At 43.4% G+C, this 113,211-nt stretch overlaps 1 protein-coding gene and 1 pseudogene across 3 annotated transcripts; both read right to left on the bottom strand.

Annotated features, from left to right (window-relative positions):
• Nucleotides 1-26,579: 26,579 nt before the first annotated feature.
• On the bottom strand, nt 26,580-100,506 carry FRMD6 (FERM domain containing 6). Of its 2 annotated transcripts, XM_080942573.1 has the most exons (14): nt 100,414-100,506; nt 62,570-62,835; nt 53,252-53,342; nt 49,945-50,024; nt 48,836-48,912; nt 46,610-46,796; nt 44,611-44,766; nt 41,500-41,565; nt 40,695-40,763; nt 38,724-38,898; nt 35,025-35,360; nt 34,005-34,133; nt 31,450-31,541; nt 26,580-29,351 (listed from the first exon to the last, which is right to left on the bottom strand). In XM_080942573.1, the coding sequence occupies exons 2-14, from the start codon at nt 62,666-62,668 to the stop codon at nt 29,067-29,069; spliced, it is 1,842 nt and encodes a 613-aa protein (XP_080798699.1). In that variant the 5' UTR covers nt 62,669-62,835; nt 100,414-100,506; the 3' UTR covers nt 26,580-29,066. The 2 variants fall into 2 exon arrangements, with proteins under 2 accessions (XP_080798699.1, XP_080798698.1); XM_080942572.1 differs by lacking the exon at nt 100,414-100,506 and having other exon boundaries at nt 49,921-50,024; nt 62,570-62,743.
• On the bottom strand, nt 71,788-72,240 carry LOC308424805 (myosin light polypeptide 6-like; annotated as a pseudogene). The gene has a single exon. The product of its transcript is annotated as a myosin light polypeptide 6-like (transcript).
• Nucleotides 100,507-113,211: the final 12,705 nt, after the last annotated feature.

Genomic DNA, 113,211 nt, shown 5'->3' with positions numbered 1-113,211 from the left:
TCATCCTCAAGGCTCCGTGTCTTAGGTTGGTCAGGGGCTAGAGGAAGTTGCCCGTCATTAAGAATGGCTTCTTTGGGTCATTTTTTTTCATTCCTCCCAAGGTCCCAGGGATGCAGAGTAGGGCCTTCTTTACTTTAGGAGATTGTGGAAGCTGACCATTTTGGGAATTAAGATTCCCTAAGTAGGGATAGCCAGATATCTTGAGAAGCACCACCTTCAATGGCCATAAGAGCCTGAGTAATGATGACCTTATCTCGTCTTTGTTGAGCTCTAAGTCTGCACAACAACCAAAGAAGCAACACACCGTCACAGCATATTAATGCACCAAAAATAACAACTCCCACCCACTCTTTAAAGTAAGAAAATGCAGAAGAAAACCAAGAAGTAAAATCTCCAAGGGTAGTTGGTTCCACTCGAGTGCCATTTAAGGTCAGGATCTGCATCTGCAGTCGTTGTTGTAGATCTTCTAATTCTGCAGACCATTCTCCTTTCAAATAATATGAAATATTATTACTAGAAAATCGAGAATCATTAATATACTTTATAGGGGTTATACATAAGTTTGGTTGGTGGGAAACACAACTTAATTGAACCATATCAGTTAAAGCATCTATCTGAGGTTGCAATAGGTCCACTCTTTGATTAACAAGGAGGAGACCAGATGCCAATTGCGCATCGGTCCTTTGTAGGGTTACCAACACTTCTGAGGTCTGTTCTAATATTTGATTTATAGTTGTAGCAGTATTAACTTGATTAGGCATGGCAATCCCAGCAGTAACTGCTGCACCAGCAGATATTACTATAGCAGTTATAATAGTGGCTGTAATTCCAAAATCTCTTTTATATCTGAAAAGCTGAGCAATGGGAAATTCTTCAGGATTAGCTTCTACTGGAACAGGTACCAAAGTGGGAATCTTAACAACTACAGCGTACTTATAAGTTTTATTCCAGCATTCAGCAAGCAAACAAGAAATTTGTGTATTATTGCATAGGATCATACTATTAGTTACCTTATTGGTCAACAAAAAGAAAAATGGGGGTTTTAAACACACAAATGAGGCAGAAATATTTACCTCATTAATTTTTTTGATTAAAGGAGGTCACTGTGACACGTTCATCTGAAAATTATAATATCCTGATATATTATATAATTTATAAGACGCTCCAAGAAATCTGTCAAAAGGAGTCAAAACTGTAGCAGCTCCTTTCTTATTAGACAGAATCTACTGGAACCAAGGGCAGGTATTATCTATGCCAGTTAGATTCTTCTTTTTATCCCAATTGACATTACCAAGAGGTGGTAAAAATTCAAATCCTGGAATAATATCTTGAGGGCGATTTCTAGGAGATTGGCATGGGGTATATACTGGTGGAAAGCCCTTATAGGGATAACAGAAAGGTAAAATCTTCCTATTAGTTGAAGATTTGTTAGCAACTATAGTAGAATCTTTTGGCTTAAATGGCCTTGTACCTTCATGAATCATAAGAAGTGTAGTTAAATTATATGTCTTAATATTATTATCATTATTTAAATTGTATGTCTTAATATTATTATCATTATTTCTCGACCCCAATTGGAATCCCTTAACAACCTCTTGAAGGGCGCTTAAAGCAGATTGTATGGTACTAACTGATGCACCCTCAAAAGGATTTTTCCAATGTGCAATAACACCTTTATGGATCCAAATACAAGGATTCGAGTCAGAAGAAAGAGTAAAACATAAGGTACCAAATATGGTAAAATTGGTAGCATTATAAGGCTGAGGGTTTTCCCCAAGAGGTGTTATACATGGAACATCTTGTGCACAGTTTGTTGAGAAAAACACTGGCAACACCGTGGAATTGGCATGCACAGGTATAGGGACAGGCCAGGTTCTAACAATGGCCCATAATGGGATACTTTCAGTCTGTACAAACCACATTCCCATCAGTATTCCCAGAATCCATGGGGGGATCCTTTTCCAGGGTTGTCGCTCGTCCTTCATCCTAGTCTTTGATGATCCTCACCAATCTCGTTGGCACCCAAATGGGATTTTCTTCATCCTGTGGGAAAACACAAACAGTTCCCCTGGTTCTGATTAACATGGGATCCGGGCCTTGCCATTTATTAGTCAATACATTTTTCCATCGTGCCTTATCAATGGGTGGTTTAGGCCATTGACCAAGTCTTTCTGCCGCTGATTGGCCATTATCATCCAAACTTTAAAAATTAAGTGTAAATAGAGCAAGGGATAACATCGTCTTAGGGGTAGAGGCAACTCCTTCTATTCCCCCTTTTTGTTTTAGTAAATATTGTTTAAGGGTGCAATGCGCCCGTTCAACTATGCCTTGTCCTTGAGGATTATAGGGTAATCCTGTAAGATGTTTAACCTGCATATGTAGACAGAATTGTTGAAATTTGCCTGAGGTATAAGCTGGACCATTGTCTGTTTTCAGCAACAGTGGTTTTCCCCACGTGTTCCAAGCCTCCAAACAATGTTGAATGACATGGGAAGCCTTTTCACCCGAAAGAGGTGTAGCATGCATGACACCAGAACTAGTGTCTACAGACACATGGACATATTGTTGTTTTCCAAAAGATTGGATATGAGTCACATCCATTTGCCATATGTCTAAAGGTCTTATACCGCGAGGGTTGACCCCCACATTAGGTTTAGAAATAAAGTCTGCACATTTACTGCATCTTAGGACTATATCACGTGCTTCTGCACGAGAGATAGAAAATCTAAGCCTCAATGTAGTGGCAGGTACATGATAGAGAGCATGGAAGTCTGCAGCGGCTTCCAAAGGTGATTTAGTTAAGATGGGGAACATTTTAGTGGCATGATCAGCCAATGCATTTCCTTGTACCATAGGGCCTGGTAACAGACTATGAGCTCGAATGTGTTGAATAAAAAATGGGTGTGATCGGGAAAGGATACAATTTTGTATATTACCAAATACGTCAGCCACTTTGCTAGATTGTTTAATCATTCCCGCAGTTTCTAACTGAGAAACCGCATTTACCACGTAATGAGAATCTGAAATTATGTTAATTGACTTTAGGGGGAAATGCTGGAAAACTCTCAATACCACCATACACTCAACCAATTGAGGTGCATCAGGTGAAAATTGAAAAGAATGCACTTGATCTTTCACAACATAGCATCTTCTTCCTGTTTTAGAACCATCAGTATAAATATCTAATGCATTAACAAGGGGTTTTGTGGAGGTTAATTTTAGAAATATAATAGGATGCCTAATGGCAAACTGTAACAAAGGATGTTTTGGATAATGGTTGTCAAATTTTCCAGGAAAAGTGCAAAGCAATATAGCCCATTCATTGAGGGTGGCACTCAATACCTGAATTTGGTCTGTTGTATATGGGATAATAATTTTGTCAGGTAACATACCAAAATGTGTTAAAGCTCGTTTAAGTCCTGCTTGGACTAACTCAGCAATCATTGTAGGATAATGCTCTATCGTTTTGGAACCAGATGAGTGTGAATGGACCCATAAAAGTGGCCCATCTTGCCACAGAACGGCTGTTGGGATTAGGGCAGTTTGCAACAGACATAAGGAGAATGGTTTTTCAGGATCTATCCTGCTCAACTGAGCTTTAGTGATGGCAGTCTCTACTTGTTGAAGAGCCTTCAAGGCACTAGGGGTCAAGCGACGTGGAGAAGAAATATGAGATTCTCTTTCAAGGATGGCAAATAATGGTTTTAAATCAGATGTGGGAATCTTTAAAAAAAAGGTCTGAGCCAATTTATATCACCTAATAATTTTTGAAAGTCATTTAGAGTTTTTAAATGATCTCTTTGAATTTGTAACTTTTGAGGTCTAATGCTTGAAGGCTTAATGATGGCTCCCAGAAAATGTCCCATGGTCAAATATTGTACTTTATCTGATGCAATATGTAAGTCATGCTCTTCTAAGGTACTAACAATTTTTGCATAAGCATTAATAACATCTTTTTCTTGGGAGCCAGCCAAAAGTATATCATCCATATAATGAAGTATTTTTATATCAGGGCATTCTTTTCTTATGAGACTTATAGTGTGACCCACATAAAGTTGACACATAGTGGGACTATTGGCCATACCTTGAGGAAGAACTTTCCACTGATATCTCATATCTGGTTGCTCATGATTAATAGATGGTAGGGTAAAAGCAAACATGCACCTATCTTTTTGATTTAAAGGAATAGAGAAAAAGCAGTCTTTAATGTCTATAATAATAACAGGCCAATTTTTTGGTAATGCAGAAAGCAAAGGGAATCCTCTTTGTACGGGTCCCATAATATCCATCTGTGCATTGATAGCCCTAAGATCATGTAACAGTCTCCATTTGCAAGATTTTTTCTTAATCACAAAAATAGGGGTATTCCAAGGCAATTGGGATGGTTCTAAATGACCTAATGTTAGTTGTTCTGTGGCCAAAAGCTGTGCCGCTTCAAGTTTTTCTTTGGGTAGTGGCCACTGAGGTACCCAGACGGACTTGTCCATATGCCATGGAATGGGTAGCGGCTCCTCAGTGGCCCCTATGAAAAACCCAGTCCTGCACGATCTGGTTTTCCCAAGGCTGGGAGAGGGTCCAGTCTTCCTTGCAAAGTCTTTCCTAAACCCTTCCCAAGTATATAACCCATATTTCTCATAAGTTGTTGGCTATTTTTTGAATAGTCATTGGTCAAGACAAATTCTAGGGCCATTAGTACATCTCTGCCCCAGAGATTAACCGGAAGAGGGAGAACATATGGTTGGAATTGACCAGTCCTTCCTTCTGCATCTTTCCAGGTTAAAGACTTAGCACTAATCAAGGGGGTGGACTCATAACCCAATCCTTGCGATGAATGAGCTGATTGATTTACAGGCCAACAGGTAGGCCACCACTTACTTGCAAGTATACTCTTATCTGCTCCAGTATCTAATATACCTGAAAATTGTTTGCCTTCAATTTATAATGTGAGCGTAGGGCGTTGATCTAATTGTAATGATATGAAAGCTCCATCTGTACACCTGAGGAACCGAAGCCCTGATTTTCTCTAATTTTATGGGAGCTAGGATACATTCTATGACAACTTGGCAACACTAATAACTGAGCTATTCGATCTCCTGGTGAAATGGCAAAGATTCCTCATGGGGAGGAACACATAGCTTTTATCTGTCCAGTAAAATCTTGATCAATAACTCCAGGATTCACTACTAAGCCTTTTAAGGTAGAAGACGATCTCCCTAGTAATAGCCCTATAGTATCTTTTGGTAAGGGTCCTTTAAAATCTACAGTGACAGGTTGACATCCCATCTGGGGTGTTAATACTGTTCTGGTGGTGGCACGGAGGTCCAGTCCTGCTGAACCTGTAGTGGCTCTGCTCGGGGATTCGGCGGATGGAGAGATACAGGAGACTGAACTGCCCCATGCATTTGTGGGCCCTGGGGACGTGGGCCCCTCTGTCCATTTTTTGACTCTCGATAAGTTTGGGTAAGCAGTCATCCTTGCACATCTCTTAAAGATCTGCATTCATTAGCCCAATGTCTTCCCTTTCTGCACTTTGGACACCTCCCTGGAGTCTTTTCCTGTCTAAACTGAGTTATTTCCTGTCTACATTGTTTTTGTACATGTCCCCGTTTACCACATTTGTAACAGGTGATCTCTTTCTTCTTATGGGCTGCCAAAACAGCTGCTGCCAGACCTACACTGGAGAGCGGCCCACCTATCTCTCTGCATGCCTTCATCCAGGCCTGCAATCCTTTAGCCTTCCATGGGGTTATGGCATTTCTACATTCTCTAGTACATTGTTCATATATCAACTGTTCTATAAGAGGCATGGCAGTTTCATGATCCCCAAATATTCTACCTGCTGCTTCCATCATGCGAGCAACAAAATCCGAAAAAGGTTCAGTAGCTCCTTGTATTATTTTTGTAAGATTTCCTCTGACCTCCCCTCTATTTGGCAGATTTTTCCATGCTTTTACTGCTGTCATATTAATCTGCTCATATACTGGCAAAGGAAAAACTAGTTGATTGTTGGACCACTGACCCTGCCCTGTTAACATGTCAAAGGTCCAAGCAGCTTGTCCCGCTGCCTCGTTAGCGCGAGCTTGGGTTAGACAATAGTCATGCCAAATAGATTTCCATTCTAAATACTGACCCATTGATAAACAGGCCTTTGTTACTTGCATCCAATCAGCAGGAGTCATTGCCGTACTTGCTAACCTCTCAATTTGAGACTTTGTATAATTAGCATTAACGCCATACGTTCTCACAGACTCTGCTAATTCTTTCACTTGTTTAAGTTCTAAAGGTTGATGAAATCTAACATTGTTTGCATCCTCAAACACTGGAAACATTTGTTGTAATTGTCTACGTGTCTTGTTTGAGCAGAAGGAGAACTTACACTCACTTCTGCCTTTATTACACCCACTTCCGCCTTTATTATGATAAGGTGGCGGTGGCGGCGGGCTAGGCGCCATCTTAACAAGGCTTTCTGGACTAGAGCGCTCCGCTTCATATTCAGCGGCAGCTTCTTCTAAGTCCTCTTTTTCGCTGTCAGAAAGCCCAGACTCCTCAGAACTCGTCAGCTTGAGGAGCTCTAACTCTGCCAGAGGGTAAAGCGACTTTGCTCCATGCTTTTCTTCCTCTGGTCTCTTTTTGTTCTGTGTACACTTTCCTTTTCTCTTTTCCCCCTTAATGGGTTTTTCTCGTGAGCTCCCAATTTCTTTTCACACTCTGTTTCTGACATGCTCTCCTAGTAATCCGCTAATACCTTTTGTCCCTGTCTAACTTGTACCTCACAGTTTTTGTCTTGTATACAAGCTTCTACCAACTTCCATATTGGCCTTATCCCCGAAGTTAAAGTCCCTTCTTCTGCAGCCCTATCTATATCGCGCCCCTACTTAGACCAACTTGGTAAATTGAGAGAACCTGTGGTAACAAACCAAGGCGCCATCTTATCTACTTCTTTTATAAAACGTCCCAAGTTTGATTCTGAAATCTTCAATCCCCTTTCTTTTAGTAAGGCTGCGAGAGCAGATATCATAGCTCTAGATGGTGAATTTCCCATGTCGCTTGTTTAGCTACACAAGAACTTACACACGGGGCTAGCAAATCTAACTACGCTCGTATTACCAGCTTTTTTATTCCCAACAAATACACTCTTTTCCAGGGCGATGACAATTGAGACAATAGCAGATAAGCAACACAATTATGACCAAGACAGGGAAAGCTAACCCAACCCACAGCGGATCTACACCAAATGGAGGCATACCTCTCAGAGCAATCCGGTACCCCCTCGATGATACTTACCGGACTATACCCACGCCGTGTAGTTCTGAATCCTCCAGCGTACTGGGGTCTTTGAGTGTGCCTCAGATGTTTCTTATTCCCGGGTTTCGGCGATCACCGATCTCACCAGCAAGAAAGATGCGCCACAACAGGATCCTTCTACAGGCGTTTATTGCAGGTTTGATTGCAGTGGCGAAAGACCCCGAGCCCAGAAACTAGCCCTCCTTATATATGCTTAGGAGGACTGTGTCGCCACCTGATTGGTGCATTCTGTGCACCCTAATTAGCATACTTGGAGTCACCTTGATTCAGCAAAAACAGGTAGGCGTGCATGCGCACTTAGGTTGTTTATCTCAAAACTGGCCTTCTTCCCTACGGGCTGAGTGCCGTCTTGTAATGGCGAATGCAGTGGCTTCCTACACCAAACCCCAAATCCAAATCCAACACCAAACCCAACTTCAACTGCAACCCAAATGTAACACCAAAACCTAACACCAATCCCACGAACAACCCTGATACCAACCTCAACCCCAATCCCGAATCCAACACTATCAGTGACTCTAATGCCTATGTCAAACCTACCCCAACCCCCAACTCCAAATCCAACCTCATATGCAAGTCCTACCCTAACCATAAAAAGAAATCAACCCTTACCCAACAGTAACCCCAACATCTCTACCACTAACCTTAAAACAAACTACAACTTTTAACAATAATCTCAAACTTAAACCAAAATAAAACCCCAACCATTAACAAACCAACACCAACTACAGCCTAAATGCTAACCCCAACTCTACCTCAAACTCAACTTCATGCCCAACTCCACATCTAATCTGACACTGACCCAACACTGATTCCAACCTCAAATGCAATTGCAACCCAACCACAACCATAAACACAATCCTACCCCTACCCACAACCCAAGCTTAACTATGGTGGTTTGAATAAAATAGTCTCCATAGGTTTGAGGGAAATGTGTCCTTGTTGGAGTAGGAAGTATGTCACTGAGGTTGGACTCTGAGGTTTCAAATGCCCAGTATCTTTCTGCTGTCTGAGTATCTGGATGCAGAACTCTCAGCTCCTTCTCTAGCACCATGTCTGCCTGTATACCACAATGCTTCCAGCTACAATAATAGTGGACTAAACCTCTGAACAGTAAACCAGCCCCAGTGAAATGTTTTCCTTATAAGAGTTGCTGTGGTCATAGTATCTCTTCACAGCAATAGAAATCCTAAGACATTAATCTTTTCCCACACTAAATTCCAACTATAACCCCACCCTATCCACAAACCCAGTTCCAACTCCAACACTGACCCAAATACAAGCACAACCTTGACACCATCCCAGAACCTAACCCTGGGCCCAACATCAACCACAACCCTGAATCCAACCCCATATCAAACTGTAACCTGAACCTCATCCCTAACTACAACACAACCCTAACCCCAAGCCAACCTCTTTGTACTCTGACCAGCAGTATATCCTCTAGTTTCACACCCTTGCCAGCATGAGCTGTCAGTTGTTACATTGATCTTGGCTGTTCTGACTGTTGGAAGATGAAATCTCACTGTAGTTCTCGTATGCATTCTTCTGATGATTAAGGATGTTACACATTCAAGTGTTTCTCAGCCATTTGTGTTTCATCTTTTGGCAACTCTGTTTAGTTATGTAGCCTGCTTTTAAATTGGGTTATTTTCTTAATGTTCAGTGTTCATTTGTTCTTTATATATTTTAGATATTGACCCTCTATCAGATGTGTGATTGGTAAAGCTCTTTTGTTCTTCTGTAGCCTGCCTTTAGTCTTTTGTCATACAGATTTCCAGCCAGTTTCATGAAGTCCCACTTACTAGTTATTTTTCTCAGTGCCTGGACTGTTGGTGTCCTGCTCAGAAAGTCTTTATCCACTCCAATGAGTTCTAGACTGCTGTCTTGCTTTCTCTTCTATCAGATTGAGGATATCTATCTGTCCTGGCCCATCTTATGTCTACTTGACTTAAGCTAGAGTCATCTGAAAGCGGGGTGGACTTCAACTGAGAAAAGGATTCAATAAGATCCAGCTGTAAGGCTTTTTCTTAATTAGTTATTAATGCGATAGGGTCTGGTCCATTATGTGTGATTCTATCCTTGGGCTGGTGGTTCTGAGTTCTATAAGAAAACAGGCTGGGTGAGACATGGGAAGCAAGCCAGTGTAGTACCCTTTCATGGCCTCTGCATCAGCTCCTGCCTCAAGGTCCTAGCCCTGCTTGAGTTCCAGTCCTGACTTCCTCCAATGATAGATTGTAATGAAAGTGTAATCCAAATAAACCCTTTCCTCAAATTTTCCCCCCACCCCTGGTCATGGTGTTTCATCACAGCAATAGAAACCCTGACTAAGACTTAATATAAAGTATTCGTGATACCTTCAATAAAGATAGGTTCTATAGATGTGAAACCTTCTATAAAGATGGGTTCTAGACTATATGAAGTTCAAGAGAAAACAAAAGGCCAAAAAAAAAAAAAAAAAAAAAAAAAAAAAAAAAAAAGAAAAAGAAAAAGAAAGAAAATGAAAAACCATTAAGCTTAATCTTTACACACCAAGAAAACTTTGACTATTTCCAGGTTACATCTTGTTTGACATGTACTTTATGCTCATTGTAACTAGTAAGATTTTAATGCATACTATCAAACCTTTAAAAAAAACAAGTACTGACAAAAATGTATTCGCATACTTTTATGCATAAATGCTTAAAATCTGTACATTTATCTTTGTTTTTTAAAAATAAAGTTGTTCAATTAAAAAAAAAAAAGATGGGTTCTATAGGTTGATTGAGAAAAAAGTTCCCAATAAGTGGTCTTGGCCACACAGATAGTGCAAAGGTCACCAGGCCATTAACCATGCCTGCTCCCAGTGTTGTGGGCAGATAACAGGTTAGGCATCCCCTCCTTTGAAGAAACAACCATGTGTGTTTAACATTTCATGTATCTCTTGTGCTCATCTGTGAGCATAAAGATCTCCGTGTCTACACCTATAAGTGTGTGGACTTATGGCTGGATTTTTTTATTTAGTTCTATTGATCAATATATTTGTTTTATGGCAGTACAAAGCTATTCTTATTACTATAGCTCTGTAGTACAACTTGAAACCAGGATGGTAATATCTCTAGAAGTAGTATTATTGATGTGTTTATGAAAAGTAAAGAGAGTGGGGGGATATGTTCTATGGAGGTGTAGTCAGGAATGGGGGAAGGGCCCATGCTGGGCATCCCTTCCCCCGAGGGACCAGCCATACAGTGGCATAGTATAGAATAGAGTTTATTCAGAGCATGGGGAGGGGAGTTGAGAGGGTAATAAAGGCAGAAAAAGGCAGAGAGGGGAGGGGGAGGGGAGGAGAGGGGAGAAGAGGAGTAGTAGAGGCCAGCCACGAGCACACGGGGGGGGGGTGGAATGGGGAAAGAGCAGGAGCAGGAAGGGACAAGCAAGATAAGAGAGGAGCAAGACAGTGAGGAGAGAGCAAGGAGCCCCATTTATAACGAGTCAGGCATAACTGGCTGTTGCTAGGTAACTGTCAGACAGAGTTTAGACAAAATGCTAACAAGTATTATTATTATTGCTATTATTATTCAGAATTGTTTTAGCTATTGTGTATGTGTGCTTCCATATGAAGCAGAAAAATTTCCTATATATTTTTTGCAGCCTACTGTATTCAATCTCTCCTCTAGCCCACCACCCAGCAGAGGTAGTGAAAGAGAAAAGATATTAGTATATGGGAAGTGGACCTGTTCTGCAATAGTTCTTTGGGGGTGAGCTCGATCTTCTTTGGTAACAGTTCAGTCCTGTAGCAAACACCAAACATGATTGAGCAGCTGCAGACCAGTCCTTTCAGCAAGCAGAGAGCAGGCAGGTGTAGTTCAAACGTGAAGAAACTTCCAGGCTCGCCAACCAACCTGAGGAGAGGCCACGGAAGCAGAAAGCTGCTGCAGCAGGAACCTCACAGTTCTTGGGTGAGTTTCTCTCAATGGTGGCATTACTACATGTGGAGCTCAGCAATGCTATGTAAGGCAAATCAATACAACTGTGTCTTTACCGAAGAACATCGAGGCAGAGAAACCCAAACCAAAGCTCAGGGCTGTCTCCCACTGTCTGTGGGGGAATATTTATACTCCTTCATCAAGAGTCCTTTCACATTACTGTATTCAAACATCCATTCACCCGTGTCTGCTCCAGCAAAACAGCCTTTCACCTGGGTGCCCCAGCGAAACATCATTTGACATAACTTCCCAAAGAAACTACAAGTTTCCACTTCATTTTCCTTTCAATTTCCATGAAGAACTGTACTTAGAACCATCACAAACATGCACATGGATGCTCATTCGGAATAGCACCAGTGTAAACACAGCTACCCTTTGGTATCCTCAGGGGATTGGCTCCTTGGTACCCTGAAGGTAGTCAAATGTGTGGATGCTCAAATCCTCTATTCAAAGCAGCCCCGTATCACCACACAACCACACAATTGATATACTGCTGTGTGGTTTAAAGCATCTATGGATCTCTGCTGTGTAAATAGTTAAGCTGTATTGCAGGCGGAGGAGTGAAAGGAAAATGTCTGCACATGTTCACGTATACACAAAGGGTGTGTCTATTGATTTCAAGACCACAGAACCTGTAGGGATGGAGGGCTCACCAAAACCCGAATGCCCATGGTCGAGGGATGGTGGTGTATCCATAGAAGGAAATGCTCCTTGGTAATGAAGAGGAATGGGCTCCCTATACACACTGCAGTGTGGCTGCCATTGAGAACTGAGAACACGCAGGATGCTTTTATTCACGTAATGGTACATAAGATGAAAACGGTGCTGACAGATGGTGGTTGGGAAGAGCAGAGTAGAGATCGCAGAGTGCAGGGAAGTGGGCAGGAGGACAAAATGTGCGTCATCTTCATAGTGGTGATGGTTTCCGAGGTCCATTCAGGTTTACACTTGAGATACGTGCAGTGTTCAGAAAGACAGGCGTGTACTAAAGGTGTGTCTATGTAACCCTAAGCAAAAATCTTGAGCTCCCTATGCCCAAGCTCCTTTGGGTGTTAAAAGGCAAGACAACATCGCCCTCACCAGGTGATCTGTCAGATGAGACGCGTAGGTGCAGTTCTGAGCACAGAGCTGCCTGTGTTCACATAGAGCTCAGCACTGTCTGCCCTGTCATGGATTTTCCCTTAATTCCCCAGCAAGACAGCTTTCTCTGTCACTGTCTGTCTCTCTGTCTCTCTCTCTCTGTGTGTGTGTGTCTTGGGTCTACCTTTTATGGTAGGAAATTCAAGGGTACCTTATTTATTTGTTAGTTTATTATTTTTGCAGAAGCCATATGGAACCAAGGGAGAGCCCAGAGAATGAGGAGGAAGCGGCATGAGTGCCTGGCGCTTTGTTGAGCACTCCGGTACCTGCTCTTATCTGCCACCAAGAGCTGCCAGATATTTAAGCCGTGTGGCTTATGTGTGGACCCCTATTCCCATATTCACCAAGATAAAAAGAAAAAGTCTCGAAAAGTAAAGGCCATCTACTTCAAAGCTGTCAACTTGACTACATCTGTGTTCAACTAAGACCCAAGATGCTGTGCACTTCAGGGAGTGACGTTCTTAGACTATCTGAGTCAGAAATACCTACTCTAAATGCAGGTCACACCTTCTGGTGGCAGCCCAGATGGGAGCAGAAGGAAACTTTGCCTTTTGCCTGATTGCCTTTCTACTCGCTGGCAAGTGTCTATCCCGCAGCAGTGGCTGGTATTATACCCAACTTTGTCACCTCTCCAGGCATCTCCAGGACTCCAGTGCTAGATTGGGGATAATGACAACCGGTAGGATCTAGGCCTTTCTGACTTGAGACAACCATTGTTGGACTAACTGGACCACACTCTATAAGCCAATCTAATAAACACCATTTTAATATATGTCATATAACACGCGGGGAAAATGCAGAGAAGACACTCAGCAACACACATGCACCGCACCTGGACTCAGATGGAGGTTCCAACCTGTCACCTGATGCTAACCTAGTTGTGTATGCTGTGGCAGAGGGGCAGTTACATACTTAGTGTCTTGGCTTCCAGTCTTGGTATTCCTGCCACTGTACAAGGATATTATTTTTAGTCGGCTTAGAATCAGAACCTATACCTCCAGATGAAACCACACAAGCTAAGAGACCAGTGAAAATTTCCTCGAACCCCACCCCCATTCTGTTAATGACCATTTTATCCCCCCAGTGAAACTTGGGTCTCTCCACTGCTGTGCTTTCTGCAGCATCTTGTGGATCTGGGCTGGGTAGCCCTGGGGCTGGGTTATGAATAGCCATTAAAATGGAGGCTATTAACCACGAGATGGCGCTCAATTCCCTTCTTTCAGAAGCACAAAGATGGCCAAATAGGAAGCTAAAACAGGTTTCAAATGAGATGAAAAAGTACTGATTTTTCAAGAGTTGCCTCCCTCATTCCTGAATAGTAAGTGTGTGCCAGAGAGCACCAAGGGAGCTCTGCTAGGGACCTGAAGGGTGGAAGAAGGCGGGGCGCGCAGGCCTGGTAGAGATCCTGCCTGCTTGGCGTCTACCTCGCTGTCTTGTCTTTGTTCTCATACTCAGGTCTCCCAACTCCAACGTGAACCTTAGGAAGGCTTTCTTCCCTTGACCAGGGAACATCTGAGCCCCGGTGAGGTTTTAAAGTTCATGAGTTCCTTGCCAGATGTGATGGCTCGCATCTGTAATGCCAGGACTGGTGAGGCTCACCATGGATTTGAGGTTCCCATGGGCTACAGAGCTCAACAAAAAAACCTTCCCCGTCTGCCATAAAGATTTGAATATATTTCTTTTCCCTCTCCCAGTATCAAAGGCATACAATTACATTTCTCTCCCTGTTCTGTCTTGGCATGTTTATACACATACGCCTGTGCCGGCAAGATAGGAGTGGACTTTTAACCTGCATCCTTTCCCAGGCACACCCGGACCAACTCTGCCAGTGCTCAGAGCCTGGGCTCCCTGCTGCCCTCTGCTGGTGGGGTGTTCATTTTCTATCCAAGTCCTTCTCACTTGGATAAGGCAGATTAAGAAACCCAGGGCATCTGCAATGGGTGGCTGGTAAATCTCATTTAGCAAACAAGAGGATATTAGGATTGCACGAGGCAATCACAGGCTCGGTGCTTAAGTTGGGTGATATCACCTTTCCCAAGAAACTGCAAAATGTGGTTCAGATGCAGGCACAATCTGGATGGGAAGTGAGTTACACGGGGACCCAGTGGGACAGAGGAGGAGACAGCACTAAAGGAGAGCCAGCTTGGTCCCTTCTAGGAAGTGCTTTGGGGTGTTCCAACCGGGTGAGCACCTGTGAGAAAAACTGACAAGAAGCCACAGCATAAGTAACGAGCTACCAGAGGACACTTCATCAGTTGCAGCTTTGTCAATCCTGGCTACCCTCCCTTCTCAGAGGAGAAAAACAAAGACAAAATTGCTTTGGAAATGGAAAGACCTCTAGTGTCGTGTCCCCTCCCCTCCTTCTCTCTTGGATGCAACACAAAAAGGTAGTTCAGTGGTCAGCTAGAGGAGAACACGGGACCAGGGAATCCATAAGCTGATACAACCTCCTTAGCGAGTCCCAGTCTTGACAAGGGCCTCAGAAGTTCAGGGGGAGCTTCAAATCCTGTCATTTGTATATTGTCCCCCGGAGCTGCTCTTGTGCATTACTCTCTCTGACCACCAGAGGTCAGGCTGCAATCAGAACAGGAAGGGCCCAGGAAAGCCCAGCTTCGCAGGAGGTCCTCCCTGCCCCCCAGGGAAGTTCATCAAGACTCACCCAGGCTTGCCTAACACCCAGGAGTGACAGCAGGATTCCTCTCTTGTTTGTAACCGACAGGAGCGAATACAAGAGAAGCGGCCTGCAATCAGAACACAGCTCCAGAAAACCGTTCCCCTTTCCCACACATCATGCTCCGGAGTCGCTGCTCATCTGCCAATCAAGGAAGTGAGAGAGATGCTCTAAAAGCCAAGTCCTTGCCTTGCTCACCATTTGGAAACAAAGGATGGGACCAGGAATCTGTATGCCATGGCATCTCTGCCTCTGGTTTTGTTCATCACTCCTGAACAACTGTGAGCAACACCCACCTATGACTGTGAGCAACACCCACCTAGGACTGTGAGCAACACCCACCTAGGACTGTGAGCAACACCCACCTAGGGCTGTGAGCAACACCCACCTAGGACTGTGAGCAACACCCACCTAGGGCTGTGAGCAACACCCACCTAGGACTGTGAGCAACACCCACCTAGGGCTGTGAGCAACACCCACCTAGGGCTGTGAGCAACACCCACCTAGGGCTGTGAGCAACACCAACCTAGGACTGTGAGCAACATCCACCTAGGACTGTCTCTAAAGTGACTGGGGCCATGCCAAAGAAGCAATCATGGTCCCTCCACCCCAGGCCTGTAAACCACAGAATGTGGGGTTCCTGGAACATTTGAAGACACACAATTGCATTTGGTCACATAAACGCCTAGCTGGGATGAAGGGAATTCTCACTGTCCTGAGCAGAACGAAGACCTCTGGGAGCCGGTCCGTGCTCCCCAGGTGCCTTTAGTGCTCAACTCCTTCTGATCACTTCTGAGAGCTGCTTTCCTATTTCAGCCAGTCTTCCTCAGAGCAAAAGCATCTTGTTCTGTGGTTCAGCTAAGCTCTCTGCTCAAGGTAACCCTTGCTTGTTGCCCATCGGTAATAAAACTCAATCTACAGCATGGGCACCCTGGAGCACCGGTGACTGGCGAGGATGGAGTTGGAGGAAAGTTAACATCAAGCAGACAAAATCCATCCTAAAATTAGCCCCTCTCGGAAAGAGAAAAGTATAATTTAGGATGAATACAAGTCTCCTCCTCTTGCTCATCTACGTCTAAGTTTTCTTCCACAGCCAAATGTTACTCTATTCACTTACATAAATCTACCGTATGTCGGCTGTTCCACATATCTGATCTAGAAGCTGCATGGGGGTTCGTGTGCACCTGGTCTGGTAGGGTTCCCACGAGGGGTCAGATGGGTGTGTGTGTGTGTGTGTCACTGTTCTGACCTGCAGCCCCGGAAGGCTATGGCTAGTACTTCTATTAGCATGCTTTCTCAGTGCCTACACTGTGATGTAATAGGAGACCAACCATCAAAAAATAATAAATCAGTGGGTTAGTGAGTCAGGATTGGCGGTTAGGACAGGTGCTATTGACAAGCCTCTACAGGGTGGAGACACAATAGAAGCCGACTTTAGAATTGGAGGGCAGGCAAGAATTGTCAGAGCAGAAGCTCGAGCTAAGGCCAGAAGGGAGAGCTGGATCATTGGAAGAGTGGAGAGGGGGGACTTGCTCCTGATCCACCCTACTCCCCGACAAGTGGTTACAGACCTTCCACCTGTTGCTAACCGCAGCATTAATTGGGCACACTTCCTATGCCAGGCCCTGCACTAATTAAGTCCTTGGGATGCCATTGCAAATAGGGAGGAGGGGAATGGTTTCTGAACCTATACAACAGCTTACTGCACTTTTTAAAGAACAAAGAAAGCTCTGTTAATCTTCAGCATCTAAAACATTCACCAGTTCACCTTCCCTGAGGATCACTGCCCCTCCCTTTTCACACCACCGCTCTCTGGAGATGACTGGAAGAAAAGATAGCAATGACCCAATACGAGAGTCCCGCCCCTACGGGAGAATCACGCCCCTGCTGGATAGCCACACCCCTGCGTGGCATCACAGACAGAGGCTTAAAAGGCAGGTTCTCAACATTTATCCCAGACCAGATGCAGAAATTTCCCCTTGCATCTGAACTGAAGGACGGGAGAAATGAACTCAGGTAGAGAAGGCTGCCTGTGACTGGGGTGTGTACATCTGGTACCAAAAGAAGTATGAAAGGAACTGAAGGATGGATGGGATTCATGGTCCTTGGCAGCTCCTCAAGGTTCTGATTCGCTCTTACGAAAGCTTCCAAGTAGCTTCAGAGACTCCTTTAGGTTTCTGAGCCTTTGATCGAGGATGGACTGGTTTGCAAACTTCTGGTGAGATCCCTTACCTCAACTCCGGGCACCCCACCCTTTGTATCTACCGCCCCTCCCTCTGAATAGAGTCTCATGTTCCACTTTTTGTCCTTAGCCCTCAAGAGGCTTGAAGCTGAAACTGGAGGCAGAACCAGCCCCAGTGCCAGGTGGAGCAATTGACTTGGGTCCTTTCAATAAGGGCGTTGGGTTTCCAGACACCCATCTGTTGGCTGTTCTCAGCGAGGAAACTCAAGCCAGATCGCTCTCAGGGGCATCAGCGCCACGCTTCCCTGCCTGCCCAGAAAAGGGGAGCTGCCTCGCCTTCTGGCACCTTCCTACTAACAACTCCCACGTGGCCCCTCAAGGCTTTTCATTAATATCCCAACACCTCACACAATAGTCCGAGTTCACTGCCAGGAAGCCCTGTGGGTCCCTGGAGGAGCTGCAGCCTGCTTCATCTTCTCTACCCAAACACAACAGAAGCCACGTCACCATCCCATCACTGCCGCCACCTCTTCGTGGCTTCCAGGAAAGCAAGGTCACTAAGAGCAGGTCAGAGGTTAGTGAGTGAAATAAATTTGACCTCTTTTAAAAAAGAAAAAAAAAAAAAAATTAAACATTGTATCCGAGTGGTACACTGGCATAATTTAAAAGTCCAAGACACCACCAGACATCATCTCTACACAGCAATGATTTCAACCCGCAGTGCAGTTTCAGAAGATTTATGTCCGTATTTCTCAAAGGCATTCTTCTGTCTTTATTCACTTTAGGCTATTAGCAGCTTTCTCAAAGCAAAGGTGAGACTCTGCTACTGCACCTTAACACACATCTGTTGCAGGTAAATATTAAAAAATAAAAATGCTTATCTCTTTTCCGGCCCTGAGGTCTCACTCCTCAGGCCTGACCCTAATATGGAGCCGAACGCACCTCTGGCGCCCAGTCCAAGGTGCCACTATGGCCCAACTTGTCCGTGAAACTACCTTTCCTTGGCGGTTTTCTACCGCCTGTTCTCCGCCTCTGTCCCGGGGTGTTTCTGTACCCCCAAATCCCACACAAACACAACTCTACAGCCCGATAGCTTTTCATACAGGTTTATATATTCAACTCTCAATCCACAAACCCTCTACACGAGATTACATCAAATAGACAAAGATACAAACTGGCTTTTTATATGAGATACTAGACCTGTAAAATCCTTAATGTTCATAGCTTTTTAACACCAATCAATCTCACCTGGGTCTCGCTGGTCCTTGGGAAGCTCCAAGTCGCCAGGACCTTCTCCTTCAGTCAACTGATCTCTGCTGACCACCTCTGACCTCTCAGCCCTCTCTACTTCCCTTGCCCTGCCCAGTCACTGACTTTCCTTTATTTTGCTAATTAAAATGGGAAGGTTCAGTTGGAGTCATGTGACTAGGCAGCCTCTCTTGGGGAAGTGGAATTAACATTAAAATACTAAGCTTCAGGACAATCTACACACATCCCATCCCCCCCCCCCCCCCATGGTTTTCTCCACCAGGAGGGAGCAGGCTGTCCAAGCATCCTCAGTTACTGCTCTTTGGTTTGCTCATTGTTTATCTGTGTCAGCAGCCTTTTCTACATTCTTCCCAGAACCTCCCATATCACTCTTTAAAAAACAAACACATTTATGAGACTTTCCAGTTTTTGAAAACTCCCTGATGATCCATCTTGAACTAGTTTTTACTTTACAATTTTTTTTGGGTGTTCCCTGCATTTTTTTTTTTCTAGTTTGCACATGCCTGTCTTCACTCTGAGTCATTTCTTGCAAGCCTTCTCTTTCCTTCTGGTCCATGAGCACCAGCTGGTTTTCCATGTCTGCAGGTCCTGGTTGTCAGCACCCTCTCCTTTTCTTTTTTTTCCTGTTGTCCTCTTGACCTCTACTGCTCTCTGGGGGACGCCCTTTCTCTCCCAACTCTTCACCTGCAACCTTCATTTAGCTTTCTCTGTATGGTATACCTCTCTCTCCTCTGTGAAAACCTTCTCTGGTCTGTCACAGGCAATGGATTCTACCTACGACAATACTAATTAATGATAGATTTTTTTTTCTCTTACAAACATTTACTCCGTGATTAATCTGTTTTTATCTTTTAAAATTCACATTTATTTAATGAAGGTATGCGTGTGGTATGTGTGAAGTTCAGAAGACCATGTGTGGGAGAATATCATACAGATTCTGGGGTTCAAACTTGGGTATCAGGCTTGGTGGTAAACACCTGTGCCTTCTAAATCATCCCCTCCCCCGCCAGCCTGGGATCTGTTTTTCTAACATGTTCATTTCCTGAGAAGACTGTGTTAAAAGAAAAGAGCAAAGGTCTTTTTCTTTTGCTGTCTTTGGCTAGTCTCTTCACTGAGGCCTTTGCTCAGTGTCCTTCCAGATCATTTGCACCCAACACTGACGCCATGCCACGGTCTCCTTACCATGCCAGTGTAGAGGATTTGTGTTAGTGCACTGTCTTGGGTGTGTGTGTATGTGTGTGTGGAGCGGTTGGCAGAGCAGCTCACATTACAGCAGCTAGCATGCACACAGGAAGGCCCTTCTCAACTTCTTTTCTTTTTAAAGACTGATTTACTTATATGAGTACACTGTAGCTGTCTTCAGACACACAGAAGAGAGCATTGGATCCCATTACAGATGGATGTGAGCCACCACATGGTTGCTGAGAATTGAACTCAGGACTTCTATAAGAGCAGCCAGTCTCTTAACCACTAAGACTTCTCTCCAGCCCCCACTTTCTTTTTAATCTGTATGTGCCTCAGCTCATGGGATGGTGCACTCCACATCAGTCCAGTTCTTTGCCCATTCTCTGAAATGTTCTTACAGATACTCAGGGTTAGGGGAGGGGGAAGGGGAGGGAAAGGGGAGGGGAGGAAGGGGAGGACTTTACTATAATCTAGGCAATTTTTCAATTCACTCAGGCTGACAACATTGTCCATCATAGATACCCTGGAAGCCAAAACTAGCCTGCTCTTGCTCTCTTGCTCTCCCCCCCCCCCCCCCGTGTCTGTCTGTCTCTTCATTTGGAATAGACCCAAGTTCCTTTGCTTCCATGTTTTCTAAGCTGCCATACTATAACTGTAGAGGTATATAGTTCTAATACATTTCACATGACTGAAAAAAAAACTCAAATGTTAATTTTTTAGCCTTTTATAAGAAACAAGTTTCTACTTCTTTTGATTGTATATCTTTTATCTCTTTTGGTCTTTATGCCTTATGGCCAGACACCTCTTTTCCATATATATTTATAAACTTCATAATGCATTGCTTTGTTTTTTTTTTTTTGTTTTTTTTTTTTTTTTTTTGCTTTTTGTTTTTGCATGAGGCAAATCATAGTCAGCTGCTGTGGACAATCTGATGCTGTTTTCTGTGTGTTCTAGCTGCATATGGAGGGACCCTGAGAACTGAACCTGAGATCACAGGCTCGCCCTTCGGGGTCTGCTCTCTGCCTGCGGGCTCACTCCACTGACCTTCTCTGACAGATAGTTTTACTGAGGCAAAAGGCAAAAACCAAAAACAACCATCTAAAGAAAAAAAAAACCCTTTAATATCCCTGAATAAAACAGGTATTTTCAGGCAAGTAAAGGAAGTTTTGGATGTGTGTCTTAAATGTCAATCAATTTAGAGGCAAACTTGGAACACAGTTCCTTTCCCAGTTGAGAGCTGTCCTAACAAAATCAACATCCTGCAGTCTTGAGGGCAATACCTGGAGGCAACCTCAGCTGATGGTTGAGCTTGATTCCAGATGGGGAAACACCCACTCTGTGTAATGAGTTGGTTAATTTTACCTCTGCCTTGTTTAAGGACTTTCATTAATCTCTAAGTGTTTAACTCTGTCACCTACAATGGCTCAGAGCTTCTAAGCAGAACTTTCCAAAAGTCACGTTCCTCTGCTGACTCTATATACATGTCTCAAGAATCAAAGGGCTAGGTGGAGTAGCTTACTTTCATTATCCACTGCTTGGGGATCAGCCTACATAAAGCATCTGAGAAGCAATGAAGCAAATAAAACAGTAAGAGGGGATTTAAAAACAGTTGACAGCACTCCCCAGTCCCCACCCTCGTCCTCACTAAACAGTAGCTAACACTCTCCCCTAGGGAGGGTGGATGTACTCACATGTCCTGAAACAATGAGTCCCTTACCTCACCTGAACTTTGGTTCCCTCTAGCAGCTATACTGATGTATGAATGCCATTCTCACAAAATGCAATATATCTGGATGCTCTGGGGACCTAGCTCATCCCAAGCAAGGCTTATGGTGGTTTAGGGGCAGTAGTCTGGCTGATCCATATTGCTCAACTCTTACGCATATTAGTTTTCCCTACAGAACTACCCAGGATGAAGACTGGGCAGATGTTCAGGGTTAGCCCCGGGTCTTGGCTGGTTTCTGCTCCACTGGTCTTTGTAACAAGCAGCTGAGGCTAAAGAGAGTGATGAAATGCTAGCCACTGTAACAGTGCTGGTTTGAACCTGCTTGGCCCAGTGGTGCTGTTAGGAGTCTTGGCCTTGTTGGAAAAAGTGTGTCACTGTGGGGAGTAGGCTTGGAGACCCTCCTCCTAGTTACCTGGAAGCCAGCTTTCTGTTTGCCTTTAGAACAAGATGTGGAACCCTAGGCTCCTTCAGAAGCAAGCGCCACTCCTCAGCTAACCCCAAACCAACACACACGTCCTTCCTCTGTGGCAAGGAAATCCCCATGTAAGCCTCATATATGCCTGGCATATTGGCTGCTAAAAAAATAAAACATTTCGTTAGCAACTTCACTTTCGCTCTAAAAATTGCATTCTTCTCCAAGGGCATTGGTTAGTTTGGTATACATGATTAGAAAGGTTTTGTATAGATGTGGGTTTAAAACTCTAATACATGTGGCTGGAGAGGTGGCTGAGTAGTTTGGGGGCACCTACAGGGCAGCACCTACTCATCATTTCTAAGAGCAGCTCCAGGGGACACTGGTATCTTTTTCTGGCCTTTGCTGGCTTCAGGCATGTACATGATCTCATGTATACATGCAGACGAAACTCCTCAAACATTTAAATTAAGAAAATAATTAAATGCTATTGTACCATTCACTAGCCATAGGATCTTGAAGGCAAGGTTAACTGTTTTCTCAGTGTGAAACCAAAGTGACCATTCCTCTGATGGTTAGAGGACCGGACTAGAACAGCATTGGTTAAATAAATACCAAGGGACCTGTTACTTTCCCCACTGATTTCAACTTATTTCAATTTACCAGGTACTCTGCAACTTTCTAACACCCCCACTAGAAAGTTCTGATTTCAGTTAGCTCTGATGACCTAGGCCTATAGTTCCAGCTATCCAACAGGCTAAGACACAGGAGGATCATGGTTTAAAGCCAGCCCCAAGCAACTTAGTGAGATCTTGTCACAAAAAAATTAAGAGTCAGGAGTCAGCTCAGAGGATAAAGCATGTGTGTTACAGACATGAGGACTAGAGTCTGGATCCCCAGAATAAAGCTGGATAGCTGTGGTGGCCACCTGTAATCCAACCACTTGGGAGGCAACCTGTAATACCACCACCTGTGAGGCCTCAAGACAGGGGTTAGGCAGTTTGGCTAACTGAACTAGCCTAGGCCAGTGAATTCCAGGTTCAGTATGAGGCCCTGCCTCAGTGGAGTGAAGAGAGATTAAGGAAGACAGTCTCTATTAACTCAGGGCTTTCATACACATTTGTGTGCATGTAGGTAAAAAGAACTTGGTAGCTCACGTTACAGTGCTTGCTAGCATGCTGGGGGCCCTACATTCAAACTTCAGTGTTGCACACAAATACACCCTCTCCCACCTACCTCTCATTTGGGATTCTAGGCTTCTAAATGGCTCCAGTTTCGTAAGAGTTAAATGTCTGTTTGAAATTGGAAAACCCCTGTCTCTCACACTATTCACCAGAGGCACCTGATTTCATTTCTCAAACAATCCTTGGAATTATTACTGCCACTTTGTAGTCAAGAAAACTGGAGTGAAGAAATGTTTGGTCTTGTCTTTGGGGGTGAGCTGGGCTTTGGAGATCTATCCAGACTCAGCTTGACTCCTTCCTTTTATGCCTCTGGTCTTTACCTTGCAGCCTTGTGAACACAACCACATAAAAACAATCGAAACTAACACCCCAGAGACAGTTTTAAATGTCTGTAAGTTACTACTTTAATTAAAACAATTTTTTTTAAGAGTCCGAGAGATGACTTAGAACTTGCTGCCAGGCCGGAGTTCAATCTCTGGGATCCACATACTGGAAGAAAAACAAGGCTTCTGCAGCCATCCTCTGTCCTGTACACAGGTTGATGGCATATATGTGCACAAAATTGTGAATGTTCCTGCAGCGTTTGTATTAATTCCACTTCCCCAAGAAGAGCTGCCTAGTCACGTACTCATGAGGGTGACTTCATCAGAACCTTCTCATATTAATTAGTAAAATAAAGGTGAGAGCTGGTGATTGGGCAGGGGAAGGGAGGTGTGTCGCTACCATCTCCGACCAGCAGAAAAGGAGCGACTACACAGCGTTCTTCTCAAAGTGGTTTATTCAGGAACGTTACAGCATGCCCATGAAAATTTTTCTCTCCCTTCTCTCTCTCTCTCTGTTTCTCCTTCTCTTTTTCTTTCTGTTTCCCTTTCAGTTTCTCTTTATCTTTCTCCCCACCCCCAAGCGCAGTCCTATTATCCTGATCTCATGTCATGGGTGCACCTGTGCATCTTGCACGGTGGGAGTGGCTAATCTCAGGGTAGGAGGAAGTCAGGTGCTAGTTACAAGACGAGGCCAGAGTCCCAAGCATTATCTTGGGACTGCCGCCACACCCGCTCTCCACATCTCCTTCTTTATAATTTTGGCCTAGAGAATGTCTGCCTTAGGTTGCCCCCTGTGGCAGTGCCCCTTACCCGTCTTTGGGAGATGAACTGCATTGGTTCGATCCCTGTGTCTAAATTGTATACGGCACATGCACCAGAATGCCAGGATGCTTATGAGGACCAAGCAAAGGGCTAATATAGCTAGTCCAGCCCACTCTTTCAGCCTTGGGGTGGTGGTAGAGATCCAAAATCTCTTTTAGGCCTGAATAAGGTCATAGCTGAGAGGCCTGTACAGGCCAGGGAACAAAGCGCGACATTCTAGTCTCCACAGCCAAATGATGCATGGATGCATTCCAACACATGCTATAAAAACAATTATCATTACTACAATTTAAAATCCTATCCTCAGACTGATTATACAGTTGAATGCAATAACTATTCTGAGAAATATTGGTAATCATCTGAAAACATAACAATCCTTTAAGGGAGAATATTGCATCCCCAAGGGGTGCAATATCCTCATCACAGGGTAAGAAAGGCAATTGCAAGGAGGTATTAGATGCAAAGAATCTAGGGAAAACTTGTGCTGAGTGTGTGAGAGGTAAAGGCTTGGGGAACACTGATAGGAGCCCCCATCGCAGATCTTCAGTCTTCCCCACCAGGAGCATCAGCAGCATCAGGCTCATCTACAGGGTTGTGGCTCCGCTCATCCTGGACCACTACGGTCAACCTCTCTGGGACCCACAGTGGCTGTTGATGTTCCTGAGGAAACACACAAACAGACCCTCTCACCCAAACCAACACCGGATTGAGACCCTGCCATTTGCCAGTCAGAACATCTTTCCACATAACCAGGCCTTTGGGAGAAACATCAGAATTGGCGTGACTCTCAGCAGCGACCCGCCCATGCTTGTCTTCATTTAAAAAATTTAAGGTAAAAAGAGCAATAGCCAGTCTCTCCCTAGGGGAAGAACCTGTGGAGGCAATTTCCCCCTTTTGTTTAACTGGACACTCTTTGAGGGGGCAGTGAGCATGCTCAATGATTCCTTGTCCTTGAGGATTGTAGGGCAATTCGTTATGGATTAGAAGCAGAAGTATAGGCAGGCCCATTATCTGTTTTTAATTCTTTGGGCTGCCCCCAGGTGCTCCATGCTTCAAAGCAATGTGCAATTACATGCCTTTTCCCCTGTATTTAGAGATGCAAAAATGATCCCAGAGGCTGTATCAATAGAAACATGGAGATACTTTAATTTTCCAAATTCAAGGAAATGAGTGACATCCATTTGCCAGAGGTGTAGAGGGCGCAACCCATGTGGGTTAACCCCAAACCCAATCTGGGGTAGCATAGGGGCACACTTCTGACACCCTTTTACAATATCCTGAGCCTCATTGCGCGTGATCTTAAATCATGAGGACAGGGTCTTGGAATTAACATGGAACTGTGAATGAAATTCTTGAGCCAATGAAACAGGTGATGTATCAAAAAAAAAATTAAGCAATCCCTAGTGGCTTTATCTGCAATATCATTTCCCTCTGCTAGGGGACCAGGTAAGTTAGTATGGGCACGGATATGCTGCACAAAAAAGGGTGAAGTTCTTTTTAAAATCAAGTCACGGAAGGTGACAACAAGATGTCCAATAGATGGACATTGGGAAGGATGAATTAGATCCAGGTGGGCTTTGTTGGCTTTAGGTAGCTATAAACATTTTAAGGATTTTATAGGTCTAATATCTCATATAGAAGGGCAGTTTGTATCTTTGTCTATTTGATGTAATCTTACTGTGTAGAGGATTTATGAATTGAGTTTGATATATAAGCCAGTATAAAAAGCTATCTGGCCTGAGAGTTGTGTTTATGTTAGGATTTGGGGTAAGGGAACACCCCAAGACAGAGGCAGTAGGGCAGGCAGAGTAAACCGCCAGGGAAGAGAGTTGTGCAGATGGGGACTGTGGGGGACGGCTCAGAACCAGCGACAGATTCTGTGCACTGGCTCTGTGCCAGAAGCAGTACCCTCGGAGTGAGACCTCAGGAGCCAATAAAGAGATAAACCACTTATTTTTAAATATTTACTGCAACACACAAGCACACACAATAAATAAAAATGTAAATATGCGCACACGCACACACACACACACACACACACACACACACACTCACACACACTCTAAACTAGTCCTTTTAGCCTCCAATAAGATGGCAGTGTCTGACTTTGCCCCAGTGAAAAGCCCTTGAAATCTCGAAGGTCCTTAATCCCTGCTGGAAGTAATCACTGTCCTGTAGACTGAATTAGAATTAACATGGGCCATTCTATTATGGGTCATGCAGGCTTGGTATGCCCAGAACTCAGCATCACCCTCACCACCACCACCACAAGGTTGTTTTAAATACTGTCTACTGTGGGACAGAAGATCAGAAAGAAAGCATGCAAGAAATTGAGAAGTATAATAATGAGACATCTTAAAGGCAAAAAAGTTAACTTTATTGACTGTTGAGCGTACCATGGAACACCTACGAGAAATAATTACAAAATAACGGCTTGGCTTTTTTTTTTAACATACTGAGTATCATCCCGGCATGACCATCCTTTCACAGAAAGGACTGTTTACAGCTTAGATATCAAGCTCACTGTTGCAAATACAGATGCAGATGACGTGGGGAGGTGATGTAGTAAACCGGTACATCTACCAACAACAGACATGCTAACAAGCAAGTGTGAGCAACAGCTTTGTGCTTTCCTCCTGTTGATAACGGTTTCCCAATGCAAAAGGTCAATTCCTCCAAGTGGATTTCCACACACATATCTGCGTGTGATCCTACTGTGGGTCAGAAACTAAAAACTGTTCCCTGGCTGATTTCGTCTTTGAAAATCTGTAGACTATTCCTAAGTCCTCCTGGAGGGGAGCGAATGAGGAACAACAGCCTGGGCAGAAGCCAGAAGAAGGGATTCTGGAGCAGAGAGAAGAAAGGTATGAAGCACAACCTGTTTAATTAAGCAACTTTCCATCTTTGTATCTGCAAGAGATGCCAAAGGCTGTGGGGACACACAGCTCAGCAGTCTGGGCTCTGGAGAGCACGTACTTAACCAGGGTTTGGGCCCTACACATCTGTGAGCAATAATGAGATTGCGTAATGCCTAAGAAGCAAAGGAAGCCATCAGGTGACCGACCCCTTCGCCCTTTGCCCTTCTGTGTGGACACTGAGACACTTATACATTCTGGCATCTGAAACTTTGGTTCTTCTAAAAGCCTTCGACAAAAGCAAAATAAAGTCATGACCACAGAGCTTCTTTTTCCTTCTTTAAAGTGTCAGGTGAGTTACTGGATGAGACCCTGCTGAGCACAGTAGGGCACATGGGGGGGCATGCCTGTGGCTACCAATGGGTTCTGGAACATGACCCACCCATGGGGAAACACTGCTTATGTTCTGCCTTACCCTAAATCTATTTCTTCCTTACTTGGTAACATAATTTTATACAAAAATATGAGTTTCTTTAGAAAATAATACATAGTCTTCTTTTTAATAAAACCTGGCAGATAGCAAAAATGGAGTATCAAAATATGGTAAACAAATGTTGTAAAATACTAAATCATTAAAAACATCTCCTAGAAAGACATTGTGCTATGAAGTTCTCTCCTGAAGATGAGCAAAGTCTTCAACGTATATCAAGTTGATAAACGTATTCTCCTGGCTTGGTTTCATTATACACCGTAACAGCAGCAGGCCAGTCACTGTCTTAAAAATGGCCCATTCTCCATCACTAATATCCTCTCTGTCCTTTTACTTCAAAGTAAATAGAAAGACACTCTTGGATTAGTGGTCTCCAATCTTACTGTGCGCGACTGTCTATGCCTGGTAAAATCTAAATCAATCTCCCAGCCACGGGAGACTGGTTTAAACTGGCCTGGGGTGGGACCCAGGCATGTTTTAAAAGCTCCCCGGATAAGTCTATTATGCAATCAGGGTTGAGAATCTTGGCCAAAGGCACACAAGGAAAAGTCACTCTTAACTCTACATTTATCAACTGATTGTCTGTGGCTAAGTATCCTCCACATTAAACAAGGAATTCTATGTGTGCAAGACATACATGGAAGTCCAATGAGGAATTACTAAGCTTCACACACATATAAACACATAGTCCCATGTATCTAGATATGTATAACATATACATACAGTGAGGGGATCTTGTTAAAGCAGAAACTAGTACTATCGCCGTATGTTTTCCACCATCAAAAACTAACAAAGAAAATACGACCAAAGGTTTTCTGAGATATTTCCATTGGTTCTTAACACATCGGTTTCCTAAACTGCAAAACACACCATGAGCACAAGTGAGTCTCAGAGCTTCCTGGGAAGCTCCTGGAAGAACAAAACAGCGATGTAGCACTGTCCATTCGTGAAGGAGTCCCGGGTGTCCCAGCACACGTCTTCTGGACTGAGTGGTGCTACTACCATATACAAATCTTTGGCTAGAACCGTCCGACTCCCACCAACTTCAGTGTCATTTTGGGCCAACCTCCTCGAGGCAGCAATGGCTATGTACTAAGAATGGCTCTCCATAAAAGAGAGAGAACTGCCCTCTGCCCTCTCCCTCAGACTATAAGCGCTTCATGAGGGAGAGGCTAAAGAACTCATAAGCAAACAGATACGTTTAACATCTTTCACGTGGCAAACATATATTTGAACCGGAAAACAAGAAATGAACAAACACACTGCAGTCTAACAGTCCGAAAGCTGGGTATCCCTGGGAAGCACGCTTCTTTCCAAAGGGGTAATAAACATCTGGGCACTTGTTTTCCTTTTACATTCTGTGTTTCCTTTACCTCTGCATAATACTTAAAGTGCAATTGTTCCAAGGCTTTTGTTTCCATCTCGAATATTATAAAGAAAGAGCTAAGTTTGGGGTGAAAAGTTATGGCACAAACAATGTGTAGAGACCCTCAGACTCCACAGCCTCCAGCAGAGAGCAGCTGCCCGATGCTGGGACTTAGACAACGAACTCTGGGACTTCGTCGTGAGTGAGGTCCAGAGAAAAGTACTTGCTGGTTCTTTTCACTGGAAAAGTGTCTTGTATGTTGGCGCACTGCTGAGCCAAGCAGCTGTTACAGTAGAGACCGTTCTCACCCAGTTCATGGCCACAGCCGAACGTGTAGCTCTGAGCAGTGTCCTGACACAGGCCTGCAATGCGCAGGAAGTCTTTCTGGTACAGCCTGATGTCATCGAGGCTCAGGCTGTGCCGATCGGTGGACGTCTTTGGTTTCCGACATACCGTCTGCAAGATAGGGAAGGGGTAAGAAAAATGCAAGAATGAGCCATGTGGGAAGGGAGGTCTCTGCTCAGCAGAATGCTGCACCCAGTCATAAGATGTCAAGTAATCTTTCCATGTTAGAAATGGCTTTCTAACCGGCGCCCTTCTGGGGGAGTAACTTTCTGAGTATATCAAAATGCCCGGCTTGTCAGAACACGCAGCTGCTGCAGCTGTGTAGTGAGCCTCCCAGTGTAGAAAGCCAGCACGAAGACAGGTGGGCAGCTACTCCTAGCATCTGCGAAATTGAGCAATATGAATGAATCAGGATGGGGCAGTCCAACCTGCTAATACCTTTCCTGCTTGGATCTGTTAATATTTTAATAAGAAATGGAAAAGCAATTATCACTCAAGAAACACAGCTTGAAGAAGCCAATTTTAAGAGTCCAGGATATAAAGTGTTCTGGCGGTCAAAGGCTGGGGGGGAACTGGGGCTTCAGAGATTGGTCTAGCTATTATGAGCACTGGCTGCTCTTGCAGAAGAGCTGGGAGACCTACAAGTACCCACAGCACTGGCTCTCAACAGCTTGTAACTCCAGCCTCTGGGGAATGACAGTCTCTTCTGGCCTCCACAGGTACCTGTATGCATGTGTACATACGTGCACATATATGTACACAATTTTGAAATGCAGAATAAAAAAATGCAGCAGTTCTTGGTCACTCAAAGAGGTTCTGTCCTTCCAAATGCCACTAGCGGGTAGCCAGCTTTTTGAACTCATGACCCCGAGTGGTATTGGTGGAAAATACAGAAGTTAAAAGGTGACTCAGACACCACAAATGGGAGATGGTTACTGAGTAGTCAAGAAACCAGATAGCCTAAGTTTGCTGGTCAGCAAACACAAAGGACATCTTGTTGGGAAAAGACACCAATTTGCTAGACACAAAAGTTCTAAGAACATATTTTGCTACAAAGTGTCACATCTGAATGACACCAGCTATACAGAATGACCCCTTAAACCTGCTAAAAGTCTTCCTAGGTCTCCTCAGACATGGAATTATTTGGTCATTGCCACAGATTCTTACGACACACAAATGTCCTAGAGTTGTAGGTTTGGCATTTGCTGCTCAGCTCTAACATCTATGATGTATAGGGCCATCTGTATACAGTAAGTCATATATGGGGTTAAAGTGGCCTCTAAGTTTCCACGCCACACAGAGTATTTAATATTGAGAACTTTAGAAAAAAATTTTAGGAAGTTTTTTCACAGTATGGCTTCTTTTATGGAAGTACAAAATATGGGTAAAAATAAAGTAGGGGTAAAAGGTAGAGGACAGGGCTGGAGAGATGGCTCAGCGGTTAAGAGCACTGACTCTTCTTCCAGAGGTCCTGAGTTCAATTCCCAGCAACCACATGGTGGCTCACAACCATCTGTAATGGGATCTGATGCCCTCTTCTGGTGTGTCTGAAGACAGTGACACTGTACTCATATACATGAAATAAAACCTTAAAAAATTCAATCTGAGTAGAAACTGCTCTTCAATAAACATATTCAAAGGCTGGAGAGATGGCTCAGTGGTTAAGAGCACTGACTGTTCTTCCAGAGGTCCCGAGTTCAATTCCCAGCAACCACATGGTGGCTCACAACCATCTGTAATGGGATCTGATGCCCTCTTCTGTCGTGTCTTAAGACAGTGACAGTGTACTCATATACATAAAATAAATGAATTAAAAAAATAAACATATTCAAGAGCAATTTTTCCACCTGCTGAGGTGGCCAGTCAGCCCTGAGACACACCACACAGACACAGACAGACACCCCCCGCCCCCAACACACACACAGATACCCTCTCTGGTGTACATACACAGTTAACTAGAAGCCTGAAGACCAGAGGCTCCCATCTAAAGGGAGCTAGAGAGACCATGCAATTAAGTATACAATTTATCCAAATAAAACCCAATGTAAGCGGAACTAGCTAGTGAAATGAAGAAACTCAGCACACAGTGAGGATGTACATCATGAATCATTTTCTTCTGGCTATTCTTTGCTCATTTGTATGAATTACAGTCTGACAGAAGTATGTCTGTTACTCTAGCTGCTAATATGAAGGTTTCAATCCCCAGTACCTGTGGAAGAGAGTCAGTGCTCTGTCCACGCAGCTTGACAACCGTTTCTGAGGAGCTGGAGGTGGAGGAACTGATTTCTTTCACGATTAACCCTGAGGTAAAAGAGTAAAAACAGTGAGCTACTCACACTGCTCCCCACATTCTCTAACAAGTACCACTAGCAACTGTGAGCACTGCTGAAGCCTCTCAAGTGACTCCTGGGTGGTGGTGGCCTTGGCTCACAGCTGGTGGCACCCACTCTTTGGCAGGAAGTAAGGGACGGCTGAGGTATTGAGGTTCAGGAGTGAGCTGTTTATGTTACATGGAGGTCTGAAATGTAAAGGGGCCTCTTTACCAATCTGCATGTCTCTCTTCTCTCCAAGAGTGCAACACCAACATCATCTAGTTTTGTGTCCAGGTGGACATTAGATGTGGGATGTTGACCTCTACAGTCAGATGGGCCGGGGCTGGAATAATTAACTGGCTGTGTACCAGGCCAGTTCTTAATCCTTCCCACATCTCATTAGCGTCCCTTATATACAGGCTGCAAAAGAGTTCTGGACAACAAGGGCCGGGCAGTCCTGCTGGTCAACAGGTCACTGTGACCACAGCCCCCACAGCAGATGCCAGCGGGAAGAGACCAAGACATAGATGCCACTGGAGTTTTTCTTGCCACTTGATGAAACACGTGAGGAACAGCAGGAGAGGCCTAAGGACAACTGCTTCAGAGGGGTGGGATCCCCCACCTTAACAGGAGGCTTTCACTCAGCCATTGCTAGCAGCCAAAGCCTAGCATGCACCTAGGTACCTAAGTAAGTGGCTCAACTGAAACGGATCTGTGAAGCTGTTTCTGGCTCACACAGGTGGTTTAGAACTCTTGGGTGATGCTCATGTTTGGGCGTGGTACACACTGCATTGCCAGAGGCCTGCTTTATAGTCTCACAAGGAATGTGGACCCCAGATCCCACAGGACTGAGGAGCCCGTGTGCTGGCAGGGATGCGATACGACTGTGTGTGGGCTCTCTGGTGTCCTTGGCTCCTCAGCCTGTGAACAATCTCCTCCAAGCCCATATACTACCACTAAAGAAGTCAAGACTCAAGTATGGCTGCCTCCACCTGTATTCAATCCCAGGTCAGGGTCCGAAAGCAAGGTTCAATCAGGTGGCAGAGAAGCTGGACACAGGGTGTAGCAAGGAAGGCACTGGACGCACCCACAGCCCCAAAGTCACATTACGTGTGTTTTAGTTCCATCACTTTTACATAATTTGTGCTCTCTCTGCCTCGCTTTTGAATTCTGCACAGTATCCTTTGGCAAATCTTATGTAAAGGCTGATATCCTAGTGATCAGACAATTCAACTAGCCATTGTTTGTTTTTCTTTCACTATTAAAAAGACATGCTAGTGTTTATTAAATATTATGAATGGCCATCCTATTTTAAATGTGTTTCTATTTAAAACTACAAAGTTAATAATCTCATAAAACTGAATGCCAAAACACAATACGAGGCACTTTCCAGTGGCCCATGTACTCCACTTTCCTAGGCATTTTGGTATATGGCACTTCAAATCATTTTCTTTTTACAAACATGGGTATGTAGCGTTTCCCATGCACTTATATGCACAGAGCTGTGGGTTTACATTTAATATATAAAGAGGCAATTCAATATAATAAAGAAAATGGGTTGGAAAATCAAGGTTGGTCTAGAATCATGAACCCGGTGTGGTGAGGGCGAGGATTCTCCACAGGTCTGGCCTGCCTACCATGGTTCAGGCTGAAGATCTACAAGCTGTGGTTGGGCTGAGTAAGCAAACAGAATCCCACAGAGAACTGTACTCTTGTACAGCAGGAACCAGGATGGCAGCAGCCGTGTGTCTGTCTAGTCCCCTCCGACAGCTGGTGACCAAAGCTGACAGTGGCTGGAGAATAGCCATCCAGGGCCCAAGGAACAGAGGAGGCTGATTCCTGAGATGTGATAAAAGGTTTAAAACAAACCCACACTATTGGCTTCAGAGAAACATGCACCACAGAGTATTATACAACCCTCGAGCTGAAGTTCCATCGAAGGCATACTTCCTGGAAGAATTCATGCAAATACAAAATTTAAGAATGTCTATTGAAGAGTCAAACTGGTTTGAGACTTTGCTTACAGTTTCTTCTATTGCTATAATACTGTACAGGACACAAAGCAAACTGAGCCTGGAGGGTGGACTTCTGTTTCTAGACATGGGCACTTGTCTTAATAATCTCAATTATTTTTCTCATGGACAAAAAGGGAAGAGGCCAGACTGGAAGGTCTTCAAGGTTCCTTCCAGGGCCATTATGTGGTTCCCTAGTTCTCAGCTTTCTAACAGCAAGGGAGCAAGGGGGTAGAAAGAAAGAAAAAGAAAATCCAGTAACCCTACAACACAGTGACTTGCGGTGCACAGTCTGGGTAGAAGATACTAATGTTCCTTCCTAGTACCCTCACCCCATCTCTTCCACAGAAGGCACCCGAGATCAGGTAACCAGTAGTGGCTGATTTAGAGTCACCACACCCTCCTATGTTCAGAGGCACCTGCTTGCCCTGAGAGCTCACCTGAGTGCCCGTTCAGCTTCGATAGGAGCATATCTTCAGTGATGTAGATACACATCTCCGGGTTGACTTCCAGCGACTCCTCAGTCATCGGTTCCAGGTCCCTGGGGTCATCAACCAGCATCTCTATTTCTGAGACACAGGCAGGGAGGAAGACATTTAATGACACAAAGGAAAACAAAGACCATAACCCACAGCCACACTACACATGTGAGGGCAGCCAGGCAGATGTTCACATTTGGAAACTCTAGGGACGTGCTCCCTTTTGAAGGACCGTTAGTGGTACAGCCTCTCCTGCCAGAGGAGAAGCTGTGTGCTCTCGCTGCCATGACCCAGGGCTCAGAGATGCTGACGGGTCACTAGCACCAGGGCAAGAACTGCTGACCCGCGCCCACCTGACCTCCCCACCTCCCACCTCCCACAGCAACTGCCTCAGAGCTGCATGAAATAAACAGAAGCCTAACATGCTGTGCGTTTTCCTTAACAGAGTTAATAGGCATTTTTCCACGAGCCCCAGATGTTATAGACCTAATGTGAAATAGAAATGGGCTTAAAAGAAGGACATGATGCTAAATCTGCCAACACAGGCTGGGATCTGTTGCTTTATCTCCGCAGAGAGTAATTTCCTAGCAGCCAGGTTCTGTATTTCTTTTATAATCCCTGTAGCTTTGGTTAAAAGGTAGAGCACTCAAGAAACACTTTGGAAATTAATACTATGTACTGGATGCATTTTTTTTTTTTTTTAAAGAGAAAGAGGAAGACATTCAGCTCTGTGGTCCTAAGCACTGACTCGCTGCTTATGGAGATGAGAAACAAGAGACCTAAGGGCTATGGGGCTTCTGTCCCCTCTACTTCACATAATCCGCCAACCCTATAGTTGCAAAGGTCCCTGACAGACACAGGCCACACAGTCAGGTCACTGGGGAGGCAACGAGACTTCTTCTCTCTCATCGTTACTTAGTCACTTCCCAGACGCCAGTTCTACAGGACCAACACGTGAATAGCCGTAGCCACAGAAGTTACCATCATCTTGCGAGTCCTCTTCCAGACGGTCTTTGCCTCCACTCTCAACCCCTGAGGTGTGGGAGCTGCCGTGGCTGGTCATGGAGCTGCAGGTCTTCAGCTTTCGATGCATGGCGCTGCCTGAACAGCCGTCTTCCGGCCCTGGGTCCCGGGGCTTAGTGTCTGCCTCGATGCCTGAGGTGTGGGAGCTGCTGTGGCTGGCTGTGGAGTGGCGGGACAAGCGCTTATGCTTCGCGCTGCCAGCGCTGCTGCCACTGGCACGGGATCGCTTTTCCAGCGGGTCCATGTCAAGGTCCAGGTTGTCGCTGATGTAGGATTCCCGGTACTGCTTTTTCTCTGTGTGGGAGAACACAGCTCAGCGGCATACTCAACCAAGCCAGATCCTGAACTGTGTCAGGCTGAGATCAAGGGCAGCCTCTCTGAATCTAGTTTCTGAGGAATTCTGGGAACTAGAGCTTGGCACAGAACACTACACAAGGAATAAACACCAGAGCAGCAGCCCTGAGTGGGAATGGAGGTAGACTTTAAAATGATGCCTCAAATACAGAGTGCCATGGCATGCCCCGTCCTGTTCACTGTACCCGTCCACCGTGATAGTTCAAAACAGAGCACCTAACACCTTGCCAAGCAAGGTGACATTGCATGACAGCCACAGCAGGCTTCTGCACTCTGTAAGGCTGTCAGATAATAGCATGTTAAACATCACGATCTGGTCCTCCACAGACAATTCTAGAAACAGCTAATGAACGCTTTGTCAGTAATGCTGACCGCTGTCCACGTGACATGCCCACTTGTTCAGTTTGGCTCCTGCTGCCCTTCGCTGCTAAACAAACAAGACCAAGTTGCTCAGGACATTTCTTTCAAAGATTCTACAACTTAGCTCTTCAAAAGTAATCCAAGACTTGCTTTCTCTAGTTCGGCCAAACAATGAGGCCAATATCTACTGTGGTTGTCATTATTGGTCTGATGGGTAAAGATCCTCAGATTTAACAGATCAGTGTTTGTTGATACGTCAAAGTCAGACCCCAGAAAGCCAGACATTAGGAGCCCTTTTAGCAAATACGGAGCTAAACACACGCGAAGTTAGAGTCTCAGCTGAATGGTGGTGGTGGGGGACTGTGCTCAGAGCGGAATGCCCATGTCTCAGGAGAGAAACATTTCAGAGAAACACTACTGATCCTCCTCATCTCACTACTGACGAGAAAGCACGGAAGACCAGTGCAAAGGACAGAGTATATCTGAGGAACATTACATTGGTGTAATTTTAGACTAGCAGCCTGGCTGGAATCTCGGGGGTCTGTTAATGGACATACTTGCGCTGCTTCTTGGCTAAGCAGTATGTCTGCACACAGTCCTGAATCTGCATCTCCTCTGGCTCTCCAGAGGAAAATGGAGAAAGAACAGAGGTCTGGGAGATGCAGCCCCAGCTCCTTCTGATCACAAGAGCCCATGGCCAGATCATCAGGATACCCATGTCCTCTATAGAGCATATGTTGGAATATAATGTGGTAAGTGTGGCTTCTTCTGGGACCCAAGGATGTTCTAATAATTTCAGTTTCCTTCTCCTCTCACTCCCATGACAAAAATTCTTGTGACTATGTTCTATGAAAATGGTGAAACAGTAGTATCTTAGAAAGCTACATAGCAACGAAATTTAAGAACACTCATTCTTTTTGTACTCAACTAACGCCATAAAAGGGCTTTTCTGGTAAAATAATCCACAAATAACACGTGGACTAGTGGATCTGCATCAAAGGTAGCTCAGTGAAAATTGGTGTGACGATGTCTTCAGATCTGAAGATCAACAAACTTATTTTCCTTGTAAGAATCCTGCCGCTATCATTAACTCAAGCTCAACCAAATGAGCACTCCTCACCCCTACTGTGCTCTGAGTGTCCCCCCTCAGTCTCAGGTTGATATTTCATTAGTGTTGTGACAGCGTGAGATGTGGGGCTGCTCAGAGGTGACGAGGCTGTGAGAACTCTGTCCTTACTCATGGACAAACGTTGCTGTGGGAGTGGCCTCCTATGTCTCCTGTGCCTACTCCTTGCCCTTCAGATGGTGATGCATCAGGAAGTCCCTGACAGGTGCCCAGCCTTGTTTTGGACTTTCCAGACATCCTCTCTGCATCAGCAGCCTGGGGTGTTCTATTATGGCAGCAGAGCGAACAGACATTTAAGTTCACTCTATGTGCTTCCAACACACTAAGGAGATGATGGCCTGGCCTCTAAAAGCTCAGCATCTTTCACAACTTTACCTCAGCAGGGAAGATGAGACTCTCAAGGGTTCCCCTCAAGGTCATCTGCATTACTTAATGCTTTGGGTTGAGACTCGATGGGACAGATGAACCTTTTAAGATGCCACGGTGGCCATTTAGCTACGAGGCACCTTTGGAAAACCTTGGGCTCTGTACTTGGTTGGCTCATCTATTCTCACAGGCTCCCTCTTGGTACATTTGTCCTCCAGTGGATTCCTCTTAGTATTCATGTCAGCCCAGAGGTGAGTCAACCTGGGAAAATGGGCAGTCTGCGGCAGAAGCCAGCACACCTCATGGTGCACCAGCTCTAGCCACAGTAGAGTCACAGTGGCAGACGGCAGGCAGTGAGTGATTCACTTTCTCATCACTGTACAGTCAGGTGCACACACATCTGGCCACGTCTGTCTGGCTTTAGAGAAGTTGATCAGATGCACGTCTTCCGTAGGATTGCTTTGTTAGATAGAGGAAGGACAGCCCTTGCTTTCCAAGGGAGCATTGGTCAGCACTTGTTTCATACATAGACCTAAAGGAGCCACTGTGTCCCAGGGCCCAGGCAGACATTCCATCTCTAATCTGATTACTGTGACAATGACCACAATAAGATTTTTTGGAGCAAACTGAAAACCGTTCTAAGCAAATATTCGACACGGCATTTGGGGATGGGAAGCTGGTGTTTACTAATTGGAGGAGGCCCAGGGCGCCATAACTGATGAGCAAGATAGAAACTGCTAAACTCAAGTCTGCAGTCTGAGGCCCCAACATGGGCTCCTCCCTTGCATAGCTTGCCTCTTCTCAGAAACAGTGCTAGGACCTCAAACAAAACTTTCGGGTCCAATGCATCTCCTCAAAGCCATAGACAGGGCTTAGGGCAAAGTTTTTGGATGGAAAAGGCCTTCTTCATTGTTATTAGTATAGGGTCAGCTTGAGGGTCTCCCTGCTGTCAACCAGAAAAGCCACAGTCTATTTTCACCCTCTCTTGGGGCTAAGGAAAGCATCACATTGGGAGGAACTGCAGCTTCCTGCAGACAGCAACACCAGCTGCAGACACTCTGATACAGAAGAAGGCTTCCATCTTAGCCCAGTGCAAGCTTTTCAAGACACGTGAGGTGGAGGAGCTGCTTAGTCAGTGGCCTAAAGGACTGCACACTGAATGCAACCTGGTCTCAAGTTCTGGTCCAAGTCTCTAACAACCCCATGCTGCTTAAAACTTCCTGTTCCTGCTGGTGGAGCAAGAGGCCAGCAGAGGCAGCTGGGCATGGCGGCGCACACCTTTAATCCCAGCCCTCAGAAGGCAGAGGCAGGCCTGGTCTACAATGACAATACATGACAGACAGGGCTACACAGGGAAATTCTGCCTCAGACAAAGAGGCTAGCGGACGAAAGGCACCCTTTGCTTTCTCCATGTGGGACTGGGACCCACGCTGTCACCACACCCATCTCACCTTCATTTTCCTCCTGCTTGCGGAGGTGACGCAGGACGGGCTGCAGGTTCATGTAGAGGCGGTGGCTGTTGCTCAGCAGCTGCAGGAGATGCCGGGAGCGCGTGGGACACCCTGTGTAGTAGACCAGCTTCCTGGCAGAAGGAAGGCCATCTGGCAAAATCTCAAACTTCTTGCCCTGTGGAGGAAAAGTGCAGATCAGGCTATGGCAGAAAACTGTCCGGTGGCCAAAGTCCCCTTCATTTTTAAAGTAAGATTCTTACAGATGTATGAAACTGAACTGACCATCCTCTGAGGGATGTTTCCTCATCAGAACGGTCAAAAGGAAACCAAACTCAGGGTGGGATCTACCCAAGGTCTCTGGGAAACCCCGATAGTGGGATGGGTTGGGTGTGTTCATCATCTTTGTCCTAGCACAAGAGATTCCTCCAGATGTAACTCCAACACCTTAATGTAGCAAATAAGGAACGGAGCTGAGGCAAAGCGCCAGGGGACCCTGGTTCACAAGCAGGCTATGTGTACGCTTTAGAACCATGGGTTCTTCAACTTACTGGACCCCGCTGCTGGGATGGCAGAATGAAACTGAGTCACCAGCTCAAGGTCACACTGTAGACTGCGCTGGGAAACTTGTGAAAATAGGTTCCTGTCTCCAGGCTAGAACCTTGGAATCCAAAATCCCTTGAGGAAGGGAACGAGGTTGAGAGATCTGCCATCCTCAACAAAATCTTTAAGAGTGACGTGGTGAATTTCAGGGGTTTCTGCTCATGGTACCCTAGTGAGTCTTAATATCACTTCTGATTCTGGGCATGAAGGGGACAAGTGGGGTCATGATTTTCAGCTTTTTGTTTTGTTTTGTTTGATTTTCAAACAGTTCTGGAAAAGGTCCAGACCATGACAGCCCCAGTGCGGAGTGGGCAGAACATGCTCGGGTTAACATGAGTGAGGCCAGAGCAGACAGTGCCCAAGGAATTATGTAGAGTTGGGCCTTCTGACTGGAAGGCCATGAGGAGCCAGTGTAATGCCAACAAGGCAAGGTGGGCCTTCACCTGCACAGGCCCTTGGTCTACAGGAGGAATGTGTGTCCTGGTCTCCTTTTCTCAGCTGCTTAAGGGGTGAGGAGACTTGTGGATTTCAATGACCTCCAAACAGACACACATGATGGTGACGGATCTCTGCATGCTACCACAGTGAACACGACTGTCAGAGTAGGAGCCAAGAACTGGCTCTCAGACCCGCTTCATCCTCAAGGTCCTGAAGATGAAGCGCTTCCTTCCCATTGCTCAGGGCTGACCACTGAGGCCAATGGCAAGGTGAATGTTAATAGACCGACATCAACAGGGACATCATTTTATTTCATTTTTATTCTTCACTGACTGCATCTAAGAAATGTCTGAGGCTGCCGGCCAGCCCCCATGCTGACTCATTTACCCCGTGTGCCAACATGCCTTCTACTGTGAACTTTCACATGGTTCTATTTGATCGATTTACCTTGTATTTTCCCTTCGCTCCCCCTCCCTGCAATGCCAGGTACTTAAGGCAGTGACAGGCCCTGGACACACAGGTTATAGTCTTTGATTTTAATTTGCTACTGACATAAATCACTCTGGTTATGAGAATATTTGAGGAAGCAAACTGTTGTTGGCTTTTCAACATTTATTTATTTTGTATATGCTGGAGTGTGTGTGTGCAAGCCACTTTGTATACTGGGGGCAGGTCAGAGACAGCCTTGTAAGTCCTAGGGATTCAACCTAGGCTGCCAAGTTTGGCTGCAAACCCACCACACTGAGTGTGTGCCCCTAGCTTTGACTTAAAAACAAAACAAAGCACCACCCCAACCCCTTTCAAATAAACAAACTATGTTTGCTTTTGGACACAGTATTTTTCAAAGTGGACCCCCCCCCAAATTCTCAAAATCAACCTATGAGACTTGTTCCTTCCTCCCCCTGTACCCCTCCTAAGTTACTTTACACTCACCACAAACACCAACTTCCCAACATTTGTCCAGGGGAAATCATACAGCAATTCCTTCTCCTCTTCTAGATTCTGTAGAAAGAATTTAGGTATACAAGGAATTAAGGGGAAACAGGAAAGATATCCTAAAACTGCCTTGACTTATAACAAACTAAAATTCAGTACTTGAAGTCTGAAGGAGCCCTCAGCCCTTTATCAGAGAAGGGCAGACAGGAATTAAGATCAGCAATAACAGCCTGCAGCTCCTGTGGACTGCACGCACTGGCCTTCCGAAGGCATCTTTCCCTCTGCTCTACAAGGTTAAATCTGAGGTCCAAAAGACTCAGACACGCAGCAAACGGGAAGGGAATGAGGCTTCCGGGATTGGATATTTTTCCCACAGTGAAGATAAGACATCTTTATAGCTTCCTCACAGAGAGCTCCTCCTCCTAAGCCCTGACATACGGCTAAAGGATAACACTGCCCCAAGGGAGATGGTCCCTGCCATCCATTTATGGGACAATGTGTATGTCAGACAACTATAATGGACACAGAAGTACCTGGGTAGGCACTTCTTAAGGTAGGAGAGACGAACACTGAAATTCACAAGACCCAATGTCTGTGAGTGTCAAGTCTGGGCTGATCTTCTGCCCTGCATTTTCTGCTAAGGGGACTGACTACTGTCAAGGCAGGTAGAGCCCCTCCTTCCACAGACTTAGGTCACCCACCACTGTGCTGACAAAAGGAAAAGAGGACTGAGCCTTGGGGGTCACACAGGCATTCTCTGAAGACCTGTAGCAAGATCTGCTCAACACCATTTGATACAAACCTGAAAAATCTGTATTCCTCGCATGGTCAGTCCCAGGGTCAGTGAACCTTCAACCTCCCTTTTGTCCTGACAGAATAAAGTTTCATGAAAAAGTCATTTTTTCCTTCTATAATAAGCAATTGAACAATGAAGAAACAAAAAGACACATTTCAGAATGGGAAGGATTTTTTCTTTTAAAGTTAAAATAACTGCTCAAATTGTTCTACAGCCTTTGTTTCCTGCAAGACTTAAGAAAATCTTGAGTACTACTAAACTAACTTTATCCTTTCCTTTTGACTCCTTAGATTCAGGTTTAGAGTTCTGTGCTGTATGCACACTCTGAGACTATTCTAGGTACTCATACCTCTGAGAACTCCAGGACACAGGCACTGCGTGCTGCCTTCTGCCGCTTGATTGTTCTCACCTTCCACTTCGTGCTTAATTAATAATGTGAGGATGTTAGACTATCAGGACAATGGTCTAGTCACCGTCTGAGACACACCTGACTTTACAGGTTCCAAATCGAATAACTTTCCCAGCTCCCTATCTGTGATTCAAAAGGGAGACAGGTGGCTAAACACTTAAGGCTGTCCCTCAAAAGCCTTTTATTGTTAATTTTCAAATACTTACTGATACGACACTCAGTCTAATACTGTGTATGCATGTGTGTATATAAACTATAAAATTTAAACACTTTAATTATAAAAAATGTTACAATTAAAAATGTGCTTATATTTGGACAATCTTTAAGGACTTATGTGTAATAAGTAAGGCATGAAGCTTTAAAGGTTACTAGTACATTTTTTACCAGATATCTTAAGACAATAAGTGAATATTATCCACTCTTTATTAAGTTCAAAGATGGTTAGGCTTATCTTATATGGCTGTGTATTTTGCCTGTGTATGTATGTGCACCCCATGTTCACTTAGGTCTGGCAGAAGCTGGAAAGGGTGTCAGATGCCCTGGAACTATGTGGGTGGCAGGTATATAACCTGTGTCCTATGAAAATGCAACAAGTCCCCAAAGCACTGAGTCACCTCTCCAGCCCTTAGATCTTTATTAAGTTTAAAGCCAGTTCGCTCAGGATCATAGGAAGAAGTATTAGAAAACGTGGTCTTGCTTGGCATAGAGAGAAGAAACTCGCCTGTCTCTAGCTGGGACTACTACTTCACACCTAATCGGCTCCAACCACACATCGCCTCAGGTCAGGTTCCCTCCTGTGCCCATGCTTTCTGAAATAAGACTGGGTCCAAGACACTGCTGCTGTTCATGTGTGAGCCACACAGACGTGTTTCTTTCAGAATGTTCTGCCTTTCCCTTTATAAGCTGCCCCGATATGAGGCAGACGTAATGGCTTGAATTCTCCAAGTGGGAGGTGTCTGTAGGTAGCAGTAACTCATCGCCCCGCTTCAGTTACAGCCTTTTGTTAAATGTCTTTTTAAAGCAGACAAGACATTTTCTATGCAATGCAGAACCATACACTCAGCAAATTGTCTTTTTTCAAAAAGATTATGTTGTATATATCAACTTTCTTGAAAGATTAATTTCTTACCAGGTCTCTTGAAGCGAGCAAGCTTCCCCAGCAAATAAGGCAAAAGCAGCAGTGCTGACTGAACACTTGCTGGTGCCACAGGTGCCCCGCCTCTGTTTCAGGACTGTGAGTTACTGCACGGACACTCTGGTCTTCACAGTGCAGTGTCTCCCTTCCTCAAGAGATGGCCCATGACCAGTACAGCTGCCCAGATCCTCATGGCCTCTAACTGACATCCCATCCCAAGGCCAAACTCTGAACAGTGTACCATTTATATTTCTAATACGCTTCAGAATAGGAGCCGATTGTCCCAGATGGTACTTATTGGAATTTCCTCATATAATGTGTGCTGTCACAATGAAATATCTCAGAAAAAGGGAGTCAGCCCTTTAGGAACTTAGCGATCTATGGGAACTCCATATGCCTTCCTAGGATAGAGAGGCAGTAACTGTGAGGGAGTAGGAGTGTGTTGAGCTTTGGAACCAGCCAGGAAGATTACATTTAGCAAAATGATTACCCAGCAATATGACCAAACATATTCTCCCTGCCCCCATAATGGTCCATTTATAGTAACTCATCATAAGGGGTGCGGTGGGGCCGACTAATAAATCAGCAAAATTCCTTGCTGAGCATCATGTCTGACATGTGGCAGGTACCCTTTTAAGTATGGTTCACTGATCCATTCCTAAGGAGTAGGTAGGTCCCAGTGCGCTATGAGAAATCGGAAGCACAGAGATGTTAAATGCTTTCCTAGGGTCACACAGTGAAGAGCCAAACTGGGATTCCTCTCACAGTTAGACCCACTAACCATGTTTTAAGAACTTCATCCCACTGAGTTTGCAAATACACCTTGAGTGTTTGGAAGAATCCAGTTCTAGTCAGGAATGACCCTTGTGAGGATAGGGAAGATATAGGAGAGGAGCAGGGAAGGGTCAGAGCACACTGAAGCACACATGAGTGTGCTGAGCATCCCCGAAATGTTCTTCTGTGGAAAATGAGGCTTGGGATACATAGGATGCAAAGAGAATATGGAGCTCCCGAGTCTGTGCAGCGCTTAACTGATACACACAAACGTTGTCACCCAGGAACCTGGGCTGAATCTACATTTCTGCCACTTGGTTTTGCAACCTTAATGAATTATTTAACTTTAAGCCTCAAGTTTCCTGGCCTATAAACACTTCTTACACAGTGGTGGGAGTTTGAAGAAAAAAGGAGGTATGTGGTGCTCTGTCTGCACTGGGGGCTGTGGGAGTGTTCCCATAATTAAAGGAATACAATAAGGGCGGGGCTTCCACGGAGGAATACCACAATAATACTCACCAAACAGCCTGCAAGGGTACTCTTACAGGCAGAAAAAGAACTACAGCATAATCCCCGAAAAGCCAGATTCACGATCATAGCCTTTCATTTCCACACACCACAAACATTTAAGAATCCTACATGCTGCTTGCAGGCTAGATCCTGGCCTGACACGTAAAACCAAGGGCAGGCCAAAAGAACTTTCCACAACTTGTTATACGAGGAAAGCACAGCTCTCAGGTGAGCTGATACCCCGCTCAGGAAGGAGTACACCCCAGGGCTGGGCCGTGGACTTTCTTACCTTGTACAGTCTGTAGTAATGAATGGCGACATCATCCAGTCGGACGGCCTCCTTGATGTACTTCAGATGTGCCTCAGAGGCTGTCAGTGCGAACTGGTCTTTGTGCATGTTTGGAATGTGCTTCAGGATATAGTCCTTTCCCCTCTTGGAAACAACCTGTTGGAACACCGTGCCCCCCAAATGACAAGAAGATGAGAAGCTAAAATAGGCCGCATAAGACTGGATAATTTTCATTCGGGAATCTAATTTTATCCTATCTCCACTATCTTCTCAGGCTACTGGGCGGGAACAGTTAATATTACAAGATACAATGTCCGCTTGGTAGGCAAAAAAGAAAAAAAAAAAAACCCTAATTGGGAAAAACAGATTGTTTTAAAAAGTCAACAATGTGGGTAAAAGTCCCACGCAAACTGGAGGAATTTCACACAACTTCATGGATTATACTCTTAAATAATGGTACCGTGTTTTTCACGTGTAAGAGAACACGTGCTAGACTGGGGTCCCATTAACTCTCACAACCCCACACACAGAACATGAGACTGTAAGCTTTCATCTGGGAAAAGGTGGATAAAAGGAGCAGGAAGGATTCTTTGGAACACTGGTTCTCACACGAGTCCAGGGACTCTACTTGAAAACATAGGAAGAATTCAACATGCCCTGAGATTTGCTAAGGCTTAGATTCAAGTTGTATCTACAGAGCTTTCACACTCAACACCTTCACGCTGACTTCAGAAGGATCTCACTTGGAAGAAAACCAACAGTGACAAAATGGGGACTAAGCAGGGTGACAGGAAATGGAGTGGTCACATCAGAGTAAGTAGGATGTGGAGGAGGCACAGTGCCAAGCTCAGTCCATGTGATGCCAGGTTCTGGGCAACTGGGCCTATGGCAGCCTCCAGCTCTCTGATACCAGGGATACAGAGGTAGGGTACTTCTGGGGAGGTGGGGGAAAGGAGTGTGATTTGGGGGTGTTATAAGTTTGTGGAACTAAGGAATGAGTAGCCACCTCACTGTACAGTGTAGACATATTTACAAGTTACCTGTATATTGTGAAGGTGGGCACAGAAAACTGCGATTGGGATGAAATCTCCCTGGACTAAATGGCTAAGTGCCAAGTGCAGCCGAAAAATTCAACAAAAGGAGAGAAAAGCATCTACTAAGTCAGGCAATATAGAGGTCACCAATGACTTTAGAGATATCATGTGCTAGGCTGAGGGGAAGCAGATGGGCGGAAGAGGACTGAGGAACACACACGGGAAGGAAGCTGCTGGAAAGTCAAACACATTTGGCTTATCTTTTGGGAAGACAGCTAGGCAGTTCTGCTCTGTGGATGCAGGCTGTTCTGTGAACATCAGCTGTGGGAAGGGGAGCCTGAGCCAGAGCTCGGGACACAGAAGAGGGACATGGCAGCCTGCAGGAAGACTGGCAACCCAACAGGTTAGGGAGCACGTGTGTGAGGCCATTCCTGCCAGAATGACCTACATCTATCTTCTCACGACAGAAGGGGATGGCTCCTCGCCTGGCAGGGAAGGACACACAGGTCAGAGCCAAAAGTTGATTTAGATTGTCTTCTCAGCCCATTAAAACTGTGAATGATCTCATCTCTTGAGAAGTAATCATTTTTCCTCAAAGGGGGAAAATGCATTTCACCAGGAGAGTTGAGATGATCACTGCACACCCCAGTCCCTGTACCCGGGAGGTGGAAGCCGGTGGATCTCTGAGTTCAAGGTCAGTCTGATCTACAAAGTGAGCTCCAGGACAACCAGGGTGACACAGAGAAAACCTGTTTCAAAAACCTCAAAGAATGTCACTGCTATGCACATTCCAACACGGGGCGGGGAAAGCATAAGTTCTTCCACATTTAAGACAGCCACTAGTGAAGACTCCCTGCCTCCCTCCTGATTGGAAGGAAGAGAGCCTGATCTCTTGAAAATGCAGGCTCTTCTCTTGAGGCCTGTGCATCTGAATGGGCAGGGAGGAGAATCCAGACAGTACCTACCCACGCCGGGAAGTAAGCCTCTGGCTCGAAGTAGTCTTTATGGTGCACTTTCCTTTTGAAGTTCCCGAGGTCAGCTTGCAGTGCAAAGGCTGCCAGCAGGAAGTAGGCCTCCTCTCTGAGCACACACTGAGAGTGCAGCACCTGTTTCCTTAGGTGCCAGTAATAATAGTATCTTGCGATTCGGTCACTAAAAAAATACCGGAAAACAGCGGTCATGTTTTGGTGCAATGGTACACGCACGTGTCAACAGAACTCAAATCCTATCTGCATCCAAAGGCAGAGGCCCCTGGCTTCTGCTCCCCGTGTCCATCACACTGAGGAGGAAAGGCCCAGAGCTGGAACCAGATCACCACCTCAGGAGGCTCCAGGGGCAGAAGGCTCAGATGCCAGAAACATATCCTAATATGTTTGGCTCATCCAAAGAAAAGGCAGCTCGGAAGGGTACTTCTCCAATAAGGCACACATGTCACAGACACATCTGGAGGCTGGGCGCTCACAGTCTGTATATCATATCGATGCTGTGTTTATCTCTCACTCAGTGGGAACAAACCGAGGGGCAAGCCTGGCCTTCCTGTTTGATGGCCCTGTATTGTTCCCTTCCTTAGCACATCACAAATTCTCTACAGCACTTCAAATGTTTGTAGAAGAGCATCTGCGCACCAGTGGCTTGTTATTTTCCTGCCGTTCTGAGGATGGAAGAACTAACGCTTTCCTTAAACATGCCTGTTCTACAGGCCAAGGATGCTGCTTTATGGAGTGTTTTCACAGGCACATGCCATGACAACCACAATGCTCCCCACATAAGGAAATACTAATAGTGCAGGCTCTAATCCAGTCCACTGAGTAGGTAAAGAGGCAGTGCTGGCAGGGGTGAGTGGGTCACAGGACATCTAGTCAAGTCGAAAGAAATGTTCATAGGCAGACAGGATCTGTTCTATAATGAAGGAAAATGCTTTCAGTGAGGTCCCTGGCCTCATTGCTCTCAGGCTGTTTACCTGAGGTCACAGCTCACTGGCAGATGATAACGGAAGCACATGGGCCTATTTTAACCAAGACCAGGGCTAAGAAGGAAGAGCTTAAAGATAAAGCATCTATGTAATTCCTTTCCCACGAATAGGGCACTATTCTAAGGCTCACTGCATGCTGTGGATGGTTCATGGCGGGGCGAGTGTGAGGTGCAAAGATAAAGAGTTAATATTCTTTAGCCTTTGGGGTTCATTCGTGGCCAAATCATATATTTTCCTTCTTCACAGAGCATTCCATCCCTACCACGTAGAGTGGGTGTGCACTATATACAAGCTGAGGCCAACTAATGACATTTTTTTAGGCTTTAGAAATCTTCTCTATGTACTAATCGTCCTTACTCTTACTCCGTATTTGCTGATGACAGAAAATATCAAATGCTAGTTTTTCAGAACATCAGCCCAGTATATTTTTTCTTTCATATCAAGATTTCTCAAAGTTTAAAAGTAAAAAGAAACAAGCTCATGTTTCCCGTAGTTTCTGTCAGCTGAAAATGTGACCCCTAGCACCGAATCATACACCACAGAAAGGTTCAAAACCAGCTAATTCTAATTTACACTATGACTGATCATCTGTTTCCAAGAAAAACTCTGTCCCCGCCCTCAGCTTGCACCCTTGATTCCACAGGAAGGCCCTCCAGGCTCACTCTCAGGTTTCTTTATTGCTGTTTTTACAAGAAAGGGTTTCTCTGTGTAGCCCTGGCTGTCCTGGAACTCACTCTGTAGAACAGGCTGTCCTCAGAGATCTGCCTGTCTCTGCCTCCTGAGTGCTGGGATTAAAGATACATGCTTATTCTTGATTTTTAAACCAGTGATTAAGAGTGTAAGCAAGACCTCAAGTGCGGGAAACCAGGCTAATAGAAAACTAAGGAGCTTGAGAGTTTGTGGCCCTGCCCCACTTGGAAAAGAATATAGTCATATTTAATAAATCTCTTTTGAAAACAATGACAGTTCCTTTGGGTTGAAAGTGAAGCTGAGCCAGTGGCATTAACATTTTCACCCTCAATCTACCATTTACTTAGCAACACTCAGTAACCAATGTGCCTCTGGGGTGTCAGGCACTAAGAATACAAGAATGTGAAAAAACAAGCAAAAACCCCAACTACTTCGGTTGCAGAGTTTACGTTCTAACAGGCAGAAGGAAGCATTTGGTGTGTTGTGTCCATGCTCTGGAGGGCAGCTAGGCTTGTGGCGTTCTTCATACCTGATCAGCCTTCCATTCTCCACATAGTACTGCACCCGGAAATGGATGATCATGGGAGGCCCAAACTGGTCGATACCCTAGGACAGAGACATGCAGCAAGCCGTGTTTAGTTATCTCCAACATACGCTTCAAAGACAACCACACCACCATCACGTGCAAGACACATTTCCAAATACAGACAGGCTCGTCTGCTTGTAACACGGGGCTGTAGTAGTTGTCCTACACAGACACAGGTCCACACCCAACCAAGAAGTCACACCATAAAGCAGGGCACCATCCCTCTCCGGATTCTCATTCCTGCGCTGCCAATGGCAACATAAGGGAAGATAAAAATAAATGTCATGGAAATTTCTAGCTGAGAGCCGGCTCCTGGCCCAGCTCTGTCCCCTGTGGTGACCATTTGCTCCCCATTACAAATGCTCTCTTGTTCCCTCAGCATTCTGCACAGCACATTCTAATACACTGCTTGTTTACTTAAATGTTGGAGGCTTTCCTCTGCAGCTGGCTTTGAAGTCACCTTCTGCTTAGCCCAAGAATCCTGCACTGCTATGGGGGTCCCCTGCACTGCTATGGGGGTCCCCTGCACTGCTATGGGGGTCCCCTGCACTGCTATGGGGGTTCTGGGATTAGACAAGGTTTCATTCCTGACTCACTAGGTGATGGTGGAAACTACAGGGCCTACCCTGTGCTCTCCCCACCCCCAAGAACCAATGTTAACTATATAAAGACTCCATGGCACTGAGTAAAACTAAAATGGCTACAATGCAAGAACCATAAAAAATCAAATTTAAAAATTATTAAAAACTCCTACAAGTTTTGACAACACTGCCACAGGAGAAAAGCAGATACTCTCTCCTGCTTTTCACTTTAAGGCGCTACCCCATGATTATGGAAATAGTTACCTATGGGTTTATGCTGTCAGGTATTCACATCTGATCCACAAGGCATTTCAGCACCTACCATTCATTTTCCCTTTTCAATCTCTACTGGATGAATTATTGCCTGTGATTCTGTATTCTAATTTGACAGCTAAAATACACATTTCTAAAGAATAAAAAGAATGTTGTGTATAAATGTAATCTCACCCAAGTGACTTCGTATTGCCGTACCTTGCTGGCCTCCTTTTTCCATTCTTTCGGACAATACTTATAAAGCTTTTGTGACAATTCCATATATACATGTTCATTATCTGCACATTAAAAAAAAGAGAAAGATAAGATGCTAAAGAGAAAAGATTGGTTTCAAAAAAACAAACAAACAAACAAACAAAAAAAAAAAAAAAAAAAACCCCAAAACTATTCAAAGCTTCAATTCCAAAACCCAGCCTCTGATCTAAGAATGTGGCGTAAGGGCACAAAAAGACCTGGACACAAGCTGGACTTTACCAAGTTGATGGCTTCTTTTGCTTCTGCCACAAAGACTCAAGATTCTGGAGGATGCAATGCTTAGAAGAAACGTGGTTTCTAACAAATATGTGCTTAGCTTCCAGGATCTTTTTTTAAAAAGATTTATTTACAAGTACAATATACTGTAGCTGTCTTCAGACAGACCAGAAGAGCGCATCATATTACAGATGGTTGTGAGCCACCATGTGGTTACTGGGATTTGAACTCAGGACCTCTGGACAAGCAGTCAGTGCTTTTAACTGCTGAGCCATCTCTTAGGATCTTTAGAAACCACTGAGCATCCATTCCGGTGGACACACAGCTTTGAGAAACACTTCGGCTTCATGGAGAGAAAAACTCTTCTCGTGGGTGCAAAATGCTGACACGGCAGCACTGTGTCCCTTTCTGAAGAGTCGGCTTTTAAAACATTCGCTATGTGTTCCCTACACCAGGGCACGAGCTTGCCAGGATGACAAACCGTCCCTGGGTCTGCCTTTGGGATCTACCCTATCAAAAGAGAAAAGTCTTGTGGAAAAAAAAGATTTGACACCAAGCAATCCCTCAAGTGGGGCTGGGGTGGTGACCTGCTTTTAAAGTGAACAGAAAATCTGTCCACTGGAACTCACATAAAGTGAGTGGGGCATAAAAAAATGAGCCAGTCCAAGCACTTTTTTTTTTTTTTTTTCATTTTTCTTGGAGGGATTTTTTTTTTTTTTTTTGGCAAAGACTTATTTCATAAGAGAAGTCCTTGGTATTCCGATCTTGTACAGGGTTTTAATTAATACACATACATCAGTTATTTTTTTCCCTCCATCATGAAGGTGACACCTTCTGGATGTTCCACAATTCACAATGAAGGGATGTACACCACACTCATTCCAGGAAGGTGTGAGGTTACTCCACAGTGAAACCCTGGATGAACACTGGCTTTGCCCGGAAGACGCCATGGGTAAAGTAATGCTGTTCTGTCTATAAGTGGGTTGTTCTGGCCTCTTAACACAGAGGAAGGGACAAGACATCCCAAAGATGAGAGAAGGAATGATCCACTCAGCCCAGCTCTCGGGTCGCTTTCACTGACTGAACATGACGGTGTGTGGTTTGAACCCTTGTTGGAAGCAGCAGAATGATGACCGGAAGGGAGACTGATCAGAGGAGCACACGCTGAGGGACATAGCCCATCTGTGACTACGGTCCTTGGAAAATCCTAAAGACTACTTAGCATTAGTGCATGGGCTTCCTGATTGTAATGCTGCCACCATGGTTACGTGGAAGGTGTTGCTGGTCTCAAGTGTGGAGAGATGGGAAACAGGCAGGTGGGTCACAGATGGAGGGAGAAATGCTGGAGTTAAAACCTAAGGAGAATCTTATTGTCTTCTTGGAACTTTGAAATTATTTCAATACAAGACTGAAAGAATTGGGCAGGCATTGTGATTCTTGGTATTTAGAGGGATTGTATAAAGAGTGTTAGACTGGCTGAATCTTAAAATGTCAACGTTCAAAGTTACTGAAGAGTTACATTCTTTCCAGCTATTACATAGGCAGTGACAATTTCAGTCACCAATTTAAAATGGTATGAGTGGCTTCGGGCAGTAAAGCCATCCTTCATGCCCTGATGGTAGATACATGCTGTACATCTGTCCAAAGACAAACACCAGCAGAGAAGCCAAGAGGGGACTCTGGGCCACACAGTGTCAGTGTAGGCTCTGCCAGGTTGGGGCTGACAGTGGAGAAGATATTCTTGCATGTGCATGGCATTCTGAAACTCTATACTTCCTGCTCACCTGCCTGGGAATCCAAAACCACACTCACAAAACAAAACCTGTGAGGCAAATTCTCAAGTACACTGGCTCGATAGCAGCTTCTGACAGCGAGAGAAGTCTGGTGGCATGTCTGGTGGGGACTGCTAGCCAGCAGTAGAACCAGAATCTGAACCAGGTCACCTGACTGCTGTCCCAACACTCTCCTGTGAAGAGCATCTTAAAGCTCTTGTTTGGAAACCGAAGGAAGCTATGAACTGTTTCTTGGACTGACTTGCTGAACCACAGAGATCAACAGTGTGGTTGCAGATGCAGAAGAAAGACACAGCAAGAGTCACTTGGAATTTGGAAGGCAGCTTCCTGCTTCTAGACCCAATGATGGAGGTTAGCCTTCCGGTTTTCATTGCACTGAATGTTATAGGAACGTAGCTGAGAGCAAACAGCTGGCTTGCAGGGCCTCAGTCCATGTTCCAAGGCAGGCATCTGAACACAATTCCCATTTTGGAGGAAAGGGAGCCCACTTTATCTGTTAACAATATATTTTCTAACTTGGCAGATATAAACATTCACAGTACTGACCAGGTTGTCAAACTACCACAATACCTGAGATTTAAAACAATCTGAGAAAAAAAAATCTATCCACATAAATGTAGAGAGTATAATTAAACACAAGTAAATCTCCTTGAAAAAGATTCTGCAATTTAAAAAGTAAAGCACAGAAATTTCCAGATACACACTGCCATAAGAGAGCTTTTAACAAATGGCTGTAGGTAAGTCCCAAGGGTCTAGTGCTGAGTAAGGGGCATGAGACAGTAGAATGTCTATGAAACCCTGCCCTGAAAATTCCTAATATAATGGTGAAAGAAAATGACTGCATTGCAAAGTCATATGTCCTGACTAGAAAAAAAATGACAAAAGAACATCAACTTTCCTCTGGGATAGGGCTGGCCTCCATGGACAAAGAAACACCAGCAACAATAAAAATCAAACCTGGTTCATTAAAACAAAATGAAACAAAATAAAAGGAAGAGACATAAATATCTACATTCATTAAAGTCATCAATATTAAGTCTAAAATGTAATAATAATAAAAATTCTAAATCAGGTAAGAAGTACAGCAGTTGATACTGGAAAATAAATACTCCACTAAGAATGACGATCAGTTGATGGGTATTTTGACAATTAGTTCACATATCATGATGGCTTTAGATTTTAAAATGTCATTTCCTTGGAGACAGTTGGCTAAAGACACCAAAGACTGGACTGAGACTTACTCTGTATAACACTGAGACCAAAGAGGTGACTATCCTTTAACCTGAGCAGGTCACACACCTGGACCAGCAACTGGTGACACAGAATTTTAACCTGTGGGAAGGAGAGGGGAAAAAAAAAGACACTTGAGCTAATTAAATTCAGCCATACTTCCACAATGAGGCACAATTTCAACTTTGTAAATATACACCTTCACAGGACACGCTGGCATCGGCAAACCCACCCATGCTTTATGGGAATCACAGCAACCTGTGGCTGTGTCTCAATGACTATCAACTTATACAGCATGCTAATGGGGTACCAGTGCAATCTTACACAAGACTTATAAATCTCATGGCATATGGATTAGATCCTCAAATCCTGCATGAAAAATGGGCCACAAATGAGACCAGGCAGTCTGTGCCTAGTTTAGGACATTTAGTATGATGCTCTGCAGATTTACCCATATTGTTGCAAATGACAAGTCTCTTTCCTGATGTGGTTTTATTACTCTATCACGTGTGGATGTGTTACACTGTCTCTTCAGTCATCAGTGGGTGCGACCAACTGCTACGAACTGTGAAAGTGCAGGTGCATATCCACCACAGTGATGACTGAAATGGAATTTTTTTTTTTTTAAATAACTCAGTTGTGTCACGTGATGTTTTTCTGGACGCTGTCTTGTGAGAGGGCATGTGATGTTTTGATGAAAACAGACACTTGAGAGGGTGCCTGATGTTTAGAAAGAATATAAATAGAACCCCACTAGCAATGAAGATGCTCTTGCACTGCTACTTCAGGCAACACTTCACTGGTCTTCTATGGTCTTCACCACAGCACCAAAGAAATTCTTGTGGTATTCCGGCTGTTTCCAGCTGCTTCTGCTGACTCATACTGACTAGGTGGAGCCTTGCTGTTTCTGCTGCATTGTGCTGCTGCTACTGATTTGTGTTTGCTGTTTACTATTGAAGTGGACTGGGGTATCCTGACAAGAAAGAGTGGACTCTCCCCAAGGAACTACTACTTCTAAATAGGTCCACAACAACTGTTTTCCTATTAACTTTCTCTCTGGTGGGTGGGTTGAAGTGTTTAAGAACCCTAAATAAAGTAGGTTTTGAAAAACTCTGGGCATACAGATGTCATTTCCTCTGGGTACCCAGGAGAGGACTGTGAGGTCACGTGCTCAGTCTCTATGTCATGCTGTTTGCCACAGGGCCACAATGCTTATCATTCTGACCAGCAGACAAGTGTCCCCCCCCCCATGATCAGCAAGTCTTGTCAACCTTTCTATTTGGTGACAGCCATTTTAACACCTGTAAGGCAGTACCACTGAGGCTAAGTACTCTTTAGACATCCATCAGTCACCTTCCCATGAGAAGTGTCTGCTTAGGGCATCTATTTTAAAGCAAAATTTTCTTCTTAAAGGTCTAAGCAAAATATTCATCTACTGCCCAGTGACAGAATGCCCAGATTTTATTTATTTTAATCAATCTCTGTCACTGCTTAACTCATTTTCCCTTCAGAGTCTCAGTGTAACTCAATTATACTAACATTAATATAATATCTACTAATATGAGATTCTGGAGATGAGCTATTCTGAATTGAGAAGGCATTACATATTTTTATTTCTATGTGTATATACATGCATGTATTTGTACATGTGATGTGTGTGTGAGCAGTGGGGGGTCAGAGGACAACCTTGTTTGATAGTCTTTTTGCTCTTGGTCCTTTGACTTCAAACACTGTAACATTCCTGTGCTGCTGTGCCAGGCTTTTAACTGGGTTCTGGGGACTTGAACTCGGGTCCTTGAGTTTGCACAGCAGAAAATCTCCAGTCCCGATACAGTTCTGACTGTGAATGAAGTATCAGGTGGGGGCTGAGTGAGCCGCCCGAGTCTGCCTCACTGAAACCAAACCACCTAAGAAAGCACTCGGCTCGATTTCTTAACTTCATAGAAGCAGAAAATAAAACTGCTCCAAGTCATGCAAGTGAGGAGTGATTCTATGTACTAAAAGCTACATACTGTTAAAACAGGGGCAACACAACCTTTGTGATTTTTGTCTGTACATGTTACATGTCCACTTTCTCTTTGAGGCATGGTCAGCTTTCTTGTCATTTTTTCAATGATAACTGAAAATTATTATATATATTATTATAATTTTATAAATTATAATTTTAGTGGCGATGATTTGCTTAGCCAAATTACTTAACTCTGGGTTAGTAATTTTATCATATTTTCATACAGAACTAAAACTAAGAAAATGAAAACTTGCAAATCCCCAGAGGAAAGAGCAGAAGACACTGAGGGCCAGAGCACCTGCTCAGCTCTTCAGGGCCAGCCTGGAAGGAAGCAGCTGCCGCGGCTGTGCAGGTTCTTGTTACTGTGACAGGAAGCAGTCTAAGGAGGAGGGACTTGAGGCAGGGTCAAGTGGCATCAGCAGAGGCAGATGCGATGCTGTCTGCTCAGCTCACTTCCTCGGTTTTATTCAGTTTGGGATCCAGTCCACAGGGTGGTCACCCACACTCAAGAGTGTGCCGTGCGTGTCAATGAACCTAATCTAGAGGATCCCTCTCATACACGTTGAGTGGTTACATGAGTGGTTCTAGATCCTGTCACAGTGACAATAACAATGGGCCGTTTCAGGCAGGATCAGTCAGTCCGGGACTTGCATGCAGCAGGTATGTAGCAGTTACGGAAGAGTGAGCAGGACCCCGTCCCAGTGAGCTCCCGAGGACATCCACTGTCTGCTACTAGATACATCTCCCTGTTACCTCTATGGGCACTCTAGCTTATAAATACTGCATCCAGCAATATTCTGAAGCTTTATTTTATGTGCATGGGTGTTTTGTCTGAAAGTATGTCTGTGTAGCACAAGCATGCAGTACCCTCAGAAGCCAGAAAAGAGCTGGTCCCTGGAACTGACTGTGAGCTGGTGTGGGTCCTCTGGAAGAGTACAGCCAGTGCATTTAGCTTCTGAGCCATCTCTCCAGCCCTGTCATCCAACAATTTAATAACAATATTGATGTAAGCGCACCTCACCACTGGAAGACCCACTGGCTGCTGGGAAATCATTATCCCATCCCTTGGGCTAGTTTGATCCAGCAGCCTGGATATTTCCTTTGTGTCCTAGTGAAGTCCTTATTTCCAACAGCCACTGTAAACACTGAGTTAGTATTCCATCTCATAACTATACTGTTTCAAATAAGTTTAAACAGCAGACTTAGAGGGAAGAGGAGAAAGGACCACGTTTACAGACAACTCTTACATTAAACTCAGCTCCATAAACTTGAGACTTCAAAATGTCGCCCTGTTCCTAGGGCCCTTTTAACCCTTAGCTTGGCTGCCTTTAAATTTTAGTTGGAAATGGAGCAGCCAGATGAAATGTAACAAGCTGCTAAATTCCAAATTACAAACTGAACGATTATAAAATAAAGTATGTGGTGACTCTTGACTAAACAAGGCTGTGCCTTTCTTCCTGGCATCCCATCTAATTATTACTGTTCCGCTACTTTAAATCAAGTATCTGGAGCCTTCTGCTAAAGCTCTTTAACAATCATCAAGTAAGTATAGTGTTCTTGTTTAAAAACTATAATTAAATAAGGATGTGGCTGGAAAATGTTACCTGCTGTGAAAACAGGATCCAGCCTAGGGTATTTGCAGTCTTTAAAGCCACATGGCTGATTGTGAAACTTCTTAATCCCTTTCATCTTCAGGGGCAGTGGGACCCAACAGCATAGGCTTTATCTAAAAATACCCTCCTTGTGGAACTTTGAATTGGAATGGGGTTTGATCCTTGCTGTGCCGATTGTTTGTTACTGGGCAGGGATGTCTGAAATAGTCGCTGGTAAGAGGGATTGTTCCCCTAACTGCAGGGACTAGAGGTGCACGCTCTCGGCTCTGTGATTTTTGCCACTCTAAAAGTTCTCTGCCTCTTACATTTATCAGGATTTTATTTTTTAATGTCCATTTTTTGTATTTGTTTGATGATTAAGATTAATTTAAAATAGCTCCTATTAGTATATAATTCATGGAGATTCAAAATGAAGTCAACTATACCTGCCAGGGGACAACTTTAAGAGTGTGTGAGCACACCCTGACTGCTGGGGGAGGGGTTGGGAAGGTCACCGATAAACAGTTTTGTTACAATTAATTCCTTATGTCCAACACTGCAAACAGCAAAATCACCACTCTGCTGTGGGGAGAGGGAGTCTTGGAAGGTTTGGACTGTTTTTCTAGCAGTGGGCAAGTCTCCTTGCTACTTAACCTTACCCTTCCAGAGGTCTCAAGGTTTGCTAGAGGGGAGCCCTGGAGTAGGAGCTCAGGGCCTGCATGTCAGTGACAGACACCCTAACAAAACGAACAGTGCACAGGAACAAGACATGTGAGGCGCTGCTCCGTAAAGACTGACGTACTAAGCCACTCCATGGACAGACACCATACAAAGTTGTTTACAGAGTGTCTTTAAATCCTTGACATGTTTCCACATGAGGCACAGAACAGCCCCACTTCATATATAAGGGAACCAAACCGAAAAAATGTCCGACAGATTCAAGAAGTGTGCCCAAAGCTGCAAAGGAAGCTGGCGGTTCAGTCCAGGTCCCCACGACAGCCTCAGTCACTGATCTGGGCTCCGGTACAGTAAGAAGTGGTGCTCTTGAGTGTGGGGCCAGGCCACAGCCTTTCCTGTCTGCCTCAGGATTTTATCAGTCTCCAGTCCCTACTGAGGAATTTTGCTAAATGAAGATTCCTGTGTTCCGCCCTAGACCTACATCAGCCTCTCCATGGGTGAAGCCCAAAGAGCCCCTCCCCCAATAATTCTAGTGCACGGTCAAGCCACCCATCCATACACAGCAGCCTATGTGTGGGAAAACCAATCCACAGTACCACTTTAAGGCAATTTTTGCTTAATTTTACCAGAGTGAAATTAGGTTAAGAAAAAAAATTAATGTTGACAGTAGAAAGAGCACTTAAAAATGCTAGGGATGACCCCTCAAAGCATGCCGTGAACTTGTCTGGAGGCCTTTGGTTTGTTCTCCAAAGCTTCCTTGGGCTGAGAGTCCAGTGCCAAAGAACTACTTTAGAAACTGTAGCGCCCTCTTGGTATTCCTCACGAAGACAGATCTGTTAGGGCTTCTCCCTCTCCTGCACACGCTGCACACTCATAGACGTGCTACCCTCACTGGGTAACAGACACTACAAAGGTGGAAGGCCTTTCCTCGATGCTTATACTGTATGTCCTAGATAGCATGTTATATATACACGTGAACATGACTTCACATAAAATAGTAGAATTTTACTTTCCTTTTAATTTATGTTTCTGGTGCCCACACTGAAATGTTCCCAATTTTCATTATATTTAAAAACTAAGTCTTGCAAAGATAATCGTCTACCACCCCACACACCTAAAACCAATTTCAAGTTCCTAATCAGGATCTAGCTTATTACTAGAAACTCTGCCCAGAAGACAGTAAGATCCATCTATGAGGCAGGGATGACGCTCCCAAAATAGACGAGCAGAATCGAGGTGACCTGAGGAAATCAAGAAACTGTTGGCTTCTCGAATAAAACCAAGATGCCTATGGTTACAAGCAGAACCTTGCTGCAATCTAAGCCTTTAATGAAGTTAATAAGAAGTCATATATGTTCTGCAAACTATTCCATTATATAAAACATATTAAAACTATACTAGCATACAAGTAGAGAACTAACTCCAGGCAGGCTTTCCTCAGGTCCATCAGGTGACAGGTCTGGGCATGGTGGTTCACACCTTTAGTCCTAGCACTTGCGAGGTAGACAGATGTCATATGCCTATGAGTTTGAGGCTAGCCTGGTCTACATAGCAATTTCCAGGCTAACCTGGCCTACATAGTAAAGCCTTATCTCAAAACAAAACAAAAACAAAAATCCAACCCCTACCCCGCCACCCAAAACTGATTACATGAACCTTCTGGCTGTTTCTAGCAACTGTACTCGCTGGGATGTTCTATGATTACATATCTACTCTGATAAAAATGTAGTGATTTATATGTGTCTGTGTTTGCAGGACTATGCTCTAAAAAGGATCATAGCAGTCTTATTAATGTTGGTCAGGAATTTCAAACGGCACAATATCCATCAACAGCAGTAAATGTGTAACAGAATGGGACACGGCCATACTGCATAAAACAGCTGCCATTGTGTCAATTTCACGGGCCAGATGCTGAGTGAAAAGGGCTTTATGATAATGACTTCATCATTCTGGTGGCAGGAAGGTCATAACTGAGCGAGACTACCTTCTGATCAAAACCGTGCTATCACTGAGGACAATGGGTTGCAGAAGAGAAGAGTCCCGAAGGGTCTTTCTGAGTAGATGGGAAATGAAACCGGGCAATGGCTACATAGGAGCATATGCAAGCAGAGATATACTGGGCTGCACACTGAAGGATTTTTATGCTTTGCAATGTGCAAATTATAACTATTAAAATCACAAAGGAGAAAAATAAAACAGTATCTTAGTTCTCAATATCCAGGTTAACAAGTATCTGATTCTGATTTAAGAGCCAGAGAAACACCTTAGCTCATCCACAGCAGCAGTTCATTCTGGACATTGCTTAGACTGGCTACTGATGAACCATAGTCAAGATGAAAATGAGAAACCTAGCAACTGCTACCACTTCAAGTGCATTGACAACGCTGCACATTTAAAACACAGACACACAAACAGAAATTTTATTCAGGAAGCCAAGCAGTTTGAGAGACAAAAACTAACACTCAAAAGAACGTTTACGGCCATTTTCAGATATTTCTCCTTCCTCCATCTATAGTCTCCTGTTCTGTTGTGTTACATTATTCTTTTTTAGCTAAGAAAGTAGAAATAATAAAATGACTCTTTCTCAGTATAGAATCCGAGAGTGAAGGAAATTCTAAGAAACTGAGTTTGGTGGTAGGATCTGAGGGGAACTTTGGCTGAACAGCGTGAATTAGAAGCATTTCCTAGGCCCGAATGGAAATGTGGAAGATACTCCAAATAATTCCAAATGTACACCAAAGCTGAACACAGGGAAAGAAAAGGAAACAGAGATGCCCAATAAATTAATTCAACATAAAACATTTCAATAAGGTTTTAAAACAGATTTTTGTTTTATTTTGTAAGATGCGGCTAATGAGGGTTTATAATTATCTTAATTGTTTATATTGTTTCAAAATGAGAATGATGCTGAGTTTTGTGTTTATATTATTTCTCTGGGAAAGAATACAAGATACAAGGTACTCTAGTTGCCAACTAAGGGACATGCTATTTTGGGAGAAAGGTTTTGTCTTTGTGTTTTTAAAAAGTGTGACTTGGCTCTATGTGCCTTCCAGAGTTATATGAATTGCATTTGCTAGAGGTAGGCCACCTAAAAAACTAAATTCAAAAGGATCAAACAAAACTATTTCTCAATGTTTTCTGTTGTTTTATATGTATCACAGAATGTGCAGCTATGGTAAAGCTTATCATCAGAATGCTGAACTGGCCTGATTCCAGACATCAGAGACTGCAACAATCGTCAGTGTGGCTTTCCTTCTTAAGGCCTGTTCGACTTCCTCATTCCCCCCTCCTTCTAAATTCTCAACGCCCATATATCCAGCTCGAAGAAGCTATGAAGAGTTGTTGCCCTAGTCCCTGGACTTTGTGGGGTGAAAGGTTGTTTTTATGAAAAATTTAGAAATGGTCATAATCTTACAGGGAGATTAGCCATCTTAAATTATACAGCCATAATCTTCTTTTGGTAACTAAGCTAAAGTCATATCTTCACTGGTAGGAATCTTTCTAACTCACACAAAGTTAAAGTTATTATCTTTATAGTGCTATAAAATTTATTTGATACAGATTTAAAGTTTATACAGTTTTTAGTTTATTAAGCAATACTAGTTAAGGGCTGGATAACAAACTCATGGTTCTGAGTCAATAAAAGGGTATTTTTGAGATATTTCAATTAAAAATGGCCAGGATTATTCAAGGCTTAACAGTTCAGAAATGTTTTTTTGTAGTTAGATGTTTTTCAAAACCATCAAAAATCCATAAATTATGATATTTAATGTTATTTATCTTTTGTTGGGACATATCTCCTCCTTACAGTTTCCCTTTGGTGGAATTAAGGAAGAAATTGAGCATCTCTACCTTGAGGTGAGGTATACTTTGTGGCTAGGCAGCCACTGGGCAGAAACTGCTGATTTCATCTACAGACTAATACTGTCCAGAAAGGGACACTTTGTGCAGAATAGTTGACTGATAATCTTTATTGAGCCAAAATTGTCAGCTCTTCAGATTTCTGCATTTCAAAGTCTGTCAGTGATCCTGGGCCAGAAGGCCAAAGACTTACTCTTAAATGTTGCTAAGAGGGGACTGCTGGTGGAGGTTTGTTTCCACAACCTCTTTAAGCTCTGGAAACCATGTTAGGCTTCCTATGTTTTTAGATATTTGGCCATTCTCAGATTTCTGACAAAGTTGAAGACTAATTTAGTTTTATAGCCTACCCAAGATAATTAACTTTGAGAAAAAATAGTTTTTTAGATGATTTTCAAGTGGTAATAATTGTACACAGCTTACATTTAAATGCAAAGTTTTGTTGTTTTGTTTTGAAGTAAACAAAAAGGGTTGATATCAGATTTGTGTTAAGGTGATACATGACTGGCCAGTGAATAGGTGGGCGGAGAAAAGGTAGAAAAATGAAAGAGGAGAAAGATTGGGGGAGAGCAAGATGTTGCTGGAGAAAGCAGACTTAGATCCTGGGGGCTATAATCGGACACAGGTAGATATAAATATTTTAAGGGTTTTTGTAGGTCATTTTATCTCATATAGAAGGGCAGTTTGTGTCTGTCTATTGGATGTAATCTTATTGTGTAGAGGGTTTGTGGATTGAGAATTGAATATATAAACCTGTATAAAAAGTTACTGGGCTATAGAGTGATGTTTGTGACAGGAGGTGGAAGAAAGAAAACTCCGGGGCAGAAGCTCCAGGGTGGGCGGAGTGAACCGCTTGGTAAGGGAATCCCATGGAGAGTGTAGCTCGTGGACGAAGTGACAGAGTCCGTTTGCACGGCTCCAAACTAGAGTGGCACCTGAGGAGTGAGACTTCAGGGTGGCTGATAAAAGGTTAAACCATTTTTAATATTTACTGCAACAAACCCAAAGTCCTAATTTTGCCCCAAGCATGATGCTGCTGAAGCCATAATGCTATTTTACAGCTGTGTGGATGCTACGTACAAGCCTGCCAGTCTCTGGCTCATTCTGCAATGATTTCACCCTGAACCACCTAACTTGGGTGTGGTCTTGAAGGGGAAGAGCATGCTGAAATATTCCTAGATGGATCTACTCACATTTATGATGATGCTCACAGACTTGTCATTGGGGAGGAAAATACACACTCTGCGGCGGTCCTGCATGACTTTGTTGTTATGGAAGGTCAGTTTGTTCATTGTGTTGTGGGCTGGCCGGTGGTTGGGCTGGGTGCGCTGGGTGCTCAGCAACTTCTCAGGCTCCCAGCACTCCAAAGCCAACTTCTCCTCCTCATCATACGGCCAGCAGAAGCATCGTGGTGCCCCACAACATAGGTTTCATAGCTGTGGAAAGTCCACTGGGAGACCTGTGAATAAAGGGGAAAGAGTCTGTTAAGAGGCCAGCAGCACACAACTGTTCACACAGGGGAACACGGGAAAGAGCATTTCAAGCGGAGACACATTCTATTAACTGTCTTCACACCTCATTCTTAGACATGAGTGAATAAATATGTGAGAGCCTAAACATTCACAGATGGACCAAGTACCCTAAGCTCAAGGCGGTGGATCCTGACTGAGGAGTTTCCGGCTCACCAGGGAGGTGATAGGGTTCTGGAGTGAACTACAAAAACAGCATCAACAAAGCCTCTCTTTCAGGACTAGTCTTTGGCTTGACTTTCATTTTACCAGCTGGCTCTACAAAGGAATCCTGGCCGCTGGACCACCCATGGGAGCTGCAGCAGCCACTGTAACTGTCTTCTCCACGACATTCCCCATGGTTATTAGATCCTCCTTAGTTCTCAAGTCCTGCTTTCTCCTGGCTCTCAAACTGGCTGATAAAAATCTAATTCATTAGTTCACCAATCAATTGATGCGCAGCAACACTAGGGCTATATTATCAAACCATGCCTATATGGAAAAGAGCTGTGGGTTTCAGAGACCTCTCCAGTTTTGTCAGCTTAGTAGCATGAAGGCTTTTTGTTTGTTTTTGCTTTTGCTTTTTGAAAAGTTCTGAAGTATGGAACTTTGCTTGCAAGTCACCAAACTTTTATCTCTGGTCTTTGGTATTCTGTTCTTCATTTCTGTTTTCTGTCTCCGGGCATTCTCTGTGGAGTAGTTCTGAAGCCCTGTGAGTTTTCCTTCTCCTGGGGAGTGCTTCATGTGCACTGCAGGGCGCGACAACTGCAGTGGAGACGAGCTGTCCCTCGTGCCCCTGGCATCTACATTATTCCTCTGCAGCATTCAGGAAAGTGAGTCCAGGAATATGAAACTGATCTCCAAGGCAAAAGCTTGACCTGTCAGTTCCTTAAAGTTTATTCGTTTTCAGCCAGAGAAAATCTATTCATAGATGGTACCGGGAATAAATAAGACCTAGTGATTTTTTTTTTTTAAAACATAAATAAAATACAGTCTTGAAGAGAATTACTCAAAACTGAAATTAGGCAGTAATCTTGTACGTGGTAGTTCCTTCTTAGGAAGGGGACCATCCATCACTTGGACATTCTGTTTTCCTTGAAGGAAAGGGTGATGCTCCCCCTTGGTTTCCAGCACACCTTTGGAGGCCAGAGCTGTCACCTTTAGAGTGGATGCTCAGACCCCGAGTTCCAGGAACTGGTCTCCACATGCAGCCATTAATCTAGAAAGTGTACTTGTCTTAGTCTCAGTGTTCAAGCACTAGCTAGAAGGATGATATTGGCTACATGTGAGTCACACATCGGGTTAGAGATAAAGGAGAGTTCAAGCCACAGAGACATGTCTACTCATGACAACTGCAGGCATTTGTGGAGGCCTCCACTTCAATTAGGGAAGGAACCTACATGGCACCGAATTCCACTACACCTTTGGGACAAATGCTGGGAGAACATCCTAAGAGCTGATCAATACCAGAGAATGACTCCTCATTGCTACTGCTCAAAATGTTCTCAGCATTTCCAAAGGTAAGCAAGCCAGGTCCAGGCTGGTACACTGAAGCAGGAGAATTTCAAGTTCAAGGCCATCCTGGGCTCCTGTATATTCCAATCCAGTTCTAGATACATCAAGATCCTATCTCAGGGACCCAGCACACCTCTTCACACACGTCCTCAAAAGGACAATGGCTGCAGTTAGGGCTAACCCAGTCAGGGTTACAGAGGGAGACCCTGTCTCAACACCTAAATCTAATAAAATTTCTAAAATGGGCTAAATCTGGAGACTGAGAACCCCCACCCTACTTATAACCTTTAAAAAAAAAAAAAAAAAAAAAAAAAAAAAAACCCAAGAAAGCAAGTGGGTCAGTGATGGTGCACAACTTTAATCCCAGGACCCAGGAAGCAAAAGCAGGGCCATCTCTGAGATTGGGGCCTTCCTGGTCCACAGCCAGGGGTACATAGAGAAAACAAACAAAATTACAAACAAACAAAAATTCAGAAAGTATTAAAAGCTCCGAGGAGTTGTGAAGCAAACTGCTTAAGTCACACACTCACGGAGCACAGAACACTTTCTCCCCAAAGCCTGCTATTAAGGTCCAGGTGAACAATATTCTTAGGTATATCACTTGGGAAGAAAGTTCTGGAGTGATTTTTGTTTTATCATACTACTAAACTTATGGAAAGTTTTCTCTATCTATTGGAATATTTCAACATTTAAGTCTGTCTTTACTAAATAAATTATAAGCTATGATTGAATATCTTATTTTAAATCATACCCTTAATTGGCATTAATCCCATTATAATTCTTCCTATTTAAATCTGCATTTCATATTGAGATGGTCCTATGCTTTTCCATTTTTAATTGAACTAATTAAAGTGGGATATTTCTACTGACCTACTTTTTGGAATTTAAAAGTTAAACTAGGAGGGAAATCTTCTGAGGCTCAGGATGTTTCCAGGGCCTCATTAAAATACATAAAAAGTTTAATTTGGGTACAACTTTTTTTCTTAAGATTTATTTATTTATTTTTGTATATGAGTACACTGTAGCTGTCTTCAGACATACCAGAAGAGGGCATAGGATCCCATTACAGGTGGTTGTGAATCAACATGGGGTTGTTGGGAATTGAACTCAGGACCTCTGGGAGAGCAGTCAGTGCTCTTAACTGCTGAGCCATCTCTCCAGCCCCTTAGGTACAACTTTTATATTTTATGGTTTGGACACAGTACAAAAGTCAGAATAAAGACTACTGTAGCAGATTTACAGGAGATCAGGTCAGAAGCAACAGCAATGTTCCAACCCCCCTCCCCCAACAGGGATGGGATTGAGCCTTCGCTGTGCCAAGACATATTAAAGCTGGTTTAAAGTTCCACTAAAAAGGTAGACACACATCAAACCATAACCTATCTCTAATTCGCACCAGTAGAAAGTTTAGTCTTAAACTGGACTGTCCTGGGAATTTATACCAATTTGCAAAAACTGGGTAGAGGGCCACTGGATACCTGTTCTATGTTCTATGCTGAGCTCCAACTCAGTCCCAGGAGGACACATTCCTACCCCATGATAAACCAGGTAGTAACAACCCATGGCAGTGGTCAGACCCTCAAATCTTTCCCAAAAGAGACTTACAAAAATACATACAAAGTCTTCAGTCTTGAATTTCTTTCTATTGGATAGTTTATGTATTTACATTTCAAACGTTATCCCCTTTCCCAGTTTCCCCCTCTTCTTTACCCCCCACAAAATACAATTTTGAATTTTTTGCCCACATAGTCACATAATACAGTTTCAGTTAGGATAGAAGCAAAAAAAAAAAAAAAAAAAAAAAAAAAAAGGATTTTCTTTCTGGGATGATCTTCCTAAAGTCTAAGATAATGATCCTTGTTGAGATCAGGAAAGGTAGACATGATTAAGAAAATCCACCAGCAGCCAATATGGCAGCTCTATTACCTAAGAAAACAAAGGAAATTGTTTTGAAAAGTTGACTAGGAGGACCTGCCTTCTAACTTAACTGTTTCCCATTTACAAAGTGTAGGGCACTCACAGAGCACTTAAAGCCATGTGCTCATTACTTGTTGAAAAACAACACGGAAGCTTCAGGCTTCTCCTCCAATGTGGGTAACAACTCTCCACTCAGGGTCACTGCCAAAGACGCTTGAATACTCTCTGATTCCCAAAGCACATACATGATGGACAATGACATGTCACCTCAAGGGACGAAACAGCTGAATGACAACTTTAACTACAGAAATATAACCTATACGGTAAGCTAGACTATGTAATTAAAAAAGAAAAAAAAAAGAGTCTAGAGCAGTGGTTCTCACTGTGGGTTGAGATTCCTTTGGGGGGGTTGAATGACCCTTTCTCGGGAGTTAAATATTAGACATTTACATTATAATTCATAACTGTAGCAAAATTACAGTTAGGAAGTAGCAACAAACTAATTCTATGGTTGAGGTGACCACATGAAGGGCTGTATTAAAGGACTGAATTAAGAAGGCTGAGAACCACAGCTCCACTATACTGTCCTAAAAATGCTACCACATGTCTCATAGAACAAGTTCCACAGTTTTGCTCATTTATTTTATTAAGACAAAATACGTGCTTGAAATACCAGAAGTGAACACATACAGCAGACCAGAATGAGGGTGCTGATGCTGAGGCTGTGCCATGTGGACATGCGACTGTATCAGGTGATGGGACTCTTGCTGATGGGCTGATATGTGAGCAGACACCTGCATAAAGAGCAGGGTGTGGGGCTGGAGAGCTGGCTCAGCGGTTAAGAGCACTGACTGCTCTTCCAGAGGTCCTGAGTTCAAATCCCAGCAACCACATGGTGGCTCACAACCATCTGTAATGGGATCCGATGCCCTCTTCTGGTGTCTGAAGACAGTGTACTTATATATAATAAACAAATAAATCTTAAAAAAAAGAGCAGGGTGTCATGTCTTCTACCCCCCACCTACCCGTCTCAGTAAATCTCCAGGCAGACAATGACAAATGTGAAGGCTCACTTACTGCTCGGCAAGGGTGAAGTAATGGTGCTGATGGGCTAACATTTGCTACACACCTGCTGCATGTTGGGAACTGTGCTAAGCACTGTAGAACCTTTGTCATGCTTCCCAGGAAGGAACCAGTTGTCATCCTCCTGAACTTAGGTGTGCTGTGTGAGCAAGCCACGCTAGGAGCTTGCATCACAGAACACCAACCTATGCAGACACCCTGGTTCTTGTACCAGAGCATCACCTCTGTAGGAACACTCATCTCAGCCACTTCAAATTCCGCCTTTTCTTGTCTGTCTTCTCTATTCAGATCGTGGAGTGGGGCCACGAGGTATCACCAAGGCCAGACATGTGGAATAATACTCATTAACTGTTGGCGGTTTGCTTACAGCACACATCCCTGACCAGTGAAGACTCCACTTAGCCTTGGCGCTTGTCATGATTTGGATGTGCAATGGATCCTCCAGGTACACATGAGCTCCTGGTGGCACTCTCTGGGGACACTATAGAGCTTTTGAGATGTAAGGCACAGTTCGAAGAGAAGAGTACTTAAGAAAAGGAGGCTGCACCCACCCCTGGTTGTTTTGTCTTCCCCTGCTACACCACCATAGAGGACACTACCACATGTTGCCACCAATCTTATCCTTGCAGAATGGCTATTCCTTCTATATCTGTGAAGCAGAATAAACCCTTCCTCCTCTGAGGTTCTTCTATAGGGTGCTCTGTCACAACAATGAGAAAATAAACTAACTCAAGGACCTCTGTTACTGGAGGCCGAACAGTATCTGCACAGGCTTCATCCTGAATCCCATGTATGCGAGCTGCTTCTTGCTTCTCCCCACTAAGAGCCAGAAGCCCCTCCTTTTGCCAGTCCTGACAACCTACAATGCTAACAGGCACTGCCAAAATTTACCAGGGGGTGAAATTATCCATTGTCACTTTTTATTAAATGCATGTAAGAATTGTGTTTAACTAAGTGTGAGGCTGTGTAAGCACACGAATGCAGTGTCTACTAAGGGCAGACGAGGGAGTCAGATCTCTTGGAGCTGGAGCATAGAGAATTGTAAGTCACCCGACATGGCTGCTGAGAATTGAACAGACGTTCAAATGTGATTTTTTTTTTAATTAAAAACAAGCAACTTAATTCTAAAGAGGGAATAAAAAATCTGTCCTGAACTGTTAAAAGTCAAGTTTTTCTAACTTCGTAGATGAACATAGCTTGTAGTCATGGAATACAGCTTTGGAATTCAGCTTTCAGGAACAAGACTGGACAGGAATTATCAGGCTGCTTAGACAGGCACATGCACTCCTGTTACTGGGCACATGGTCCAAGGAGTTCTCTACTCTAAAGACCTGAAAATATGCGTAATGACCTGGAAACAGGACATCTGACCTGTGATCCTCCTGGATAGTCTACCTAATACAGGATTTTAAAAGTGTCATTTGCTTCCAAGAGATATTTGAGAGCAACAAAACTGAATTTTACCATTTAGTTAGAGGGATAATGAATTGGAACAGTGTCTGTCTATGGCCCGTTTTTATGTGTGCAGGTGCTTACCTAGACGTACGCATGTGTATCACTGCATGTCCTGTGCTCAGAGGCCAGAAAACATAACTAACTGGGACTCCTGGAACTGGAATTCCAGAGGGGTATAAGCTGCCATGTAGGTGTGTGAACAAAACCTGGGTCTTCTAAAAGAGCAGTAAGTGCTTTTAACTACTCACTGAACTATTGCTCCAGCCCCATGGCTAGTTTTTGTAGTGACAACTGCACCTAAGAAGAAAGTATCTGGTGGCCACTGAGCACTTGCAGCCAAATGCTCTGGGAAGAACATCTGTTTCCTGTTTGCTCTTTTTCTGCACTTCCCAACCTTGCTCTAGTGGAAAGGGCGCACTGAGGAAAGGGTGAGGACACATCCCAGAGCTGGTCTCTGGGAGTTTTACAGCATGCACAGCAAAGAGTATCCGTTAGCCCTAGATCCTAATATACCAGCCGAGTGACCATGTACATCTTCTAATCTGGGACCAAGTCTTCGTTTGTAAGATCTGTAACAGTGGCCTCCTAACATGCTGAGTGAGATGTTATAATGAATATAAAGCATTCAGTATCAAGTTACTTTTAGATAAGAAAGCTTGTTTGCTAGTAGCTATGCCTTTCCAGGTAGGGAGAAGAACAGCCACCACTGAGCCATATGTCATTTCATAAAGAGCCTTCCATTTCACTGCCAGATGCAGCAGCTGGGTTACGTTACTGCAGGTTTATCCTGGGAAGGGGAAGTGGTTGTGTATGGGGCAGGGACACTGTGTTAGGTCACTACCCCTTTGAAATTCTGTAAGAAGAGCGGGTGAGTATGGGTGGGTGTGTTCAAATGCTTGCTGGCTGACCAAAGGATGCTCCGAGATAGGATAGGGAAGGGTGTGACCCACTACTGGCCAAGCAGGGCACCCCATTCTCTGACCAGAAGGCTTCATCTACATATGAGGTGAACATATAACGCTAGGCAAAACGGGGCTCCTCCAAGACCTTCGTTATATAATTGCGAGGATGGAAGTAGCCATCTTTGGGTTGCTTCCTGTGAGCCTGCTGGAAATCCTCTGTGATACGGACTATTCCTGAGAAGAATGCCATTGCTGAGGGGAAGATCAGAAAGAACAAGGGAGGTGTCATAGCATTTGAACTGTTACAAGTGTCATTCTCAGAGGCCAGAAACCTCAGGAATTCCCACAAGAAAGCCAGTTGTTCCTTCTGGTCTCCTTCACTGGCAACTGCTGAGTGTATCTCTCTAATAAGGAGCATCCTATAAGAAGTTAACTGGTTGCCCAATCCATTTATTCACCAAAACTTACTTCCTACCTCTTTCTGTGTAGTAACACTCATTTACTTCATTTAAAGACCAATGCTGTGTTTTAAAACTTCTCTCTGAAGAGACAGTGGGGAATGAACTCTGTGATGAACACTCACCGTGAGCAGAGCAGACGGAGAAGGGAGGGGGAGAGCCCAGGTGAATGAAACTTTGGGAACTTCTGGCATCTGCACTTTGCAGACAATACTACTTTCTAAGAGCGCCAAATAAACTTATTTAAGCGAAACAAACATACAAGAGAGCTTTCTGCAACTAACTCACAAGAGAGCCTTCTGCAGCAAAGGGCCATCCTATGTTGCTGTTGTTTTTCTAATGATTTATTTATTTTATGTATGAGTACACTTTTTATGTAGCTATCTTCAGACACACCAGAAGAGGGCATCGGATCTCATTACAGATGGTCGTGAGCCACCATGTGGTTCCTGGGAATTGAACTCAGGACCTCTGGAAGAGCAGTCAATGCTCCTAACTGTCGAGCCATCTCTCCAGTCCCCAGGGCCATTCTGTTTTGAGTATTAATGTGTGGGTGAAGAACCCTATCCCAGTATGTTTTTCTGCAGAGCCATGCTGCTGCATGCACGTTTACTGTACTGTCCATTTGTAATGAATTACAGTAGCTGGGTGTGGGGGTAGCAGTAGGGATGGGGGAGTCTCTGCAAACAATAACTGAAAAGAAAAAAAAAAAAAAAAAAAAAACAGTTGCCACCTAATTTGGCAACGGTGCTATTAGCAATATAACCACACTTTTGGTAAATAACCACACTTTTGGTAAAAACAAACAAACGAACAAATAAAAAAAATTAGAGCCTATTTCATATAGCTGGTAAGGGGCAAGCCAAGCCATTAAACCAATTATTAAATGTAACCTCATAGGCTGCTATGTTAGTATGTGGGAAATGGCTTATTCTGTCTCTAGAATGCAAGTTAGAAAGGTTAAGTCTAGAAAAAAGGAGCATGATGCAATTGCTTGCTCAAGAACAGAATCTGCCAGACGGTATGCATGGCTGTCAGTCTGTCTGTCTGGGATACTTTAACCACCGGGCAAACCACTTTGCCACTGTTTCTCTAACCTTTGACATAAGATTGTTGCAAAGATTATGGAACAGTCACTCACTAAGTGAAATGCTTCACGTACACACTGTATACTATTGTATACTATTTATGCCAAGTAACGTAACTGGCTTTGCGTAATATAAGGAAAGTGGGCGCACCACTTTTTGGTCATATGTGGATCTATAACTTATTTTTGCTAATGACTACATCTTGAGAGCTAAAAGAAATTTCTTCTCTTTGTGGGAGCTAGCCTCTCTCTCCTGCCCACCTGTGGTCATTTCATGATTATTTATATATATATATATATATGTATGTATATATATATATATATATATATATATATATATTTGCAAAGAGAGCAGATTTTATTTGGTGAAGGCAAACATCCAAAAGAAACCAGATGGGCGGGGCAAGGTGCTGTGATAAGGGAGCCTTGGTGGCCACACAGAAATCTCACACTGGGCAAGAACAGGCTCAGGATACATAAATGTCCTCAGCCATTCAGCGCCATCCGGACAAGCTCTTCATAGTTGGTGCAGCCGTTGCTGTTCTCATGCCTGGCCACAAGCATCTCCACTTCTTCCTCAGTCATGGTCTCGCCCAGTGTGACTAGGACATGGTGGATCTCAGCACCCATGACGGGCTGTTCCCTTCCTTGTCAAACACACGAAGGCCTTCGACGTAATCCTCGTAGGTTCCCTGGTCCTTGTTCTTGGCCACAGTCTGCAGCATGGGTAGGAGGTGCTCAAAGTCCAGCACCTTCACGTTTATCTCATCACTCTTGGGGTTCCCCAGGACCTTGAGCACCTCGGCGTTGGTAGGGTTCTGGCCCAGGGCCCGCATCACATCCCCACATTGGCTGTACAGGATCTTGCCATCGCCTGTTTGGTCAAACAGCTGGAAAGCCTCTGAATTCTGCGGTCTGGTCCTCGGTGAAGTCACACATCTCGGCCGCAGAGCTCTGCCGAACCTTTTCCTCATGATTATATTTAACCAGTGAGATTTGCTGCACCTCAAAGTTAGGAATAGAAAAGAACTGGACAGCAGATTGCTCTGGTCTCAAGGTTTAATGAGGTAGTTGCTTCTTGACTTGAGAAGAGCATGTGAAGGACCAAACAAGTCTGTCAATTTGTGATAAAACAGCTGACACACTGTCCTGCATCATTGGTGTGGCCAATCACCACAACATATACTGCATTATCTATAGTAACTGTCATAAAGATACTCACATCTTCGGATTTAATAAGTGAACCTCTGGAACAATAACCCTACTGAAGCATCAAACACATCTGGTGAAGTAGTATGCATCTTAGCAAGGATGAAGAAACGATGTCTTTACATGGCAAGGTGCTTGCAAACCAAAGTGCATCGGAGATGTGGTCAGGAAGAGCCATTTGCCACAGCTCTTTCTAATCACAAACACCCACACCAGCCAGAGCCCCTATGCACCTTTCCAGTATGTCTACAGGAGCAACGCAGGAATCCAAACCAATAAGTAAGTGCAGTTGGCACCTGAGCACCCTGGTGCTTGGTAAAATATTACTAGCGGAATAGTCTGCATTTGAAATGCTTGAAACCACAGTGTTTCTGATTCTAGAGGTTTTCGAGTTTTGGAACACCCATGTAGATACAGCAGCAAAAATTCCCAGCGTGACACTCCGACATGGGAAACTTATCGAGTGTCCTGTCCACAGGTACTCATAAAGCCTTCGGTGCCAAAGCATTCCATCTTCTCATGTCACGTGAAGAGATGACCAGCGTGTGTGCTTGTCATCCCTCAGACCACTGCTAAATTCTGGCCATCAGAGCTCATGAGGACTCTTCTGTGAGGAGCCAACGTTAACGCAGTAGGAATAACAGAGTAATACTATATTATCTTAGTTAAATGCCAAGTGCTGCTATCAAATGAGCAGGCACACTTGTTCAAACGATCACTGGCTCTAGCTTTCCTGATGTTTTCGAGCTCTACTGTTGATATCCTGACTCCTGCTCCCAACTTCTGCCTCTCATCACTATTTCCTGCAACATCCCCACTCCACTTGCCTGAGTGAGAAGGTTAAGCAAATGGCAAGGCAGCTGTGGTACTCGGGGAAGCCGCGTGACTTTTCTTGCCCTAAAGACTAACAACATATCCCTCGAAGCAGACTTAGATGCCTGTTTCCTAGACTGCTGGGACAAGCATCATTCTATTGCTCAGTGATTGAAAGGGCTGTGATCCTGGAGTCCATAAAGGGAGTCAGGGCCATCTGTCACTCTTTCTAAAACCCTGGCACAAATGCCATATTCGCCCCAGTCATACCCCAGGGAAAATTAAATCACTCAGTTAAATAGCACTCCTACATCTGAATACTTAGTTGAAGAACAGTTTCACATGGCATAGTGATAAAACAGACAACCTGATTTGTTTTGATAGCTAATCTTTTAAAACACAAAGGCTGGGGTGGGAGAAAGGGGTAAATAAAAGAGTCATCTTCAGTGCTTGAAAGATCTGAGTGTAAAAATCATCTTAGAGGGCTGGAGAGATGGCTCAGTGGTTAAGAGCACTGAATGTTTTTTCCGAGGTCCTGAGTTCAAATCCCAGCAACCACATGGTGGCTCACAGCCATCTGATGCCCTCTTCTAGTGTGTCTGAAGACAGATAGTGTATGCATATAAAATAAATAAATAAATCTTTAAAACCATCTTAGAAAGGAAAAATAACAGCCCTCTTCCTGTACTCCACCCTTTTGATGACCTGCTCCATAACTGCTGTTCTCACCTGATTTTCATTCTCGGACCAGGAGGGTTTCTTACCACATTCTCACATGCTACAGTGTTACGGAAGTGCACCTCTGGTCATGGATAATGCCTGTGCTTGCATTCTTTAGTGGCTCTCTGGAACACGTGGCAGTCCAGGCACTGTGATCCTCCGTCACTCGTGTTCTGGGTCACTGTGACTCATCTGACTGTCTTTCTTTGCTTTTACCACGCTGTTCCCTCTGCCTAGAACATCCTCCCTCGCATCCTGTCCCATCTGCCAACTTCTTCAAGGAAACAAACACCATCCTTCCTGCTCCCTAAACAGTGCAGGTGCAGGTCTAGAAAGCCTGTCTCCCGGCCCCTGGCTGGTCAGCAGCTGCTGCCTCTGCTTCTGGTCAGCAGGGGCCTCATCCTTTTCCGGGGACAGGTTTTTCTTAGCTTGCTAATGCTTGGAACAGCTCCATGTCTACGCTGGGAAGCCAGTGAAGCTTGCTCAATTTATTTTAGACTTGCTTGCCAAAAAAAGCAAAGAAATTCCTTGGTAATTAAGATTAATATTATGTTCCTTAAACAGCCTTTGGCTCATAACTGCAATCCTAACACTCAGTAGGCTGAGGCAGGAGGACTGCTGGGTGTTTCAGTCCATCCTGAGCTATGCAGTGAATTACAGGGCAGCCTGGCCACAGAGTAGGACTCTGTCTCAAACACTAATGAACAAGCAAGCAAGCAAACAAATAAATCCTTTCTTTCCCCACAGGTATTAAGTATTGACCACGGCCTTTTGAACATCTAAAAGAGTTATAGACAAAATGATTATATCTTGTCTTTTCCTCTAAGCACATTCGCCAACACTCTCAACAAAAGAGCATTTTAAAAGGTCTCCATACTTCTGTTGTTACATCAATTTTTATTAAAGCATACACAATGAGAAGGCATTGGTTGGGTTCCCCAAATTGCAGGGGTCAAAAAAACATCCCATGGAAACTTGGACTCTAGAGCCAACAACAGCTTGGTTCTGACTCTGTTCACTGATTTCTGACTATTTGCCAACTGTGTGACTGGGGTAAATCCCAACACCTTTCTGTGCATGCTTTGTAGGGAACTATAAGGCCTATGGTAAGTATGACACAAACCCTGACTGTTGTTAAGTAATGAAAGTCATTAAATAATTTAAGGAGAACATACAAAGCCAATGACTTATGTGGATTTGATGAAGAACACCCAATGTTATCTAGGACCTAATTTCTTCTGGACACCTTGACATGTAAAGGCTGGTGTCACTGACAGGGGCTTAACTAGAATGTGGTAGCAAACAATAATACTCAGCTAAGAGTCATGGGTCACGATGCCCCACCAAAAAGCAGGAACAAGTTCGCTTCTAGATGGAGGTAGAGTCAACTTCCTCTGAAGAAAATGCACTTTTAGAACTAAAATTGAGTACCAAGGGGAAGCTAAGATGGTGTGGTTGGGTAGGCAATCAGCAGAGAGGTCAAAAGCAATTCAAAAAATTCACAAATTTTAAACCACAGAAACCTTTATTTCCTCAGCATGCTGCATTCAAAAGTCCTACCAGGCTTAGCACTGAGGCACAAACATTCCTTTCAGCCAAGATGAACTTCCAGCCTGACACAGCCAACAAAAAGTGCTGTTCTCAGGGAAAACACTGGACTGGGAAGCATCTGCTTCTAATTTCTACAATGAAATCTTTGATTCCTTTATTCACGGGACTTGCACTCAATTCCATCTGACACAGGAATTATGGTTTTAAAAATAATAATTTTGTTGTGAAATTTTCATTATTTGATATATATATATAACATTAACTTTTTGATGTTTTTCCTGAAATACTTTTGTCCAAAGAGAACAAAATTAGAATGCCTTCAAGAAAGACTGAATGAAACACCTGAAAAGTTGCTATCTGTTTTTGGAATACCACATGTTTTCCATATCATTGAATAGCTGCTCATAGAGATACACATACAAGTTGGAAACAGAGACATCCCCTGCCAAGAGCAAAGCATTCAGCATTCAAACCACTCACAGGGGAAAGGAATGAATTCAGTTAAAAATGAACAAATATGAATCTCAAAAGATGATGCAAAAAATCAAATCAATAGAAAGATATGACTCAATCACTATGATTAACAAGTTCAAAAACAGACGAAAATAAAGAATGATTCGTTTAGGAAGACAGGACACACAGCAAGACTACCAAGGGAAGGAAAGGAATGATTAAACTCAAAATTGTATTAAAAATTATATAAGACACTTTGAGCTCTTTTCTATGTGTGAGCTTCCAATTTAGAAGGTGAAATCAATCCAAGAGTACTGACGATAACAACAACCACACACTGGAGGGCGATTGTTAAAAAGATATACAAGCCTGCCACACTTCACAATGTGGACCACTGAGAACTGCAGGCAGTTTAATCACATTCTAAGTTATTATAAAAGATTTCACCTACCACATAATTGTTGTCCCGGCTTTGAAACTAAAAAACAGCCTAAAGGGCATCCAGTATTAATGAAAGCTTAGGAGACCATTTAGTGACAGCATGTATGTTCCTGTCTTGAGTTTGTAAGTACACTAAATGAAAACATTGTAACAAAGTACAACCAGCGAAATCCTCACTAAATGGAAACCCTGTAACAAAGTACAACCAGCAAAACCGTCACAGCTGTGGAACTTGGGAACTTGACAGGCAAAAAACTCTGTCACTTGAGCAAACAACCATGTCAATGTGGATTGGGCTTTTCCTTATAGGATTTTCCTTCCCTGCTTTAAAAGGACAATGGAGATAATTTAAATCATTTAGGAAGTACAATAGTTATAAATTTAATAGAAAGTTAAGAAACATTTAGAAGCATTTAACTATGTCAAACATATTCAAATGCTAATAAAACGCCTTTATAAAAAACCTGGCCACCACAGAATTATCTTACAAAGCTAGAGAAAGACTCTGACATGCCAGAAATTCAACTTTATTCCTATATATATTAACTATGAGAGTGAGAGTAGACGGTTACACAGACATGTGGTAGTTCCACAAGGTATGGTTGTGTACATGCATACATACACACATGACCTGTGCACATGTTGTCTGGGTACAGACATCCTTTTGAGAAAAGATCAAAAGCACAACCTACAGGCTTCAAAGGAAAACATGCTAACAAAGCTTTATATTGCTATGAAGTCCTATTTTACATCCCCTTGGGGATTTTGCTTTGAATACATGAGTTGGAGACTGTCATACACCGACGAAACGGTGATTTACGGTTTAAAAAGCACTCAAGAAAAATGATAAAAGCATTTGCTCTATGCATGACCTATTTTTTTTTTTTTTTACACCTCCACAAAATAATCTCCATAGCTATTTTCACACAGGGATTCTCTATCAGACACATTACAAACACATCTGTCCCAGCCAAGCCTTGGTTAAAAGTCCCTAAAGTATCATCAAATTCATGAGCTGGTCTGCTCTGTGGAGATCAAGGTGGTTTGTGTCACTGTTAAGTGGCTGTTGGGAGATGGTGGTAAGTCAGGCTACGGCCCTTATATTGTTCCCTAGAGAAGCTTCACCTGAAGCTCTCTCTAACCCACCAGCCAGTTCCTTCAGCTTCTGGAAGGCAACAGGTCCACCAGCTGAAATGTTATTTTCATTTCAGGCTTACCTGTGGGGTAGTATTGGGGCACCGCTCCCTTCAATGCCTATCACAGGACTTATTTCTAAAACTCTTCTTCACCAGGGTTTTGAAATTAGATGCAAATCGAGGGCAATGCAATTATTATGCACTTCTTCTAAGGGGATGGAAACAGCATGAGCTGAGCCTCTGTCCCCTACGGTATGTGAGGCTGAGGGCTAACGTGAGTCAGGAACAGCCTAGTCCAGTTGCCCCGCTCTGACCCACCTGTCACTGGAGTCCTGGCAGTGTGGTGTGCGTCTCCCTCTGAACAGCACATTCCTTCTTACGGTAATCACCCTCGGATGCTGTGAGAGACTTCCAGTCTACTTCTTAAAGGGTGTGGAGGAAGGAAATCAGAATCACACCTTACCCTGCACTAACATGGTTAATCTTCCATGAAAAATGGAACCATATGCCTCAACCTTGAAGGTTACAGTTTTAAAAAGTCCCAAGCCAAACAAAACTAGAAACTACCCCACCTTAGCTCTGTACTTTTTTTCGTAAGACTGTGACCACACCAGAAAGGCAACTCTTCCTGAGATGAGCCAAGGACTTTCAGCCTGGGTGAACTGGAAGGGTGGCTCATCTGTGGCCAGCTGTCACTCACAGCAGGACCGATGTGCCCATCACCAGTGATGCAGTGCCACCCTATCAACTCCGTCAATCCTAACCAGGACAAGCCTTGCTCTTGCTTGTAGCCTCAGAACCATTTCATCTGAGTCAGAAGCAAAGGCATTCAAATGCTTTAAGTAACAGCATGCATCTTGCCAGCAGTGGCACACACCTTTAGTCTCAGTACTTGAGAGTCAAAGGCAGATAGATCTTTGTGAGTTCGAAGCCAGCCTCATCTACATAATGAGTTCTACGAGAGCCAGATAGAGAGACCTGTCTCAAAAGAACCAAAAGTAAAAAAAGTACTTGATCCAGTAAAATGGCTCAGTGAATAAAAGAGCTTCATGCACAAACCCGAGTTCAGTCCTGGCACCCCACAGTGGAAGGAGACATTCCTGAGACCTACTCCTACTCTACAAGAATCATGAACTCACATGGACACACATGAACACACATGGACACACACACATATACACACACAGAACACAATTAAATTTCTTTAATAATTAAGAAAAAAAAAAAGGCCAGGCAGTGGTGGCGCATGCCTTTAGTCCAGGCACTGGTAGCACACAGCTTTAGTCCCAGTACTAAAGATGCAGGCAGATCTCTGTGAGTTCTAGGCCAGCCTGGTGGGTGGATGGATGGATGGATGGATGGATGGATGGATGGATGGATAGATGGATGGATGGATGGATGGGATGGATGGATGGGATGGATGGATAGATGGGTGGATGGATGGGTATGTGTGTAGCCTAGGGATATGGCCCAGAGGCAGAACTACTGGTTAGGGTTTATGTTAGGACCCAGTTTCAAAGGCCAGCGCCTGGGGATGGGGAATGAGTTAATCATGTTACATGTAATGATCAGCTTTCTGTCAATGGAGAACTGGTGAGAATTCTTTCTCACACATAACATTTCAAAACGTTATCTGGTGTCATGTCACCTTCGATAGAGGTCTCAATCAGACAATCTCTTGACAAGTCATTCTCTCAAAAGCATCTTCCAATCGAACATAATAAAGGGGTTGGGAATGGTTTCCTGAGGGTAAAGAGTGGCAGTTTCCCAAGTTACCAGTGCACAGAGACTAACTCAAGGCCATCAACATTAGTGATAGATCATTGGCAGCAGCTCCTCATTTCAGCTTTACCGTGGCAACTGTGTGATACACCAGGTGACCTGTAAACAGATTTCCACAGCAGATGAGCACTTGCTGGAACCATGCCTCAAAATCAGCCAGAGAGCAAAATGATGAGATCTGAGTCAGAGTGGTAGAGGCATCTGGGGCCTGGGGCAGCACAGAACACCAAAGAGAACATAGAGGCACAAAGATTTGGGGTGGGGGAATGCTGGAACTCACTGGCCAAGTACTGATTGGTTCTTCTCTCTCTCTCTCTCTCTCTCTCTCTCTCTCTCTCTGTGTGTGTGTGTGTGTGTGTGTGTGTGTAAACTCCCACAAAGCCAGAGATAGAGTTCTCAGAGAGCATAGACCAAATAGTCCCAAATTCATGGGGCTTGGGAAGGACTCCTTCCACTAGCCAGGGAGAACAGCCCTGCAGCAAGTGTGGTAACAGAGGGCTTACTCTGAAGGCCCTCCCCATAGCAAGTATCTGAAATAGCTGTGGTTTGAAGGCAACTCTCAAAATACCTTAGAAGTTTCCAAACTAATCTTCAGAAGACCAAATGGTAGCTCACAGGCTAGAACAGAGTCTGAAAATATGGTGACTGGGGCAGTTATAGACAACTGAAGTTGATAGATTCAACGACATAGCTGAAATGTTCAGATGTCTCAACAGACACAAACCCACTGGAGAAACATACTATCTGAACACAGCATCTATCACACAGATCAAAGTTCTAGAAAAATTTGACAAAGAAAATTTGTCCCTCCAACTATCCTCTATGTTAAAAGTAAAATAAAAAAAGCCAATTCTATACAGATTTTTCAGGAAATAAAAGAGATTCATTTCCCAATTATCTTTATGAGGCCAACATTTCCCAAAACCTTGCCATTATAAGAAAAACAAACAAAATGACCACTATCTTTCATGGATATACTTAACAAAAACCCCTTAAAAAAACTTGTTGTATTGGATCCTGCAAAACATAAAGAGCAGAGATGAAGCTGGGCATGGTGGTGCACGCCTCTGATCCCAGCACTCGGGAGGCGGAGGTGGAGGCAGGCAAATCTCTGAGTTTCAGTCTAGTCTGGTCTACAGAAAAAGTACAAGCACAGCCAGATCTACTCAGAGAAACCCTGTCTCGAAAAATTACACCACAACCCAAACAACCTCCCAAAACCCAGGACAAACTATACCTAGTCTAAGCCTATAGCACAGCAAATAGTCTAAGCCTATAGCATAGTGAACAGTTGAAGCCTAGCATAGTGAATAGTCTTATGTCAAGTTCCTGGTTTTGGAAGCATATACGTAGTTTATATGGTCATGAGATTTTTTTCCCCCTCCAAGTGGAAAGGCCATCAAAGGGTTCCACAATGGAACTACTAGTCTTGGAATTTATATTGGGTCTCAAACTATTTAAAAATAAAGTTTTAAAACCTTGCAGTGTTTTTTTTTCCTCTATGAAAAATTAACAAATGGATCCAAAACTAGCTAAAATAAGTTTGAAAACAACAAAGTAGGTCTTACTATCTCATTCACAGAATTCTTGGGAAAGATACGGTAGGCAAAGTCGTACAATGTGGGCCTGAGGGTATGTGTGTAGGTCGATGGAACTGCACAAAACCAGAAATATTCAACAAAACAGAATAAAGAGTGCAGGACTAAAACCTGCATACAGTTATCTAACTTCTGACACAAGTGCTCAAGTAATTTAATGGGGAATACAGTTTTATCAACAGTATCAAAACTACATGGAAAAAATGTATCATTGTCCTTACACAGAAGCTAACTTCTGATGAGTTATAGATCTAAACTTAAAAAAGATAAATTTCTGGAACTTATAGAAAATGTCTGGATCTTTGTGACCTTCTTAGGACACACACACACACAGACACAAAGAACATTATAGCCAAAACAACAATAAAACCTTCACAGAACTTTGTCCTTTGAAAGTTAACTTAAAGATGGAAAAAATCTTCAAACTGGAAAAAAATTAAACATCTGCTTCAAAACAAGCCTAAAAAACATAACACAGTTGCTCTTATGACTAAATAAAGCCAACAGCTTTTTAAAAACATGGCCAATAAATCAGAATAGTTATTGCAGCTAAGAATATGTGAGGGCAAATACATGTTTGAGATGATGGTCAGCATCATTAGTCACTAGGAAGAAAATAAAAGCCATGTAAGTCACCCTGCGTAACCACAGAACTGAGAAGACCAACAGTACCAAGACTCGGCGAGAATTTGAAGCAAGAAGAACTCTGGATCATTGTTGATAGGAACTGAGATGGCATGAGGCACTTTACAAAAACAACTAGACAGTTTCTATTAAGGTTACATATTTGTATGTACACAACTAAGACAGGAAAAAATGTGGATATTCATGGTAAGTTTATCATGGCTACAAAATAGAACAATGAGAATATCCTTCATCAGTAGGGGAATGAATGAGTCAACAGTGACAGCTGAATGCTCCCCAAGAAGGCAAAAGGAACTACTGTATAGGCAATAAATTCAAAGCACTAAGAGCTTTGTCTTAAAAAAAAATCACTCATGAACATGTTCACCAAAATCCCTAACAAAGCTTGATATCCTTCAAACACTCTATACTAAATGACATTAGAGACCATGTATAAAAGCAAGGTGAACGAAGAAATTGGGGGGAGGGGGACTTAGTGAAAATGGGGCCACAGTAAACACTTGGTGCTGGTGCTGACAAAGATATTCTATACTTTTTTGTTGGTTACTGAGTAAATAAATACATTTGCCAAAGTTCAATTATCCATTTAAAATTTGTAAACATTATTTTCATATATGTAATTTGTCATAGGAAAGGTAAAATGTTTAAAAATGCATCTATATATCCAATAGTGTTTATATGTTAAGTATCAGTTATTAACTCAAACATCTTATTATATGTGAAATGAATCAATACAATGTAAAACCGACTCAACTGGTAAACCCAGGGCTTTATCTTAAACCCTGAGCTTTAAACTCAACCTTAGAACTGAAATGCAGAAAGTTCTGGTGATTTTGTGAGACAAACAAACAAAAGAAAATCCAAACCACTTCCTGTCAGGAGCCATCAAAGGCCAAGGTTAAAAGGTGACCTTTCTGGAGATGGCCCATCATCTTTGCATGGTCTGTGATGGGTGAGCGCTGAGAGGCAAGGCCCATGAGTTCATCTCAGGATTGCTTTTTACAACTGACATGCCTTTCCTGTCACCATTGCATAGTGTAAGGATTCCTGGGCATTAGCCCACCCTAATGAGCAGATTTCTTACAGATCATAGCAAAGATGAACTTTCATGAATTAATGCTGCTTAGATGAATTAATGATTTTATAGAAATCCCTGATTTGATTCAAACGATCTTTGGAAGACAGTTTTGAGAGATGGTTTTAGTTGTATTGCTAGAAAGATATAATAAAGTTAAAATCAGGAAAAGAATGTGCTCACTTCTCATAATAGTAAGTAAAAGTTGCATAATAAAAAAATACGAGCTTTCATAATTACACTAAAAAGAAAAATAGGCTTGAGACAAATTCGTGTTTAAGGAAAAACATTTAGGTTCAAGGAGGAAGCCACAAGTGTGCACTATTAAGGCAAGGCTATGTAAAAATTGTTGTTTTGAGCTTATAATGAACTTAAAGGATAAAACACCGCTTTGAACTTGTTATTGATACCTTTCTGTACCTTCCCCTTTATGTAACATTTTATCTATAAGGTAATTCTTACACAGAGAACTTTTTGTCTAAAAGCTATAAAAAGGCTGAAAGCAATAAAGAAAAGTGGTGCAGCATTTTTCACTTCACCCAATGTGTGTGTGTGTGTGTGTTCTCTGTGTGAGTGATTTCTTTCTTTTCCTTTCTTTTCTTTTCATTCTGGTTCAAAAGAGCTAACAAGCTCCAAGCCTCTTGCCTGTCCAGAAAGATGCTTCTGGCTGACTCACCAGAGAAAGGAGTATTAGCAATAAATCCTTTTCATATTTCCCCAGCATTTATTTAAGTATTAAGAGTTTTGTTTGTTTGTTTTAGTGCTTACTGAAGCACAGAACAGTAACAAAGAAATTATCTATCTGTTCAGAATTCTTACAGAGCTAAGTTTCCCTAGCGTTTGTTATTTAAACACAGAGTTAAGTTCCCCCAGTACTTACTTATTTACTCACAAAGAGTTAAAGAAGCCAGTGGTTTTCAGCCACAGAATAAGCAAGAAAGTGTTAAGTTTCCAGAAGCCATGAGCTTCTACACCCCCCTCCCCCAGTACAGTTAAAGAAAGTTACGAGGCTGGCTGGTGATCACCAGTCTCGGGCTTTTGTCCAGCACTGGGTTCCACTTCAGCTCAGAACCCCAAAAGACAAGACACCAGTAACTTCATAAAACAAAGACTCCAAAGTTACCACTGAGCAAGAATTCTGAACAAATACAAGATTATTTTTTTGTCAAACAAAAACAGGAGAACAGTTGTATGTAGCATTGTGTGAACTTGCTTCCCTTTGCTTTCTGGTTGACCTGTGCTAGGCTCATCTCTGAATTTCAGCCAAATCTCTGGCACACAAACAAATGTTGAGAAGAGTCACCCATGTTTTCATTCTCAAAGTGATCTGTGAGTGAATGTCCCATAGGAGGTATGTGGTAGAAATACTTGCACAGAACAGTAGTTAACTCATCTTACAGGCGTCATAGCCTTCTGCATCCCAGTTTTTATGACACTGTAAAGAGTAGAGCAAGCTCCTGAACTTAATGTCTAACCCTTAACTGTATAGTCATTTCAAACACTGCATGTTGCATTCCCTTTTTAGTCAGTTCAGTAAAGTAACAAGGTAACAGCTGCATTAAATGAAGGATCCACAGTGTAAAAAACAGGACTTTGCTTTTTGTGGTTAAAGGTCAATGATCTAGAACTCTGTGTCTACTTGAAGCCATTGAGAAAAGCAGAAAATGTGTGAAAAGGTGGACTTCAGTTAGACCGAAATAAAAGTCTGGTAAAACCAACATTATCTGAACAAAGTAAATTGCTAGTACCTGGCAGAAACTAAAACTGACTTTTTTAAGGTACCAAAAGAACTTGGGAGGTTGAGGTAGGATTGTGGCATGTTAGAGGCTAGCTCTGAGTAGAGTAGTGCTTTCAAGGTAGCCAAGGCTATGCAGTAAGAACCTACCACCCCCCAAAAAAAAGAGTGCATATAGGGACGAAAACATTGTGCCCCAGTTTTCAAATACTGTAATTATTTTATCAAAGAACGTGAACAGTGGTAGGAAAGCATAGTCCTTAGAGCACTGAGTTCTGCTGTTGGAGCTGATGCACAAGATAAAGGCTTCCACTCATCAACCCCTCAAAGGTTTTGTTTTACTAGAAGTCTTCAGACTCAGTTCTATGATTCTTTAGAAAATGTAAGCATTAAATATACATCTTGCGCCTTAGGAGTTGTACTTTGCTTCCAGGTCAATTTCTAGGTTCCCAGCTTTTGTGAGCTGTCAGCCATGCTGGAGTAGGCTTTGGTGATGCAGCTGTCTTTGAGTCAGCTCTGCTTCTGCAAGTAACCCCTCACCCATACTCCTGTAAGTAACCCTATAAAACTCATTGGTTCACCACGTTGAGCTTTGGTGGTATCAGTACTTTGGTCTGTGGTGGGTTCTGTATCTGGGGTGAGACACGCTGTATCTCTCCAGGAAAAGTTTTGTGACACAACATCCCCAATCTCAGACATTTCAAGACATCTGATCTTACTTTGAGAAATCACAGACAATTTCTCATTAGCCTCTATTGGTAGTTGTAAACGCTCAGCCTCTACTTATGGTCTTTTGAATATTTAAGGAACAAATTTTCTATTTATTGTCAATGCAAATATTAAGAGCTGGATATGTATCACTGTTACAAGGCCAGAGATTTCACTCATGTGTCAGACTTAGGATAGAACACATTCCCTGTAGTTGTTTGTTCCACTTATAGGTCAGTAGGTCACATGGTGATTTGCTAAAGGTGTAAACCCAAATGCTAGTTGAACGACCTCACACTGCTCTAAAGGAATAAAGTCCCAGTGACACTGCTAGACACAGGTCAGGACCCAGTGTATTCCAGGTGGCAGGGAAGGAGTCAAGTAGGACAGGGTCTATCTGTTGTCAAGCTGCTTGCTGCCTATCTGCAAAGCCACAGAGACCTCACAACAGTATCACTGCACAACACCAGAAAACACAAACGAGTCACCACCACACTGTCTTACCAGGACAGAGGCACCCCAAAATGCAGTTTGGCTGACCCCAAGGCATCCCACAAGCCCTCAAACAAAATTTCAAAAATCTCTTAGGCAATTAAAATGTTATTGCAATGTCTATTCAACAAAAAACAGATTATATATAGTGATGCTTGGCTTGGGGAGGTATGGCCTTGCTGGAGTAGGTGTGTCACTGAGGGCATGGGCTTTAAGACCCTCATCCTAGCTGCTTTTGGAACAAGAAGTGGAACCCTCAGTCCTCCAGTTCCATGTGTGCCTGGACTGGATGCTACCATGCTCCTGCCTTGATGATAATGGACTGAACCTCTGACCCTGTAAGCCAGCCCCAATTAAATGTTGTCCTTTATAAGAGTTGCCTTGAGCTGCTTCTGGTTGGAGGGGTCTGGATTCATTCCTCCTCAGTTCCTGGAGTGACTGTTATCAATATGACTACAGGGCTGAGCTCTGAGTATCAGATTGACACAGTGTCTGTGCCATGGCCATTAATGTTGTACAACCACAGCATTGTCCTCCTTCCTGAAGAGCAGCAGCTCCTGCTTATTGGAGGTGGAGGAAACTGCTTTTCCTTTGGTTCTTATTTCAACCCCCACACAGTGGCGTTAGAGCTTTCTTCCTTAAGTTTACAGCAATAAAGACTAGACTTGATATATTCAGGACGTAAGGATGAATTTGGTTGTATTGCCACACTCCCAAAACGCACCTTTCTTCCTTACCACACTATTGAGCACAGACCATGAAAATGATAACTAAATACATACCAACGGTGAGTATAAAAATAGAGCAGTCTAAAGAGTAGCATATGTCTTAGCGGCCTCAGATTCTACCAATTTTCAAGTCTTAGCCATTTATTGAGTCACACCAACCTTTAGCCTAAGTTTTAAAAAAAAAAAAATCCCAAACCTGGGTCTTGTGACCTAGATTATATTTTGGAAAAAGTTTCCCACAAATCCTTAGTAAAAATACACAGTTGAGTATAGTTAGGAATGTATTATCGACCTGTTGCTATGGGTGAACAATCTGAAATGAACTCTGCTGTTTACAGACTCATGGTTTTAGTTTGAACACAGAACTTTAACAATGAGAAAAAGTACAACTTGAAAATTGTGCTTCTGATCACTTTTTTTCCTCTGCTGTTTTTATATTTATTTAGCTTTATAAGTGCTAATAAACCAGACATTTTCTTCAAAAAAAAAAAAAAAAAAAAAAAGAGTTGCCTTGGTCATGGTGTCTGTTCACAGCAGTGAGACCCTAACTAAGACATACATTAAAATGTATTAATTTAGAGCTCTCTCTGTACCATTCTGATTCCCAAGCTCCTAACTCTATACTTCTCTGGAAGCAGGCCTAGTTAAGAACACACAGGCTAGGAATAAAGAGGGGTTTCTACTCTATCTTGGGTCACTTCAATTAGCTTTCTGGATCAGGTTTTACTCTGTGACTTCATGGAAATTTCTCTTTTAATGTTTCTCTAAGCACTTGCAAAATTCAGTAAAAATCATCTAAATGTCCTTTTTCAGATGTCTAAAAAACAAAAGTAGGCTCAGAAAATGAACTGTTGTGATTAGAAAGGCTTTATTTTAAATGTATTTAATTAGAATGTACTGTAAATTTTAGGCACTAGAGATTTGTGTGTGGAAATAACTGTTTCTTAATTTTGGAAAAAATATTTTTAATGCTACATTTGAAAATCTTGGGTTCGTTTGAAGTAGCACTCCTTAAACTCTGTTATTATTATTTATTTTTTTTTAAAAGAACTCCTTCTATGAATAACTTGAATTCCTCGACAAAGATGTCAAACTGGCACCCTGAAGCTGACTTCAACTTACTATGAAAAAAATTAACTTTAACACTGTGTTCATGTAAGTTTGGTTAAGCAGAGAATTCTCTGGAAGAAAATCATGAGGCATTTCCGGTTGTGGTGAAGGAATCTGCGCACACAGAGATGGTTGCACACCCTCCCTCCCCACACATCAGACTTCACAGCTGATTCCTTTCCATGGGTCTCATCATTTCCCAAAGAAATCAGATGGGAAAATACTGGCACTCTTCAGTTAGGAGCTCGGACTCACTAAATAAAGGGGCCACCCACATCTCCTGGGGGAGGAGTGCTGACTTGTCTTTATTTTTCTCATCTGAGAAAGAATAGTCCTTACTGTCAATGTCTTTGAAATAGCTAATAGATTCATAAAAACAAGGTAGTTTGCACATTAGCTGTCTTTGCAGATTAGCTGTCTTACATTTTCAGCCTAATTTCCTTTTTGTCTTTCATTGGATTGAACACAGGCTGAATCACCAAACAAATCCTGGAGTCATAAAGTATACTGCAAAGACAACAGCCAAAGAAATCTCTTTGGAAATTTGTTTTTCCTTTTTTAAACATTCAGACCCCACCCCCTGGTTTTGACAGTTACAGAAATTATATCTTCGTTAATTTTCTCCCAGAGTCTGTGTTTTTAAATTCTCATTATTTTAAAGTCTGTTGCTGGAGAACAGAAAGGAAGGAGGCAGAGGAGCTCAGACACTGGTCACTGTGGCAGCCTTCTGCCCCCCTAGACACTCAGAGAACCTGCTCGGAGAGCTCACTGTATACTTTTTTCTTTTACTGTTTTGAAGACAGGGTTTCTCTGTGTAGCACGCTAACTGCCCTGGAACTCACAGAGATCCTCCTGCCTCGCCTCCAGGTGCTGGGATTACAGGTATATACCAGAAGGTACAGACTGATGACTCATAAGTTCAAGGTGAATTCTAGGCCAGCCAGGAAGACACAGTGAGACCCTGTCTTTAAAACAAAAAAACAAAAACTTGGGAGGCAGAGGCATATAGATCTTTGGTTTGAGATCAGCCTGGTCTACAGAGAGTTCCAGGACAGCCAGAGCTACACAGAGAAGCCCTGTCTTGAAAAACAAAATAGGGCTGGAGAGATGGCTCAGTGGTTAAGAGCACTAACTGCTTTTCCAGAGGTCCCGAGTTCAAATCCCAGCAACCACATGGTGGCTCACAACCATCTGTAATGGGATATGATGCCCTCTTCTGGTGTGTCTGAAGTCAGCTACATTATACTAATATAAATAAAATAAATTAAAAAAAAAGAAAAACAAAATAAATAAATAAGGTAAGATTTGTAGGAGTGGGCACCATACTGTACACACTATTTGTCACGCGGATGAAGAACTTAGGCTTGAGACAGTGTCCATCATTAACATAGCCCCACCAGGAGGACTCATTTATCTGAAAACACCGCACACTGATACGGTAGGGCAGAACACAGAAGATAACTGAAGGATCAGCGAATGGATTCTCAGCAGATTCTGCAGAGGCTGGGACAGGGATACTAGATATAGAAAGTACAACTTAGGAGAGTTTACAGACTCCCCAGCTCTATTCCATCAATGTAATTAGAGTACTACATACTAGAAGCTAAATCAAAACAGCTCATCTAGTACCTAAAATAAACTTTCTTGGTACTAGTAAATTATACGGTCTTTGCTTTCAAGAAATGAATAGGGGTCTGGGGTGACGCATGCAGAGATGTCTTTACGAAGTGGCGGGTGCCAGGTTCCAGCTGTGAGGAGCAAGAGCACAGGTTCTGGAGAGGGGACCCAGGAGAGGAAGCAGCATGGTATCAGTCAGACAGGACGATGGGGAAGACCTTTGAACTAGACTTCTGACACTCTGAAACGCACTGAAGAAACAACCAGTAAGAGCGCACGCCCCGCACACGCACAGCCTCGTGCACGGAGCAGGCTGCAGAGGCAGGGAGCGCCAGTCCAGCTGGTGTGGACACTGGCTCTCCGCTGGCCCTGAGGAGCATCCCACACAAAGAAGGAAACTCGTACGCTCTGCCAACAGGTCACTGCCAGGATTCCTGACTTTCCAAGGGAAGGCATAAAATACAATTTTTTAAAATGTCAAATTTCCCAGATTTTAGATGTTGGCAAACAAAAGTGTTAAAAGCTAAATCTCGCTGGTGGGCCTCAGGCATGCAGCTTTGGTTTGGCATGAAAAATCCCATGCTAAGAAATCTGGATAGCATCCTACAGTCCCTGAGAGGAGAGACCTAACACGGACTTCAGCATCTGCTGGGTTCGGCACACTGCAGCACCCACCATGGAAAATGCTGCACTGCAGAATCATGTCACACTGGCCTTGGGTGTCCCTCCGGTACAAGTCAATTATAACCATTCCATTAGCTGCAGAGCGACTTGTAAGCTTCAGCTGAAAAAACATGCAAAATGGTAATAAAAATAAAAAGGTGTTGACTGAGCAGAAGCTAAGAGAATGTTGACATTAGATGCCTCCACCACGGTCCACTAGAAGTAGGCTATAACCAGTGGGCTCCACTGCTCAAACCAAGTGCCATCACCCACTGCCAACGAAGTCTTTGCCCTTTCCAGCATTTCTCTACGATCAGTGACTTTCTAAGGAATCTTTTATTACCAAACAATATTCAAACACGTGTAACTAACCAAGTCTTAACTCTCCCAATCACTCTTAAGCTTTTAATGCTCCAAAAACAATCCTTGCACATTCAAAGCCTAAGTATTAGTATTTAATAAGCTTAGAGAAAGAAAAGATAATTAGTATCAGAGACGTGTTTATTCACTTTGATGACAAAATTACAGAAAATTAGCATTATAATTCAAAGATAATTCCAGGAAGCGAAAATTCTTGGTGTCCAATTATGATATAAAATACAAAATTTACAAAAATTGCTTAATCACATGCTTAGAAAGGAGAATCGTCATGAAAACCATTAATATGGTTAGAATTGTACAGAAAAAAAACACTACAGAGAAGTTCGTCTTGACTCTTGAGAGCTCATACCCCTCCTCCACTCTGCAAATGAGGACTTCCAGGCTGAAGGGTCCTACGCCCAGTCTGGATACCCCAAGCCTACCACCATTTCAGAAAATGCCACCGGAAAGCACATTGCTCTTCTCTGATAAAAGAACTCACATACTGAATTCAATAACAGACTGTTGAACAGACAAAATAGTATTATATAAAAGTGCTTTCAGCATAGTCGTTCCTCAAAGACATTCAACTTGAAACTTCAAAACTGCCTCAGAATGATTTTCCTATTTCAAAATAAGTAGACTACATACAATCTGCAAACCAGACAATTACTAACAGTAACTAAAAGGGGAGCATTGAAGCCCTCCTGGCTCCCAACAATCCAATTTCTGAAATCCTACCCCATATTAAAATATATATACAACCAATATTAAATGTTGTATAAGCCACAGAATTACAAACAATAGTTCTCTTGTGCAAAGTTTCCATTTTCTTGAGACCCTCTCCAACTGGGCTTTTGTCCCTGACCCTGCTATTACCACAGCTTTTGCCTTGCTCTAGAATGCTCTAGAATGACTCTCCAACCTTACCTCCCTTGACCTCAGAGCAACGTGTGATATCACTCATCCACTCTCTCCCTCCTCTTGGAGACATTTTCTTTACTTGACTTCAGGAGTGCTCCCAGCTATCCTTCTGATAGCTTGTTCTAAATTCAAAGATGTTGATAAATCGTCCCAACATTGACCCTGCACATCACCATAGACAGAAAAACAACTCAGTTCCTTTGCCCATGGTGTGGTCAATGGTGTTTCTTTTCTTCTCTACCAATTATAAATATTTATCCACCCCAAGACTTAGATCATAGGTCTTTCTCTGTCTACACAACTATCTGATCTACATCCTGTCAGCAATTACCAAACTCTGGGCCCTTCTCCTGGACTCCAGACCCACATACAGCCAACCACTTCTTCAGCTTCTCCACTTTGAAGTCAGACACTACACAGAACAGCTTCTGGGAATCCTGCCCATCTCAGACACTGGCACAACAAAGCACAAGGCTTTGGTGTGACACTGACGGTCAGACCACTACTGTTCCTCACAGATGTCTCCCCTAGTTCTCCCCAGGTGGATTACTGACAGCGGTGGCTAACTTGCACCCTATTTCTACCTCTGACAACCGCATCCTCCGCTCCCCTCCAGCCAGCACCCATATCAAGCACTTCCCCGCTCTGCTCCAAACACTCACAGCTCCCCCACTTCACCCAGAGGAAAAAGCAGTCTTTCCCATGGCCTGTGCAGGCCCGACCTGATGAGTCACCGAGCGCTCAGACTTCCTCTACTCTTCTTGCTCACCATCCTCAGACTGGTCCACCTGAGCCTGCACCATCCCCTCCCCACCCCCTGCTGGAATGCTTTGTTCACACCTGCACTGTTCTCACCAACTTCTGCTCCTTCAATTCACCTTTTCAATCTTTCTAAACTACACTGCAGGTAATCTGAGGGTGGTTGTTGTTGTTTACTGTAATGTAAAAATTGATACACAATAAAATCATGTTTCAAACTCTGGCTTTTGGGGTTTCTTGGGCTAGTGATATTCAAGGCAACTCTGATGCTGAGCAGCACAAATGATCACAAGACACTTGTCACACTCTCCCCAGTGCTGTGCTGTTCAGTCAGTCAGTCACATGCATTTGAGCACGCTTTCAGCTCCCAGAATTCTCAACTCACTGAACTTAGTAAGGCCAACAGTGTCTAACCCTCTAGCAGGAATGTTCCCATCTCCCTGGACCAGCATTTCTCCAGCCCCCTGACCTCCTTTCGTTTCATAGTCATGACCTTCTTCTATCACAGAAAATGTACTCCACTTATTGTTTCTCTCTTAATAGCAAACATGAAGGTAGGGCCTTTTTTCTCTGACTGCTCACTTACTATCTCTGGGGCCTACAACACAACCTGGCATATGCTGGTAGCATTTTACGTTAAATGAACACCTGAATTTAAGCACTCTGCCATTTTAACTTAGTTTTCTTCTAATACTTGAGGCTTTTCCCACATACCCAGGAAGTTCCCGGAGATGGAGTTCCGACTGGCTTCCCACCCAGCACTGGCTCAGCACCAAGAGCTGTGGACAGATGATGTATGCTTTCTCTGCCCTGCTCATTACCTGATAACTGAGGCTCAATGTATCCCTCACCCAGAAACATCTAATCCCTTTCCTGGGCGTGTGTGTCTATTTCACTCCCCAGGTGGACTCCGGCAGGAACTGCAGCCACTTGTTCTGAGCACTTCATGAAGCCTGCTCTCTGTTGAAGTGTTCAGTTTACTGAAGTCTGATGTTTTCAGAGCGCAGAGACAGGAACAGGTCAAGCGAGGTAGCACCCCTTATCCCCGAGAACAGATGCCATGCCGGCCTATAGCTGAACTTGTAATTATGCTGTTTAGATGTAAATGTATCTTCCCAATGTGCTTAAGCTAAGTTCCTTTCGGCTTAAATGTTCCCTCTGAAACTTTCGGACTATTAATTCCCTCTGATTGAATGGTTTTAGAAATCTTCAACTTTGGGCCCAGTAACAGAAAGTCATTAAGTGCTTGACTCACAGTATATAAACTGGGGGTGTGTGCATGTGCGTGTGTATGTATTAAACAACTGCTCATGGCAGTAATGCGGCTTTCTTTAGAAGGGCTCATGGGAACTTCTGCAGGGTGTCTGAGCAGAAACCAGAATCCTCTGCTTTTTACTCTTAAGTTTGAAATTACCCAATAATAGTGACCATAAAGAGGATATTTTTTGATATGCGGATTTACTGTTTGTGTCTGTAAAGGAAAACCCAATTAGTAGGGAAGTGGGAGAACTTCTTTCCATCAATTAGTGATCAGTGAGAAAGGCCAGCTGCTCTTCCTGCAGCACAAACTGCCCAATATTCGAACAGAAATCACCGGGTTTTATTGCCTGCTTTTCCTGAGAAGAAAATCCGATGAGCTAGTAGTAAACAAAGGCAACCTCTAAAAAGCTTACGTATCATTCTATATGTAGTTTCCTCTTAATAATGGCTATAACCGCTTGACCACTTACTGTATGTAAAAACCAGGCTGGATATCTTGCATGTACCATTTCATCTAATGATCGCAAGAACCCTGTGGGGCAGGTGATTTTTCCATCACCCATCATTTTACAGAAGAGAAGAAACTGCAAAGCCCAGGTAACTTCTCCAGTTACCCAATGGAGAACAGCAGAGTATGGATTCCAGGAAGTGACTGAAGCTACCCAATGGAATCTGGGTCAGCATACTAGAGACACAGAGTCATAATGACAGCTTGCTGTGGGGTCAGCCTGGTGGCTATCAGCAAATGGATGAATGATGAAAATTTGGTCCCCATCTAATCATAAAGTAAATCATTTCCATGGAAATGACAGGAATTTGGACATTACTATATTAAGTGAGATTAAGCCAAAATCAGAAATATATCACATTTTCTCTAATATGCAGTCCTCAGATTTCATATACATATACAAAAATCATTTTTTTAGTAAATAAATCTTTTTACTTATTTATTTTTTAAAGAACTACTTATTTTATGTATGTATGAGTACACTGTAGCTGTCTTCAGACACACCAGAAGAGGGCATCAGATCCCATTACAGATGGTTGTGAGTCACCACGTGGTTGCTGGGAATTGAACTCAGGACCTCTGGAAGAGCAGTCAGTGCTCTTAACCACTGAGCCACCTCTCCAGCCCATATAAAATCATTCTTATGTGAGTGTCTGTAACATGAAAGGAGAAGAAATAATAACTGGATAGAGTAAGGGCATGAGGCGGGAGGGGTAGATATAGCCAAATCACATGACACACTTGAATGGAAACATCTTTTAAAACCTATCATGCTAACTTAAGAAAAAAAAAATCCTCATCAGCCAATCAGTGGTGACGCACACCTCTATAATCCCAACATTGGATCTCTTGAGTTTGAGGCTCTTGGTTTCTCACTGGGTCTCTCAGTGAGATCAAAATCCTAGGGTTCTTGGGGTGGAACACAGCACTCAACATCAGAACTTCAACACTGTTTTCGGTAAAGACTGGATGGTCCTGAGGATATTTACTTGCTGGGGGAGAAGATGCAGAGGGAGGGAAACTGCAGACAGAGGAAAAGCATAAACGGAGGAAACAATAACAAACTAAAAGGTCCTCAGAAGGGCTGGAGAGATGGCTCAGGGGTTAAGAGCCCTGGCTGTAATTCCAGAGGACCGGGGTTCAATTCCCAGTACCTGCATGGTGGCCCACAACTGTCTGTAACCCCTGTTTCAGGGGCATCTGACACCCTCACATACCCACTCAGCATTTTCAATCCAACATGTCACTGGCCATCCTAGACAGGAATAAGATGTGATGAATGGAGAGGGGGCAAATCCCAACAGCTCAGTGTGGAGGGCACATCAGCAAAAGAGGAGGGAGGAACTGAGGCTTCATCTTACTACAGATCCATTCTGACCGACAGGTTAGACCGTGTGAATAGAGCCACAGAACAGTGTGGGGTGAATCAGAACAGGGCAATTATCCTCTAGGCACTGAGTCTCCAGGCAGACTAGAAAGAGGAGGACTAGATTCCAGCCCTACGTTCTCCCCTGCAGGGCAAAACCTGCACTGGAGCTGCTGGCTGGACTATACCAGGTCTGGAAAGCTCCCATGTGGCATGGTCCTTACAGTAAGACTTGGTATGAGTCATTCCATTTCTAAAAATGATGGGTTAGCTGATAGGTCACCTAAGGCCCCTTTCCCTATTTTTGATGCTTAGCTGAAGTCTGGCACGGTCTAGCTGACACGTATGTAAGCCATAAACCTTGACCTCCATGCTGAACCTGCAGTGTGGCTGTGGCTCCTGCCCCTTTCATCCTTTCATATCCTGTTTTTGAAATTATTTCTGTTGCTTTTAATCTTAAGATTATGCTCTCAATTCTGTAGTACTCAAATCTGTTTTGGAGCCATCAAAGATTAGTCACTACATATCAGCCCTACATGACCCAAGTGTCCACTAAAAGAATTCGGAAACAGACAAATTAATGGAAATGATAAAGAAAGAGCCCCCAATGCTTACTCCAATTTCTATGTATAACATGATACTGTTGGGCTAAAGAAGGCACATCACCCAATCCCCAAAAGGGAAAATACACAAGAAAACCTAACAACAACCTATATATTTGATGAAATCCAAGAACAGATTAAAACTAACTTATTAGATAAGAAATCGGAATGGTGGTCATCTTTGCTTGAAAACATCTGAGGATACCCCCAGATAATCCACACAGGGTACTCTGTCTAAGTTGACGTTTCTGGACAGAATCTTGCCCTGTGCGAATGTAATAAATACAGTCACCTGGGTAATGCTTGAATCCCTAGTTTCTTACTGTTTGAACTCTGCCCCAGTAGGCATGCAGACTGGGGGAAAGAAAAGCAAGAAAATGCTGAGCTAGAGACAAAGCCAGGGAAGCCACAGGTAAACACTGCCTTCTCCTTAGGACTACAGTTGGTTCATCTGTGAATTTGTTTCAACACACCTTTCTCTTCCTGGAGCAACAGAGCCAGCTGTCAGATCAGTTTTTCCTTCTCCTTCGCAGTGTTCCGTAACCTCTCTTTGATCAATTTGATAAACCGTATGATAGCTCCACTTGATGCATACAAAGAGTGACCATATATAAACCTGCACCAGAGGTAATTACACCACCAAATCATATGTGCAGAGTGCCTACTTCACCCCAAACCTAGTAAGATCAGCATTGCTGCTGATCTGTGGTCCCACAGTTTTTATCAAGTATGTATTAGTAGCTTTGTAAAATGACACTAACCAATTAAATGTCTGTATAATCATTAGCACTTACACACAGACGTTTCCATTCTTTAACAGGAGATGTGGCTGGGTTTCTGGTGAGCAATAACGGCATTCAGCCCATACCTATCATTAACAGCAAATCGGTGAATCAACATTAAGGGAGGCAAGGTTTCCAGGACAACAATCAATTATCACCCCAGGTATATAGACCCCTAGGCCCATCAATTCCAAATCTGCCCTTTGCCCAGCTAGAATGATCTTCTTTTAATTTCTATTTTCAAATAGAAAGTTCTTCCTATTCCAACGTTGATTTTCACTATTTATCCTTCCAAGTTTAAATTTTCCAAGTAACCCAGTTTTCAATATTCTTCTACCTAGTTCCTCTCAAATTATCCCTTTAACTTGTTTCTTCTTCCCCAGGACAATGTGTGAAGCGAAAAGCTCTCTCAGCTATCCCTTATTCATCAAAATTTAGCCAGAGAAGCCAGCAATACCACTTTTCCTGCTTAGCTTTAGAAAAGATGGGTTTTAATTAAAATTTTACTACTCATAAAACACCTTCACAGAAATCCTGTTTCATGCATAACCAAAACATAGCAAAGTTACAAAATGTATAGTTACATAAATCATACAAAAGGCAGAGGTGGTGGCTCACATCTTTAATCCTAGCATTCTAGCACTACTAGGAGGTAGAGGAAAGTGGATCTCTGAGTTTGAGACCCTGCCTCAAAAACAAAAAACAAAACAAAACAAAAAAAGACCCAAAACCAAAACACAAAAAACAAACCAAAACAAACAAACAAAAAAAAAAAAATCAAGCCAACCAAAAGACAAAAACAAAAAACCCACAATCATACAAAGACTTCCTAAAAACACTTGGTTGGAAATGTCCATCAGAGCTTTTACCTCGGGTGTTAGAGGAGTATCTGTTAGATGTATCAGCCTGACCAGGTGTGGTGCACAGAGGAGGCAGAGGCAGGCAGAGCTCTTCCAGTTCAAGGCTAGCATGGTTGACAGGGTGAGTTCCAGGCCCAGAGCTGTTACATAGAGGAACCCTGTCTCTCGGAGAACAATCACTCAATCATCTCATTTAAACTGTCCTTGTTTTGAGTAAGGATGGGGCAGAGGGTTGAGGTTAGTTAAATAACAAAATATACTCGAAGCCACAAACTTTAACAGCTGAATTCTATTGAAGACTGTAAACACCTGAAACTTTGTCCTCCCCACCCCATTAAAAACAAAAAAGAAAACATAGAATCAAATAACTAAAACCAGCCCTCTTTAAGGCCAGCTCCCCTAAATAGTATATACCTCCTGCTCTTACATTCAGAAACAGACCCCAAGTACTACATACACTGCGTTGCTCTGAGGCACTCATTAGGAATAACAGGAAGACAGCCCTCTCTGTACACGTGCAGAAAGCTTTCTTTTCTTGACAAGATTTAAAATAACATTAAAGCGACTTTGGAGAAGGCCCATGAAATTCAGACTTCAATTCAGAAACAGGCCTATGGGATAACTTGTGGATGCCATCTGGGATCCAGGCAGCCTCATCAACAAAAGGGAAACTTGTTGAGATCATCCAAATCTACAATTCACATACATTTCTACATCTGGACTGAATTAATCTTTTCTTGGTACTGGCTTTCATGTAATAAAATAATTGTTTGCAGATTTTATTTAAAACACACACACACACACACACACACACACACACACACACACGGCTTTAGAAATCAAAATGTTTAACATCCAAATTGAAAACTACAAAGAATTCCTTTATCAGAAAGTTAGTTGTGAGACAGGAGTCATTTACACAAAACTCTAAAACTTGAGGGCTCAGTCCAAAACAGTTCTATTGGAAACCTGCATTCCAAGCAACTACCACAAAAGGCTACACAGCCCATTATGTCATAAGTTCTGAAAGCCAAAAGCTTAAGATGCATAGTTAAATGTGGAATGGTCTACAACAACCCCCAAGTCAGCTCGAATGACGGATTTTTTAAAAAACCTGTATAGCACACTGACATTTTGCTTTAAAAGGAGGGCCTCCAGCCTCCCTGTGTTACTTTCAGGTATTTTCCTGCAAAGCTAGGGGTATCTTAAATATACACACTCAGACTGGGTATCTGAAACTGATGTCTTCCCCTGTTAACCCTGAAAAGGAAGCTATGGAAAAGACAGAAAGATTTTCCTGTCTCAAAATGTTTTGAGCCCTGCTGGAACTGAGGTTAGTGTGGCCCATCAGCGTCAGATTGCAGGTTTTCCTGCAAGCAACTCAAAGCTGGCAGGTGGGCGGGGAAGGGGGAAGGGGCAAGGTGGGGGGGAGTTCTTATTACAAGCAGTCTGCTTTCTGGAGAAGATATCCTGCAGATAACTTGATATGGGATATCCCCTGGGGGACCCTCTCCATCTAATAATCTACCAGAGGTCTACTTTACTATGAAATATGAAGTCAGTATGTTTACAAACATATCCTCCCCTTAAAAACCTCACATTTCAATGTCAAACACCTCCAGTTGTGGAGTATTCTCATTTTTCAAGTAAAACTGTAATTTTTCAAAACCACACCCAACGAAAATGATTAGGTGCTAGAAGTTTTACTACAAAGGACCAGAGCAAAAGGCATCTGTTTTCCTGCTTTCTGCTCTCTTCCCTTCCCCCACTCTCCATCCTGCAAGCCATTTGTGGGTCTCGGCTGTTAAAACTTTCTACAGCAGTCTCACTACTATAGATTCGGGATAAGAGAAAACAAACAAACAAACAAAACCTCTTTTTGTCCTCTCAACAATGACGGGCCTAAATTTATGCACTGTTCTTAAGAAAACTCAAAAGTCACAAGCCTTTTAAATGACAGAAGTATTATGGAAACATTTCCCCACAGAGTTTTTTGATGCTGTGAAGTATCAACTCCCTGAAACCACAGAAAGGAAATGACTTACATTCTTGGAAAATGAAGCCACTAGCAGCTTTCTACAAAAGCATTCTCTAATCCCCAAACTACACACTGTGGCAACAGGGGGTATTTCGTGCAAAAAATAAATGTAAGTAGATGCTTCGAAAACCGGTAAACAAACATCACTCAGTCCAAAGAAAGGAGGGAACCATGCGTGGAAAATCTGGCAAGGTACACTTTCCCCTCCACGTTCCCCTGGAGGAGAACGTGCCGAGGATCCTTGCACAAGTTTTCCTTCTCCACCGTGGGCACTACACAGCTCCCCGGGGGCAATGCTAGCAAAACAGACTGGTTGCTTATATAAATAAATAAACAAATCCCCAAAAGGTGTAAGGGGGCCACGGAGGCAGTATTTCTTCTGACACTAGCCACAAAACTGTACGATCTGAAAATTGTGCCAGTCTTTATTTCAACTTCAAATGTGCTTGTTTTGACAGCTTTCCATCTATCCCTGCCTTTGAGAAATCGCTCCACCATTGGGCCAAGCCATTCTAGAACTCCAAGTGTTGTTTAAATTCTGTAGACTTCACATGAGTGGCCCCGAGCTGTCCACATCCCAGCTTTCCCGGAGGGGAGGTTAGTAATCTCCTTTACCTGGTCGTGTTAAGTTCTTCCAGGAACCAAAATTCTGCAGGCCGCACCCCAGACTGGTGTGTCCCCGAGGCCCCCCTTCAGGGGCTTCCCACACTAGGCACTGGCGGGGATACGGGACAGCCGCTCTGGGATGCCCTCCCGAAGCTGGCTGCCTGGCCTGCGCGCACAACAGGCAATACCGCACATCGCTCGGGTACTCCGGACTCGCGGCTGGTCCCAGTTAGTCACAGACGGGGCACTACAAGGCAGGCGCCCCTCGAGCCAGAGCCCGGGAGATCGGGGCAGAGAAACGCAGAGCCGGGCCCCCGAGCTCCGCGCCTCCCCCGCGGCCGCCGCTGCCCTGGGGCCCCGGCCTCCCTCCCCGGCGTGGGCGAGCTCCAACTCGCGGAGAGGGGACCTGCCCGCCCGGTGCCCGACGCCCAGAGCCCCGTGAGAAAGAAGAAAGACGCCTAGAGCGGCAAAGCCCGGAATCGCACTTTAGACCAGCAGGGGGCACAGCGGCGGCCAGGGCGCGCCGTCCCAGAAAGGGGGCCAGCAGGCCGGCGCCCGCTCCCGCGCGTACCTCCAAAGTCGCCAGCGCCAGGCGTCCGACTCAGAAGCGACGTCTCCTACAGCGGCGCAGAGCCTACTCGCAGCTCCCAGCACTCCCGCTGCCGCCAGTCTAACACTGCAGCTGCCCCGCCCCCCGCCCACGCCTTCCGCTCCGCCCCCTCGAGTTCACGCCCACGCCCCGCCCGGGACACGCCCTCCCTGGCCGAGGCCCCGCCCCACCCCGAGTTGGAGGCGGAGACTAAGCAGCGGAAGAAGCAGAGAGCTGGGGGATCGCAGCTGCACGTGGAGCGCTGCCCTCCCCGTCCCGCCCCGGACCCAACCAAGAGTCCTGCGGAGGGGTGAGGAGACCCAGGGAGACAGGGGAACGCGAAGGAAACTGTCACTCCACTAGGCATCGGATAACCAAGCCGGGCTCAAGTGGGTTATGTAAAGTGGACTCTGCTTTGCATACCTTTCCCGTGGGACCGAGGCCGGCGTGCTCGGGCAATAGACTGTTGCCTCTCCCCTCCGACTAAATGGTCCCCTTCTCCACTCTTGCCCCCTACACACCCTAGTCCCTGGACGCTCTCTCACAGGCCTAGACCGGTTACCTGGGGCTGGTTGTTTTACCTGAGCTTTTTGGAATTGGGGCGGCCCCTGCGAGAAGAGGCTGTCTTCAGTACTGGAGACTTTGTGACTCCTCTCTCCTCCGGTCCTGTGCCCACCTCACCCTCACATTTTTATCCCGCCTGCGGGCTGTGAGTGCCACCCAAGCCCATCCGCCCCCGCTCAGACTGTCTCCCCAGGTTGAAAGAGCGGCCCTCAAAATGATGTTTACCCTTGGTGAGGTGGCCTGCGTGGCAGTGAGCAGTGCAGAAGACAAGCCCTAGATAATTTCATTAGTCCCAAAGATCCCAGCAGAATGGAGGTTTCATTGCTCCTTTTGGTAGTCAGAGGAAGAGGCGAAATCCACTTGTTCTGTACCTGTCTGAACCTGCTGCGGTGCGCAAATAGGGGGACCCCCAGCTGGCACCCACAGAGCTACAAGCTTCAAGGTGTTCTGTGGACGTTGCTGCTCCAGTGAGTCTGAGTGTCTAGCTTTCTCATTTAGGTTTGCAGACACCTGAGGAAGAACACTCGATGCCCACAGAAGCTAGCTTTGAGATAGCTGATTGCTGTGACTAAACACCATGACCAAAACCAAAGCGTTTAATTCAGCATACAACTCTCAGGCTACACTGCATCGCTGAGGGAAATCAGGACAAGAACTCAACGCAGGAACTGGGCATCCGGATTGATGCAAAGGCAGTGGGAAAATGTTGCTTACTGGCTAGGCTCAGCTTGCTTCTTTATGTGTGCAGGACCACCAAGCCAGGATGGTAGACCCTCTCCCTCCCATGTGGGCTGGGCCATCTGACATCAACCATTAATTACAAAATTCACCAAAGACCAGTGTGGTTGGGAGCATTTTCTCAGTTGAGATGCCCTCTTCCCAATAATCTAGCTTTTTGTCAATCAAACTGACATAGAAACTACCCGGCCAGCCTGGTTCACCAGGGTGGTGCAGACCTTTAATCCCAGCACTCAGGAGGCCAAGGTGGGCCGTGGGTCTCTGAGTTTGAATCCAGCTTGGGCTACACAGAGAAATCCTGTCTTGGAAACAAAACAAACAAACTCAAAACAACTAGCCAGCACACCCCTTCAATAGCCTTTCCATTTTGGAGAACATGAATAGTAAGTTGTTACAGTTTCCATATGTGTGTGAGCATGTACACACACACACACAAACAAATAAAAACCCTTTTCTCTCTCTTTTTATATTTACTCAGGATGAGTGCAAATTGGATATTAGTTGGTAATTAATTGATGTCTAATGATATAAACAGCATACAAATGAACACATTACTATTTTGATTTATTTTCAGGCTTCATATATCAAAATCTAGCAGAGAAAATAAACGAGTATTGTTAGACTATGAATCATAACTGCAATTATAAAACAATTAGGCAACCCAAAGAGCAAAGTGTTTTAAGTAGCTTTTAAAAAGGGTGTTTAAAATTGGACTTACTGTCCAGGGCTAGACTGTGGCAAAACTTTACTATGTGAATTGTTTTTCTAAATTGTAATGGCCATATTAACAGCATGAAGACCACAATAATCACTCTTACCTGATATATCTTTGTAGACCATTTTAAACTATCTAAGTCAGTTTGTAAACCCTTGCAACATAAAATGCCACTTGGAAGCAGCACAGTCCACTAAAGATAGAAGGGGATTGAGAAAGGATGTGCTTCTTATCACAGGACATGTTTTTAATGTGTTCCTTCCAATGAGGAATGCAGTTCTATATGTAGCCTGCTTTTATCCTTTGATGCTGGGATCTAGTTTATTTTCACTGGTACAGTGAGATGTTTCTCTGAAGTGGAATGTTCACCAAGTGATTCATTCTGCATATCTTAAATTACGACTTTTTTTCTGAAGCATTTAAATATCAGCATGACACATTTTTAGCATTGTTTTTCTTTGGATCTAGTCCACGGGTGCATTAAGTACTCACAACAATGGAGCACAGCGTTAGCCCTGGGATTCAAAGATTAAAAACACTCCTGAATCTTACAGCAGATCGGGAGAATAGGCATACTGTCACAGAGCTGCAACATCCTGGTGCTGAGGTAGAGCTGCTCTGGAGGAAGAGTGCACAGGACCAGAGCCTTCAGGAAGAACATTACACACCCCTGGGAACAGAAGTTTGCTTGGAACCAGTCTGTCAAACCTGGATCATCTGAAGACTTTAAAAACTAGCAATGACTGTCTGTGTACTATATCTGGACTACATAACCTTGGCTGTGGAACATTTTTAATACTCCCCATATTAAGGGGATATATACTTAGGGTCATACTTAGGGTCAGGGGTTAAAAGTGTTTTCAGGTAGGGACACAGAATAAGAGACTATTCTTTCACTATCCAGAAACATGCCTTCCTTTTAAAGCATAAAAACCATACAGTTTACTCCTAAGAGTCAAGAGTTGTATGGGTTTAGTCAGTTAGTCAGTCAGTCAGTCAGTCTGTATGTCTGTCTATAGCATGGTTTTGCTAAGTATTCCTGACTGGCCTCAACTTGTGGTAATTCTTTTTCTTTCTCTGACTCCTGAATGCTGGGAGGCATACGTCATCATAGCTGCCTTGGGCTTTATGCATTTTGATGTAAGGAATACATGTATATATAAAGCTAAAAGAATAAAATATTATAAATACGTTTTTCCTTAAAAAATTAAATTTAATTTTTTTTTAGAATTGAATTAATAAAAATGTGAGCATTTTCCAAACCACATCTGTTATAGTAAGGATTTCCTGTACACATACTTTCCAGATACCAGAATGGTATGTGAACAGTTAAGATCAGTTCTGTATATTGAAGACCAACTTTGGTTTTTGTTTTTATTTTTTGTCTATTATATACTCTAAGTTTTGGAGAGATTCATAGTATACTTTAATGCTGAAATGTAAGTTCTGATCTAAGATCGAAGTCAGTAACTTGACATTTTCTTTTGGTAATTATTGAAATTCATTTTTATAGCAAATTAAAATACACTCTAAATAAAACCATTTCAGACCTGTTCCAAAGTTTAAATGTCTGCGTAGCTGACAAAATACAAATTTCACCTCACAGACACTTAATAAGTAGGGCACCTCCACGACACCTCTCCTAACATATATACTCCCTCTTACTGATCTCAGCGGGTATCACTGTGTTCTGCAAAATAAAATCACTGAAAGAGGTTTTAGTGACCAGGCTGGAAAAACAGATTTTAGGTATCCATATAAGTATTCTACCAGGAGCATCTACTCAGAAAATTAAATAGGGACGGTCTCAGCTCATGTGATTTGGGAGCGTCCTACTTTATGTTGTAAAAGTGATCTGTCTGTGTTCAGTAAACCCACACACCGTTCAGGTTTGGAGCTTTGACCTTCCCTTGTGCTCATGATAATGATATGCTTTTTGTCACACTACAGTCCAGCAAGCTCCAGTACACACACACACACACACACACACACACACACACACACGTCACATAATCACAGAGGAAACAATAGACTCCGTAGTATGTACCAATGATTAATGAGAAAGATTAATGCTACTGAGCAAACTAGTTCAAAAGATTTACCTGGGTCAGCCCAAAACCGAAAAAGAATCTCAGATTCTCACTAGCTCATCAAGGCTGTTTCGAGGTACTGAGTAGGCCTTGAACTGAGGTATCTTCCTGCCTCAGTCCTTCAAGAGCCGGGATTACAGGCATGAAACACTGTGCTTGGCTTTATTCACTAATATTTGAGAGAATATTTAAAAGTAGGATGCCTTAATTTTTAAAGGACAAAGTTTAGTTTTATACAGAATATACAAAAATATAGGACACAGTCTGTATGGTTGATTTTATACAGCATGCACAAAAATATAGGACACCGTCTGCATGGTTGGTTTTATATGGCATGTACAAGAATATAGGAGACAGTGTGTCCAAGACTCAGAATGCATAACAGATGAAAAGCCAAAGTTGTTCTTCAATATGTGGAGCTGATCTTAACTGTTCCCATATAATTCTGGAAACTCTGGAAAGTATGTGTATAGGAACACTTACTATAACAGATGTGATCTGGAAAAGGTTCATATAGTTCATTTTTTTTTTATCACAGTTTAATTCTAATCAATAAATTCAATCTTTAAAATATTTTTAAAAACTTGTGATGTTTTGTTCTTTTGGCTTTCTATATGCATGTACTCTTTACATCAAAATGCATAAGGCCTGAGGCAGCTATGATGACACATGCCTCTCAGCATTCAGGAATTCAGGAGTCAGAGAAAGAAAAAGAGTTACCACAAGTCGAGGCCAGTCAGGTATACATAGCAAGATGTCGTTTGGTTTGATACAGCATGCACAGGACATAGGACACAGTTTGGCACAGACATCACAGTCTCGGCCCTGGAAAACTAGAACGTTCAAATACTACAGAGTAAGAAGGAAAGCTCCATAGATAAGGCCAGGAGGGCTCTGCCTGGTCTCCTTTCCTGCAAAGGTGGACCCAGTGTGGAGGATGGCCCTGAGCTCTCGGAGTTGCAAGTCACATGGCAGTGCTGGCTGAAGGGACAGGGCAGCTAACTCAGGAGCACTTGAAGGATGCCTCATGAAGATCAGATGCTGTCTTAGAGTGAGGCTTCCCACTGCACATAAGACGGGGGAGAACAGTACAGGGTTCCCAACAGAAGTGGGGAGAGTCCCTATGGCATGAACTCACTAGTGATTGACTTTTGTGTCTACATATGGATCTAAAAAGACCCAGACTAGTGTCTCAGCTCTTGATTCCTCGGTTGTGCTCTGATGGGTGACACTTCTACCTGGAGTTAGATTAGAGGAGAGCTGGAAGGAAGCCTGAGTCTGGCAGGCGTAATGTCACCTTAGCCTTATTTATGCCTCAGGCATTGTCCTATCTTCTTCCACTATCTGACCTAGGAATCCTAGGAGGAGTCACTTTGAGACTCGTGATAACAGATAGGAATCTTAGCCACGGAGGTTTTATTCACTGTTTTCTGTTGTCTTATCACTTTATCCCTACAACTGCTGATTGAGAACAGTAGGAAGGGGGAACATTGACCTTTCAGAACTTATGTTTCCTGCTTGGTGAATTCAGGTTTCCTGGAGAACACCAGCAACTGTGTTGTTTGTTGAGGGAGGTCTTCACACAAACCCCCCACACCCTCCTGTCTTTACTTGGTCACCGTGAGTAGGTTGTAAGCGTAACAAACCTGCTATTAACTTGGCTTTCAGTGCTTAAAAAAAAAAGATTGATGTGTAACTACAAGAAAGATATTGGAGCTCAGGGAGTAAATTCACTGAAGTCAAAAGACCATTGGTATGGCCTCAAGAAACAACTGAGTTATAAAAACAAGACCCTGATGGATAAGAGCAATAATTTGAGTTATCTTCATTAAATCCTTAAATGTCTTCATCTGTAAGTCAGAAAAAACATCAATACTCTCACTCTTATTCAGTGGAGTTAAATGCCAAAGAAAGTCCTCTACAAGCAAAGTAATGCTTACACTTTTTCTTTTTAAACGATAGCCTATCAAATTTCCCTGAAGTGATTACCTGTACACCAGTTCTTAGGGGAAGAACTCTGGTAATTATATCTCAGACCTTGAATTAGAAATCATGGATTGGGAAATTGTCTTATTTAGGGTTTTATTGCTGTGAACAGACACCATGACCAAGGCAAGTCTTATAAATGACAACATTTAAATGGGGCTGGCTTACAGGTTCAAAGGTTCAGGCCAGTATCATCAAGGTGAGAACATGGCAGCATCCAGGCAGTCATGGTGCAGGAGGAGCTGAGAGTTCTACATCTTCATCTGAAGGAATCTAGGAACAGACTGAGCATCCAGCATCCTCAGGCAGCTAGGAGGAGGATCTCCAAGCCCACCCGAAGAGTGACACACTTCCTCCAACAAAGCCTTTAATAGTGCCACTCCCTGGGCCAAGCATATGCAAACCATGACAAAAATTATTCTCAGAAACCTCAGATCAGGGAGGGAGAGATGGCTCAGCAGTTAAGAGCACTGACCACTCTTCCAGAGGTCCTGAGTTCAATTCACAGCAACCACATGGTGGCTCACAACCATCTGTAATAAGATCTGATGCCTTCTTCTGCTGTGTCTGAAGACAGCTACAGTGTACTTATATATAATAAATAAATAAAATATTAAAAAAACCCTCAGATCAAGGGTTTTGCCTTTTGATAGGTACAGAGGCAGGAAAATATTGGGCATTATCAGTTTTAACTAGCTACCTTTGAAGGTCAGATAGGGCATGCATTTATGAGACATATTCTTTTAAAAGGCAGCAGCGTATTTGTGATTTGTGTATAATTGGTACAAACGTTCCATGTGGCTTCTTTCTTTTTCTTTTCTGAGGAATCTGTCTTCCAATGGGTGGTTTGGTCGCCCCACCTCCTTCTCCCAAGTGCTGGGATCACAGGTAGGGTCCATGCTAGTTTCCCGAGTTAGAGAAACAGAGGGCAGTTCTTCTCTTCTGCCACTGGTCCCTACTGCGTAATAATTTTTGTCCTTGTCCTAAAGGATAATGGGCCCATGTATATAGTCTATGATTATTTCTTTTTCCATCTTGTTTTAAATGAATTAATTTATTTCATGTATGTGGTACACTGTTGCTGTCTTCAGACACACCAGAAGAGGGTGCCAGATTTCACTATAGATGGTTGTGAGCCACCATATGGTTGCTGGGAATTGAACTCAGAACCTCTAGAAAAGCAGTCAGACAGTGCTCTTAACCTCTGAGCCATCTCTCCAGCCCTGATTATTTCTTGTAATAGAAAGCTATAAAAATCAATATAAGGTATCTATGATCTTTTTCATAACACTTTGTCCCTGGAATTATTGATGAATGTGTCTGTTCCTTGGAATTTAAGCTTTGCATGAACACACAGTTTATCTCTAACCTCAGTGGCCCTAGTCCCTAGAACATGCCTGGTATCCATTTATTGAATGAATGAATCTCATAAATGATGTGGAGGGAAGAAGAATGTGTATGCACCATGTGCTTGTGTTTGTGTGTTGAGGGTGCAGTGGAGAACAGAGAGGCATCTCAACATGAGAATGTGGAAGGAAAAACATTTTTTGAGATGCTTCTTGGGCATGCATCCCAGAAGTGGGTGAGAAAAGACGCATCCCTTAACATGAATTTTGATTGGCATGAATAAAAAGATGCCTTACATCAACCAGCTCACTTAATGTTTAGATTTTCAAGTATAGATATGGGAGAATGATTAAAATCCTGCATCGGCTGATGTTCCTTATTGTAGATTTGTGTTCCTACCCTCAGTTCCCTCCACCTTTGACTAGTCACTTTGCCTTGCCATATACTATGATGCTTGTTGAAGCCATTTACTACGGGGTAGTTACAAACTGCTGAATTCTTTGCCAACAAAACATGCTGATGAGACAGAATGGCTTGAGCTCTGCCATGGTGGGGTGGGGGTGGGGTGAGGGTGGGGTGGGGGTGGGGTGGGGGTGGGGTGGGATGGGATGAATGGCCTTGCTTCCATTTGCATACCACCTGCTCCTCCATGTGGAGTTAGCCTCAGAGGCTCCACCTCAGAGCCCTTGCTATTACTCTGTCCACTACATCCTGCTTTGCCCTCTCTCCTGAGAACAGGCAGCTCCCAAGCCCCTCCCAGGGCCTTTAGTTTAGTCACTGGGTTTTTTTTGGGGGGGGGTTGTTTGTTTGTTTGTCTTCCTTTCTTTTCAGTTTAATCCCTAGGGTTGTTTTGTGTCCTGGGCCTCTTGGCCTTCTAATGCAGCTTTTCTAGCAACTCAAAATGAACATCAACTCAACTATTTGCTTTCCCTGTTTTTTTTTTTTTTTTTTTTTTTTTTTTTTTTTTTTTTTTTTTTTTTTTTTTTTGCTTTAAAGTCACCGAGGAAGCCTTAAAAAAAAGCAAATCAATGAGTTGAGTAGTTGGTTGTGTCACCAAGGCACAGGCCCATCAGTGTTTCCGTAGGTGCTTGGTCAATCGCATCTTTTTTTCGTGCTTGGCTTGATTTCCTATCACAGAGACTATTTAGATGTTTCTAGATAGCATTTGCTCCCTCTCCCCTCTTCTTCTCCTCTTTTTCTTTCCCCTCCCCTTTCCTGCCTCCTTCTTCCTGCATCTCTCCCACCTACCTATCTCCCCTCTCCCTTCCTTTCCACTGTCCCCGCTAAACAGTCTGGTGTTCAACTAGTTGAATCCATAGCTTGCTTTAGATCTCTCCTTCTGCTACTCTCCATTGTCAATGCAGCTTTCCTCCTCGTTCATCAGTCACAGAAGAGGTTCACAGTGTGACCTTGCTGAATCTTCAGAGTAGCTCTTTGAAGAACTCACCATCACTATCTTCATTTATAGACCCCCAAAGTTTTACAGAAAACCCATAGGAAATCTGGACTCGCATTCTTTGTCCCTCTGGTCTGTTGCCTCCAGTGCAGAGCTGGTCAGGCACTTCCTCAGGGGCCGGTATTCTCTCCACTGCCAGACTTCTAGACTTCCCTGTATCCTTCTCCATCATATATTAATGTTGACACATTAGCAGATATTTAATTACTAAGTAGTGTTATGTCTGTTATTAAGGACTCAAGTAAATCAAAGCCCAGCATACAAAAAGCACCCGTGGTCACTCAACCTAGAGCTTTTCATCTGAACTCTTTGTCTTAAACATTGAATATGTCCCATTTCCCAGATCCTCCTTAGTCTGCAAAATCACTGCCACTAATCTGTCAAAGCATGGGCCACATGCTCGATAGATGGATGAGGTAACCCAGGGTTGGAAGTGTCATCTTCCCTTCTGCCCTCCTAATAAAGAATTGTGAACTACAATGTTCAAACCTCTGTACATCTGCTTTCCTCATTTCAGAACCTTTTGCAACTATGGAGGAATTTGCTGTCTTAAAGGCATTTCAACACTTGGAATGTGGGCGATAGCTGTGACACAAAGGAATCTTTAAGTTCATAATTTGCCACTTCTTCTTCTTTCTTCTTCTTCTTCTTCTTCTTCTTCTTCTTCTTCTTCTTCTTCTTCTTCTTCTTCTTCTTCTTCTTCTTCTTCTTCTTCTTCTTCTTCTTCTTTTGTCCTCAGAGAACATTTGGCCATGTCAAGAGAGGTGCCTTTAGCCATCAGAGGGGAGAAGAGAAGGAAGAGAGAGGAAGAGGTTAGGCTAGCAGGTAGAGGCAGGGATAGGACTAAACACAGTACAGAGGACCATGTCTACATGAAGAGTTTCCACTGCTGGTTGAGAATCCGCGATCAAAAGGTAAATGCAAGTAGAGTAGTATGTTATGTTTTGGGGGTAAAGGGGGTCCATCTGGAGATCCTGACTGGGCTTGCAGGAAATTTGGAACCAAGCCATTGAAGGTGAAGCTCATGTTTTTCAACCTACAAAGTGATTTGACAGAGATGTATTTAATAGATCAAGCAGTATGTATGTTAAACTAGTAGCCATCACTAAGTACATAAAATTAAGCTTGGCTTTTATTGACTTCTACAGATTGAATGCAGGACCTTGCACATGGTAGGCGAACATACTACTACTGCGCTATATCCAATCATTTAAAATTAAATTTTGAAATGAACATTGAGAGCTTTCAAAAGTTGATTATATAAATTATACCAATCACATTCATGTTGACAGATACCCTTCCTTATTTCTAGATTTCCATCATAAATCATATCTAGCATTTATGCTAAAGAATATAAATGTTGTATACCAAAGTATGTTAATGATCTCGTGATCATCAACCTGAGGATAGTTATAAAAAGTAGAACAAATTATCTTGCAAAAAATATTGTCTAATTCCAACCTAGATTTATTAGCTGATTTCTTTTTGACAATGGTTTCCAAATCTGGCATTGGATCCGAACCATGTAAGAACTGGCAAAGAGGCTGAGAATCTTGATTTAAAATAACAGCAGCAAACTTGAAAGTGGTTCTGACCACATAGGAAGTCGGCTTGCTGAGGCTGATGCCAAAGCAAGTTTTAAATGATGTCAAGATTTGAAGTGTTCAATTTGAAGCTTTAAAATGCCACAGGCACTACAGCCTTACCACCCCCTTTCAGTGAATAAAAACCTGTAGGGCACGTGGAATGTGTTAAGATGTGATTAGTAATGTTTTTATCAGAATAAGGGCATTGACAGCATTATAGCCAAGTCGGGTTGAGGAAGGGTTGTCTAGTTTTAATTTCCTGTGATGTGAGTAGAATAATCAAGATTGATTATTAATTTGGGCAGTAAGAAGCTGTTCAACTAAAGATAAAACAGAAAACACCAAGGTCGTGGTGGATAGCATAATTGCATTTGGTCCCTAGAGATTGCCACATCAATCTAATTATGTACAAATGAATCAGAGCCTTAGTTAACATTTCCATAAATATGCTGAAGGAAGCTGAGAGAATACAGATGGAATAGAGTATATGAGCATCTCAATTTTTATTTTCCACTCCGAAGTTTGCTCTTTTGACATGGGCATGTTGAACATGTGTGCGTGTGTGTGTGTATGTGTGCATATATATGTGTGTGTGCGTATATATGTGTGTGTATATATATATGTGTGTGTGTGTATCTTACATATATGTACCTATGTAAATGAATATGTTTCATCCCTGTTGTTCTGCCCACTCTGGACTTTGGAAAGAGACAATTCATAGATAGATACAAGGTGGCTTGGCTGGAAAGCAGTATGTTGAGTAAATGACAAGGGTAAGTGTCTCCAGGACTGTGATGCGTTTATAGTGACAGCTAATTATTCGTGGCCATTCACAGTGTCTTAAATACTGAGCTGGGTTTAAGTTCAATGTCTTATTTAATTATAACAGCAACATTAGGAGATTAGTGCCATCTTATATTTTGTTGTACAGATAAGAAAGCAAGACGTTAAAATTACCCAAAATTGAATAACTTACTAAAAAACCGAATTTCTGAGTTATTTAAAAGGAGAACAGTTCTGTCTGTACAAACGGAAACACCTAGTTTTGACTGAAGAAACGGGTGACACTGAGTGTCAGTTACCCTCTCTGCAGTGTGAGGATTTCCGGCAGCAAGCTGTGTATCAGAATTCAGGGGAAATTACTCAAGGTGTGTGCCCACTCACTGATTTAAACCCACGTATGTATATGGAGCAGGAAGGGCTGGGGACAAACTCCCAACCCATTTCCAGTGGGTGGACTTGTTTAGTAATAATTACATAGAATCCCTAGAGGTCATTTGGCAAGCTGGAGTCAAGAAGAGAGCTTGGCTTCCCCTCCAGAGCTCAGGCTGGCCTGGGTCATGAAGGGATTAAAGAAAGGACCAGACCACAGCTCTCAAGTAGATGCCACACCCCTCGGCATTCTGCAGGAACTCAGCCTTTGTATTTTCCAACCTCCAGTTACTTCATGTGAACCGCACACACCACAAGAGAGTTTGAGTGTTCAAGTTACCGGAGGAAAATGGTCAGTTCCTCGAGTTAGTGCTATGAGTGCCTCTGGTTTTGTGTAGCACTGCTGGAGCCATGTTGTAAAATCCCAGACAGAGCCTCTGATGTCAGCTGTGGCTCCCAGAGAAGTGGCCCAGCAAGGAGCGTCTTCCGCAGGAATTCAAACAATGCAGAAACGCCCTCCTCTGGAGGCTCACGGGCCAGGTGGAAGCAGGATCTGAGGGTGGAAGCGAATACTTTCTTCCCCTTGCTTTGGCTGCCAGGCTATCATGGTCCTTTCAATCATTAACCCTGGAACGAACTTGGCAAAATTTCTGCTTCTTACATACTGCCCTGAAGCTCTTCACACCCTGGAGAATTCGTAGATAAATATCCCCAAACTTTAAGAAAAGACAACTATTAGAATCTTCTGGGAGATTTGGCTCACGCGGCAGGGTGGTGGTGGTGGGAACAGCAGCGGGATAAGTTAAGTTGGAATAGATGTGACAAAACTTAACTGGATGTATGGCTTACATTCATGAACATAAGAAGATCACAACGTGTGAATGTAGTCTTTAGTTTACTATTAATTCCTACTAGAAAATGAAATCTCTTTAGTGACTGGTTCTGCTGATTGGCAGGGAGCCAAGCTTACCTTGTTCCATGTCTTTTAATTCCCAGGGATACAGTGCCCCGGAAGTCTGTGGTGGCAAATAGTTGTAAATATGTCCTGTCCTCCGCTGATGGCATGCCATATGCTCTAACTCAGATGCTATTTCTGGGCATTGCTATTACTCTGGCTACTCTTCAAAAATGTTTCTATTTATAGCA

Source organism: Micromys minutus (assembly GCF_963924665.1).
Source record: "Micromys minutus genome assembly, chromosome: 1".
NCBI classification, from domain to species: Eukaryota; Metazoa; Chordata; class Mammalia; order Rodentia; family Muridae; genus Micromys; species Micromys minutus.
This window is presented reverse-complemented; position numbering and strand designations above follow the sequence as displayed.

Coding starts and splice junctions, on each gene's coding strand:
- FRMD6 (XM_080942572.1), bottom strand. CDS start 62,668: ATGAACAAACTGACCTTCCATAACAACAAAGTCATGCAGGACCGCCGC. Junction 53,343..62,569: donor CTGTGAGCATCATCATAAAT/GTGAGTAGATCC, acceptor TCCTTCCCACAG/GTTAAAATTCTGTGTCACCA. Junction 31,542..34,004: donor GAAGCTGAACGGGCACTCAG/GTGAGCTCTCAG, acceptor CTTTTACCTCAG/GGTTAATCGTGAAAGAAATC.